Consider the following 144,179-nt stretch of genomic DNA (forward strand, 5'->3'; position numbering starts at 1 on the left):
ATCATCAAATGACATGTAGTGATATATAGTCCTCTATATACAAATAGCCTAGTCATGAAGTGACTTCACATGCACACTTTGTTTGCTTACACTTGGATAATGGAGGTTCCACTAGTTACACTAGGATAATGTAGATAAAGATGCCAAGAATATAATTTCTTGGCATCTTTAATTTACTGTATAACAAAGTAAAAAAAAAAAAAACTTACAACGAAGGTTTATTTTCTTGATCCTGAGAATTAGTAATAATATTTTTGGTTTATAGATCAAGTGTTGATCAATTTTATTAACTTAACCAACTAGTTTCGCCAAACTTTAACTGTTGGCATCTTCAGGGCACTTACATATAGGCTGAAACAATCTCACAATTAATCCAAGAAGACTAGTCAATAAAGTCCTTTTCTCTGAACCACCACAAAAAAGATCAATATGTAAAAACTATTGCAATTCTGTTTGTAAGTGGCATCTCCTACAAGCTCGCCAACCTCCTAAAACAACACAAAATAAGAGTAACATTTAAACCAATAGAATCTATTTGTAAACTACTAAGATTTCTAAAAGACAACCACCCTTTCTATAAATATGCAGGAGTTTATAATATTCCATGCTCGTGTGTCTCTAGTTACATCGGACAGACTTCGAGAAGCCTTGAAATCAGGCAAAAAGAGCACATTGGCTATATCAAAAAGAACAGACAGGACATTTCTGGCCTATCGTCTCATTTCTCTACAACTAACCATGTCATCAAGTGGGACAAAAGTTGTTCCCCTTACTTAGAGGAAAATTATCATTCAAGAATTTTCAAAGAAGCAGCCACAGTCGCACGTTCTACTGTCAACCTTAACAGAAATCAAGGCCTAATACTCCCAGAAATATTGAAAATCCTAATCAAATTTTTAAAAACAAGAGAAATGAACTTTAATACAAACTACAGAAAGTTCCTTAGCAACAGCTAGCTAATCTTGTACACAAGATATGTTTCATGCACGTTCGATACTATTTTGTTTGTAATTATTCTAGTCAGTTTTTTACAGTTATTCTTGTCAGTTTTATAGTTCGACATAATTGTGAGATTGTTTCAGCCTATATGTAAGTGCCGTGAAGATGCCAACAGTTAAAGTTTGCAAAACTAGTTGGTTAAGTTAATAAAATTGATCAACACCTGATCTATAAACCAAAAATATTATTTGTTTAAGTTAAGGGATATTACATTCCATATTGTTTCTTAGCCGAATAAGAAACTCAAAGAGTTTCATGCTGAATATAGGAACTATATAAAGTTTGGCGATTCCAAGCGTAAGCAAATACCTGGATACTGCAGCAACTGACCCTTTAGGTAGTGCAAGCTGAGGCAACTCATATCAAAGGTGGAACAAGCTCTGATCACTATTCTTGATATGACCTTTGATATGAGTTGCCTCAGCTTGCACTACCTAAAGGGTCAATTGCTGCAGTATCCAGGTATTTGCTTATGCTTGGAATCGCCGAACTTTATATAGTTTCTATATTCGGCATGAAACTCTTTGAGTTTCTCATTCGGCTAAGAAACAATATGGGATGTAATATCCCTTAACTTAAACAAGTTATGTCGCCGAATTGAAGCCTTTGGCTCTTCATATAATTAGCAAAAATATTATTACTAAAAACTTACAACATTTATCTTTAATCCAGAGTATTTTGTAATAAGGTGTGACAACTTTTGCTTTTGACTACTTGTATATACAAGTAGTCCAAATAGAAGTCATATAGAAATATGACTTCTGCATTACTTCAACCTTCATATCACTTCTGGGTCTGGCTCCTACTGATGGGACCTCAATAAACGTTGAAACCAGTCTGGGTAGTGGCCCTTCCCATAATGCATATCATTATACATGTCTGTAAGGATATGTGCTTTGCATTATGAGATAATAAAGCAATCGATGTGAAGTCATTAGCCAGTCATAAAGTGATTTCACATACAAACTTTGTTTGCTTACACTTGGATAATGGATGAAACTAAGAATATCATTTCTTGGCATCTTTAATTTATAGTATATTGTATATTTATAGTATATAGCATCTTTAATTTATAGTATATTGTTGTTATGTGTCATCCAGTCATTTTCGACTCTTGGTGATCCTGTAAACAAAGGCTCTCCATTCCACTCAGACTCTTGTCCTTTCTTTCAGTAATTGTAAGCTCAAGTTGATAAGTTCTTTTATGTTCTCCACCTCTATTGTGGCCATCCTCTTCTCATTCCCTCAATCTTCTCCAACATAACTGCCTTTTCCAATGATTTATCAGCTTGCATAATATGACCAACATATATCAACTTCTATTTAGCAATCATCACCTCCAAGGAGCATTCTGTCTTTATATTCTCTAAAACTGTTTTATTGGTTATTCTTAATATTCTCCTCCACACCCATAATTCAAAGAAATCAATTCACTTTCTGCTTAATAATCCAGCATTCACATCCATACATCAATACTGGAAATACCATTGCTTTGATATTTCTAATTTTCATGGCCACACTCACACCTCTATCTTTAATAATTTTTGTCGGGTTTAGCATCGCTTTTTTTCCCATGACTATCCTTCTTTTAAGTTCATCTTCATATTTACCATCATTTCTAATTCTGGACCCCAGTAAATCATAACTTTCAACAATTTCTATTTTATCTTCCTCTCTTATAAATATAATAAGTGATGGCTTCTGGCAATTCATTTAAATTTCCAGAAGCCATCACTTTTGTTTTGCTGATGTTTAATTTAAGGCTGGCTTTGTTACTTTCCATCTTAACTAATAGAATCAGTTGCTCCTGATCTTCCTTAGTTTCTGCTATCAGGACTGTATCATCTGCATGTCTTAAATTATTTATTTTTCTGCTGCCAATCTTAATGTCAACTGGATCTTTGTCTAAATCAGCCATTCTCATAATATACTAACTATAAATATTAAAAGGTAGGGTGACAATATACAACCCTGCCGTACTCCTTTTTCCACTCAAACACTGTTTCTCAAAAGATTGTTTTACTGAAGCTTCTTGGGTGTCATACAACCAAGTTCTGAAAGTCTTGTTCTTTCTGTAAATCCATCTCATGTTTGCTATTTGGTTTCTAGTTCCTCCATCTCTCCTAAACCTGCCTGTTTCTGTGGCATTTCTCTACTCACATGGTTCTATAATTCTAACAATTTCTGGGATTTGATTTTTTTTGGAACTGGGATGAATACTGATGTTTTCTAATCTCTAGGCCAATATATTTTCTTCCAAACCTGTTGGTAAATTTCAGTGAATATATTAACTATTTAAACTCAGGCTACTCTCAAGAATAGTATAGTATACTAATTTACAGTATAACCAAATGAAAAAACTTTCAACCCCAAGATTAAGTTTATGTTGGAAACAGAGAAGGATAAAAATATGACCATAGAGCTGTATTCTTATAAACAAATAGTGGAAGCATAGAGTTAAATGCTACAGAAAATCAACTCCCACGAGGTGATATGTACATATCAACTAATTTCACCATCCTCAGAAAAAGTTAGACATCATCAAAACCTTAAAGAACTGCCTGTAAAGATTATTAAAAATGATGAAACAAAAAAGAACTTACTCCTGTTCTACCTCTTCTTCATTTTAAATGGCTATTAAAGACAATTATTAACCTCCCTACTGGCCAATGTGGATGAAATAGTGACACCAAATTGCACTTCTTATCCATGTTATTCAATGGGTTTTAGAGCTTTGTATCCAGATTTATCTCGACGTCTATAGACATCGTGGCTGGTTGGAGGGTTAAACAAAATTGTTGTTCTCCAATAAACAAACTCGTGCATCTCCATAAATTAATTACAAGGGGACCATTTCTTTACCTTACATAGATGGAATGTAAAGACAGAAAGCACACATCTTTTAAGAACACTTAACATCCAGACAACTTTTAAATGAGCCCACATCTTACAAAATTTCCTATGTTTGCCAAAAGACAATATTCCATTTGTCAAGTATGCTGGAGTATATAGGATACCATGTTATTCTGGCAATCTTTACATCAATCAGACAGGGAGATGTTTCAAAATCCATAAGATAGAGCATGTAGATGAGGAAGAACATCAAAAAGAAAGAAAGAAAAAATGTGGCCTCATTGAACATGTATTTTCTGAACATCATGATATGGATTGGCCATACAGTTCCCTGACACGCTTAAAAGAGATCTCTTCTTCCTAACATGGATTTTAGGCCAGACTGCCTGTTCTGGTTTCATGTCGCTCTTTCTTGGTCTTCTGATTTTTCTTTTTCCACTTATTTTATATTTGTATAATATTTTTGGTAATCTGCTGTTGTCCATTCATTAAAAGAGATCTTTTTGCTAAAATATTTAAGGAGTCTTTTGAAGTGATTCACACAAGGGCCTTTTATACTTTGAAACATCTGGAAATCTCTTATTCGTTTATGCAGATTTTATGCAGACTGCATGATATATCTAATGATATACATGATGTTATCATTTGCTTTCATTTAAAAAACAATGACGTGCTTTTGTATGGTCTTTACTGCCTTTCAATGCTCTCAGCTAATTGTACACTGACACTGAATTTTCATATAATTTTTGTAATAAATTGGCAAGCCATATCCTGCATTATTTATTTTTGTGACTATAATCATCATATCAAGAGATTATATAGTTTTTCCCAAAGTAGTAGACAGTTCCTTGAAAATATGTTGAGCAGCAAACTTGCTTTGGATAAACATTTTCAACACAGAGGAAATGAACTTTTTTTAATGTTCAAGGCTAGTAAAAGTGGAGGAGTTTCCAGAACTTTTAAATTAACTTTTAATTGCTGCATTTCCAAAGAAATAGATGGGGAACTAACATATGTTTAAAGGATACATTAAAGAAGAAACATTCATATTCAAATATGATATGCACAATTTTTTTTTTATTTTCAAGAATACCAGACATGAGGTATTTAATTAGATGCCAATGACCCACTGATGAGAGGTGGGCGGGGGAGCTTAAGTTCATAAGAGTTTAGTTGGTTGGATTATTCTTATTAAATTATGGAACTCTGAAGTGGTAAAACTGAAAGTAATTTTATGAGAGATGTTTTTATTTTTATTATATTTTTAAATTATTATCATAATAAATATCCTGGATAAAAAAATCTGTCTTATTAACTGGATAAAAACCAGTTAATAAACTTGGTGCACAAGTAACAAGTGGATTATCACAAAATTAGGCAAAATCTTGTGATAATCCTTGGAAATGTGTCAAGGAAGGAAGAACACTTTATAAAGCTAAGTGAACTAGAATCTTGACTCCTGTGATTAATGTACTTTAATTACAAACATAAATCAAATTACTCAGCCCCAATGCTTTTCCCTGAATATTCAGTTGTTAAAGTGCTCTTAAACTAGCTTTTAGTATATGTAATCACTGGATGAATCTAATTTTTCTGGTTTATGAGAATCATGTCGGCTAAGCAAGACTGAAGACTATTTCAGAAATTACAGTTTATATACTATCAGAATAGTTTAAAGCATCATGAAAAGTATCCAACTTTATTTTTAATTTTCATTTTAATTTATGTTTAGTTGCTTGGTTCCTAATATGAATAGTATGAACAAGTAATATCAGCTACAAGTAATACTCATACTTCTTATCATCCCCAAACACACACTAAAACCATTTATGTTTGGCAGTTCATGGCAGTTGATGCAGTTATTACTATAAATGATATCTGATCAACAGGATCAGAACACCCAATATATCATGGTTAACTCTCATTAGAGCAAACATCGTTAAGTAAAACAAATTTGCAAACTATAACAAACTACTAAAAAAAAAGTCCTGTCCAAAGTCCCATAGACCATACTATAGGAAATTAACTTTGTAAACTATCCACTACACTTTACAAACTATGAGGTGTGCTGAAAAGTTGTGATAATCGATGATGGAATTGAAGTAGAACCATGTTCTAGGTGTTTATCAGAATTTACAGCCCCTCCCCATATTAGTGTGCTCCATACAATGCTTTAGTAAGAACTGACCACAGAACAGAAATTACTATGATGCTGGCATGTTTCAGCAAAACTGGCATTTAAAATAATAGGAATCTTAAATTGATATTTTAAAAAGAAAAAGTCACCGACAATGAAAAAACATACCAAACATTTTTTTATATTCTTCTGAACATCAGAATGCTGTGCCCTCATAAAAACGATTTACTACTGATTTAAGATGTAACATATTTCTTCTGGTGAGAAGTTTTGTGTCTCTTAAGATTTTGGGACTGATTAAATGATTTTCCACAAACATCACAAGTAAAAGGATTTTCATTAGTGTGAACTCTTATATGTCTATTACGGTTTCCAAGGTCTGAAAATAATTTCCCACAAGTTCTACAACTATAAGGTTTTTCATTAGTGTGAACTCTTGAGTGCACTTTTAAAACACAGGCTTGTGAAAATGCTTTACCACATATTTTACAGCTAAAAGGCTTCTCCCTAGTATGAGTTCTTCTGTGATCTTTCAAATAACAACTACGTGAAAATGATTTACTGCACATTTCACAGGTATAAGGTTTCTCTTTGGTGTGAACTGTTCTATGAACTTTTAGTCTACAAGCATCTAAAAATGATAAATTACATGTTTCACAGCTAAAAGGTTTTTCCTTAGTATGTATTCTTCTGTGAGCTTTTAGCCGACTAGCTTCTGAAAAAGACTTGCCACATGTTTCACAAATAAAATGTTTCTCATTAGTGTGAACTTTTAAGTGTCTATTAAAACACGAAGCATCTGAAAATGATTTACCACACGTTTCACATGTAAAATACTTTTCATTAGTGTGAACTCTTTTATGAACTTTAAGGTTGTTAAGTTGTGCAAAGGCTTTACCACAAGTTTCACAGCTGAATGGTTTCTCTTTAGTATGGACTCTTAAATGTATACTAAGAATTGAAGCATGAAGAAATAATTTTCCACATGTTGCACAGGTATAAGGCTTAGAAGATTCAGTGTGAATTTTTAAATGAGTTTTAAGAAGATTATAATATGCAAATGATTTCCCACAAGTATCACAGGTAAATTCTTTTCCATTTGTGTGAAGTCTTCTATGAATTCTAAAGCTATTAACATGTGGAAATGACCATCCACAATATTCACATACAAAACATTTAGAACGAAGCATTTTGATAATATATTAAGATGGATGCAAAATGATATAAGTTCCATAAATATGATATCACTCAATGGCTCATTTTTCAGAGTATAAAATACTCTAAGAAAGGAGATATCTAAAATTTTCACTGTTCAAGTTCTCACTGATTATATCTTTCACTATAAATAATATAATTCACTTATCCATCTTTTGTGCTGACAGTGCTGTAAGTTCTAAGTTCACAGTATACATTCTGCTGTGAAAATAGCTGGAATGGCAAATGCAATATGCTCCACCAAAGAACTATTATCTGCAAAGTAGACAAAAAAATTATGTAATCTAACAATACTACAATATTTCATAAACTGCATTATTACTATGCATACAATTTTGAGAATAAAATAACTAGTCATTCTTAACGAATTCTCTTTCAAATTTTTAATACTACACAATGAAAGTACAGAAAAACAGCAATGGAAAACTTGATCAGTAAAAGCTGAAAGTCCAAAAAATCAATATATTTGACATAGCAAAGTTAAATTAAGAAACGCTAACTTTTATAATAGGTAATAAATGGTGTTTAAATTATGTGTTTGCACTACTTAGTTCTGATAGTGCTGATTTGGCACTGGAGCCCATAACTCAGTTAATAATGACCTGAATTTGAATTCCCTCTAGCATACAAACAACATTCATAAGGGCTTTTCAACTGAAAGTGAGTTAGCCAAAGTAACAAAAACCTGGCAAAAACTTTCCACCTCATGGAGGAAAGTTTGACCCTTCTGGAAACTCGAATTTTTCAATGATATCACTCAATTCTTGCAAGAATGATTGTTATGGGAGATTTTAATTACAGCAGTATAAATTCGGAAGAAGAAACTGCATGTAGTAATAAGGGAATGGAATTTCTGGATTCTTGAGGGCCACATGTAGTAGAAGGAACACAAGGTTCAAGAGTTTTAGATTTGGTTACAGCATCAGAAGAGCTGATTATAACTGATATGGCAACTCTGCCCCCAGTTGGAGAAAGAGAGAGAGATCATGTGGTTTTGACTTGGAAAGATGAACAGACATGCAGGAGTATCAAAGAGAAAGGAATGTATGCAAAATTATAAGGCGAGTGATTATAATAGTCTTAGATATCAACTTGCGACATTCCCATGGAGGGACAATTGGAAGGACAAGATATCATCAGTGCTTTGGAAGTGAAGGAATATTTGTTAGCAGCAATAGCCAGCTGTATACTGCGAGTGCAGAAGAGAACCCAATCTGGAGTAAAGTGGATGATCAACAATATCAAACAGGAGCTGAAGGTAAAAAAGATTATGGAAGAGATATATAAGGAGAGGGGTGGAAAGCAGATGTATGAAGAATATAAGACTCAGGCCAGGAGAGTGACTAGTATGGTGAGGAAGACAAAACAGGAATATAAGAAGAGATGAGCCCTGAGATCCAAAGAAAAAATCCTAAGGAAATTTTTGCTATGTAGCCAGTAGGAGGAGAAATGATTGTGAAAGAATAACTTTGTTGGATAAAAATGGGAATAGAGTGACTGATGCAAAGGACATAGTGGAGTTGTTCAATGAACACTTTATTGGGGTTCATCCTGGAGAAGTAGATTTTAATACAATACCAGAGTGATAGGGCAGGTTCGAGGTTTAGAAGAAGAGCAAGAAGAGAATGTGTTTCAAATACTTAATAATTTGGATGTCAATAAAGCAATAGGATTGTATGGAATTTCACCACAGGTTTTGAGAGAATGTGCTGAAGAACTGACAGCACCATTAACCTGGCTTTTCAAATGAGTCTGGCCATGGGAAAGGTGCCCCAAGGAGTGAAAAGAGAGTAAGATAATGCCATTGCATAGAGGTGTGTTAAAAGGTCTTTTCTTATTTTTATACTTATTTATTGTTGTTTACTTGCTTATATCCTTTCTTATTCAAAAACCCTTGGTTCGTTTAAAATCCTACCGGCTGCGCCATTGTTAAAATGTTTGTTTTCTCGTAATTTATATCTGTTATCTTTTATACTTCACTTATACTTAATTCTATCCTTTCTTACTTAAAGCTTCTTCAATCAAAATCCTACCGGCTGTGGCATTGTTAAAATGTTTATTCTCGTTATTATATCTATTTATTTTTTTTACTTAATTTTAATCTTATTTTTATATCTAGGATTGTTTCCTCTTCGGATACTGGCGAATTTATATTTTGCTGCACCAGCCAGTATCCTATAGTAGAAAAGATCCTTACTCAGGGAGACAATACTAGATTCTTAGCTTTCCTACTCTATATCTTACTTAACTGCCTTGTAGATCTAGATTATTACAGTCGTGACCTAAATCTATATTTATATTCACTCACTAAATCCTTCCCGCCAAAATCAGGTTCTAATTTTATAAGTGGTAATTTGGAATCGTAATCAGGCATGACTCAGGTTCAGGAAAATATGACATGTTTATTGGAATATCTAAAACACAATACAAAATTCATACACTTAATTATGTTCAATACTAAATAAACTCGAACTAAGAGATTAACACATTCGAACTAAATAAAACTTATAAGGCATGCTAAACACTGTAATTACGCATTGGGATACAAATCAAATGATAATAAGTTAAGCTAAATTCCTTCTAGCAGTATTACTCGTAAGAACAAACTATCAACCATTCCAATGTTACTGAGACTATATTCTACCTTTCATATCGCATCAAGTTAATTCTATCACATACAAGTTACAAAATCTCTCTTAAAGAATTCTTCTTACTCACAAACGAGGTTAACTTTCTAAATAGTGACTGTCCACAGAGTTCCTTATTATAAAGTTCTAAATTTCATAATTGCAAACAATCTTCTTTCTTCTAATGAACATTCACACACAATTAGAGCAATAGCACCTTACTGACCTTTTTTCTCCACATCGTTCTGCACCACGTGTTTGTCTGAATATTTCTCATCTATTTTGGCTGTCTATACGCCAACGTAGGGGTTACGCTATCTTCCTTCTTTCTGCCGGAAATGGACTCAAAATCTTTGCATTTCAGGAACAACTCGATGGGACTTTCCAGCGACGGCTTGATTCTGCTAGGACTGGAAGTTTCTTCCTTCAGCTTTGCATAGAATCCAGCTTCATTTCTTTACGAACGCTCGCTGCCCGACATCACAGACTTCACCCCCCCCCCTTATGCGAAACTGCCTGCCAACTTCGAAACCACCCAACAGGAAAACGATACAACAAGTGATCAAGAAAAAGCCCCCCGTGTTCCAGGCTCAACCCCCTTTTATACTCCTATAGAGCGCCCTTTTTTTAGCGCCTTTTTGCACACGAACCTTACTAATTTCACCCTTTGGCTTATCCTTTGTTTCTACGACGATGCTGATATACTCGGATTCATGGAATACATGGTTACGTGATTTTCCGAATACGCTATACCTGCCAGCGTTACACTGTATGCATGTAGCTTTAGGCCTTCCAGGAATTAATACTTAACAGCTTTATGATGACACAATAGATTTTACATAGTTTAAGTAAGGCTTAAATTTAATTCACATTATCCCTCTTTTAAAAGACACAAAATGAAATTGTAAATTAATCACAATAGCTTAAATATAAGGTGCTTAAATAAAGGATACAAATTTTTACATAAAGTGAGGACGTTTCACTTTTAATTACAACTGATGTGCAGGTATTTCTCTGTGTTTGCCATTTTTATATGTTAGACCCTAAATGAATGATTTCTATCCAAGATTCCTTCATTTAGGATCTAACAGGTGGTAGCATAAGAGTAGTAGCAGACTGGAAGTGTCAAACTATAGACCAGTTTGTATTTCATCAGTAGTTGTTAAGATTTTGGAGAAATTAGTGAGGGTTCATTGACAGCATTAGGCAGATGAGGGTAATGTTATCTGTGAGAGTCAGCATGGATTTGTTAAGGGGCACTCTTGTTTTAGTAATATGATTGCCTTTTATAATAAAATGACAAGAGAGGTTGATGAGGGGAAAGGCATACGCTGCCTTTTTTTTTTTTTTTTTTTAATTTTACAAAGGCATTTGACAGAGTACCACATGATATGCTGATATTTAAGTTGCAGCAAATGGGTTTAGATGTCAGGTTGGTGAACTGGATTTGGGATTGGCTATCTGATAGGTATCAGAGTTGTGTATGGGGGAGCAGTATCAAGGTTACAAGTGGGGTACCATAGGGCTCAGTACTAAGAACTGTATTGTTTAACCCTCATATCAATGGCATTGTCAATGGATTGTAGGGGGGGGGATATTCAGTTGCTACAGATGGACAAATGAATGTGGGTTTCAGTTTAATGCAGCTAAATGTAGTCTTTAGGTTTGGGATAAATCGATGAGAGGCTGCTGCATACTCTGTTGGAGGAACTGTACTAGAGGAAGGGAAAAGGCAAGGGATCTAGGGGTGATGACTAATAGAAACCTGAAATTCAGGAAACATATTGCAAATGTGAAGGTAACCCAAAGGAATGTTCCAATATTGAGAAGAACACTGACCTGCAGAGATAAAAGAGTTATCGTTCCATTGTATAAGACCCTGATCAGACCACACTTGGACTATTGTGCTCAAATTTGGTCCACAGGATTTGAAAGCGATAAATTAACTGTGGAATGAGTGCAGAGGTGGATAACAAAGATGGTATCAGGACTCTATAATGTTAGTTATGAACTAACTGGAGGTGGCAGAGAGTTCAAGGACTCATCGAGGGAGGGCACCTACTCTACAACTCTCTGTCTTCAGCACTCAAAGCCGCCAACGAACTGCAACTACGACAATGCCATCTACTGCCAACCACCACCACTGGTATTTTCAGACAATCACAAACATCCATGCCCACGGCAGGATTCGAACCCACAGCCTTTTGGCTGGAAAGAGGTTAGCAAACCACACTAACCACTCGGTTAGCCTGGCTGGCCAAGTAGACCACATGAGATCTGAAACATAGAGACCACTCCAAAGCAGCAGCAGTCTATTACATTTGTGTGGGGGGGGGGGGGGGGGGAAGAAAGGACTTCTGGAAGAATTTAAAAAATATTTAATACCAAGTACAACCTACACAGCCTCCCTTATCTGCTTTCCTAATAATGATATCTCCTAGGATTATCAGTATTTAGAATATACACGATCCACTGCCAATGTAAGGTTACTGATTAAGATCTGCAGCTAAAAGAAAAAAAACAAATTAAAAATTTAGAAATTAATACATAAAAAGAAGGCTGACAGACCATTTTTAATATTATTATTTCCACACATATGAAAGGCACAGGGGCCAATAATAAATAGATATCGTATGCATTGGCAACTCAATACCCTTCATGCAGCAAAGATGGAGGATACCCACTACCTTAAAAAGACATCACTTCAGAAGCAAAACACTATTCTTGTATCAGCATATGGAACATCCTAGCATACTTACAATGACCTATACAGAAATCTGCAGCACATCAGAGATAAGCAGTTGAGAACAAAAAAGAAACCTGCTGATATGTTTCACGAATAAGCTTGGCATACTGTTCTAAATAATATTTCAAAACAGTTTTATGGTTAGTATCAACATTTTTTTACATAAGCACCAACACAATGTAGGAATGGCCTTCTAAGGTTGGACAAATTTGGAATTTATATTAAGTTTTGGAGGTTACAAAAAGCAATAGCTTGATAGAAAAATATATATAGATTTTTGGAGGATGAGGAGGCTACAGCTATAATGTATCTATGCTGTGAAAGGCAAGAAATATAAATCAGCAAGAGAAAAAAAAACTGATCTTGTCTGAAGATCCAAGATGTCATATGTAAGGGAAAGTGAAGTGATAATTTGTGCTTGCCGACGCAGTCACCGCTTCCAGTTACCCAGGAGCAAAAATTAAAAATATGACAAACGTAATTGAAAACCAAAAACGAAATGTAAAAAGAAATGGTAGTGCTGGTAGGTACAAATAATTTAAGTGGTGACAAACATAGTATGAGAGAAGATATGAAAGGTCTGTTTGAAGAAGCGAGAAAGAAATGTGAAAGAGTAAAAACTGTAGGATTACTACCTAGATATGATAGTACTGAGTTAAGAAAAAGGGCGATGATAGCAAATGATTTCACTCGCAGGCTATGTAGAAGATATGGATGTTAGTTTTTTGATGTGTGGGGTGTGATGGCAGAAAAGATTTGTATAAGAATGATGGCCTGCACTTGAATTCATTTGGCATCAGAAGCCTGGAAAATTACTTCTTGATATGAGAAGTAATTTCTCCAGGCTTCTGATGAAATTACTTCTTGATATGAGACTTAATGCAAAGAGTCAGGGAAACTAGATCATCAAGGGAGGAATGGGGAAAATGTGTGTGAAAGTTTAACTATGGTATACAAATGTGATAAAGATATGAATACCTTTGAGCATGGTTATGTATGTGGCAAAGGAGTGGAAAAATATGCTTTGGGTTTGGACTTTTTTAAGTATATCTGGGGAGGGAAAGGAGAAAATTCTAGAACAAGACCAAATACATTGCATATCTAATTATAAGAATAGGCTAGGTCATAATTTATTATGTCTATACACAAATGCTAGGAGCATTGGAAACAAAGGGGTTGAGTTTGTTGCTTTATTGAATACGATGTGGCCTAAGATTGTTGGCATTAGTGAAACCTGGCTATCAGAATCAGATATGGTAAGTGGGATCGAGTGTAACAGATAGACTATTTTTAGGAATGACAGAAGAGATAGGAGAGGAGGAGGAGTGCTACTAATGATATCAGATGATTTAAGTCCAGTTAGGGTAGAAATACAAGAAAACAATAATGGTAACAATGTTCCAAGTAACGATGAGTTTGAGTCTATTTGGTGTGAAGTGGAGGTTAACAGAAAGAAATATATGGTGGGGTGGTGCTACAGACCTGGCAGTTCAGTTGTAGGGGACGAAGCAATGCATCGCCAATTTAGCCTTATGGGTACCAAGCGAATGATCATTATGGGTGACTTTAATTTTCCAAACATTGATTGGGTAGAAGAGAAATCTCATGATCAGAAAGAACAGGAATTTATTGAATTGTTGCGAGATAACTTTCTCAAGCAGCATGTGAAAGAAGGAACTCGAGGTCAAGGAGTGTTGGATTTGCTCAAAGCATCAGAAGGGATCTCTGTCAAGAATATGGCTATTTTACCATCAATTGGTGACAGTGATCATGCTGCTCTTACTTTGGAAGTATCTACTTGTATTGAAGCTCCGATTAAATCAGGCTACATGCTGAATTACAAAGCTGGAAATTATGATCAACTTAGAAGAATACTATCTTTGGTCACATGGTATCAGTTACTGAATGGAAAAAATATCAGCAATGCATGGGAATCTTTGAAAAAGTGCTTGAATGAGGCGGTCTGAATCTGAATGTATCCCTAGTGTTCGAAGAATAAATAGGTTGGGAGTGAAATGGATGTGCAGCCTTATTAAGCTAGAGATCCACAAGAAGAAGTTGATGTGGAAAGAATATCATGAGAATAAGAGTGAGAGGAGTTATGAAATATATAAAACTCAGGCCCAGAAAAGTAATGAGTATTGTAAGAAAAGCTAAAATGGAGCATGAAAAGAAATTGGCCATGCAAGCTAAAGGCAATCCAAAAGAATTTTATCGTTATGTCGCAAGCAAAAGAAAGAATGAATGTGGAAGAATAACTTTATTGAATGCAGATGGTACACAAGTGTCGGAAGCTAAGGAGATTGTTCAGTTAATGAGTGCTCACTTTGCGAAGATATATCAACCAGGTGTATGTAGCATGGTGCTACCGCTACGTTGGATGAAGAGTTACAGGTTCATGAAAATGAGGTTGAAGAGCTCTTGCATAACCTGGATAAGAATTTGTCAATAGGGACAGATGGAATATCTGCCCGTTTGTTAAAGGAATGTTCAGCTGAATTGGCCAGGCCTTTCACACATTTGTATAACTTGAGTCTCAGCTCAGGAATGATACCATAGGAATGTATGATAGTTCCATTGTACAAGGGTGGTGGAAAAACTGATGTGTCTAACTACCAACCTATTAGTATCTCTGGTGTGGTAGTGAAGATTTTAGAGAGGTTGGTAAGAACTCGCATACAAATTTGTCTACCCATTTGTGTAACTCGCATACACAAATGGGTAGACAAACATTCCATACTATGCAGGGAACAGCATGGGTTTACTAAAGGAAGGTCATGTTTTAGCAATTTGCTCATATTTTATAATAATGTTACGGCCGAGTTGGATAAAGGGAATGGATACACTATGATAATGTTGGATTTTTTTAAGGCATTTGATAGGATACCACACAATAGGCTGTTGTGTAAACTGGAGAATATGGGACTGGAACATAATCTATTGACTTGGATCAGGAGATGGTTGACAGACGGATATCAAAAAGTGGTATGCAGTGGGTGTTAATCTGCAGATTTAAGGTAACCAGTGGTTTACCTCAGAGTTCGGTCCTTGGGCCATTATTGTTCAATCTATACATTAATCACATCAAGCAGGGTCTATCATCATATTTGCAATTATTTGCTGATGATGCAAAGATAGGCTGGGCAATCAGGGATGCTACTGATATTCAGAAATTACAAAACGATTTGAATAGACTGGAAATCTGGGCTAACGAAAATGGCTGTGTTTAATGTTAGTAAGTGTAAAGTTATGCATTTTGGAGCGATTAGAGTTCCAGCAGCATATTATATTAGCGGCATTATGCTACAAGAAACTGAAGAGGTAAGGGATCTTGGTGTATTGATGGATAAAAATTTAAAGTTCAAAGGTCACATAGCAAAAGTTGCAAATACAACTCAGAGGATAATTGGTATGTTGAAGCGAACCTTAACATGTAAGGATAAGGATGTAATTTTGCTTCTTTATAAGGTTTTGATAAGACCACACTTGGATTACTGTGCACAGATTTGGTCTCCCAGGTTAAGGGGATAAAGAAGTATGGAAAGGGTGCAAAGAAGATTTACAAAGATTATATCCAGATTATGGGATTTAGATTATGAGGACAGATTGGGAGTATGTGGAATACAGACTCTGCTTAACAGGAGAAAGAGGGGTGATATGATAGAAGTCTATAAACTTTTGAATGGGTATTATAACATTTTAACTGATGAAATTTTTCATTATATGGAAGGCGGGGAGAGAACATGGGGTCATCCATGGAAGTTAAGGTTGTTCTCAGTCAAGAAAGGGTTAAGAGCTAGGTTTTTCTCCCAGAGAGCAGTGAGTGAGTGGAATAATTTGCCCTTATGGGTAGTGAGTGCATCTAGTGTGAATGAATTCAAGAGTAGGTAATAGCTGGGTTGGGTAATTAACAGCCTCCATCGATGAGTCTTTGACTCCCTGAAGGTCTAATAATAATAATAATAGTATTTATTATTATTATTAGATTATAATAATATAATAATATAATAATATTAAATATTATAATAATATTTATACAAGAAATAGGACTACATTATGCTATTAACAAGATTATCTGCTCTACCCCTATTTCACACAATTTTGTAAGGTCTCAAGGCCTGGAATGCTTGAACACTATAAAAAGAGTAGAGCATACTGTCATCAGTAAAGCTATGGATGGCAAAGTATGAAGTCTACTACTCTGCCATCAGTTAGGAAATCTGAAGTGAAGCCAGTGATCAACTACAAGGATGGAAAACAGACCATAAGATAGCAACTGATAAACAAGCATTATGCTATAATAGATTTAGTTTAATCCTTTATCCCAGTGAGAGCAAACAAAGTTTGCGCCTGAAAATATCTTCAGGACTAAATATGGTGTTGTACTATCTTATCCAGTAAGTAGTGCAACACCAAGGATAAGATAGTACAACACCATATTTAGTCCTGAAGATATTTTCAGGCGCAAACTTTGTTTGCTCTCACTGGGATAAAGGATTAAACTAAATCTATTATAGTCTAACCTAGTGATAAATAAATTTTCAACAAGCATTATGCTAGACTGATTAAATTCTCTGGAAATGTCAAGAGTAGCCACACACTTTTCTTCAAACCGTTTCATGGCTTGAGTCCATAGGTGGATAATGCTCCCCAGGAGATCAGCTGTGGATTAAGACTGTGATGCTCACTCATATACATTAGTACCATTGCTGGGTTAAGAATATTTTACATATACTCTATCTGATCAAAAGTTTCTGGACACCTCCTCAAAACTGTAATAAGACTTTTCCTGTGACACACTTTCCAGTAGTGGACATTAATATGGGGTGGGTCCATCCTTTGCTTCTATGACAGCTTTAACTCTGCTGGAGGGACCTTTTACTGAGTGTCGGAATGTCTTTGGCAGAATGGCAGTCCATTCTTGCTGAAGAGTTGTAGCAGAGCAGTTTGCGATGTCGGCCAATGGGGTCTGGAGCAAAGTTGGTGTTCTAATTCATCCCAAAGGTGTTCTATGGAATTCAGGTCAGGGCTCTGGGCCAGCCAGTCCATTTCTGGAATGTTACTGTCCACAAGCCATTCCCCTCACAGACCTTGGTTTATGACAGGTAGCATTGTCATGCTGATACAGACAATAGTCACCACCAAATTGATCTTCTACCATAGACAGTACATAATGGGTCAAAATATCCTTGTACCCTTCCATGTATGAGAGGGCTAATTCCATTCCCTGAAAAACACCCCCAGACTGTAAAATTTCACTGTTGGCACTACACATGCTTACAGGAATTGCTCTCCAGGCATTCGCCACACCCAGACCCTCCCATCAGACTGCCACATGGAAAAGCGTGATTCATCACTCCAAATCACATGCTTCCAGTTGTCCACTGACACATCACGCTTTATACCACTGCAGGAGCCATTTAGCCTTCACAGGAAAAATGTTTGGTTTATGGACAGTTGCTCGAACATGGAACCCTATTCCTCTTAACTCTCGATACACAGTCATGGTACTGGCTGGACAGTTAGTAGCACTGTGGAAATCCTGAGTGATTGTTTCACTTGATGCATGTTGATTTCCATAAACCACCTTCTTAAACGCTTAATGGTCCCTGATTGTCATTAAACACAGCCTACCTGACTGTGGTTTTGTTGTGGTTATGTCTTTGTGTTTCCACTTCAGAATCATGTCACCAACTGTTGACTTGGTCAACTTGAGGAGGGTTGAAATGTCTCTAACAGATTTCTTACTGATGTGGCAACCAATAACTAGTCCATGTTTGAGGTCACTGAGCTCCCTTGACCTACCCATTCTGCTCATACCTCTTATCATTGAACAACACAGCTCCATGCCTCTATTTATACTGGTGAGGGTGTAGTGACATCTGGATGTCAGTATATGAATTATAGAGAGAAGTCCGAATACTTTTGATCAGATAGTGTGTGTGTGTGTGTGTGTGTTTATATACATATTGTATTTTATTTATTTATTTTTACCTAATGAGGAAAAACTGCTCTAGACATGGAATTTTTGAATGGAACTAAACATAGAATTTTTTCAAGCCCTTTGAAAAAAGTCCATGTTTTCAAAGCTTACAATAAGCAGAGTGGTGGTCTCACACCTGGTGAGACCACCACTCTGCTTATTGGCAGCTTCATCTTCCACCCTAAAGACAATCACAAAGATTGGTTCAAATCCAACCATGAGCATGGTGGGATTTGAACCCACTTAGCCTACTGCTTGAAGAACAGATACACTAACCATGCAGCCAAACAGGCCAGAAAATTTAATTAACAGAAATCCATACTGGTGGTTCTGGTGTTCAAGTTGGCTGCTGTTAACTGTTATTTTTCAGAGAATAAAGATGAGAGCAGTGACGATTAACTTTTTATTTCTATTTTCGAAATTCAGTGAACACAAGCTCACTTTCATGCCGTAGATTAGATGAAAAACAAAACAATATCATCGTCCTGCTTCTGTTCACATAAAGATTGTCGGAATAAGTGAGACATAGAAGAGGATGAGATCCTGACAGGAATAGAGATGGAATGGTATGATGTATTTCGTGAGGAGAGAAAGGGTAAAAGGTATTTTCGAAACTCAGTGAACACAAGCTCACTTTCATGCCATAGATTAGATGAAAAACAAAACAATATCATCGTCGTGCTTCTGTTCACCCAAAGATTGTCGGAATAAGTGAGACATGGAAGAGGATGAGATCCTGACATGAATAGAGATGGAATGGTATGATGTATTTCGTGAGGAGAGAAACGGTAAAAGGGAGAGGAATGCTATCGATGATAGAGAAAGAGTTATGTCCATACAAAGTAGAGATGCAAGAGGGAAATAGTGCCAGTGGTTTGGAGGCAGTATGGTGTGAGATAGAAGTGAATAGAATGAAATACTTGGTTGGATGTTGCTATAGACCTGGTAATGTAGATGGTAATGACTATAAAATGTATAATCAAATTAGTCAAGCAAATAAGAAAAGGGTGATCATTATGGCTAATTTTAATTATGGCCATATAGACTGAGATGATGCAACTGGAAGTAAAGAAATTGAGTTTCTTGAGTTTTTGAGGGACAACTACCTCAGACAGTATGTAATAGAAAAAAGCACACAAGGATTGAGGATCTTGAACTTGATCATCTCACCAGAGGATGTAATTATAAATGAGGTGTCCAATCACCCTCCAGTTGGTGAGAGTGACTATGAGGTGATTACCTGGGTGGTTGCCAGCAGTGTGAGCACCTCTCTGAAAAAAGGGTATATGTGGAACTACAAGAGTGGTGATTATGAAGAGCTCAAGAGACAGCTTGCAGGTGTAGCATGGAATGAGGAGTTAGCTGGAAAAGAGATATATATGCAGCTTGGAGGATTTTCAAGACTTTTTCTCTGTATCACATTTTAAGCATGCAATACAGAGAAAAAGGGCATTATGGAGGCAGTAAGGGAAGTGGTAATAACCAATTCCACCAGGATTACTAAAACCAGGGAAAGAGGGTGACTTGGTTGGTAAGGGTAGCAAAAGTGAAGTATGAGCAGTAGTTAGCTAATGAAGCCAAAAAGAATCCTAGGGAGTTCTTTCGATATGTAGCAACAAAAAAAAAAAAAAAAATGATTAGGAAGAATGACATCGATTGGAGAAAATGGTATATGGAAGCTGTTGCAGAAGATATAGTGGATATATTTAATGAGCAGTTTATAAATGTCTTTCATTCTTGTGAACGTGACTTCATGGAGAGAGAGAGTGAGAACAGTTGATGATAGGGAGAAGAGATTGACTGTAAGTGAGCAAGAGGTGTATGGGGGAGTTGAGCAAACTTGATGTTAATAAGGCTGTGGAACTTGATAATATATCACCATGTATTCTGAAGGAATGTGTCATGAAGATGATCATCTGCTTGACATATTATTTTAATGAGTCTTGCACTGGGTCAAGTTCCTAAGGAGTGGAAGGAGGGCAAGACCAGGCCTTCATAAGGAAGGTGATAGAACTCAAGCTTCAAATTATAGGCCAATCTGTGTTTCAGGTGTTGTGGTTAAGTTGTTGGAGAAGCTTGTGAGAACCAGGATCCGGAATTGGGTTGACAACAATGGTATTATCGTTGATGGATAGCATGGATTTGATAAAGGGAGGTCAGGTTTTACTAATCTACTTGCTTATTACAATAAGGTGATGGTTTTCTTTAACCAAGTGTTAGCAAACAAAGTTTGTGCCTGAAGTCCTTTCAGGACTGGGACAACTTGCAGTAAAGGTGATATAAGTTCTCATCACTTGCCCTAGTATCTCCCATAATGCATAGCACATCTCCTTGCAGACATGAATAATGCTAAGCATTAAAGGAAGGACCACTACCCTGACTGGTTTTGATCTTTATTGAGGTGCTGTTTAAGTAAAGACCTAAGGGAAAGGGCCACTGCCCTTAATGCATAGCATTATACATGTCTGCAAGGATTTGTGCTGTGCATTATGGGAGATACTAAGGCAAGTGATGAGAACTTATACAACCTGTACCATGAGTTGCCCCAGTCCTGAAAGTACTTCAGGTGCAAACTTTGTTTGCTAACACTTGGATAAAGGATAAAACCCAATATATAATTAGTAGCATAGCCAAGTGAAAAAACTTCCATAAAGGTGACGGCTTCCTTGGACAGAGGAGAGAGATACACAGTAATATACTTAAATTTTGCAAAGACTTTTGATAGATTAATACATGATAAGTTGATAGTCAAACTGGAGCAGATGGGTTGGATATTAGATTAGTGCATTGGATAGGAGACTGGCTACCTGGTAGTTATCAGCAAGTTGTGTATGGGAGAGCAACATCCTGAAAAAAGAGAGTCAGTAGTGGTGTACCTAAGGGGTCTGATTTAGGGTCATTACAGTTTAACTTGTATGTTAATGATATTGGAGCAGATTTGAATGGAGATATTCAGTTGTTTGCAGATGATGCAAAGTTGGGACGAACTATGAAGAGTAGAGATGTCATGGCCTTACAAGAAGGCTCGAATAAATTGAGTGATTGGGAATGGGGATGCGAGTTCAATGTTGCAAAATGTAAGGTTTTAAAATTTGGGAAACAAAGATCGGATGTAGAATTTATGCTTGGTGGGGATATATTGTCAAAGATGGAGGGAAAAAAGAGATCCTGGAGTAGATAAGGAACTGAAATTTAGGGGACACATTGCCAAAATTTTGAAGACAACACAAAGACTTCTGGGAATGATGTGAAGGACACTAACCTTGCAGAAGTAAGGAGATTCTTGTTTTTCATTGTATAAGGCTTTGATTAGGCCACACATGGACTACTGTGCCCAAATTTGGTCATCTGGATTTCAAAAGGATGAAGAGATATTGGAAAGAGTCCAGAGGCAACTGACTAAGGTAGTTTCTGACCTCTGGAATTTGAACATGAGGAAAGATCGAGGAGATGCAATTTACAGAGTCTAGGAGGAAGAGAGGAGATATGATAGAGAGCTACAAGTTAGTAAGGGGTTGTTGTAGGATCAATGTTGGAGAGGTTCTACAGAAAACATTGGGAGATCAGAGGAAAACCAGAGGTCATGTCGTCACAGTAGTCCATGTGTGGCCTTGAAACTGTATAAAGAGGGTGTGAGAAGCAACTTTTTTACATGCAGAATTGTGAATGATTGGAATGCCTTGCTTGAGAGTGTGGTCTGCAGAGAATTTGAGTGTGTTTAAGGTGCAGTATGATGAGCTGTGCATATCATAACTGCACCTCCTACATGAGTCTTTGACTCCATGAGGTCTTGGGGTAATAATAATACCAATACTACTACTACTAAAAATAATAATAAATGCAGTATCATTTCAATATATACAAATCAGCACAGCGTGCACACTGAACTTTCTAGCACAAAACTACATTTTTTTTTTTTTTCAATAAATGTTTCTAATCACTCATGCCATTTTGACTTACCCTGCATATATCTAAGGAGTTTTGCACTCTGAGAACTTTCAAGTCTCTTTTCATTTTGCAAGTTATTTTCCTACTCATGTTCCCCTAAAGACCATGTTAGATACATTATCTTATGGACGAAGTGACTAGGTATACCTTGCTTTTGTATTCTCATGAACAGGAAGATCAGTGAAAACCTGAAAGAAAGAAAGACAATACATCAGACAATTAAAACTTGACCAGTTTGGTCTTGTTAAGCTATTTGTGTTAGAATTAGTCTACTTAGAATTACAGCTATTAGGCTGTTAGAATAATGGCTATGAGTTAGGTTAATTGTGTATGTGTTCTCTGTCTATTTGGCCTGTTTTATAGGATTAAAAACAATAAAGTTTCCAGGAGTGAAAGGTCTACAATCCCTGTATGAGATGAGTTACTTACTGCAACTCCAACTGATAAGCCCTTTTTGTTCTGGTATCTAGACAGGATTTAAGTCAAAGTCTTTCTGACAGAAGATCAAATGTTGTGGCATCCTCATAACTGGATAATAGAGATACTGCCTTTACCAGACACAGCAATTAATAGAACAAAAACCCTGGAGTCATGGTAGATAGAAAACCGAAGTTCAAAGGTCACATTCCAAATACAACTCACAGGATAATTGTGATGTTGAAACAAACACTGACATATAAGAATAAGGAGATCATTTTGCCTTTTTACGAGGGTGGTCTGAAAAGTTCTCGGCCTAACAACGAAAAAACAAATTTATAATTTCAAAATTATTTTTATATTTCAACATAATCTTTCTTAAGATTTATTCCAGTGAGGCTCCAGCACCATTACCCGTCCCTGTAGTGGTTCTCAGTAAGATCTGCAAAATTCCTCTCTATAGCTGCAATCATCTCTTGATTCGGAGAAAAACGCTGACCAGTAAGGAACAATTTTACTTCTGGGAAGAGACAGAAGTCAGAAGGAGCCAAATCTGGGGAATCGGGTGGATGTTCCAACAATTCACAGTGCAAATCCGTTAATTTTCCCATTGCCAAAACACCTTTGTGGGCAGGTGCATTGTTCTGATGAAAGATGATTTTTTTTCTTCTGCAAACCAGGTCTTTTCTCACAAATTTTTTCATCTAGTCTAGTTATAAGATCGGAATAATATTCCCCGGTTATCGGAATAATATTCCCCGGTTATTGGAATAATATTCCCCGATATTTTGGGGAATAATATTCCCCAAAATGCCTTCAGCATCCTAAAACACTGATACTATGACCTTTCCTGATGATGAAACCGACATTGTCTTCTTTGGTGCTGAACAACGGGCTTCTGTCCACTGTTTTGACTGCTGTTTGGATTCTGGTGTGTAATGGTGAATCCAAGTCACATCCATAGTAATAAATCAATGCACAAAATCAGTTTTATTCTTGTTAAAATGCTCAAAGCACTGTTCAGAGATTGTAAGTATGGCACCCATCTTGTACAAAGCTTTTTCATTTGGAATTCTTCATGTAAAATATATCCTACATGTTCTTTTGAATTGCCTATAGTCAGCAATTTCATGCACTTTGGCTCGCCAGTCATCCAATACCATATCGTGCGCTTGATCAATGATTTCTGGTGTCATTACACAATTTGGACGTCCTTCACATGAATCATCTTCAAGGCTGGTATGGCCAAGTTTAAACTCGGCAGCCCATTTCTTAATTGTCAAAAACTAAGGGAAAGAGTGCCCATAAACTTTTATGAACTTCAAATGAATTTCTTTTGGAGTTAAACCTTCTTTTACAAAGAATTTTATAACCACACGATACTCAATTTTATCTGTTTCAAGGGATACAGACAACACTTTTGCTTCAGACAGCTGTATAAAAGAAACTACTTGACAGAATGACTTGCAATTTCACATGGATGCTTATAACAGATGTACCAACTTAGAAAAAAAATCTTGTCAATAGTGTTGCCATGTATGGTCAGGGCCGAGAAATTATAGGTGAACTTTTCAAATCACCCAGAAATAAGACTCTTGTGATCTTCTGGATTTAGAAGAGATAAAGAGGCTGTGGAAAGGGTGCAAAGAAGAGTAAAGTGGATGATATTGGGATTATGGAATGCTGATTATGAAGATAGATGTGGACTACAGACAGTACACAGGAAAATAGCTCTATAATCTTCTAAAACCTGTCATAGTTTTTAACTAATGAAATTTTTCATTACATGGAAGATGAGTGTTTGGAGTGGGCCAAGAAGACATCAGTGGAAACCAAGTTTGTGTACATTTAAGGGATGAGGGATAGATTTTTCTCTCATTGGGCAGTGAGTGAGTGGAACACTTTGCCTGTTTAAGTGGTGAGTGTATCCAATGTGAATAAGTTTAAAAGAAGGTGTGACGTCTGGTGTCGGTGATCTAGAGCCTCCAGTGATCAGTCTATGACTTACTGGAGATCTCTGATAAAAAAAGAAATCCTCCACAAAAGTATTTCTTAATGGCAATACCGAGAGTGAAGTAAGGCTCTACAACCAAGTTAAACAGATTATAATAGATTTAGTTTAATCCTTTATCCCAGTGAGAGCAAACAAAGTTTGCGCCTGAAAATATCTTCAGGACTAAATATAGTGTTGTACTATCTTATCCAGTAAGTAGTGCAACACCAAGGCAACTCGTGGCAAAGGTGGAGCAAGCTACCAGGCACTTCTAACCCAGTATCTCCCATCTCCCATAATGCAAAACACATTTCCTATGTGGATATGTATACTGTTATGCATTAAAGGGATTGGCCATCTACCCAGACTAGTTTCGACCTTTATTGAGGTCTCTTCAGTGGGAGCCAGGCCCAGAGCTGGAGATACCAGGCAGAAGCAGTAGCAAGTCATCTGTGCCTATGGGAGTTGCCAAAAGGTTTATCACCTTTTTTAAAAATTACTCTGGATTTAGAGAAAGATGTTGAAAATTTGTTTATCACTAGGTTAGACTATAATAGATTTAGTTTAATCCTTTATCCCAGTGAGAGCAGTGCTTGGTAGCTTGCTCCACCTTTGCCACGAGTTGCCTTGGTGTTGCACTACTTACTGGATAAGATAGTACAACACTATATTTAGTCCTGAAGATATTTTCAGGCGCAAACTTTGTTTGCTCTCACTGGGATAAAGGATTAAACTAAATCTATTATAGTCTAACCTAGTGATAAACAAATTTTCAACATCTTTCTCTAAATCCAGAGTAATTTTTAAAAAAGGTGATAAACCTTTTGGCAACTCCCATAGGCACAGATGACTTGCTACTGCTTCTGCCTGGTATCTCCAGCTCTGGGCCTGGCTCCCACTGAAGAGACCTCAATAAAGGTCAAAACTAGTCTGGGTAGATGGCCAATCCCTTTAATGCATAACAGTATACATATCCACATAGGAAATGTGTTTTGCATTATGGGAGATGGGAGATACTGGGTTAGAAGTGCCTGGTAGCTTGCTCCACCTTTGCCACGAGTTGCCTTGGTGTTGCACTACTTACTCATTATGGGAGATGGGAGATACTGGGTTAGAAGTGCCTGGTAGCTTGCTCCACCTTTGCCACGAGTTGCCTTGGTGTTGCACTACTTACTGGATAAGATAGTACAACACTATATTTAGTCCTGAAGATATTTTCAGGCGCAAACTTTGTTTGCTCTCACTGGGATAAAGGATTAAACTAAATCTATTATAGTCTAACCTAGTGATAAACAAATTTTCATCATCATCAAGTTAAACAGAAATGAGCCTTAGGATTCCCAATTTCAGGAAGCCATCTTTCAAACAACACTGTTAATTTTTTTAAATTTATATATATATATATATATATATATATGTAGAAAGTATTTTACCTTGGGTATATTAAATGTTAAAAATACCAAGCAATTTTAAACCTGGTTTTACTCCATTTCCCAAGTAAGCAAACAGACAAACAAGTCAAGTTTGCACCTGCAAGTGATGCAAGTCTAGCTGATCCTACAGGTAGTGCAAGACCAAGGCAACTCGTGGTAAAGGTGGCATAAGCTCCGATCACTAATCTTAATATTTACCCTTAATGCCAAAACACATCTCCAAGAAGGGGATGCATGATGTTTTGTATTAAAGGCAAGAGGCCACTACCCAGACCGGTTTTGACCTTTATTGAGGTCTCATCAGTGGGAGCTAGGCTAGAAATAGAAATACCAAGATTTAGTAATACTAAGGTTAAAACACCTTATGGCAACTTGTTCTGGTAAAATACTTATAAGCTCTGTATTACTAAATCTTGGTATTTCTATTTCTAGCCTAGCTCCCACTGATGAGACCTCAATAAAGGTCAAAACCGGTCTGGGTAGTGGCCTCTTGCCTTTAATACAAAACATCATGCATCCCCTTCTTGGAGATGTGTTTTGGCATTAAGGGTAAATATTAAGATTAGTGATCGGAGCTTATGCCACCTTTACCATGAGTTGCCTTGGTCTTGCACTACCTGTAGGATCAGCTAGACTTGCATCACTTGCAGGCACAAACTTGTCTTGTCTGTTTGCTTACTTGGGAAATGGAGTAAAACCAGGTTTAAAATTGCTTGGTATTTTTAGCATATATATATATATATATATATATATATTTCCATTATCTATTTATAAGCTGATTAACTCATAGCCTTATTAATATGAATCTTCCTTCCCCATAATAGATTATCCTCATCAGAGACCTCTAAGGAATCAAGGAAAGCCACATATCATTCATACTAACTGTCATACTTTCTTTTAAACTTTTTCACACTAGTTGCACTCATAATTGCAACAGTTAAACTGTTCCACTGCATGGAATGAGAAAGAAAAAGCTAGCTCTCACTCCTTGCTTAACCACATACAAATTAAACTTTCACAGATGCTCCTTATCCTCTCCCCACCTTCCATATAATGAAAGGTTCCATCAACCAGTATTCTATAACATCCTTTCAGAAATTTACAGATCTCTATCATATCCTTCTTTCTTTCTCCTGCTTAGCCAGTGTCTGCAGTCCACATACTCTCAAATCTATCCTTATAATCTATATTACACAATCTGGATATCAACTTTGTAACTTGTTACTGCACCCTCCACAGTTTCTTCATTTCCTTGGAATCCAGGATGCCAAATCTACACACAGTAGCCCAGGTGTGGTGGTTAACAATTCCTTATACAGAGACAAAATAATTTCTTTATCCTTACACATCAATGTTTGCTTCAGCACTGCACTTATCCTCTGAGCCGTATTTGTAATTTTTATATGAACTCTGAACTTGGGGATCTTTTAACTCCAAAATCTCTTACTCATTATGTTGATAGGATTATAATTTATTATTGAAGAAACTAATGTCAATGAAAATATTTCACAATGCTAAAGGACAAAGCTACACTTTCTAACATGAATTCATAGCCATTATCATTTATCCACATTTCTAGCCTATTCAAGTAATTCCTTAAGTGCTGCAAATAATTAGCATTCCCTGATCTATTTTTCCATTGTCAGCAAACAACTGAACTCAGGTCCTTCCTAATATCATTAATGCATGGACCCAACAATGTTGAAGGACTGATCCCTGGAATATACCACTGGTCACCATAAATCTGGAATATTTACATCCCCCCATATATCACTTTGATACCTATCAATCAGCCATCTGCTTATGTAAGTCCACAGGATATATTCTTATGCTGTATTCTCCAATTTATACAAAAGCATTTCAGGTGATATCTTATCAAATTCCTTATTAAAGTCTGACAGTATCACAGTGTATCCATTCCTTTTATCCAACTCAATTGTAACATTATAAAATATGAGCAAATTACTGAGACCTTCAGTAAACTCATCCTCTTCCTTGTAAAGTATAAACTGTCTGTCAGCTCGTTTTGGCAGGCAAGGTCGGATTTTATTAATTTATGGTTTATCAGTGCAATTACTGGTACTCCATCAACATATTACAAATGGTGAAATGGTATTGTATTTTTTACACATAGGTGTGTGATCAATGTGAAATATATATATTTATTTATATATTAATATATATCACATAATATAAAAATAAATAAATATAAAGATATAAGATGCAAGAGTTCTCTGAGACATTAAAATTATTTCAAGGGTTCCCCCAGGTAAGAAGTTTGAGAAAGGCTGACATAAACTGACATGTATCAACTTCAAAAATGTACTGAAGCCAGTTTCAAATAAGATATTTTTATCATGTAAAAAAAAAAAAAATTGTTTTACCATAAATGAGAATTAAAAAAAAAAACTATCTTTAGAATAATGTCTCCTGCTTATTTTTCCTTTCAACTTCTTTTTTATATTTATTTTTTATTTTATTACTTTTTTGTGAAGTGGGAAGGAGGAGAATCACATGGCTTTGCAAACTTTCTTTTAAAAAGGTTGTTAGCATGTTGTTACGAGGTTTCTTGGTGAATAGAGATGAGCTTTGGGCTAAACTCCCAAAAAAGCATATTAGTCGTTTTGGTAATGCCTGAGACTAAATAAACAAGCTCACAAGTTAGAAAGCAATTCCGATTAATAATATGATAAAGTTCTTAAATAAAAGCCTATCTGATACCTGCCAATGCACTAATTCAACTAAGTTTGCTGGATAAATAGTTGTTCCCCAGATGGCGAATCATTCATTTCACTCAGATGAGCACAATTGTAATAATATTCTATTCGAATCTTCTATATTTTCAAATTATATAAAAATATGATAAATCACGCAATACTTAAAACTAGCTCACACTTGTAGCTATTAATAAATCATTGTGAAATGAAGATTAAATTCCCTACATTGACCAGCAACGCCACTTTTCTCGACTGTGTCCCTGAATACGTATTGAAAAAATATAACATTAAAAAATAATAATAAAATAAAATAATAGTAAAATGGCCTCGCCTATAGGGAATAGGCGAGGCCATTTTACTCCTATATAACTTTTGGAGACGGATGAGGATTTAAACCACAAGTGTATGTTTACTTTGAAACATACACAATTAAATCGTGGGATTACGGAGAATGTAACAGAGATATAATTCAATTTGCGACTAGTGGACACTTTTCTAAGCCTTTCTTCGACCGGTTCTCGAGTTAAGCGATCTCTGGCACTGGGAAGTGGAAATTTTTATTCGGAAATTCATGAAAATCGACCGTAGAATCCACACTATTTCAGACATTAAAAATATAGCGCCCAGGAATCACGAGATGGTGGCACTTATTAGCCGTATCTTCATTGGATGCCGCTTAAAACTAGTGATAGCTATTTCTGATTGGCAACCAATGGAGATTGAACTGCTCACTCGTAGGTTAGATTAAAACGGCTCTTCCCCCATAAAGGAATAAAAGGCGTTAGCTGTTTTTCTGGGTGTTTGCTTGTTTATAAATGAATTGAATCATAAAGGATACTCTGGAAAATTATCATTATGTAGAAAATTTTAAAATAAGCGTACTTAGTAGGAAGTGAAACTTCTTATTTTTATCAAGGAAGTGAACCTCATATCTTTCTCAAGCTAAAGCAGCAAAACAATGCTTAAATATATATTTTTTAATTTTATATTTTTGCTTAAATAGCATAACAGTCCCTCTTCAACACAGGCTGCTATCATTAATTGAAGATGACAACCAGAGAGAGAGAGAGAGAGAGGTTTGCATATTGCCTTAATGACTCCAAAACAACCACCATCATCAAAAACAACCATTCCAACAGAAAGCTGCCAGACTATATTAAAGTTTTCCATGAAAACTGGTCCAGCTCAAGTTTCATGTTTATTTGGCCTCTGCTCTGTTCTTCTGCATGGAAAAATATGACCACTTTCCAAACAATTCCTGTGGAAGTCTATCTTTGGCACAGGCAAATATGGATTTTTTTACAAATAACTCTGATTTTAACTCTGAAACTCAAGAAAATAGACAATTCAATTGACTATTTAAGACAATATAACAGTGATGGTTCGAATTACTAGGTGGTGATGGAATGGGTTTGCAGTACACCCGCCCTTAATTCTAAAATCAATGATAGCCTTAAATTCAGGTAATATTGATAGATAAGAATGGGGACCAGCAGCCGATTGATTATCCAAAAGTAGGCTAAGACTAAAAGTGGTCTGCTAACTCCATTATGGGAACAAATGCCATTAGAGGACTTATATTCTGTTTTTCTTTCCACACATTTTTGGTGGTCTTCCTTGTAGTGTCTCCCTCCTAGTCTTCATTTCTTGCATTCTTCTTTCTATTCTCTATTAATTGTTTGTTTCTACATGTCCAAGCCATATCGAGCAAGAATTGACAAAATGTTTTTTTAATATTTACCGTATTTTTCTGACCATAAGACGCACCTTTTTACATAGAAAAAGCGACTGAAAATTGGGGTGCGGCTTATGGTCCGAAGATAACATTAAAATACGAATCTTTGCACAGTACCAAAGCTGTTAGCGAAGTTCAATTACTGGTGCAATATGTTAATAAAATTAGTAAGTACACCACTGATGGTAGGTACCTAAATTATCTCGCTGCATGTGGGTGGATCACCGATTTAGAGCGTTAATAGTCATTAGTGTGCAAATATATGTGCTTTTGTATGGTTCATTTGAATTAATTTTTATAAGTCGTTAAAAATTTTATCTTAATATTAGAAAAAATGAGTGTAAAACAAAAAAGACTTTCATAAAACGTGAGTTATAAATTAAATGTGATAAATTATGCAAAACAGTATGGAAACATAGCAGCAGAAACACATTTTGGTCCACCACCAACAGAAGAAATGGGTCGCGAGTGGAGAAAACAAGAGGAACAATTAGAACTGCTATGTAAACAGAAGAAAACATTTCGTTCACACCTATAAAAATGGCCAGAATTAGAAGTACAAATGAAAAATTGGGTAACAAATCATCGAAACATGGGAATACCCGTTTCTACGAAAATGATAATTTTTTAAGCGAAACGATGGGCAACTGCTAATGGAATTTTAGATTTTACCAGATCACCGTCTTGGTGCTTCAGATTTATGAAAAGATACGGGTTATGCATGCGTACAAACACCACTCTAGCCCAAAAAACGCCGACTGACTATGAAGCTAAAATTATAAAATTCTATAGATTTGTCATATCAGCGAGAGGAAATTTAACTTTGAGCTTAATCAAATTGCGAACATGGATGAAGTGCCTCTAACTTTTGATATTCCTTCAAATCTGATAGTAGATTCAAAAGGCACCAAATCAGTAGTGATCAAAACAACAAGTCACGAAACTGACTACACTGTAGTTTTAGGTTGTTGCGCGGACGGAACAAAACTATCCCCGATGTTAATCTTCAAGAGAAAAACGTTACCGAGGGATGAAATTCCTCGTGACATTATTATCCACGTTCAAGATAAAGGCTGGATGGACGAAACAGGAATGAAATTATGAATACAAAAAGATATGGGCAAAACATCCAGGTACGTTGTTTAAAAAGCCGGCGATGTTAGTGTGGGATCAATTCAGAACGCATAAAACAGAATCAACAAAGAAGCTTCTGAAAGAAATGAATACAGAATTAGCTGTCATTCCTGGAGGCCCTTACAAGTCAATTATAAGCCCTGGATGGATCTATTAATAAACCATTCAAAAATTTTATTCGGGAAGAGTGGAACAAATGGACGGCAAAGAAAAATCACGATGTTACAGCAACAGGACGTATGAAACGGCCAACAATTTCAGAAGTATGTACCTGGGTGAAAAATTCATGGGAAGCTGTGAAAGAAGAGACGATTATAATGTCATTTAAGAAATGCGGGATAAGTAATGCGATGGATGGTACCGAAGATGACACAGTTTTTGAAGGGAGTGACAAACAACAATAGTTCAGACGAAAGTAACACGAACAGTGACATTAACGAGACGAGTGTTAGTACCGAGAGTGAAGAAGAACTGAATATTGCTAATACAAATGATTGTAACAATAAATAAAAATTAAGTAAGAATTTGTAAATATCTTCATATAATGAAATATTTTTTTCTAAAAATCGTCTCATAAATTTGGGGTGCGTCTTATCGTCCGAAAAATACGGTAATTAAATCTAGGGATTTCCTGAAACGTTTTCATGTACCTCATAAATAAGTAAAAACAGTAAGCAGAAAACAGCCAAACTTGTTTGCTAATGGACCTTTCCCTATATGTTAACCTAGATAAATTTACTTTTAATCAAAATGAAAATTTTACCAATTATATAAAGGGTATTTACATAATATCTCTTAATGTGCACTTTTAAGAAATTTGGAATGAGAGGATGCTGGTGCCAGACTTGACTGAAGTAAAACATGTTAGGAAGAAAAACTTCAGGAAGATAAATAAATATGTGATGTCGAAAAATCAATATCTCAGCTAGCAACGCGCCTTTTATTATATAGGGAGTAGGCGGAGGCTGTTTTAGCCCTTCCTAACTTTTGGAGACTGAGGGGGAGGACAATTCAATCTCCATCGGGAGCCAGTCAGATATAGCTGGCCTGCGACTGTTACTAAATATACATCGCGTCCAGTGAAAAAAGGTGACTGAGTAGTGCCACCATGGTCCCTAATTCTAACACTATATTTACTGTCTTAAAATAGTGTGAGTTCCACGGTCGATTTTTCTAAGTTTACCAGACGAAAAACCCGAGTTTCGACAAAAAACTCGCTTACCTATGCCAGAGATAGCTGATCAAATATGGCTTAATAAAGGTTTCTCTAGTCGACGAATAGAATAGAACTTACAAAGTTTTTTCTTCAGCACACTCCACTTTCAATGAGTTAGATAGGGGCTCTAAATATGTGATGATTATTCAATAACTGTTAAAAAACCATGAATGGAACTTATAGTGAAGAGGTAATGAATAAATTAGAAATATAATTTCGTAACATTAAGAAGTTTAAAAATTTGGACACTAAAAGTATGAAGAATTAAAAGGAAGAACAATATACATAAAAAATATACAAAGAAGCCTACTGAATGCAGTACGCTGCACGTTTCGTGGCAATCATAATCCGATGTTAAACAAAGAAAAACAATGAGCTTTTCATGTGGATTAGGTTTATATTATACACTGCTTAGAAAGAAGTTAGTTGACATCCCATGAGCAAGGTGATCGTGCCATGTAACGAGTCAGGTGCTTGTAGCCGGTATAAATTGGAGGAATATGACGCTCCCAAGGTAGTGCAACTGTGTCCGAGATAAATGGCTGAGAGAAGGGAACTGATTTCAAACTTCATTGATAGCCAATGAAGTTTGAAAGACACATTGTGAAGGATGCCATGTTGCAGGCCTATCTGTTTGGCAAATTGTTGAAAAATTTGGTTATCACAGGTCAACAATCAGTGATACCATACTGAGATGGAAGTGCAGAGAGTCAAATGTATGTGCAACCGCAGTGGATGATCTACCATACTCACCGAACGTGACTACGTAGGAAAATATGTAAAACCCACAATTCCTCGGCCGACACGTTGAATGTGAATTTCCTAACACTTGCACTAGTTTTTCATACTAAGATACGCTGCTTACATAGAGAAAGTGATCAATGTATGCTGATAATGGATAATATAAAGGATTGTCCACCCAAAAAGTAGAACACGCTGCTTCTTTTTTCTTAATGAGTCGGTTGTTAAAAACTCAACCTTAATATTAACTTAATTTCAAAAATATAAGTCAAAGAAAATGATTGTCATGGTTGGTATCAATGATTTGATAGGCGAGAAGATTCCATAAGGGAGGATATAAAGGAGTTGTTAGAACTGCAAAACTGAAGAGCGAGAAGGTGAAGATTGTAAATCTCCTGACACGCTATGATAGAGGCGAAGAGCGTTGATAGCCAATTAGTCTATACATAGATTGTGCAAAAGGAATAATGTACGAGCTCGTAGCATTTGTGGATCTGTGGTCTCTGCTGATGTTAAGGATTTTTACACACAGATGGAGTGCATCTGAAAGGTTTTGGTGTTATGTCTGCAAAGAGCTTTGCTCACTGACCATGCTGACGTGCAAATTCTGGGAAATTTAAGTAATTAGGATGGAAGGAAGTGAGTTTATGTGAAGGCACCAAGAAGCAAATGAGTGTGAGAATGACCAAGTGAGGATTCCAGTCTTTCATGCAAAAATATTAAATAGGGTTGTCAATTCAAAAAGTAAAGGTGGGTTTGGGATTAAAGAGATGCTTCTACTTCTATATACTAATGCCAGAGTATCAGAAACAAGAGGGAGGAATTTTGTCAATAGTTAGTGCAACCTCACTAAAAGTTATAAGCGAGACTTCACTAACAGCAGATGATGTAGTTACAGGAACTGAATATGAAGGGTTTAGTATTTTCAGGGGAAGATAAAGAACTCAGGATGGGAGAAAGAGTACTGCTAATGATAGCAGATGAATTGCAACCGAAAAGAACAGGAGAAAGGCGGGAGGGTGGTTCTTCGTTTGAAGCAATCTAGTGTGAGATTAAGACCAATAAGGCAAAATATACAGTAGGTTGTTGAAACAAGCTAGGGAGTTCTGCAGATGATCTGGAAGACATGCATCACCAAATTAGCACAATGGGTACAGGGCAAGTGATTATGGGGAACTTCAACTACACAGATATAGACCGAAAGGAAGAAAGATCACATGACAGGAAGGAAATAGAATTTATACACCTGCTGAGAGATAATTACTTAAGGTAGCATGTGATGGAAGGCACTATGGGTGGGAGAGGAGAGTATTGGGCCTGGTCATAGGATCAGAAGAGCTATCCATAACCAAGCTGATAACATTTTCTCCAATTGGTGAAAGTGTCCATGGCGTCTTGACCTGGGAGATTGTAAAACAGCAGGAAGGGGGTATTTGTGGAACTACAAGCAGGTGATTATGACATGCTTAGCAAAAAGATTAAATCTGTACCATGGCATAAAACACTGCAGGGTAAGGATATTAGTAGTGCATGGGATATTAAGGGTCATCTAGAGGAAACAGTATTAAATTGTATACCTAGGGTATGGGAGGTTTAAATGGGTAGATGGGGAATAATATCATTAAACATGAGCTGCAGAAGAAAATGCTGTGGAGGGTATTCGAGATGGTGAATGTTCCGTATGAGGATAGACTGAAGGTGTGTGAATTGTAGAAGTTGGTTGATAGGAGAAAAAGAGGGGATATGATAGAAATATTTAAGTTGCTTAAAGGATTTTATAGGATAGATGCAAGGGAAATGTTTCAGCACATGGCCAGAGGAACCAGAACAAGGGGTCATTCCTGGAAGTTGAATAACGGTGTAGTCAGTAGGGGTGTGAAGACTAGATTTTTTTGCTTGGAGAGTGGTAAATGAGTGGAATCAGTTGCATAGTCAATTGTGAATGCTTTGTCTGTTAATGGGTTCAAGTGGAGGTATGATAGATTGTATCTCCTGCGATGAGTCTTTGGACTCCATGGAGGTATCTGTATAATAATAATAAAAATAGCAATAACAACAACATACTACAGGAAACATTAATCAAAACTTCCCTATATTGAGGGGAACTTCTGAAGATGATGTGCCTCCATATCGCAAGTTGAAGAAGGACATTGCGCCTTTTGATTTGAAAAGACCTAAGTACGTAGCTTATCGTGATGAGAGGAATATTTATATGGAATTTTTTCAATTGAAGGTGAATTAGCAAATCTCGTACGGGGATGGCAGGGTTTTCTCCCCGAATCTGGGTTTTTCATCCTGCATACAGACAAATTGGCCATAAGAACACATGCAATTTACAGAAAAAAAATACTAGTGGTGGTAGTCGGCAGTAGATGGTGTTGTATGTAGATGATGATGGTAGTAGCGTTCTGATGGTAGTTGGCGGATTAAATGGTGAAGATGGAGTGTTGTAGAGTAAAATGGCCACCCTTGATGAGTCCTTGTTGGTATCACATAATAATAATAATATTTTCGAACTTTCAAAAACGGCTTTGCCTACTCCCTATATATAAGAGAATAAAAAGGCGTTAGCTGGTTTTTTTTTCTTAATTGCCATTTAACTTAGTTATGTCTATCCTTTGATTTCTTTTGTTTATGTATAACTTATTTCTTAAATTTAATTTTCATATATAGAAAGCCAGCATAGAGCAAAGAAATACCTGGGTTCAATTCTAGTCGCCTACTAAAGAAACTTTTTTTCTTAGCATTCCTTAACTGGGTTCCCAAGTTACTCAAACTCTGGCAGAGGCAAGCGAAAAGAAAATAGACCGTAGATCCTGTTCTATTTCAGAAGATGAATTTATAGCGTTAGCATTATGGACCATGCAATGGCAGCACTTGTCTGCCACCTTTTCACTGAATAACATTTTTAATAAGTGAACGTCTTGGGCTAGCCATCTCTGATTATCTATTGGTATATATTGAACTGCTCTACTCAGTCACCAAAAGTTAGAATGGGCGAAAACGGACTAGTCTGCTCCCAAAAAGGGCAAATAAAAGGCTTTAGTCGATTACATGTTCATAATTTATCAACACAAATATAAAATATAACTTTAATTTATCGATCATGCAGTATAAATCGATTTGATGTTATTTGTTGACCGTATGTGTCATATGTTCCAGGCATTATTTATACTGTTGAGGGTTTAGGACTAAGAGATAGTGGCACTTGTCTACCTGTTTCTTCCATGAATGCTTTGATTCATTGATAGATTTAGCTCATTATCAGTGATAGCAAAAAAGAGTGGTCAGTTAATACTCCATTTTCAAAAAAAAGTTTGGGCGGTAGATAAAAATTGAAGAAACAAGGGATTTGGAGATAGTAGCATATAAAGAGTTGAAGCTCAGAAGTTACATTGCTAAAGTGGCCAGCATAGCTTAGAGGATTACTTGGTTATTTAAGAACATACTAACAAGGAAGGCAGTTATCATTCCTCTTTATAAATCTTTGATACGATTTATAAACCACATCTGGATTATTGCGCTTAGTTCTGGTCCCCTGGGTTTCTTGGGATGAGGAAGTGATGGAAAGGACCCGGAAGCAAGTTGTCAAGATGATGAGTGGTCCGTGGAGTTCTCCTTATGAGGACACATTGAGGGTTTGTGGATTGCAAAAGTTGGTTGATAGGCACAAAGGGGAGACATGATAGAAACATTTAAGTTACTTCAAGGATTTTATAGGATTGATGCAGGGGAAATGTTTCAGCTCTTGGCTAAAGAAAGCAGAAGAACAGGTCATCCCTGGAAAGTGGGTAAAAGTATGGTTAGGAAAGGTGTGAGGACTATATTTTTCACTTGGAGAGTGGTGAATGAATGGAAGAGAGGTCAGTTGTAAGTGCTTTGTCCATTAATAGTTTCTAAGATAGATATTGTGCTGATAGTTTTTGCCTCCCACACTGTGTCTTAGTACTTCATGGATGTGCCCATGCAATAATAATAATTAACACCCTAATTAGATTAAATGACACTGTTTCAATCTTTCCTATTAAAAAAGTTACATGACTGACTGATTGTATCAGAACTTGCTTTGTGTAAGAAATGTCAACTTTCTTGGATGATTAAATACTATCCCCATGAAGTCAGAAGGCTTAACACTGGAGATGCATGCTAACCTCTATAATATATCTTCTTAAACTCATTCACTGTCAGGATAGTCACACTAGCTGTGACAAGCCATTCCACTCATTCATCACTCTCTAAGCAAGAAAGTCTAGTCCTCACACACTTATTATGTACTTACTCATCTTCAAGGGATGGAGAGAACCATTAGTTCTCTCTATTCATCAAATATTGAAAACTTTCTTTTGTGTCAGTCTTAGAGAACTCCTTTAGTAATTTAGGTTTCTATCACATCCCCTCTTTTCTTCCTATCAACAAGCAACCCACATGCTTTCAACCTATCTTCATAGGAAGCAGTCTACAGATCTATAAACAGCATGGTTATGTGGATCCTTCCCACTACTTTCTGATCCTTAAAAAACCCAGATGACCAAATCTGTGCACATAATCAAAATGTGGCCAAATCACAGCCTTATACAGAGGGATTATAATCTCCCTATCTTTACTTGTTAGTATATTTTTTAATATCCAAGTAATTCTTTGAGCTATTTTACAACTTCTGCAACATGCACTCTGAACTTCAGATCACTGTGTTTACCCTTTCCCCTAGTTCTTAGTTTCATCAATTTTCTGCAATCCAACACCATCTATGTTATATGCAGTATGGAATTGTTTCAACCTGAAGTGTAACCTTACATTTTGCAACATTTAACTGGCAACCATTATCCTTCTCCCACAATACCAGTTCATTAATAATAATCCTGCAGTATGTCTACATCAACTTTATCAACTACTGCCTTCCTGTTTTGCATAATCGGCAAACAACTGAATATCACCCCCCCCCAAAAAAAAAACATTACCTATATTGTTAATATGCGGATTAAAGATTAGTTGTGGATTAATTGTCCTAGCAGAGAGCCTTGACACTCCACTGGTTACCCTCTTTCGCCTAGATTACACTTCATATACTACTCTTCAGTATCTATTTGTCAGCCACTCCCCTATCCATGCTACCAACTTCATATTCATTCCCATTCCTTCCAAAAATGTGAGTAAATTACTAAGGCAGACCTATCTTTTGCAAAGTCAAGGTGTCTGCCATAGAGATTGTATTCCTCTCTACCCACTGTTGGATTTTTTAACAAACTATTCCAACACCTTAATCAACACTCCTGTAAAATTAATTGGTCTGTAAGTTGCTAAGTCTGTCTTGGAGTCACGTTTTTCTGGAATGGAACTATCTTACCCACTTTCCACTCTCTTAGAACCTCGTCAGAGCTGAAACTTATAATAAACAACTTCATCAGAAGTGATGAAAATTCTCTTGCATCCTCGCATAGTACGAGCTAACATGCCACCCGCTGCCACTGCTGTATTCATATCGATATTTTTCAATACCCTGAGCACCTGCTGTTCGCCAACTTCAATTCTCACATCAGTCTGTATGACATGAACAATCTCAAGATCTCCACCTGGATGATACACATTTTCAAAATGATCACGCACCAACTCAACTATTTCTTCCGCTTGTCACCTTCCTACCATCAGCACTGATTAAAGTCATGCATCCATACTCAGTCTTTTCTTTTTTTGGATTTATTATGGGCTGCTTAGTTAGTTTGTTCTTGTAATCTGATTTAGCATTTCTTAGCCATACTAATTCCTCTTCTTGCCTGCACTTGGTACTGCTCATGAATATGCTGATCACATTTTACTTTACATTCCTCCACAATGTTTTCATTTTTGTAGCACTTGCTTTATTTCTGCATGCATCCATTAATCACTACATGGTTTATCCTCATTAAAATCGTCATAATTACCCTCCTGAATTATGCTTTGCAATTCTTCACGAAACTTGGCCGCAGAATTTTTATCAACACTGGCAGATTCCCCACGTTATGCAGTCCAGCTCGATTTTTAAAACGGTCAAACCATCCTAAACTCGCAGTAAAGCTTTCACATTCCTCTTGAAATTTGGTCTCTTTCAGTGATGTAAAAATATTGAGAGCTTTTTCCTGAATATCCTTTGTACTAAGAGGTTCTTTTTTGGTTATAATCCTCAATCCAGAGAGCACCATCTCGATCAATAAATGGCTTTTGATCTGCATGCTTAAAGTAGTAGCAACTTTCCCTTGTTCTTCTTTGTATTCTTTGCTACTACTTACACAATCATTGTATTACTAGCGAAACTTTCATGTCTCTTAATGACTTCCAGCTTTTCCGTTCGCTGCAGATTACACGAAATTTTTTGTTGCCAAAGTAAAAAAATCGCATTGACTGATTAACCACTTGCTTAATGCGGGAAATGGTATCATTTCACCTGATTATCGCGCATATCTAATTCGCGTTAAGGGAAATTTTTTTGTATACAAACTGTTTACATTCTATTCCTGAAACTATCATTTTCTGTCAACCAAGTCTCACTCATGTCTAAAATTATTGGTCAAGTTGAGCTGACCAATGACCAAAAACTCCTCTCCTTTTTCTCTGATAATTCTAGCATGTGTATATAGGTGCATTTCAACATCACCTTGGATCTAAGTTATCTGCACATAATGTCACTGTCAACCCATTCTGATTTGGAACCTGAAACTGCATTCTGTATTGCACAATCCCCATATTTCTGTACACACACATACATGCAATTTGTCCCAGGGTGGTTGAACCTGCACTTGACTGCCATTCTCCCCCCACCTTTCTCAGCACTGCTAATTCGCCTGATTTTGCACTTCCAACCTCTCACTGAATAACACTCACCCCAGCCATCTGACTCCAAAACCACTCAAACACAATCCATAATGCACATACAAGATCTTTTGTCCATCAAATTCAGCCCATAAACTGGATGGTCTTCTCATTCACTTATTAGCATCATGGTCCTTCTCCACTGTCCTATCATACCGAGGCAGCAGACTCACAATCTTCATATTGTTGACTCTTTCTTCTTTTTCACTTCCATCAGCAATTCTTTCACATCTTCTCTCATTGCATATTTCTCACCTTTCAAATCATCTGTGCCAGCAAAAACAATTGTTTCACTTAAACAATTGTTTCGCTTCTCACCTATGCAAACTAACAATTTCACTAACATCCTTTGTCTTTGCATCTGGGAAACATGCTTTCACCACTTTCTCATTAAATATACCCGTTATCATTAAATCTCCATACAATATCTTCTCCTTACTTCCAGTTTCTCTCACTTTCATACTCTTCCAATGCACTCCTTTTCATTCTCCCTCCTGCTGTACCACATGCTCCAGTCACTTGATCTTATGTTCTGGTCAGTGAGGGACTCCTGTCCATATATACATAGTCACATATGACAAATATATCATAAAACAGAGACCAGATATAGAAGCTACATTTCCAAGCATGCAGACATCCAGAATTCATCAAAATTTTGGTTACCTCAAAATTGGAAATATATTATTGTAATTTAACATCTTTTATGTAGATTCATAAAAATGAAACCATCATATATCTAAAACAGTAAGGTTTTTTTTCTGCCCATATGACAATCCTACCCATAAAAAGCACGATAACAAATGTTTTTTTTTTCTGAAATCTAGCAAGAAAATATAAAAAAGTGTATATATAAAAAAGAAATTCTCAAATCCTATTCAATGATTGTTATTTAGTGAATTATTCTCCCATTAAAGATCTTCATCATATAATTATTCAAGAAAGTTAGCTGGTGAAACTAAGTTTCACCAGAATAAAAACTCTTGTTCCGTTACTCTGATTTGAAAAATACTTAATATTTCCAGTAATAAATAAATTTATTGCAAGTACTGATCTACGTTACATTTTGGAAACAGATATAATTTAACTATAGATTTACATAAGCTGACAAAGTTCGCTTTTATATTTCTTGTGAATAAACAAAATGAATAACATACATATAACAAAAAGTTAAATTCTAAAAATACAAACATCACATTTCTATTAAGTCAATCCATTAGCAGACTTCCATTAAGGAAGTAGAAAGGAAAATTGTACAATTAATATATACAAAACCAATGATGTCATTATTAGTAAAAAAATTATAAGGTTGGCTATATATCAAATCCACAGTTGCTGGTTGAGTAAAAAAAATGTTTACCCACCAAAAGCAATCTTGCACACACAGAGTTTTGCTACACATAAAATCGCTAACTTCACTTCAAATTTTAGCTGGTGGTGTTCCCTCAATCAAAAATTTGCTGTGAAAAGAGGAAGTCTTTTCACAACATAAAAGTTGCTTCAAGTGGTATTCCATGAGGTAATTTTATTATTATTACATGGTACCTCCAAGGCAGTGGCGGCCGGTGAAAATTTTAAGTGGGGTGCTGCAAATAAATAAATTAAAAAAAAAAACTTTTTTTCCTGAATCAGTAACGAATTTAGTAATAAATAAATTTACATATTAAAAATTGCGTTATTAAAAATATTTCATCCTTACCAAGAACAAACACCAATAATAAAAGTCTCGTATCAGTAGCAATGACAAGTGCAAACGAATATCACAATCACAGATAAACACCCAAATCAGCTAATTCGATAGGCACAGACTACAAACCCTCAGATCCCTTCAAACTAGTGGCGGCCCGTATAAGCACTGCGACACTGCAGCACCCAAGGAAGATTTGATGGATTTGATACGGTTGTGGATTTTCTTTTCGGTAAAAAGTGTTAATCAAATATGAGAAACTTTGGTTTTGTAGTTTAGCTGCTAGATTAACTAGCAGTGACGTGTTTAAAGTCATTAAATTGCGGATTATACTGTTCAAGAACATCAGCAAAGGTAAGTGGACTCTAATTGCAACGAGGGCGATTCGTTAGGCCTAACAGCCGTTAGAATCGCCATTGTTAGCACATCTATTTCAGATCCATTTACTTGCGTTTATACGCAAACCGTCAGTGATGAATGTGTTAGATTTGGACGCCCTCACAGATTCGCTGGATGAAGAGCCAGCGCTTATACTTGTAAATAAACTTCAAAGGAAATTTAAGCTCAAATGGCCATCAAACTTGATAGATCCTGATATCATTATAGACTCTCTAGATAAAGGACTGGCTTTCAGCTTCGTAAAGAAACTCCTTAAGGAGTTCGAGCTTGAATGGCCCGGCTTCCTGAATCTTTACGCTTTACCCGAAACTAATGAAGATCAAAATGAAGACGCTCCTCAAATGGAGGAAAAATTAAGTCCAGTTATCTGTGACTCTACTCATTCAGATCAAGGAGAGAGGCACGTGCGTAAAAAACGCAAAACTCTCGCCTCGGAGTCAGCAAATGAAAATGGCATGGATGAAGATGCCCCCAACACAGATTCCTCTGCCTCCACCAATGAAAAGGTGCCTCCAATCATTCTTAGGGAAAAGCAGAGATGGACAGCCTTAAGAACCACCATGGCCAGCCTGCAGATAAATTACTCCACTGCCAAGAACACAGAGGAGGGCATCAAAATTCAGCCCACTACAGTGTCTGGCTATAGAAATCTAACCAAAGAGTTGGACACAAGAGGTATACAATACCATACCTTCACACTTACCCCGGAGAAAAATTTTAAAGTGGTACTCCGAGGAGTATCTGAAGACATTGAAACAGCTGCTAACCTCAACGTGCAAGATCTGCCTCCCATAAAGGTCAGTAGAATGTACAGATCTAACAAGACCCTATGCCTCTGGTATTGGTGGAAATACACAATATCTATAAAGATATTTATAACTTGAAGACAATCTGTGGGCTTAAAGTCTCACCAGAGCCACTTAGGAAGAGGGCCTCTTCGGGGCAGTGCCATAGATGCCAAAAATTTGGTCATGCCCAGAAGTTGTGCAAAGCTCAATACAGATGTCTGAAATGTGGTGACATCCACCTCACATATACCTGTTCCAAGCCAAAAACCACCCCGGCTAAGTGTGCTAATTGTGGTGGCCCCCACCCTGCAAATTACAGAGGGTGCATTTGCCACCAAAAAACAGGCAAACTGAGTTAATCAGTCAGTCTACCTCACTGTCAGAAACCAAAGCCTCAGAAGCTGAAGTTCATCAGGCTCCTATTAGTTTGAACAAGTTGACAGGTGTTCACCCACCATCAACTGAGCCCCCTAAGAAAATAAATCTTCAACACCAACCAAGAACATATGCTGACGTAGCCCGCCCCAAAAAAGCAATCCATGACCAGAATATGACAAATCCACATTCAAGTATAACAGCCATCATCACCTCTTCTCTTGTAAATATGTTACAGGATTTCAGTAACGCAAATCCATCGCCAAGCGCTACAAAAAGTTTCTTGCAGCAAACACAGTTCATTTTATCTGCACTCTCCAATGCATAGGAAAAAAATTACCCCAGATTCTCTAATGATTATCTCATGGAATACCAACGGCCTTAAAAATAATATACTAGAAGTGCAGGAATTCAATGACAGATATAATCCAGATATATTATTAATTAATGAGACTCATCTAAGACCTGCTGACAATCCTAAATTCAAAGGATATCAACGCTACAGGAATGACAGACTGGATTACAGAGGTGGTAGTACAGCCATCCTCATCAAAAATCACATCAACCATCATGCTGTAGCCATAGCTATCGGAAACATAAAAATATATGCTGCTTATAACCTGCCATCAAAAACATTGCTGACCACAGATCTGGATGCTATCCTCGCATTAAACTGCCGGTTATTAATGCAGGAGATTTTAACGCAAAACATCACGCCTGGAGCAGTAGGTCTATAAATAGGAATGGCCGCATCCTCTTTAACTACACAAGCTCAAATTGCGCAACTGTGGCTGGTCCCTCAGTGCCAACTCACCACAGTCCTACTGGCTCATCCGACGTCTTGGATATAGCTGTCTTTCAGAATGTCAACCTACAGTCCTCCCTGGAATCATTGAATGAATTATCATCAGACCACAATCCTATTCTGCTCCAACTGGGTTATCAGAGGGATCTTCCCCCTTCGCCCCACACCTTCATTCCCTGGGAAAAACTATCCAAAATGCTTCGAATCTACATTGATCCCATCCCTCATATTAATTCCAAGGAAGAAATTGATTCTGCAGTCAATAAACTTACTGATCAAATCAATACAGCCATAGCATCTATCACCTCAAATTCAGTTGCCTTCAAGCCTAAACGACTACCAGATGACATAATGAACTTAATCAGGGGAAAAAATAAAGCAAGAAAAAGATACCCCAACACCAGAGCACCCCAAGACAAAAAATATCTCAACAAAATGAACAGTGTAGTGAGAGATGCACTTAAAGTCCATAGAAACAAACTATGGGAAGACAAATTAGCCTCCATATCACCTGGTGATCAATCCGTTTGGAAGTTCCTGAGAAACATCAAAAACAAAAACAAATCTCTTTCTCCTCTCAAATCTGACATGAACATTGTTTACACAGATGCAGAAAAAGCCGAAACTATAGTTAAAAATTTAGAAAAACAGTGTAGCCCTTCATTCAATAATCTAAATTTCAATCATATTTACAAAGTCCACCGCCACGTCAGACACGTGTTAAAACGGCCTGATACCTGTACCAGCCAACTCATACCTACTTCCCCATCTGAAATTTATAACATTATAAAGAATTTAAAGAATAAAAAAGCTCCAGGGCCTGACGCATCTCCAACAAAGTTATTAAACTGCTACCCCGAAAGGCCATCGTATATCTCACAACAATAATAAATGCTATGTTCAGGTTTAAGTACTTCCCCTCTGCAGGGAAGTTGGCAGACGTAGTTCCTATATACAAACTTGGCAAGGATCCTCAGCAGCCTCAAAGTTATCGTCCCATAAGTCTGATTTCTAATTTGGGCAAAATAGCAGAAAAAAGCTATCCTTTCCAGAATTCAGCTTTCAGTAAAAAAATTAAACAACCTTCCTTCAGAACAGTTTGGCTTTTGCCAATTTCACAGCACTACCCAACAAATTCATAGACTAGTAGAATTCATTATCACAAGTTATAATTGGCGCCAATACACCGGAGCAGTTTTTCTTGACTTAGAAAAGGCGTTCGACAAATTATGGCACTTTGGGCTACTATACAAGTTGATTTTAGCTGGCATTCCATTAGATCTAGTCCAAATTATAGTCATTTCTTAGTGACAGACGAATGCAAGTCAAACTAAATAATATATTATCTACCCAGTGACGCATCTTTGCAGGAGTTCCTCAAGAGCCCCTTCTGGCACCGATACTTTTCACGATTTACATGGCGGACATTCCGCACAATCCAATGTCATCCATCATTGCCCTATACGCAGACGACACAGCTATACTAGCCAGATCTATTAAATCCCACCTTGTCATCAAGAAACTGCAAGAAAACCTGCAGAGATTAGAGCACTGGTTCTCGGAATGGAAATTGCAAGTAAACCCTCAGAAGAGTATTGCCATGCTCTTCACTAAAAACTCAATATCTCCCAAAGATGACATCTTCCTATTTAATACCAAGATTTCCTGGAAACCAGAAGCCAAATATCTGGGTATAGCGCTGGACAGAAAAATAACTTTCAGTTCACATATAAAAGCCTCATGTACAAAAGCATCAAGAGTCATTGCACAGCTTTACCCTCTTATCAAGAGGAACAGCAAGCTGGATATCAAAATAAAACTGCTCCTTTATCAGTTGACGATTCGACCCATTATTACTTATGCGTCTCCGGCCTGGAGCCACACCTCAAGTACAAATATCCTCAAACTACAGAGAGTGCAAAACAAATGTCTCCGCATGATCTTAAACGTACTGTGGTATGTCAGAAATGTCCAACTCCACCGGGATACAAATATCTCCTACATCTACTCTTTCCTGCAGTCTTCAGCACTAAAGTTCTTCTCAGCATCCTCTTCACATCCAAATGAATTAGTGCAACAAGCAGCCAAGTATGATGAAACAGACTTCTCAAAATACAGGAGACCCAAGGCCATCCTACTTCCAAATGAAGATCTCTAAATCGCACACACTCAGGCAGAGCACTTAGCTCATAAACTTTTCCTCACACAGCAATCCTTATCAGATAGCAGAGATTAAAAAAGCATTTTGCTTCACCCTTATAATCGCAACGTCTTGTACAAAAAGGAAAAAAATTAAAAATTTTAATTTTGTTTGTGTTTATAAATAATAACAATGCTTACAACATTATATAAATGCAATACAACATGTTAAAGTTTACAGCTTATGTTTCGACAGTGATTGAATAGTTAATAATTGGAATTGTTTGGTTAATGCTTGAGATTACGAAACAAATACACTGCGATCTAACGCAGTGTCGAAATTGCTTGTGATTGCAGGTTACAAGTGATTCCGACACTGCTCGGTTGGGCACTGTATGCTTGAGCGCGTTATTTCTGAGAGAAATCAATCTTTTATTATTGGTGCATGTTCGTGGTGAGGGTGAACTATTTTTTGTAAATCTAATTTTATTTTGTTAAAATAACATATACTTATTTATTTATTATCGATACAAGGCTGAATTATGACGAGTGTCACTGTTTAAAATAGGAAAAGAAATATATTTTTTCAATTATAGTTACACGAAACAAATACACTGCGATCTAAGGCAGTCAGATCGCAGTGTATTTGTTCGCAGTGTCAGAATTATCGCGTTTGCAGAATTCTCGGCGAGTCTGGCCAAATGCAGACAGACTCACCGATATTCGTTTGCGCTTGTGAGTGCCCGTTACAAGTCATTCCGACACTACTCGGTTGGGCAGTGTATCGTATTTCTGTGAGACACGAAACTTTTATTATTGGTGTTTGTTCGTGGTGAGGGTGAAATACTTTTAATAAAGCAATTTTTTAAATGTAAATTAATTTATTAATAAATTGGTTACTGATTAGGAAAAAATTATTTATTTTTTATATGCAGTACCCCCACTTAAAATTTTCACCGGCCGCTACTGGAGAAGTGTGAATTTTGAAAGTATTTAAGTAACTTGAAATACAATATTTAAAGTACTTTTATCCATCCACCTATGATAGAATAATTTCAAGACAGGAAAATAAATGACCGTGACTTACTACAAATAAGTACGGTGATTTATTTTCCTATGAAAACTACAAGTATCCCTATGCACATGTATATACTGAACCCTATTTATAGAGTACAATATAACATGTGCAGGATTTATATATAAATCATGCACTGGGTTTAAGCCTATAAAAGACATTATTTGGAATCTCCTATCGCCAACGGTCATATGGCGTTGAGTACACCGGTTCTCGTCTGATCACCGAAGTTAAGCAGCGCTGAGCTTGGTTAGTACTTGGGAGGGTGACCACCTGGGAATACCGAGTACTGTTGGCATAATTTTTTTTTTACCCCTCCTTCCTTATGAATTTAGATAAATCATGATGTCATGTGTAATGTATTCTTAATTATCATTTAAGCTATAAAATAATATTAGTAGTATAGCCTTTTGATAAGGAAAGAAAATTATAAGTTTTAAAAGAGGTAAACCGTGAGTAGACATAACTATATATAATAAATAACGGAAAAACTCACGTAGAAATATTATTTAATGGTATAATTTTCGCCCGTGTGTCACAGGCATCTTCAGTACAATTAGGCACAAAAATCAAACATTAACTGACAATTCCAAAAAGCGCCACCTAAGTAGCTGGTGTAAGATAACTAAAAAGGTCAATAACTTTCCTAAAAAAAAAAAAAAAAAAAAAAAAATTTAATACAATAAAAAGTTAGGAAAGATTAGCTGATTTGTAAAGTACTATCTCCCATAAAGGGGATAGACGTAAGCCGTCGGATCTGTTTAAGTTAGGAGAATGAAGTAGAGTTTCACATGCTTCTTTATAAAGGCGTTCCATAAGAAACTGACTTTTGTGAAGAACTCTTGTCTTTTTCCAATGAACTCTGTGTCTAGTGAAGATGGCATGTTCTGCAAGTCCAGACTTTTCAGGTTTAAAGTATTCAATATAAGATTGGTGTTCTTCTAGCCGAATGGAGGCAGATCTTCCCGTTTGTCCGAAATAACATAATCCACAAGAGCACGGAATCTGGTAGACACCTGGATGATTAAGATGTGGAAGCTTGTCCTTTGGAGAAGCGAGAAAGGTGGAGATTTTTCTAAACGGTCGAAAGGCAACAAAAATATTCAGTGGTTTTAAAATTTTTGCTATACGTTCACTGATGCCTTGTATATAAGGGATGGTAATGCGCGTTATTTCCTCTGTGTTTGAAGAGGGAGACATATTAAATCTACTCAAAGTTCTTTTAATGAAGTAATTCTTATAGCCATTAGATAGAAAGGAAGAAGTTATATATCGTATTTCTTTCTGTAAAAGATCGTCTGTAGAACAAAAGGAGTGGGCCCGATGAACCAGTGTTTTAATAGTTCCTGCCTTTTGACTGGGATGGTGATGAGATTCCGCATGGATATAATGACCTGTATGAGTCTTCTTTCTATAAACAGAGAAATGTAGGTTACCATCTGGTTGGCGAAGAATTAGAAGATCTAAAAAGGCTAACTGCTTATTTGATTCTACTTCTAGGGTAAACTTGATCCTAGGATGAAATGCGTTTAACTTATTGAGAAATTGTTGAAGTTCATCAGAAGAGCCATTCCATACAGCAAAAATGTCATCGACATATCTGAACCAATGAGTAGGTCTGGGAGAAATATTGTCAAAGATACGTTGTTCAAAATGTTCCATAAAGAAATTGGAGATAGCAGGAGAGAGAGGATTACCCATTGCTGTTCCTTCAATTTGTTGATACAACTTATTTTTAAAAGAAAATTATGTATACACTCATAAGTATCCCTAAGACACAATATTATGATCACTTGCCTAGTAACGTGTTCGGCCTCCTTCGGGAGATGACCGCTTTCACCTGCCACGGAATCCTAGAATTCAGCGAAAACTTGTAGGTGTTCCCCTACAGTGACTGTGAACTGACTTCAGTGAATGTGTAAAACACTGATTTTTATTAAATGGACCTATTTCTAGAACGGTTTATGTTACTTTATTATTTGTAATATTATGTCTCATATGTTTTCTTCATTCAGAGGGGCGATTTAGTGGCTTTGCGCTTCGCAACCATATGACTGTGGAAGGAGTATCCCAGGTTCGATTCCCGTCGAAGACGTGAGGAATTTGAGGATCTGCCATAGCCAAGTTAGCCGGTCTTGGGCGCAGGCAGTTGGTTTTTTCCCGCCAGTTTATCTGGCGTTTTTCATCCAGCAAGCAGGCAAACCGGCCCCATGAACATACACTACTACGGTCAAAATATATCCCCCCTAGCGGCAGGTAGGTTGGGAGTAGTGCTAACAAGAAGTTGCATCTAACTAACACGTGGACCCTGCATATGAAGCAGGAATAACGCTAGTGAAAGAAGAATCGCAGTGCATTTGTTTCGTGTAACGATAATTGAAAATATATAATTCTTTTCAACAGTGACACTCGTCATAATTCAGCCTTGTATCTATAAAAATTGTTATTTTAACAAAATAAAATAAGATTTACAAAAAAATAGTTCACCACGAACACGCACCAATAATAAACGTTTCATATCTCACTATCTCACAGAAATAAGATACACTGCCCAAGCGGCAGTGTATCTAATGACGTAACGTGCAACAACAGCAAACGAATATCGGCGTTAGATGGCAGTGCATTTCTTTTGTGTAACGATAATTGAAAAAATATTATTCTTTTCGTATTTTCAGCAGTGACACTCATCATAATTCAGCCTTGTATCTATAATAAATAAATAATTATATGTTATTTTTACAAAATAAAATAAGATTTACAAAAAAAATAGTTCACCAGGCACAAGCATCAATAATAAACGTTTCATGTCTCACAAGAAATAAGGTGCATACGCTTACTAAAAATACACTGCCATTTGAGCAGTTACAGTTGGGAATGATGTAACATGCAATGATAAGAGCAAACGAATATAAGCGTTGGATCGAAGTGCATTTGTTTCGTAATCTAAAGCGTTAATTCCAATTATTAACTATTCAATCAATGTCAAAACATAAGCTGTAACCTTTAACATGTTGTACTGCATTTATATAATGTTGTAAGCATTGTTATTATTTATAAACACAAACAAAATTTAATTTTTTCATTTTTTCCTTCGGGGTGCTGCAGTGTCGCAGTGCTTACGTACGGGCTGCCACTGCTCCAAGGTTTCATCATGAGAGGACACTCTGCTCCCCTATATGCAACTCGCCATCTTACTCCATCATTCCTACTTAATCCCCGAACTACTATTCCTATGATAACACTATTACCATCATCTTAAATTTTTTGCTTCTTGCATTTCCTAACAGAAACAATGAAATTCTGCTTTCTGCAAAAACAAAAATATAGCGACCTCACTGAACACTGTTTTAAAGATGATTCATATCAAAAACATTAATAAAAAATGAAGACCATCACTTTGGAAAATTTCAAGATTACACAAATAACATTTATTTCATAAATAAATAATATTATATATTACTCATTACTGAATTATCATTATTATTAAGAGTTGACCTCCATGGAGTCAAAGGACTCATCGCCGGAGGCCCACACTCCCTCATGCCAAAAGATGATTGAATTGTGCCTTGAACCAATTCACAATTTCTGCACTCACTACACTTTCTTTCAGGCAATGCATTCCACTCGCTAATCACTCTGCATGTAAAAAACATTCTGCTCACACTCTCCTTATACAGTTTCCATGGAATGCCTCTAGTTCTACCCTTGCATCCCTCTACTCTGTGAAATATAGTCCTGACACTGACTTAGTACCTTCTGAACCTTCTCTCTCTCCAATGCATCATCCCCCTGAAAACCAGCGAGCCAAATGTGTGCACAGTAATCCATATGTGGCCTGATGAAAGCCTTACACAAGAGAACCATAACCTTTTTGTTTCTGCAATTCATTGTCCTCCTCGTTATCACTGTAATCCGTTGCAATGTTCTTACAATTTTAGGAATGTCATCCTTGAATTTCAAGTCTCTGTCTGCCATCATTCCCAGATCTATCATCTCCTTCACATCCTTCAAAATTTCTCTGTAAATTTGCATCCTAGCCATGCCTACTAGATTTCAAGACCTTGCACTTTGCAATATTAAACTGATAGCTTCACTCATCTGCCCACTCACATAGTTTATTAAGAACCTACTGCAAGGCCACAAATTATATAAATTATATACACGTACATATACCCAGAGCCTTTTTTTTTTGGAAAAACAATAAGTTCTGGTATGCATTCTTTGCTAGCAGGAAAAGTTGAATAAAACGATACCACATCTGTATATCAGGTGTCGCTATTAATAAAGGTGCCAATATGCCATACCATGCATACCTTACCCAAAAAAGCACTGTGTGTGCACACGCAAGCACAGACAGACAGTATATTTCAAAGAACAAGCTTTCACACTTTCTCTGAATTTAACAGTATTAAATTATTGCAAGTATTTGCATTATCACATAATAAAAAAACAGTGTAGGATGGGCACTACTCATGCCAGTTTCAATCTTTATTGAAGTCTCATCAATGAGAACCAGAAACATTGAAACTGGCCTGGGTCCCTTGCCATAATGTTTTTTTGCATTATGTGATAATTGATGTGAAGTCAACAGCTTCTTTATACAAGTAGACTAGTTGTTCTGAGTTTGGGTCCCACTGATGAGACCTCAATAAAAGTTCAATCAAGTCTGGATAGTGCCCTTCTCATAATGTTTTTGCATTATGCAATACTGAGACAGCCTGTAATGGCCTCTAGATAATTCACATACAAACTTTCTTTGTTATGCTCTGGAAAAGGATTAAAACAAGAATATAATTTCTTGTCAATTATAATTATACTTTGTAATCCAGCAGTAAAACTTTCTGCAGTGGCATATGTACAATTTGAATTACTATGACCATACTTATAATAAGATGTCAGATAAATTAATTACAAAATTACAAAAAATGGAATAAATTATATAAAACCAGAAAATAAGAACAAAAATTTGATCTTTTGTGATAATATTCAATTACAAGAATTTTAAGTTGCCAATGCAAGAAGACAAAATACATACCTTAAAGAAAAACATTTATACAATATTCATACTATTAGTCATATTTAACATGGATATTAAATAATCAAGAAAGATTAATCAGTATAATAATTACATATAGAAAGAGGAAAGAGCATGATTATAAACTAACAAACAGCAATTTTAGCTAAATCAAAATTTCAAATACAGATTACTCATACGTTGAATAAAACCATAAGGAACATGATGGCAATCAGCTGACTTGAGTGATGCAAAAATATACAATACAGATTCAAACCAATTTTAACTAATGGATCTTGAGTAAGAAATAAAAGAGCTGATGAAAGATGAGAGACCACAGATATGAGACTTCTGAGAAAAATCAGAGGAGTGAACAGATGACAACGATGTAAAAAACATAAAAAAGCAAAGATATCAGAAAAATAATCTGATATTTATATTCAACTATGTAAACACAGCTAATTTAAGGCAGTATGCTCACTTTAACACAATGAGAGATAAAAGATTAACAAGCCAAATAAGCAAAGCAAACTAATAAGAGAAAGATCGAGTTATATGGATCAATGTAGTTAGGAATGCTTTCTTTAAGAAAAGATCTGATCAAATCAGAAACCTGAGAAATAACAGACAGGCTAGAAGTAAAGCTGTCGATAGGACACTGGATTATGAAATATTGTGTTGACTCTCATAATACCCACAATATCCCTTATGAGTATACATCAGAAAATGATTTATAAACTCTATAACTGTAAAATGATTTGTTAAGTATCATCCACTGATGAGCAAGTGAGGTGTTCTCCAGACAATACTTTGGACTTTCAGATTCTGGACTAAGATACTTGTACTGTGACTGATGTATATTTTTGGCAAAGAAGCCAAAATTAATAGGTACCTGAAATTATATCCAGATGTTTGGTTGGATACTTTTCAAAAAAGTCACAGTACCAAAAAGCATGTTCAACATCTTTCCAAATACAAGTCTGGTGTTATATTTTGTTGTTGTTGTTGTTATTATTATTATTGCATAGGAATCTCCATGGAGTTTAAAGTTTCATCATAGTAAGGAAGGCCTCGATTATCCACATAACACCTATCATATACCTCTTCAATTCACTGCCCAACAAAGCACTCACAGACAATTCTGGCAACACATCCATTTACCACTCTTCGAGTGAAAAACCTAGTCTTGAGAAACCATACATACTCTTACTCAATTTCTAGGAATGACCCCTTTTTCTATGTACTTTAGCCAAGTGCTGAAAAATCTCCTCTTATCAATCCTACAAACACCCTTTTAATAGTAAACATTTATATTATATATCCCTCGTTCCCACCTACCAAGCAACTTCTGCAATCCACAAGCACTCAATCTATCCTTGTAAGAAGGATGCTACAGACAACTCACCATCTTGACTTGCCTTTAGATCCTCTCCACAACTTCCTTATCCTCAAGAAACCAGGTGACCAGACTTGTGCATAATCCATGTGTGGCTGCATCAAAGTCTTATAAAGGGAATGATAACTTATGCTAGCCTCATTAGTATGTTCTTCAATAACCAAGTAATAAACTACATTGGCCATTTTTGCAATATGCTGTCTAAACCTCAACTCTTTATCCACCAACGCTTTAAAATCCCTAGCTTCAATTTTCTGGAGCATAGTTCTATCAATGTAGTATAAAGAATAACATTGTGAATAATACCACAATTTATTTATGCTGGACTCAGTTCCGTTCATTGGGCAGGCATCGACAGATGCTGAATGGTCACTCCAATGCTGGATGATGTGCCACACCAGTCCTTGCCATGTAGTCCTGTTGTATGATTTTCTGGAGGCTTCAACTCTGAAGATCAGTCACTCCATAAGTACACACACATACACCCCACCCAACTATCTCATTGATAGTTTACCCCTTCCTCTTTTTCCAGGAACTTTATGTTAAATCCTGAATGAAAGAAGATCAAACCGTTTAACGTTTCATTCAGGGTTTATTCCCAGAGCCAGTATTGGTTCATCAGACTAGATAAGATAACATTAACTTACCAACATAATTCCCTTTTGTATAAAATATATTGTCATTTAGTTGTAAATATTTCTTGTAAATCTTCCAGTGTTATAACTGTGCTATTTTTGTAAAAATAACCATGTATGAGAAAGAGAACGAAGTAATCGGCGCTTATAGAAAGAGATAGCCTGAAGCAACACACGTGAGTGGGGCAGAGTAACACGCGAGTTTTTCCAAGAAGCACACCAGAGTACGGTATGGCGCTAGTTGCCAAGGAGAAGTAAGTGCCATGCGCAGTGATGTAGGAAGGAAAACATAGGGCGCACATTATAAAATCAGTTGCGGCACCTACAGAATCCTCTTGGTCCTTTTCTTCAGCGGAGTGGTCTATGAAGTCAGGAGGTTGGAAGGCCACAGAGAAGTGTCCATGGGAGTTCGATAGTCAACCTGTAGCCAAACAGAGCAGAGTTCCTGATCCAGTAAGGAATGCATCGGAGAACAGAATACCATGCCGAGCTGATTGACCATAGAGCAGCAAACCTAAACTGTCACTTCAATCGAAGACGTGCCTTACCAGAGACTTGTGCTGATTTGTGTAGGTGACGTCTAATTAGAGTTTGGATGAGACAAAGAAAGTGCTACCTGGATGCATGTGTAGAAGGCCAAGTATTTCTTCAATCCTGGGTAAGATAGACTTTGATATATTGTGCAGCTGTATTGAGAGAATCAAAAGTAATATGTGTGAAGAACTTTCAGATTTCTAGTCTAGTTAATGAAAGGACTTTAGTGTTCATACTCAGGAAATTAGAGAGACTTGAAGTTTTAAAAGGAAGAAATACCTTAGTGATATGTTAATAATGTCGAGTGTAAATCTCTTTTAAAAACTGTTTGCTGAGTGCATGTTTGCCTTGTGATTGACTTGATAACCTTAATTAATATCTTAAATGCTGAGAAAGAGTTAACATAGTTAGCTGAGTACTCTAGAGTTCTGGTATTGATATTATAATGTGTTAGAAGTGTTTCTTAACTGTACATTACATGTGACTGAAAATTAAATTTTCCTTGTTATGTTAAGTTATAGACTTGCCTGATTTTCTTTCTATTGAACCGCTCATAAAATTAGAACCATTGTGGGGAGGAAAAGAATTGAAAGAAGAGCTACGACTGCATACAAAAAAAAAATATTTATCTGTTAGATGAATTTTAAAGTTAACGGATCTGCTTAAGGATAAATGTGTAGTACTAAACTGAGTATTGATTTCTTGATATTGTATTGTTCAACTATCTAACACTTCAAGTGGCACAGTATAATATAAATTTCTCAAAGTCTGTAAAGCAATTAATACTAGTACAGAACAAAGGAATTGGCACTACACTGCGATTGTTCCTTAATGTTCGGAACCACGTGCACAATCATTTAGAATTGATTCACGGCCTAGACTAAACTATGAGACTGCATTGAAATTAACGTAAACTGAATTTGTTGTAACTTAAGAATGAAAAGACATAGCATGTTAGAAAGCATCAGAGATATAAGACTCACATAAGAGAGTATTAAAATGAAGTCAGTAAGGAAACAACAGAGAGTCTGACAAAGGCGCAGGCATGCAAGAAAAGTAATTAATAACAACCATTAAAAATATAAAGTTAAACTTGACACTTTATTTTCTATTTGTTTAGAGATGTCCTCCTTCCATCCTCTCAGTGTGTTCAAAGTATTTCAACTTTCTTTTGTCAATATCCTTAAGGAGCCTTAAAGTTCTACTAATATTTTCCAACACTTATTCATTGTACACCTTTCAGTATATGATATTCTGAACAGTAACACCACATCTCAAAAGCAGCTATCCTTTTCTTATCTGACTTCTTTAGGTTCCAGGTCTCACATCCATAAGTTGCTGTTGGAAAAACAACTACATCCAAAATTCTCAACTTTGTTTCCATGGAGATAGATCCATCCTTTCAGTCGTATGCTGGACTGAAAAAGTTAATTACCTGGGTTGATAATTTCCTTCTTATAAGAATCATTTGGACATATGAATGCACTGAGCTCATTAACATGCAAAAGATTTCTTGTGACCTGAGGCCTTGTGTCTTTTAAGATTTTGTGACTGAGAAAATGATTTTCCACAAGTCTCGCAAGCAAAAGCATTCTCATTAGTGTGAACTCTTGTATGCCTATTAAGATTTCTGTTGTCTGAAAATAATTTTCCACAAGTCCTACAGATAAAGGGTTTCTCATTAGTGTGAATTCTTGTATGCACCTTAAGAATATAGGCTTGTGTAAATGATTTACCACACATTTTACAACTATAAGGTTTCTCTTTTGTATGAACTCTCCTGTGATCTTTCAGATAACAGGCTCGTGAAAATGATTTACCACATGTTTCACAGGTAAAAGGTTTCTCCTTAGTGTGAACTGTTCTATGAACTTTAAGCCTACAAGCTTCCGAAAATAATTTACCACACATTTCACAGGGAAAATGTTTCTCATTAGTATGAACTTTTAAGTGTCTATTAAAAGAAGAAATGTCTGAAAACGATTTACCACATGTTTCACAGGTAAAATGTTTCTCATGAGTGTGAACTGCTGTATGAATTTTAAGACTAGTAAGTTGCGAAAAAGATTTACCACAAATTTCACAGTTATAAGGCTTCTCATTAGTATGAACTCTTGTATGTGCAGCAAGAAATGAAGCATAAGGAAATAACTTCCCACAAATTGAGCACATATATGGCTTATAGGACTTTTTCTCAGTATGAATTTTTAAGTGAGTTTTAAGAAGATTATAATATGCAAATGATTTTCCACAAGTTTTACAAATAAATTCTTTTCCATTAGTGTGCAGTCTTCTGTGAATATTAAAACTATTAGCATGTGGAAAGGAAAATCCACAATATTCACATATGAAACATTTAGAGTGAACCATTTTGATATATATTACGAAAGTTGACAATGATATAACATGAGCTCTACAAATAACAATCACTCAAAAATCCAATGAAAACTTCAGCGATATCTTGAATGTTTCCAAAAATTCTGGATAATTATACATTTCACTAGAACTACTACAAATAACAATCACTTAAAAATCCAATGAAAACTTCAGCGATATCTTGAATGTTTCCAAAAATTCTGGATAATTATACATTTCACTAGAACTACTACAAATCACTTCTTGATCTTTTGATGGAAAAATAATATGCTGCTACAAAATTCTTAGTTGATGGATATATAGCAGTAAAGTAGGGTCAGTGAATGCCATATGTTCTCTTATCTGTGAAATAAAAAAAAAAATATGTAATCTAACAGTATTACAATATTTTATGAAGTGTAATACAAAAGTTATCATTTTTATTTATTTTAATAATGTTATCATTAATTATATTATAATTAATGTAATCAGTTATCATATTAAGTTATTATTATCTGAGTACTTCTTCTTTGGCACTACAACCATTTTTGGGTTTGATAACTCACTACGTGGTGGGGTCGTTACCCCACGCTCAACCATGAGTAATTGTCTGTGAAGTGTTGTGATCTTAAGACTGGTTTGCCTGCTTTGCAGGAGGAAAAACCCCAGCTAAACTGGGGAGAAAAACCCTGCAGTCCATGTGGAAGGCCAGCTAACTTGGCTATGTCTGAGAAAGATCCTTAAACTCATCACATCAACAACGGGCAGGGGTGGTCCAAGAGTATCTGATGCCCCTAGATAAAGAAAATTTAGGCACCCCTATACATTGTCTCTCTCTATATATATTGTCATACTCACATGTACACTACATCTTAAATAAGTCTTAGTACCCCTAGGTGATTGCCTAGGTTCGTCTAATGGTAAAACCAGCCCTGATAACGGGAATTGAATGCAGGACACTCCTTTCCTAGGAATATGGTTGCAGAGCGTGTAACCACTCGGCTAACCATGTGGACATTATCTGAATACTACAGAATGACAATACAGAAAAAGTAATGGAAAAAATAAGGCTAAAAGTGGAAAGACCAAGAAAGAATTTATTTAGTATAACAGATTTAAATAAAATTAGGAAAAGCTGATATTTGCAAATAGGTATTTATACTGACTGTAATTTTAATATCCTTAATTTGGCACTGACCAATTCATTTTTGTCTATGAAATATAGACTAATATGTTCATTTCTGGATGTCAGATGATAATAGAAAAGGAACAGAATTTGGTGTGAGAATGAGCATGATTTAAGGTATAGCCAATGCAACTAAGATTATAACAGCTGTATAGTGCTACAAGGTTTTATTTCTCTTCTCTCCCCACCTTTCATGGATGATTTAAAGCTTTGTAAAAAAGAAATGTATGAATACATTTTATAATAAACAAATAATATTTTTGTAATATTAATATTCTGAAAGTTAATTACTGTTGCTAGAGAAAAATCAAATTATTAATTTCAAAAAACTTAGGAGGAAAAAAAACGTATAGTGCTCGCTACTCAGTGCACTCTGGTCCAGCCACACTACTAGACTTTAAAGAGGATACACACATGCAGTTCACTGCATGTGTAGAACTGCATGTGTGTATGTATCCTCTGGTGAGTTTGTCTATTTTGTAGGTGGAAAAATCCTCCCATCTCCATATGAGAACAGCTATTAACTCACCTTCAGTTGAAAAACCTTTACAGAGAAAATGACACTAGCTTATGTAATTTCAAGTGACTTAAGCTGGTGGCTGCCTAGGTTAAAAAGAAGGCTAGATGCAAAACCTGTTCACCACCTTATTATTATTATTACATGACACCTCTAAGGACTCACTGAGAGAAGGCACTCTATTACACACATCTCACCATCTCCCCTACTTAATCTTCCAACTACACACAACTCATCATCTCCACTAGTTAATTCTCCATTAACTATTACATGATTTAACTATTAATTGATTAAAAACATGATTAACTATTACATTAATTACACATGACACTACTAACATCAACTGCACACCAATAGCATTTATTTTTTTATCAGTAAAAGTGTGTGTTCTCAGGCAATGCATTCCATGGGTCAACCACCCTCAATGCAAAAACAACCACTTCTCTCTTATTCGTTACCTCTTTTTGCAACTTCCAAGGCAGGCTCCTTCATTCTACTATTTGAAAAATCCTCTATGTCAATCTTGTAAGTACATCTTAACAGTTTAAATATCTCAATCCTATCATCCCTTCCTCTTCTATCCACTAAACTCTGCAGTTTACATGCCTTCAGCCTATTCTCATAGCCAAGATGTACACCTTGATATCATTTGCTATCTGTCTTTATAACCTCTTCAAAGTTATATCATCCCTTGAAATTCTGATGATCAGTGAGCATGATAATCTAGACATGGTCTGATGAGGGCTTTATACAATGGAATCATCACTCTTGTGTTTGCTGGTCAACATCCTAATTATTATTGCTGCAATTCTCTGGGCTACTTTAGCCATTTTTGCAATATTTAGTTGCATTTAAACTGATATACCATTCATTTGTCCATCTCTCTAGTCTGGCTTATTCAAATCTTTCTAATGGGCTATCACATTGGCGCTATTACAAATAAACCTTCAAAGCTTCATGTCACCCACAAACAACATAACTTCCTGCAGATCTGACATTAACATAACAGTGAAACAGCAAAAGTCTCAGTACTGAACCCTGTGACCCCCCCCCCCCACACACACACATACACGTAATCTTCCTTTTCCTAGATTTCCTTGGTTTCATCCTTTATTCTTATACTTGGATAAAGGATGAAACCAAGAACATAATTTCTTGGCATCATCAATTTAAATTATCAAATCTATTCAGCGACTAGAAGAAATTTTTCTAAGCCTTTTTCTGACCGGTTCCCGAGTTAGTTGATTTCTGGCATGTGCAAGCAGGTTTTTCCTCCCAGAAACTCGGGTTTTTCATCCTGTAAACTCAAGAAAATTGGCCGTAGAACCCACATTATTCAGACATTAAATACGAGTATTAGAGTTAGGGATGACAAGATGGCGGCACTTGTTGAGCCGTCTCTCTTCACTGAGTGCCGCTTAATTAGTGATAGCCTTGGGCCAGTTATCTCTGATTGGGTACCAGTGGAGATTGAACTGCCCACTCAGTCTCCAAAGTAAGATAGGGCTAAAATGGCCTTGCCTACTCCCTATATATACGGAAATAAAAAAGATGTTAGCCGATTTTTTTTTTTTTTACCAGCTCAAAAAAGCTTTCAACACATATATCTAATCCAGAGTATTTTAGTAATATGATATGACACCTTTTGTCCACTTGTATATCGAAATATGACTTTGATGATGAAAATATTCATGGAATGCCATCCTTGTAAATGTTCAGCCTGAAGCATGCACTCATCTTGCTGGTGCTTAGAGCCAGCATTGCCTCTATGGGCATTAATGATACCTTGGTTGTAATATGGAATACCTAAAAGTTAAAGTTTCCCATATCTTGGAGAGTTTCTCAAAACCATATTTAAATTAGAATGGTTTATAAGAGCACCTGTAGGTTGTTTAAATTTAAAAAAAAAATGCTCTCACATTTAGACTTTCTGTAATGAATAATTTTTCATCCTTTAATTCTGAGAGTCAGTTAATTCTACAGATTGGCCAATCAGCAATTGACCAATCTTCCAGTCTATCCACATCAGGCAACTTGCAGAAACAAGGAAATCTTATATACAATAGAAACTGAGAGAGGAAGCAGTAAGCAGTTTCACATGGAGCTTAAAAACAGTGGCAATTGCATTTTTCTTAAACATTCAGGCTATTTTGTCTAACATATCCTGGATATCTATAGAGAATAGACATAACTCTGCTGTAATCTGTATGTAGAGAGGTGCAATTCCTACAGACTTTTTTTTTTTTTAATTATGTAGGAACTGCAACCATTAGATAAGATCTTGGCATATGCAGGAAAGTTAAGCTCTGTGGTTGCCTCAGAGGAACAGAGATTTAAGGCTGTATTAGCTAGAGTATTTATTCCATATTGTGCAGTAGTGATGACGGATCATGTAGTGTAGAGTGGCCTCCTGCAGTGAGTCCTTTTACTCCATGAAGGTGGTGCCAGGAGGGAGTGGGAAAGTTGGTAAATATATCTGCCCATGTGGGTTGGTTTCCTGCTTATTGTAAAGGAAGGTTGCCAACTGGAAGATGTGTTAGGAAAGGATCAAGAAAAGCTAAACTATTATTAATCTCTTCTTCCATATGGTAAAATGAATTTTAGGTTGCTAACTGTTAAGGCAGAGGAGAAACGTGTAATGTGTAACAAGGACAAACATCATCAATATATATATTATCAGTTTGTATTTTGATGATGTATCATCAGTTTGTCCTCATATCACAAACTGATAACACATCAATATACCTTAATCAGATAGAAGACTTAAGTAAGACTATGTGAAGAGTATGTTTTTCAAAACTCTTAAGTGGAAACTGAGAAGGGGATGAGAAGAGAGAACCCATAGTAATAGAAGTACTAGCCTCAATCTGATTCTCTATGCTTCTGAATGACACCTTAACATTTATAATTTCTCCTGACATCACAGATCTTTACAATTTTGCTAACCATGCAGGTTACTTCTCTTGGAAGAACAAAATATTGAAACAGCTGTTACTGCTATTCCCATTTCCTACAGAATTAGCCAAATACTTAATGACCCCCTTCCAATTCTCAACCCACTCTACATACAGGTTACAGTAATGATATCACTATTCCTTATATCTGGGGGAATGTCAGCAAAAATATCCATAACTTTAGGAAAATACAACTTTTGCAGTTTTCAAACCCCATTTGATACTGGTGTCTTATCGCTCCTTCAAAGAGTTCCAAATGGGATTTGAATCCATTTTAATCCTTCATTGATATGCTTCCATAAACTCTAAGACCTTATAAACTCAAAAACTATTTACGTAATTATTTTGAAATTTGTATATAAACAAGGCAATGCACTGCCGGAATCCTCCTGAAAATTCTTTCAAGTTTCGAGCTTGATGCTTATCCCCCCCCCCACAAGTAACTATTTGTTTCATGCTATAAGAGATAATGGACATACTTTGGCTAGTATGCTGCCCGTTACATAATTCTTATAAAACCACAGACTAATCGCAAATAATGGTTATGTGATATTTTCTTTGTAAACACGTTTATTATTATTTTATATTTTCAATCTGCTTTTTAATCGCGAAGTCCCTCGGTAATTGATGTTGCTGAAAAGGTAAGCACAGCGGTATAACTTATTTCTTACCAATTTCTTACCTTTCTAACTTATTTCTTACCAATAATAGATTTTGTCATTTACTCACCGGGTATGTAAACATCGGGAATAGCAGCGACCCCGAGAAAGTCAATAAATAACAGAAAGTGTGCGCATAAATTGCACAAGCTTATTATTTCTCAAGAAATTCTGAATTTCAACAGACAATTTTAATAGCTAATATACCATGTTCAGTATAAAAACCATCATATGGTTCAGCAAGCAACCACTGATCGACTCATAAAATGACGACACCGTCGAGAGAAATAAGCAGCGAGAAAGCAAAGTTACTATTGTTATTTTTTAATAATCTTTTGAGCCTATTAAGACTACTTGCACAAAGAATTTGTAAGTATATAAATGAAATCGCACAAGGTTCGTATATTTTACCAAGCCAAAGCAACCAAAAGGTGCTTATTGCTATATTTACACACTCTCGAGTCCCACATCCACGAATCCTCGAACATCCTTGGAGATGGCTATATGCAGGATCTTAGTAACCCACTAAACAACTAAGACAATGGCTAGGAGAGGCAAGTTTGGAGAGTGGGAAAAACTGGTAACCTGATAACCTGATATGGCTTGATGGATTACAGTCCCGTGGACTTCGATCCCTTAATCGGTATGAAATAGTCGTGTATTAAGTGTTAGCGAGCACCTGGCTCACCCTATTTAGGGTTGTACGGAGGTACCAGAATCGATAAGCAAAGCAGCTTTCGGGCGCTTATGTTTCCACCTATCGTGTTCGTCATAATTAGATGACTCTTGAATGAGTTGATTTGGATGAACAGCTGCTTTGGCAAAATAAGCAGCAGCACTGTTATGGAGGAAAGTGGGAATATCTGGAATATCGGCATCTCGATGTAAGAGAGTATTTCTTACAAACCACGGAGCGTAGAAGATCATACGGAGGCACTTGTTTTGTGTAACTTGTAGCTTTTTGATGTTAGTGGGGGAAGTGTGACCCCAGGCTGGCGATCCGTAAGTTAACGATGGTCTGATAATTGTTTTGTAGATCCGTAGTTTGTTATCAGTGCTGACTTGACTTCTTCTATTGAGGAGAGAATAGAGTTGTACAATTGCAGAGTTTGCTTTTTTGCATGCATAAACTATGTGGGAGTTAAAGCTTAAAAGGTTATTAAGTTGAATGCCTAGATATTTGGTGCTAGATCTCCATGGGATGGCTGTGTTAAAAAGTTTAACTCCTCCAAAGTGAGATGCTTGTCTTCTTGTAAATAGAATGGCAGTGCTTTTATCGGCATTTACAGATATTCTCCATTTTTTGAACCAGTCCTCTAAATTTGTTGCTGCAGTTTGTAATTGCTGAGTAGCTATATTAGGCCTGAGAGATCTGCTAAGAATCGCCATATCATCCGCATAACTAGCTATAGTGGTTAGTGATGTGCTAGGAACATCAGAAACAAAGATGTTAAAAAGCAGCGGTGAGAGCAGCGAGCCTTGAGGGACACCAGCAGTGATTTTTTTCAGTGAGGATCTAATTCCACGCAACTTAACCTGAATTTTACGGTCCTGTAGAAAGGAGTTAATAATTTTGGTAAGATAAAGAGGGATGTTGGCTGCAATTAATTTGTAGATGAGACCTTTATGCCAGACCGTATCGAAAGCTTTTGCAACATCTAGAAAGATAGCTCCTGTGTGCTGTTTCCAGTTAAAGCCTGTAGTGATGAACTCAGTCAGTCTGTGAATTTGCTGTGTAGTGCTATGTCCAGTACGGAAACCGAATTGTTCTTTCGGAATTATGTTAGTTTTATTCACCTCCTCATTAAGTCGGTTGAGAATGACTCTTTCTGCTATTTTTCCTAGGCATGATAGAAGACTGATGGGTCTATAGCTCTGTGGCATCTGAGGTGCTTTACCAGGCTTGAGGATGAGGAAAATATCGGCTTGTTTCCATCTTGAGGGGAAATAATTAATTCTCAGAATTGCATTAATAATGGCTACTAAATGCATGACAGCTTTGTGTGGGAGGGCTTTAATTGTTTTGTTGGTAATTTCGTCTGGACCAGGGGCTGTTTTGTTTTTAAGCTTCTTAATGATTAAATAGACCTCTTTAGGTGAGGTGGGGCAGATATTTTCACAGCTACAAGGTCGCCGAAGCACAGAGCGTACCCTACGATGTATTTTTTCTATGAAGACTAGATCCGCTTGTGCATAATTAGGACGGCACTGAAGTTGGAGGGCCTGAATGAGAGCTTCCGCTTTTTCGTTATTTCTGTAAACAAGACCTCTTTCTCCGTGAATGGGCTGGATGTTAGAGCGATCTGTACGGAGAGCTTTAGTCAACTTCCACAGAGAATTTTCTTCAGTTTTGAGAGAACAGAGTTTTCTTTCCCATTGCTGGTTTCTGTGATCTTTTAAAGCGTAACGGACTAGGTTGGATGCTCTATTTAGTTCTCGACGGTCTTGCGGAGATAGCATGTTGTGATAGCGGCGTCTGAGCCTATTTTTGTTCCTTATCAGAGCAAGGATTTCTGCAGGAAGTAAGTTAACTTGAGCTGGGGTAGAAGTAGAGCAAGTTGCAGATAAGCCAGCCTGTATTTTACATTCAAGATTGTTGACTGCAGCGTAAATTTCTTCACGGGTGGAAATAGTCGGTACTGAGTCTATAATAGTGTTCATTTTAGTCTTGAATTTTGCAAAATTTTTTGTGTGGAATTGGCTGGGAATGAGCTCAGGCTCCTCCCCTAAACTTAAGAGTACTGGATTGTGATCTGAGCTTAGCTCGTCAACCACTTGTAGTCGGAATTGATGAGAAATATTGTTAAAAATAGCAATATCCAAAACATCAGGTCTGCCGATCGCTCCGTAATGTGTTGGCTCAATCGGGCCTGCAATAACGATATTTCTCTTCAAGGCAAAGTTGTAGAGGATCATTCCGTTGTTGTTAAAGCTTTTGCTGTTCCATAAAAGATGCTTGGAATTGAGGTCTCCTGCTACAATTACTGCTTCATTTTTATCTAGTAGCTGAGAGAGATCAGAGGGGAGTAGAGGTTTGCCAGGGGGGTTGTATACAGAATAAATCTTTAAGCTGCCTGCATTGTTGGTAAGAATTTCTATGCCTGTCTCCTCGAGGTTAGATGTATTAATCTTCATAGTCTCATTATAGCGAATGTTTCTTCTGACAAAGATGGCAGTGCCTCCACCTCTGGCATTACGTCTGTCATTTCTAAGTAACGAGTAGTTTCTGAGTTTGGATTATCGCAGGGACGTAGGTGTTTCGTTAATGAGGAGAATATCAATTTGTAAATGATCTATAAACTCCTGTAATTCCAAAATTTTGCTGTTGAGACCGTTTGCGTTCCAGAATATTATCTGCATAGAATTTGATGTTAAAGCCGGATTAGTCATTAATCATGGAGAAGATGACTTGAGTATTCCTAAGGAATTTGTTGGTGTCGGCCTGGCTTGCATTTGTTCGGCTGAAGGCCATTAGCATCTCCCCAAGTGAGGCAGCGAGTATTGCTGAAGAATTTTGACTGCTAGCTGCAGGGAGTACCTTAGTGTTACTCGAGGAAACCACGGAAGCATAGGATTTATCTGGTGTAACTTTTCGCGCTTTGATTTCAGGCACAGATCTCACAATGTTTTTCTGAGTGAGCTGGGTTAATTCCTGTCTAGGCTTTTGAAGGTTGGATGGGTGGAGAGAGCAACCCTTGTAGTTTGCAGGGTGTGGGCCACTGCAGCAGGTGTGGGCATGCACATTTAGCAGGTATGGTCTTTGGCTTGACGCAAGTGTGCGAGGGATGGTTGCCACCGCACTTCACACACTTGTAGTCTGCTCTGCATAGCATTTGCGCATGCCCAAATTTTTGGCAGCGATGGCATTGACCAGTCGATGCTTTTCTTCGTAGTGGCTCGGTCTTGATGACCAAGTTGCAGATTATTTTAAGATCATAAATTTCCCTCTGGTCTTTACTGATCTCTACTAAGACCAGAGGCATGGGGCGCTTGTCTGCTCGATACATTCGTGAAATCTTGATCGGCTCCAAGCCTTGTAATCTGAGGTCAGTAGCTATTTCGTCTGTTGTTATGTGTTCTACCAATCCTCTGATCACTACCTTGAGGTTCTTTTCACTTTTAAGTTGGTAAGTATGGTATGGAAATTTATGATCGTCCATAAGTCTGGTGAGCTGGCGGTAGTCCGTTGTTCCTTCAGGCTGTATGCGTACTCCGTCATCTGTGTTTTTGGCTGACGAGAACTTGATGTTACTTTTCTTCATCGTCTCTGCAAGCAACGACCATTTTTCCTTAGATCGCAGGACTACTGGTGGGATCCTCTCTTTGGGCTGTATCGGTATATTTGTCTCAGTGCTTGCACTAGATTGTGCTGATGTGTCCATTTGAGGTGCAAATTCATGTTCTGCAGCAAGAGACTCTTCTTTCTGCTGACTTCCTGGTAATCATTAGAGTCTATGTCAGTTGTAGCGGAGGAAATGACGCTGTCATGTGTAGGGCGAGGAGAAAGTTCGGAGGTTTGAGGGTCTTCTATCTCGACCTCCATAATCTGATGAACTTCTACCTTTCCTGGCCATTTTGTGTGTAAGATGTTACCAATTTGCCGAAAGATAGCTAGACGTTCTTTGAAGGAGAGATCTTCATATGGTGAATCCATAATCTAGACTTGAAGTGGGGGAAGGACCTGCCTTGTCCCTTCAACCACCGAGTGTTGTACTGGGCGGGGAACAGGAGAGAACCTGGAAAATGTTTTTGAAGGTGAAAATAAAAAGTCTTACCTGCTCTGATGATCGAGCACGCTGTTGAAGCATCAAATAATCACTGTCTAATTTTAATGTTGGAAGTAACTCTGAATTAAGCATTAAAAACAAAACTTAACTCACTGCTGTAATACTACAAGGAGCGCTGATAAACACGTCTGTACTCACTGATAAACAACCTCAAGATCACGATAGTCGCGTAAATCGGGAAAACCTGGTAAAATTATATCGCTACCATATAAAAACCATTTTAGGTTTTTAAAAAAAAAATAAAAAAAAAAATCAGTTAACGCCTTTTTATTCCCGTATACGGGAGTAGGCGAGGCCATTTAGCCCTATCTAACCTTTTGGAGACTGAGTGGGCAGTTCAATCTCCACTGGTACCCAATCAGAGACAGATGGTCCAAAGCTATCACTAATTAAGCGGTACGCAGTGAAGAGAGAAGACTCAAATGTGCCGCCATCTCCTGGTCCCTAACCCTAATACAACATATTTAATGTTTGAAATAATGTGGGTTCTACGGTTGGTTTTTTTTGAGTTTACAGGACGAAAAACCCCAATTTCCGGGAGGAAAAACCCGCTTGCCCGTGCCAGAGATCGGCTAACTCGGGAACCGGTCGAAAAAAGCTTAGAAAAATTTCCTCTAGTCGCCGACTAGACTCGAAACCAAGTCTTCCTTCGTGCGGCCAAGCGCGGCGGTGTGCAAACGCCACATCCACTGAGCTACACAGGCTCATTATGTTTTTAATGTAACATATTTTCAATGAGAAAGCTTTAAGCCATTTGGAGAAATCATTTGACTTCACAGAAAACAATCTTTTTAGTCTGCTGAAGAACTTAAACCTCCAAAGTGAATTGTCTTTCAAGCATCTCAAAGATACTGTTGAAGGCTCTTAATCTAGAATCCGACATTACCCTGGATGAGTTATACGAGGAAGTATGAAATGGAAGGAGATAATTCAGAATATTGGTAAAGAAAACATTCCCAATCTCTATAAGCTCGTACGGTTTGTTTCAAGCATTCCTGGTAGTAATGCCTTTCTACAAAGTGCGTTCTCTCTAATGAACTTAAAATGGACAGACTCATGAAACAAGTGCTCAGCTGACCTCATAAAAAGTGAAATCGTCATTTCAAAAAATGTTAGAAACACTTGCAAGGACTATTTTGAGAGAATGAAACAAAATAGACAGCTTTTAGAAGCAGCCAAATCAAATAAGTACAGTTTCAAATCTTCAATTTCATGAACAGGTAGACTTCTGATCCTCAGAATTTTTTCCCCATTAAAAGTGTTTCAAGTTATATTATAGTGAATTTTGTTCATTTTTAAGGTAAAATTATACAAATTAATCTTTAAAATACGAATAATATTAATCACTAATACCGGTACCAATGTATTCAATCTTCGATTTTCTTGAGTTTACTGGACGAAAAACCCGAGTTTCCGGGAGACCCTGCTTGCCTGTGACAGAGATCGACTAACTCGGGAATCGGGTCGAAGAAAGCCTTAGAAAACGTTTAGGAGACTTTTGAGTTTACTAAACTTTTATGTACAGTCGGCGACCAGACTTGAACTATAAGTCTATCTTTCGGCAACCTAGCGCAAAGGATGTAAGCGCCACGTCCACTGAGCTACACTGGCCTCAAGTAATATCAGCTAATGCCTTATTTTTATTCCATATAGGGAGTAGACGAGGTCGTGTAGCCCTATCTAACTTTTGAAGACTGAGTGGGCAGTTCTATCTCCACATGTACCCAATCAGAGATAGCTGGCCCAAGGCTATCAGTAATTAAGCGGCACGCAATGAAGAGACGCAGCTCAACAAGTGCCTCCATCTCGATTTTCTTGAGCTTACGGGACGAAAAACCAGAGTTTCCGGGAGGAAAAAACCAGCTTGCTCTTGCCAGAGATCGACTAACTCGGGAACCGACCGATAAAAGGCTTAGAAAAATTTTCTCTAGTCGACGACTAGATTCGAAACAAAGTCTTCCTCCGAAACAAACTCCCATATCACGGTATCTGCGAATCCCTACTCATACACGGTATAACATTCTTCGCAAACACATCAGTCACCTAACAAAATTAGAAATATTACATAAAAAAATTTGTCCACAATGATTTGGACATCTTAATATACAATAGCCAATATCCGACCAGCACATGGATATATAGAATCCTGATCATTAAAAATCTGAAACAGTACATAATATTACTAAGGAATTACTTCAACATCACCCATCGAAACAACAGAGACACATATCGTATTGCACGACCGACAACAACTCTTTACATCCCTACACCCTTCAACAACTCATACGGTTCTTTTGTGAGATCACATCAGATTCCCACGCAACTCAACAACCTACCAAGAAATTTAAAACACACAGACAACTACAGAACATTCAAAACACGAACTCCAGAAAATATATCAACAAAGTTAATATTCACATCACAAATCACTAGCATCCAATACTTACATCTTATCCATAAACAGTTACAACAACATAAATAGTGAAGGCCACTACTCTCTTCATAAAAGCTAACCCAAGATTCGAAGTAGATGGGATTAATCCGCCTTATTCATCTACATGTAATCCTCATAATCAAAGACGGCAAATTATGTAACAAAACAGTCAGTATGGTGTATAATAATAATGAAGATACTGATATTAAAAAAAAAAAAAGGAAAGAAAAAAGTATATGAATTTGTATCCAAAGAAAATATATTGAAAAGAAATAATGTGCCTTAAACTACGTACAGAATATTGTACAGAGCAGCAAGTGTCATTTACATATTTACATATTTACAATTAATATGCATTAATTGTAAATATGTAAATACTCTGTACGATGAAAATAGAAAAATTATTTCATTCAGAATACGTAAACATGCGAAAAATATCTGTAATAATAATCATTGTTAATATTATAATAATATACGTCCTCAAGGGCTCACTTTAGTGAGTACGGGCATGGCAAACCCGAGGTACCTGATGCTGGACCATGCCTTACTTCATGTAATATACTGTATATCTGTTATATTATTCTGTAGACTGGTCCCTCCTCTTCTTTCTTTGCTTCTTTCTCCTATCCTTGCTCCTTCCCCCTGATGCTATTAGAGTATTCGAGGGCTAGGGGTGAGTCTTTCCTATCTTGCTAAGTCATTTCGTCTTATGCAGCCACCGAAGGAGGCAAGCTAGCCTCAATAGGTGCCGGTCCCAAGCCCGGATAAATGCGAGGGTTGATGTCAGGAAGGGCATCCGCTCGGAAAACTTCAGTGCCAACTCAAACTATGATTATGAGTCGAAGAGAAAATGATATATGGGCTAGGGCGTACGCCTTAAGCGACGCGCAGCCACATCACCCTACAGCTGTGAGAAGTGGACGAGGGCTACCGCATCAAGGGCGGGTGCGGTTAAAGAAGCGAGCCCAGCAGGTGGAGAGGATGTTGCGAGTGGGAACACTGAATGTTGGAAGCATGACTGGAAGGGGAAGAGAGGTGGCAGACATGATGAGGAAGAGGAAGTTGGACATTTTATGTGTGCAGGAGAAAAGGTGGAAAGGGGGAAAGGCAAAGGAACTGGGAGATGGATATAAATTGTTCTACTGTGGAGCGAATAACGAGGGAAGAAATGGTGTAGGAATTGTGGTGTGTGGCAGAATGAAGGGTGAAGTACTGGACGTGGGTAGAAGGAACGACAGGATCATGCGAATGAAATTGGGTCTTGGAGAAGAGCGGGTGGTCGTATTATGTGTATATGCCCCGCAAGTTGGTTGTTCAGCAGAGGGAAAAGATGAGTTCTGGAACGTGTTAGATGAAGAAATGAGGGAATTGGAAGAAAATGAGATGGTGATTGTCGGAGGAGACTTGAACGGGCACATAGGAAAACAGAATAGAGACTGTGAAAGGGTGCATGGTGGCCACGGAGTGGGAATGATGAACCAGGAAGGAGAGAGGGTTGTGGACTTTGCAGTAGCGTTTGATCTGGCAATTGTGAACTCGTTTTTCTTCAAGAGGGAAGAACATTTGATAACATTTAGAAGTGGTAACAACAGCTCACAAATTGACTACATTTTGACTAGAAGAAAACATCTTAAGGTTGTGACAAATTGTAAAGCAATTCCAACAGATCAAGTAGCACAACAACACCGACTGCTGTGCGCATACTTTAAAATAAGATCTAAGATAAGAACTTCTGGTTGCCATGGGATGAAGACAATTAAGTGGTTTCGCTTAAAAGAGGAGAGTGTGAGGAATCGTTTCAGGGAGAGAGCGTTAGAGAGGATTTCGGATGGTCTGGAAAGTGTACAACATTGGTGGAAACATAATTCAAAAGTAATCCTGAGCTGTGCAATCGAGGTGCTTGGTGAGACATCTGAAAAGATTAGAGAGCAGAAGGAGGGTTGGTGGTGGAATAATGATGTACAAGTGGCAGTGACAGCTAAGAGGAAGGCAAAGCAGAAGTGGGACGAGTCAAGTGTGGAAGAGGACAGAGAGGTGTACAAAGAGAGAAAGCAAGAAGCCAAGAGAGTTGTGGCACAGGCGAAGGCCATGGCATATCAAGATCTATATGATCAATTAGAAACAAAGGAAGGACAGAGAAAAATTTACCAACTAGCGAAATGTAGAAATAAAGCAGCTAAGGACATCTTACATGTGAGGCAGATCAAAGATTCTGAAGGAAGAGTATTATGAAGGGATGTGGACATAAGAAACAGATGGAAAATATACTTTGAGGGACTTTTGAATGAGGAAAATGCAAGGACTCACAGAGGAGATGGGCAGCCTTCTGAGGGGATGGTGCAGAACATCAGTAGAATGGAAGTGACGGAGGCCATGAAGAGGATGAGGAATGGAAAAGCGGTGGACCCCGACAGAATTCCAGTGGAGGCATGGAAGGCACTGGGGGAAGAGGGAATTGACCGGCTGTGGGACCTGTTCATGAAAGTTTGCCAACAGGAAAATATACCCGAGGAATGGAGGGAGAGTACTCTTGTTCCCATCTACAAGGGTAAAGGGGATGCACAAGACTGTAAAAATTACAGAGGAATAAAGTTGATATCCCACACAACGAAGATCCTAGAAAGGGTTCTTGATGGTAGATTGAGGGAGGAGGTGGAGATTGCAAAGGAACAATTTGGCTTCATGCCTGGTAGATCAACAACAGATGCTATCTTTGGGTTACGACAGATGATGGAAAAATATCGAGAGAAACAAAGGGAGCTACATCTGGTATTTATTGATCTGGAGAAAGTATACGATAGAGTGCCAAGGCAAGAAGTCTGGAGGTGTCTGAGGGAGAAGAAGGTGCCGGAAAAATATGTCAGGTTGGTGCAGGAAATGTACAGAAATGTGAAGACAAGTGTTCGGACCTGTTTGGGACAGACAGAAAGTTTTCAAGTAACAGTTGGCTTACATCAAGTTTCTGTTTAATATTGTGATGGAGGTGGTAACAGAGGAAGTGAGAGAAGATGCACCTTGGACAATGTTGTATGCAGATGACATCTTGCTGTGTGTAGATTCAAGAGAAGAAGCGGAAACTAAACTGGAATGATGGAGAAAAGTACTGGAAGAGAGAGGTATGAGACTGAGCAGAAGTAAGACAGAGTATATGCGTTACGCAGTGGGCGGTGGCCAGGAGACAGATCTGGAGCTGGAAGGAAATGTCATCAGGAAGGTGAGAGACTTTAGATACTTAGGTTCAACAGTGGAAGAAGATGGAGGAGCTGAGAAGGAAGTGGGATGCAGGATACAAGCGGGTTGGAGGGACTGGAGGGAGATGGCTGGAGTGTTATGCGATAAGAGGGTGCCGATCAATCTGAAAGGCAAAATTTATAGGACAGTAGTGAGGCCAGCTATGACATATGCTATAGAAACTGTGGCCCTGCGGAAAAATAACATCAGCAGGATGGAAGTAGCAGAGATGAGAATGCTTAGGTGGATGTGTGGTGTGACCAGAAAGGATCATCTGAGACATGACTATGTCAGGGGAACAGTGAAAGTTACGAACTTAGGAGCAAAAATACAGGAGGCAAGGTTGAGATGGTTTGGTCATGTGATGAGGAGGGAGGACGAATATGTGGGAAGAAGGGTCATGCAGATGGATGTGCAAGGAAGGCGGAAGCGTGGGCGGCCAAAGAAGAGATGGAGGGAGCTGGTAGAAGAGGACTTGAAGATGAAGAACTTGGATGTGGTGACAGCCCAAAACAGGAAGGTGTGGAGGAGACTCATTATCAACAGTGACCCCACTTAAGTGGGATCACTGTTGATAATGAGTAATGAAACTACCCACATCTGTTTTGACCTTTATTGAGGTCTCATCAGTGGGAGCCTGACCTAAAAATGCCAAGTTTGAAGTTATGCAGAGCTTATAAATTTTACCTAAACAAGTTGCCACAAGGTGCTTTGACCTTATTAAATAAAAATCTCAGGATGAGAGAAAGATGTGGAAAGTTTTTTAACTTAGGTATACTATGTTAAAGATACCAAGCAATTTTATAAGCTAGGTTTTAATCCTTTTTCCCAAGTAAGCAAACAGAGAAGTTTCCACCTGCATGTGGTGCAAGTCTGAGACAGCTCGTGGTAAAGGTGGATTAAGTTCCGATCACTTACCGGTCTGGGTAGTGGCCCTTGCCTTTAATGCATAGCATCATACATCTCCGCAAGGGGATGTGCTTTGCATTAGGGGAAAATACTAAGGAATGTGATCAGAGCTAACCCTACCTTTACCACGAGTTGCCTCAGATTTTCACCACATGCAGGTGCAGCTCAGTGGAAGTGGCGCTTGCGTCCTCTGTGCTTGGTTGCTCGAGATCAGACTTAAGTTCAAGTCTAGTTGCCGACAGCAGAAATTTTTCTAAGCCTTTCTTCGCCTGATTCCCGAGTTAGTCGATCTCTGGCAAGGGTAAGCAAGTTTTTCCTCCCGGAAACTCAGGTTTTTTATCTCGTAAACTCAAGAATATCGACCGTAGTACCTACATTATTTCAGACAGTAACTTATCTCGTTAGGGTTAGGTACCATGAGATGGCAGCACTTGTTTGCCAGCCTCTTCATCGGTGGCTGCTATAATAAGTGATAGACAATGGCCAGCTATCTCTGATTGGCTACCGGTGGAGATTGAGCTGCCCATTCAGTCTCCAAAAGCTAGAAAGGGTATAAAGGCCTCGCCTACTCCCTATAAAGGAATGAAAGGCATTAGCTGATTTTTTTAGGTGGAAACGTAATTACTTGTCTGTTTGCTTACTTGGGAAAAAGGATTAAAACCTAGCTTATAAATTTGCTTGGTATCTTTAACATATATATATATGTTAAAGATAATAAGCTATTTTAAACCTGGTTTTACTCCATTTCCCAAGTAAGCAAACAGACAAGTAAGTCAAGTTTGCGCCTGCAAGTAGTGCAAGTCTAGGTGACTCCACACGTAGTGCAAGTCAAGGCAACTTGTGGCAAAGGTGCATAAGATCTGATCACTATTCTTAATATTTACATACATCTCCTCCAGGAGATGTGCTTTGCATTAAGCGTAAATATTAAGAATAGTGATCAGAGCTTAACAACCTTTACCATGAGTTGCCTTGACTTGCACTACGTGTGTGGTCACCCAGACTTGCACTACTTGCAGGCACAAACTTGACTTACTTGTCTGTTTGCTTACTTGGGAAATGGAGTAAAACCAGGTTTAAAATAGCTTGGTATCTTTAACATTTATTATACCCAAGGTAAAATATTTTCTACATACTGTATATATATTATTATTACAATTAATATATGTAAAAAAAAAAAAAAAAAAATCAGCTAACGCCTTTTTATTCCCGTATACGGGAGTAGGCGAGGCCATTTAGCCCTATCTAACTTTTGGAGACTGAGTGGACAGTACAATCTCCACTGGTACCCAATCAGAGACAGATGGCCCAAAGCTATCACTAATTAAGCGGTACGCAGTGAAGAGAGACGGCTCAAATGTGCCGCCATCTCGTGGTCCCTAACCCTAACACAATATATGTAATGTCTGAAATAATGTGGGTTCTATGGTCGATTTTCTTGAGTTTACAGGACGAAAAACCCGAGTTTCCGGGAGGAAAAACCTGCTTGCCCGTGCCAGAGATCGACTAACTCGGGAACCGGTCGAAAAAAGGCTTAGAAAAATTTCCTCTAGTCGCCGACTAGACTCGAAATGAAGTCTTCCTTCGTGCGGCCAAGCGCGGTGGTGTGCAAACACCACATCCGCTGAGCTACACAGGCTCTATTTAATATATGTATATAATTTATCTGAGTCATTATCATATTATTATTATTATTATCCTTTATTCAAAAATTCCGTGTAATCTTCATTCTTAATATTAGAAGAACACGTGTTTTAAATATATATGCAAAAAAAGTATTATTATCAAAATATATATTGAAATGCAATGTAGAAAATGAATCACATATGCAGCACTTAGTGTTGAATTTTGTAAAAATTACAAGTTAGAATGTCACTAAACGTGATTATTGTAATTGTGTGAATAATTTAGAAATCAATAAAACATATTATTATAAAAAACATTATTATTATTATTATTATTATTATTATTATTATTATTATTATTATTTCTAGTAGAATAGTGTAGTAATTTCGATGTGCCAAAATATCCTGCTGTCACTGGCTCCTTCTTGGCGACTGTTCCGATGTGCTAACGTTCCTGCACCCGTTGTGATAAGACTTGATCAGAATAGAGACGGTATATAATTTAAAATGTTCAGCATTAGGTATTGATAACAGCGTAGAAATACATATGAAATAACCGCAAACGTGAATAAAAAACCAATAACGAAAAAAATCAATACCGAAAAGATGAATTATGCAAACTATGAATTTAAAATAACTGAAAATAAAGAAAACAGCAATTAAAAAACCCTGTTATGTACATAGTAAGCCAGCTGGGCGTTTCGTCATCAGATGTAGACAGTATTATCTAAATCGTCGAGTGGAGTGGTGTAAAGCTCACCGCTATTGGACTGTGGATAAGATGGGTGCTGAATGACTTGACTAGCCTGCCCAGAGCCCTGATTTCAACTCTATCGACTTATGGGATGAATTGGAACGTTGATTAAACATGGCCGAATAGCCCGACATCAACGACAGCTATCAATACTGGTGCTACGAAGCATAACGCATAACGTTACTGGCTGGATGGGTGAAGCTAAAATGCTTTTCTTGTTCCCCTTTATCTGTGTAAGTGATACAATGAATGATGTATTATTGAGCTACCTGCTCGCCCTCTTGGGGCCTGAGGCTAGTTATGTTCGGTATGTAGTAGAATTGATTTTGGTCTTCTGTATTTCTTCACTGTAGTTGTTGGCTTGTTTGATCAGTGGATTTGAGTGCGGGTTTGCCTTGGAAAAGAATTTTTCAGCTAAGTCGTGGAGATGAGAGTGGATATAAGGGATGTTTACTTCTCAGTGGATCTGGGAGTTTGTTATGTACCATGGAACATTAAGGATCATTCTTAGGCACTTATTCTGGAATCTTTGTAGTTTTTGTATGTTGGTTTCTGAGGTATGACTCCATGCTGGAGAAGTGGAGGTGATAACTGGACGAATTGCTGTTTTGTACAGAGTTAGCTTGTTTCTTAGATGTAATTTGCTTTTGCGGTTGATCAGGGTTAGAGTTGTGCAATTACTCTGGATGTTTTCACTCCTGTTAATTTAACGTGATTACTAAATAAGAGTTTGTTATCCAGTTTCAGACCAAGATACGTAACTTCTGTTATCTATGGAATCTTGAGTCCATGGAGCTGGATGTCATCCTTGCTGGTGACTTTTCTTCTGGAGAACAGTACAGCAGAGCTTTTCAGGGGGTTTACTTGGATCCTCCAATCTGATAGCCAAGTTTCTAATGTGTTGATGCTGCCTTGCAGCCTTCTAATTGCTAGCTGAGGGCAGCGAGATCTTTCGTTTGCATATAATGCTGTAATGATATTTCTCGAGTTTGGTGGGGGGGATATCAGCTGCATAGATCTAGAACAGTAGAGGTGCTAAGAGGGAGCCCTGTGGCACGCCTGCACGGATCTTGCGTTTGGATGACACTATTCCATTTAGTTTGATTTGCATGTGCTGTCAGTTAGGTATGCTTTAATTAGTTTGACTAGTATTATTGGGAACTTAAATTGTAAGTTTTAGAGAAGACCCTGATGCCATACCTTGTCAAAGGCCTTCGCTATGTCGATGAAGACTGCAGCTGTGTGGCGGTTCTAGTTAAAGCCTCCTGCTATATATTCTACCAATCGGTGTATTTGTTGTGCTGGGGAGTGTTCTCTGCGGAATCCGAATTGCTCGTCTGGGATAATTCCGAGCTTGTCAGTGATTGCTTGAAGCCTTGTGATCATAACCTTTTCAGTGACTTTTCCAAGACTTCATAGGAGGCTAATGGGTTTGTAGCTTTCTGGAAGTTGAAGATTCTTGCCTGTCTTTTTTATAGCTTTTCAGCTTAACTTAAAATTAGGAATTCTTATAAAAAAGGGAAATAAAACTGAAAGTAAGAATTATACTTAAATTTCTCTATTTTAACTTTCTTACTTTATGCTTACTTTCAGTTTTATTTCCCTTTTTATAGATGGATATTACGAGGGTGGTTTGAAAAGTTTTCGGCTTAACAATGAAAAACCGAATTTATAATTTCAAAATTTTTATTTTTCAACATAATCTCCATTAAGACTAAGACATTTATTCCAGCGATGCTTCCGCGCCATTATTCCGTCCCTGTAGTGGTTCTCAGTATGATGTACAAAATACTCCTCTACAGCTACAATCGCTTCTTGATTCGAAGAAAATCGCTGACCAGCGAGGAAGAGTTTTAGTTTTGGGAAGGGAAAGAAGTCAGAGGGAGCCAAATCTGGGGAGCAGGGTAGATGTTCCAACAATTGATAGTGCAGATTCCTTAATTTTCCCATTGTGAAAACACCTTTGTGGGCAGGTGCATTGTCCTGATGAAAGATGATTTTTTTCTTCTGAAAACCGGGTCTTTTCTCACGAAATTTTTCGTTTAGTCTGGTTAAAAGATCGGAATAATATTCCCCGGTTATTGTTTTACCGTTTTCAAGATAATTAATAAAAAAATGCCTTTAGCATTCCAAAACACCGATGCCATGATCTTTCCTACGGATGGAACCGACTTTGTTCTTCTTTGACGCTGAACAACTCTCTTCTGTCCACTGTTTTTTCTGCTGTTTGGATTCTGGAGTGTAATGGTGAATCCAAGTCTCATCAATAGTAATAACCAGACGCACAAAATCAGTTTTATTCTTTTAAAACGCTCCAATCACTGTTAAGAGATTTTCATGCGAATGCGTTTTTGATCTGCTGTGAACAAGCACAGCACCCACCTTGCGCAAAGTTTTGTCATTTGCAATTCTTCATGCAAAATATATCCTGCATGTTCTTTTGAAATGCCTATAGTCTCAGCAATTTCACACACTTTCACTCGCCGGTCATCAAATATCATATCGTGCACTTGATCAATGATTTCAGGTGTTACAGCTTTTGGATGTCCTTCACGTGGATCACCTTCAAAGTTAGTATGGTAACGTTTAAACTCGGCAGCCCATTTCTTTATTGTCGAAAACAAAGGAGAAGAGTGTCCATAAACTTTTATCCACTTCAAATGAATTTGTTTTGGCGTTGAACCTTCTTTTACAATGAATTGTATAACCACAAGATACTCAATTTTATCCATTTCAAGTGATACAGACAATACTTTTGCTTCAGACAGCAGTATAAAACAAGCTACTTGATAGAATGATTTGCAATTTCACATTGATGCTTTGGACAGATGTACCAACTTAGAAAAAAAATCTTGCTGATAGTGTTGCTATCTCTGGTCGAGGCCAAGAACGTTGCAAACCATCTTTGTATTTACTGCACTCTCCATGGATATTATTAGTCCCCACAGCACATTTGCAATAGACCATGTGTGTGTATTTATTTATTTCATACGAGGTTTCCCTTGTCCTCACGCGTCCGTTAGGACGGGTCGAGCCCCTCTAAGAAGGATTAAGTATTTTATGACTGTAGGTCGGTGTGTGTTCAAGGGACCTGTTGCCTGTTCTGAGGGACGAAAAACCTTCTACCACCGTATGAGATTGGCTAATTCACTTTTAGTTGAAAATACCAGATAAAGGTTCCACACGTCATGGACGGAAATAGAGTTCAAGGTTGTTCCGACCAACGGTTTTGTCTACACCAACTGAGTTACAGAGGTCTATGTGAGTGATATATACAAAAGCAGATATTCTTTTCAACCCAAGTGCATCACTGTATTTTGCTATATTAAGCTTATTATTATATGGTCACCCTCCATGGAGTCCGAAAATTGATCGCTGGGGATTCAATCTATCATACCTCTCCTTGAACTCATTAACAAAGCACTTACAACTGACTCACGTCCTTACATCTCTACTAACTCTACTAACCACACCTTTATTCAACTTCCAGGGATGACCTCTTGTTCTGGTCGCTCCAGCCAAGTGCTGAAACATTTCCAGTGCATGTCCTATAAAATCCTTTAAGCATCTTAAATGCTTCTATCACATCCTCCTCCTTTTCTTCTGTCAACCAACTTCTGCAATTCACACACCTTCAATCTATCCTAATAGGGAACAATCCATATGCCACTCACCATCTTGGTCACTCGCCTCTGAATCCTCTCCAGCACTTCCTCAGCCCCAAGAAACCCAGGGCACCAAACTTCAGCAATCCAGTGGGCGTATCAAAGAGTTATAAATTCCTTATCGCTAATTGTTAATGTGTTCAATAGCCAAGAAATCGTATGGATTGCCTTACCAATATATCCTCTAAACTTTGACTCTTTGTCTACCACCACCCATAAATCTCTAGCGTCTATTTCCTGGAGTAAATAATTGGAATCTATTTATCCCTAAATGCATAGCTTTACATTTCTCCACATTAAACTGCCACCCATTATTTTTTGCCCATAATGACAGCCTATTTAAATTGTTCTGCAAGCTCTCCACATCGCCCTGATTAACTATTCTACCAAATTTCGCATCATCAGCCAATAATAGAATATTTCCTTTCAGGTTGTTTTCTATATCATTTCTTTATAGAAATTAAATAGAAATGGTCCTAGGACTGAACCTTGCAGGACATCACTAGTCACCTTTTTTACTTGGATTTTGTATTTCCATATCATTTTTTGATATCTGTACAGCAGCGACCTTCTTATCCACTTAACCAGTCATATCAACCCCCATTTGTGTAACAGATTTCCGTGGTTTTCCGTCAAATGCCTTCGCAAAACCACCAAAATCATTGTATAGGTATTTACTCTGTGAGACTCAGCTGTTTCTCTACTATAAAAAGTTAGTAAATTATTATTATTAAGGTATGATCGACGCTTCAAAAAGCCATGTTGAACGTCATACAATATATTTTTATCTACCGATTGTTGAATTCTCTTTTTGATCAATTTTTCTAGTACTTTTAGCACCACACCTGAGATATAAGATTGGTCTATAATTTGTTACTGCAGTCTTAGAAGCTCCCTTATGCAAGGGGATTATATTGCCCTTTATCCACTCCCTTGGAATTCTACCAGAGCTGAGATTTAAAATAACTTCCTTAGTCATTTAAAATAACAGCTTATTCAGAGGAATTGCCAGTTCCATTGCACATTTGCGCAAAACCCTAGCTATCATATTGAATTCCACAGCTGTATTTACATTTCGATTCTGCAATATCCTAAGAACCTCCAATTCATCCACCTGTTCCCGCTTGCAACGATTATTTGTCCATATTTCTAATGTCAAAATATAATCATTTTCTTTATTTGTTATGACCATTCCATGCCATGATAGCATTCACATCATGGTGTTTAAAAACCTACACCAGATTCTCGGCATGAGGAGAGGAATCTTTTTATATTTTTTTCAATTGAAGGCGGGTTAGCCGAACTCATACAGCTGGAGCAGGGTATTTCTTCTCCATACAGGCAAACTGGCCTTGATAACACAAGTAATTCATAGACAAAAAATGCTGTTGGCGGTGATGGGCAGAAGATGGAGTTAATCGTAATTGTGTCAGCGTATTTGGAGAATTAAGTAGTTGGGAAGAAATGGTGAAATGTGTAGAAGAGTGGAGTGCCGTCTCACAATCAGTCCGTAGGGGTTCAAGTAATAATACTGCAGGTGTGTGAAGTACTATCACCTGATGTCAATCAACGTAGGCAAAGGAAGTCTGAATGACTTGAGACCGCCCTCACTCTACAACGGGGCATGACTACAGATTTTTCAGTTACAACATCAAAGCGTAATCGACATAACATGGGACATCAGCTTGTAAGTCAGCTCCATTCCAGCACAGGTATGCCGATATAGCAGGGGTGTTCAACCCGTTAATCGCGATCGACCGGGGTGCGTATTGTATTGCTATTGTTTATTTATTTTTCGTTAAAATTGTCAATCATTAATTTTCTTATAAGTCCGGGTAAATGAATTAATTTAGATCAGTGGAAGTCAAACAGCGAGCCGAGTGAATACGATTATAAGCAAAGTGTAAAAAGTCGATTGTAGCTTAAATATTAAATTTTCCAAAGCACATTATATCGATTTTTTTACTTAGGTTAAGTCCCATGTGAATATTGTAAAAAAATAAACTTTGTTTCGGTATAGTTTGTATTAGATGTTTTTGTAAATAACTCTTTTGAAGCTAACTGTATATACTGCTTTAATAAGAATATGTTAGAGTGCTAAAAACAAAGGCAATGTTTTTGTTGCCGAAGCGGCATTAGAAGGACTGTTATTGAAACTTGTATGTATGAGAAGGGCTTGCAGACTCTAGGTGTAAACATCTCCGAAGTCAGTCAGTCAGAAAGAGTTCAAACAACTTTCCGATGGCCGGCAACTTACTATCAAAAGAAAGTAGAGAACAAAAGGTATGCCGAACTTGAAACTTAAGATGAAAGACTCATACCGATTCTTTGAGAGTTGCCAAACTTCACGCGAGGTCTCAGAGGAGGCCTAACAAAAATGGACTGAAGCAAGCAGAAAGGGTCCCGGTTCCAGAATTGCTGTCAGAGAGGAGGCCCAGATCCACGTTGCTTGAGAGAGGAGTTTCCTGCTTCCAGAAAGGAGTCTCTCGATTTGAGACGTCGCTAGAGAGAGACTACTTCTAGGCCGCAGACAAGGTTTCAAATTGCCGGAGAAAGTTTCCAGGCCAGGTTAATGTCAGACATTCACCAGTGAGTTGCGTTTTCATTACAATTTGATGAATCAAACGACTTCACTGATATTGCTCAGTTAATGGTATTTATTCGCATGGTACTTCAAGATTATTCAAGTAAAGAACTTTTGAAAATTATACCATTATTGGGAAGGACTAGGGGAGAATACATTTTTTTGGCATTTGATGAATTTGTGAAACAACACAAACTTCCGCTTTATAAACTTGTGTCTATTACTACTAATGGTGCTCCTGCAATGATAGGTAATAAATCAGGCTTCATTTCATTATGTAAAAACGATGACAAATATCCAGATTTTTTTAACGTACCACTATATTATTCCCCAACAAATACTGTGTAGTAAAAGATTAAACACAAAAGATGTTTTGGATATTACATTTAAAATTGTAAATTTTGTTCGAGGAAAAGCCCTGCAACGGCGGTTATTTAAATTACAGGCAGATGATAGAGAACTTCTGTTGTGCAATGTTTGCTGGCTCGGCAGAAGTCAATTTTAGAAAGATTTCTTATATTAATTAACGATATAAAAATTTTGTTGATGAAAAAGGAGATATTTATCCACAATTGAGTGATAAAAGATGGTTGTTACATTTATCATTTTTAGTAGATTTCTGTGCGAAATTAAGCAATTTAAATTTAGAGTTACAAGGTAGAGATAGTAGATTTCTGTGAAATTAAGCAATTTAAATTTAGAGTAACAAGGTAGAGATAAAAATTTAATTGACAGTTTAAGTTCGATAAAAACTTTCCAACAATACTTACTTTTATTAAACAAAAATATAAATGACCGCGAATTTAGACATCTCCCATATTAAAATTTTTTGAACAAAGTCAAGAAATGCTTCGCCATGATTTAAAATAATTTATTCGTGAAATAGAATTAGTTGAAGAAATAAATTCAAGATTTAAATATTTCAATAAAACCGAAATGATTGTATCTTTTATCAATAATCCATTTCAAGAAAACTTGATCACAGAAATTTCAAATAAAATTAGTGGGCTGTTCGATATAAACCAAGCTGAAGTAGGACTTGAGATAATAAACATTCAGAATAGTTTACATTTAAAATCAATAAACAATGAAGTCATTTGGAAGTATGCACATTAAAATTCCCAATATTAACTGATATTGCGCGAAAAATTGTGTCGTGTTTCGGATCGAGAATCCGCTTTTTCAAATATGACCGTCATAAAACATCAATCAAGAAACCAAATTACAAATGATCATTTGGATGATCGTCTGCGATTGGCCACTTCTTCATATCAACTTGAGCATGAAAATAATGCCAAATTTCACATTAACTTTTTTTTTTTTTTTTTTAATCAACCAGCATTTCCTGTAACTTGTGAGTTTGTAATCAATCTGTTCTTTTTTCTAACTTTGGTTTTCCAAAATAGAGAAATATTTCATTCCAATATATATATATATTGTTGTATTAAAATAATTAAAAGTGATATATAAATTTTTAAATACACAAATAAAGTTTTCAGTTGTGTATTTTTTTTTTTTTAGTTGTTTATTTGTGCGTAATCAGATATCAGGTTGGGGAACGTGATCTATATAAGAGAGTAGATCGCCGAATAACTTATTATAGAAAAGTAGCTCACGTAGTAAAAAAGTTGAACACCACTGCGATATAGCAACAAACTGTGGCAAGACACATTTGTAACAAGTAGGCCTCGTCTGTATCCGTTTATCGTACAGCACGTTTTCAGTGGTATTATCATCATCATCATACGTATCAAGGATTTTGGCCTAGTATGGCCTGTTCCGGCCTTAGAAGTCATCGTTGAATCGTTTAAGAGGACGTCCTGGTTTTCTTTTTCCTAGTGGCTTGTACTTTAAGGCTTGTTTTGGTAATCTTTCTGTTTTCATTCTTTGAACGTGTTCCATCTATGTTTATATTTTTTAATTTTTTCAATTACTGGTTCTTGGTTTCATTCTTTCATAATATCTTCGTTTCTTTTGTGATCAAATAGGGTATACTTTGCAGTTTTTCTCATAAACTTCATTTCTGCTGTTGTTAATCTTTGTTTGTCTTTTTGTTTTATTGTCCAGATTTCGCTTCCATTTACAGTATACAATACATTAGCCCTACCGGTCTTAATGTATTGTATACTTTTAGCCTGGTTTGTTTTTGAACTAGGTTTGGTTTAAATATAGAGTTAATTACTCCTGTTATTTTTAAATATTTTGCAATGTTTATGTTTATATCTTTTTCATTTTCATAAGTGATCATACATCCTAGGTCGTTAAATGAATTCACCTGTTCTAAGATCTTGTTATCTAATACTATTTTAGTTCTTGCTGGATCTTGTCCTTTAAAGGCCATAGTTTTTGATTTTTCCGTTGATATTATCATACCATAATCTTTGGATATCTCATTTAGATTTAAAATAGCTTTCTGTAAGTTATCTTCAGAATTTGTAATTATTATTTGGTCGTCTGCAAAGAGGAGAGTGTTTAACTTAACTGTAGGTGAAAGTTTAATTCCTTGATGTAAATTTTTACTCCATTTTATTATTATTACATTTAAGTAGATATTAAAAAGAGTTTCTGAGACGGGACATCCCTGTCGGACCCCTTGGTTTATCTCTCTTGTATATGATAGCTCATGATTTAATCTTATTTGTATTTGATTATTTTCATATATACTTGTGACAGCTTTTAGGATATTATTTGGTATTTGTCTTTCTTTTAATATGTTAAATAATATGTTTCTTTTAACTTTGTCAAATGCTTTTTCAAAGTCAATAAGTGTTTCTAAATTATATTCTCTTCTTTTCTCTATTATTAATTTTAGGCAGAAGGCTGGGTCTATACATGATCGTCTTTCTAAATCCATTTTGTACCTCTAGAATGAAGTTTTCGGAATATTTCATTAGTTTGTTATTTTTCAAAGTCAATAAGTGTTTCTAAATTATATTCTCTTCTTTTCTCTATTATTAATTTTAGGCAGAAAGCTGGGTCTATACATGATCGTCCTTTTCTAAATCCATTTTGTACCTCTAGAATGAAGTTTTCGGAATATTTCATTAGTTTGTTATTTAAGATTCTGCTGTATATTTTGTAACATGAATTTAGTATACTGATACCTCTATAGTTTTTAGGGTCATCTCTATTACCTTTCTTAAAGATAGGAATCACAATTGCTTTTTTCCATTCTATTGGGGGGATACCAGTTGAGTAAATTTTATTTAAAAATAATAAGAGTCTTCCTTTGAATCTTGTTCCTGTGTATTTATATAGTTCTGAACCTAGCTTATCTTCTCCAGGTGATTTTCTGTTTCTTGTTTCTTTCAGGCTGATTTCTAATTCTTCTTCAGTTATTTCCTTTTCATTTTCATTAATTGTTTGCCAGTTGTCTTTTTTAAAATATTTGTCTGTCCACAGTTCTGTGTAGTAATTTAGAAATTCTTCTAATTTCAATTCAGTGTTTAATTTTATGTTTTCTTTGGTATGTGCATTTAGGTGTTTCAAAATCTTATATACATTGGGTCTTATTTTATATAAATCATGTTCTAAATTAGAAACAAATTTATTCCATGATTATGTCTTTTTCTGACTTCTCTTTTAGCTATGGCTCTTATTCTTTTATATTCTATTTCATCTTCTAATCTTTTACTGCTTAACCATTTGTGATAAGCTTCTTTTTTCTTTTTGATTATTTCTTTGATTGTATCATCCCAGATCTTCAGTTTTTTCTTTTATTGAATTTTTTGGTCTTTCCTAAGCTTTCATTTGCTGCTGCATTTAGTATCGTTTTTATATTAAGCCATTCCATTTCTATTTCTTCATTTTGTTTTATTTTATCTAGATACTGGTTAATTCTTTGTTCATATAGCCATTGTACATTTGTGTCATTCAATAGTCTAGTTTTATAAACAAATGTTTCAATTTTTCTTTCTGTTCTTGTTACTTGTAGCCATTTAGGTGGTAATCATTTTATTTTAACAAGGAAGTGGTCACTGCTTATTTCATATCCTCTGTGAACTCTAACATCTAGTGAAAATTTTGATGTCTTTTCATTTAATATGAAGTAATCTAATATTGATTTCCATCCTCTTGCTGCCTATATTTATGTATGTCTTTATGTTTATGGAAGGAATTCATTATTTTTAGGTTATTATAAACTACAAAGTCGATGAATTTTTTACCATTTCTGTTTAGAGTGTGTTCTCCATGTATTCCTATATTATTATTAATTTTCGTGTTTCCAATTCTTGCATTTAAGTCTCCTGCTAAAATTATGTAATCATTTTTATTTATTTTATTATATATGTTTTGTAGCTGATTATAAAAATCAATATTATCCTGTTCTCTTCCTTCTTCTGGGGCATATAAACCAATTATTGTTAAATAGCCTCTATCTATTTTTATTCTAGCTTCTATTATTCTTTTATTCCATAATTTATAATGTTTTAACTGTTTTGAAAGGGAGTTATGAATCCAAATCACGACTCCTGCTTGGCTCTTTGGTCTCTGTCGACTCCACTGTATATCACATTAAAATTTTCAGTTCTCATAGTTCCTTTTAATTTCTTTTTTGTTTCAGTGATTACTGCTATTTTAAAATTTCTTTCATTTAATAACTGGTCTAATTCTATTTCTTTATATGCTATTCCTCTTACATTCCAGTTTGCTATGTGTATTATATTTTGTCGTTTCCATTTTCGTTTTCCCTTTTCCATTCCAGGGTCGTTTCCCATAGATTCAATCCGATTATCTTTTTCTGTCAGCTTACAAGTATGGTTATGTTCTCCATGTCAGGGGACTAGCCTGACGATGGAATAGTTCAGTGGTAGGGCTGCTACCTTAAGGCTTCTGAACTCGCCTTCTTCCGAATTTAAACCCATCAGTGGTATTATATCCATAAAAATCGGACAAGATGCCAATGGGCTAATGTACTGTTTACAGATGAGTTGTTTTAGATAACATTTCATCTGGCATGAAATTGATATACCATCATGAGAATATTCTTGAAAGGGATAGATAGCAGGGCAGGGAGGCATTATGCTTAATGGATGCACCAAGCTACAAATGCTGGAAAAAGTGACTATGACCAGTGAACGATATTGCAATGAAGTTCTTCAACATCATGTTCAATTGTTCCATGGTGCTGTAGGTGAATAATTAATTTTAACAGATGACAGTGCCACACCATATTGCAGACGAGCAGCGAAGATACTTCTCGAGACCGAGGATATGAATTGAATAAAGTTGCTTCCCAGATCTCAGTCTCATAGAACATGTTTGGGATGCAATAGGGAGATGCACTGCTGCTAAAAAAAATTTCCTCCAAAAAAGAAAACTAATAAAGCCTTATCCTTGCTCTGAAGGAGGAGGAGGAGTGGGCTAGTTTGCTCATGAACTCCTGCATCACTTTCTGCACATGGTACATTCTTAGGACTGCATTGCAATTCAAGGTGGACACATTCCATACTGAAATCTCCCCCCCCCCCAGTTTTCTGTAAGCACTGTACATTAATTCCTTAATTACATTGTTAAGAAATTCATGACTTTTGTCAAAAATGTATTGCAATTTTAACGAAATTTCTAATACATTTTTTGTGTAATATAATTTATTAGTTATGCAGGGAATAAATTTATTTTAACATTTAACTGTAGTCATGAAAATTATTTCACATATAGGTAAAAATGTAGTTTGTCCTTAGCTTTTGGATACTAGTGTATTTTCCAGACCAATATCCAATGTATTTTCTACTCTATCCACCTCTGCAGTGTGCTCAGTCAAATTGGTCATGAATAATCACTGACTGTTGTCATTTTGCATGTGTAATGTTATTGCATCATTACCTTGTCAGATAAATTTCAATCATATAAATGGTAAATGGATTTTTGCCATCCCAAAATCATATGTTCCAGTAGATGTACAAATGTACTCACACTATCAATCTCTGAAGGTGTCTCAGTCAAGGTGTTGATGGCTAATCGCTGAAGATTGGGAAAGTTGCCTTTTCAGCTGAATTTTATTTTCAACTATGTCATGTAAATGGTGATGTGTTATGCAAAAACCTAGGAAATCACACCAAAATCACTTTTTCAGGCATGTGAAACAGGCTGGAAGTGGAAATTTTATTGTATGGAGACTCATATGAGTTAGCATTAGCTAACTCATATGAATATACATACACTGTATTAATTGAACATAGCACTGCATACGCATCATACATTATTCACATACTTTTCCATCTTGAATTCTAATAAATCATTTATCGTAACAAATCATTTACTTCATTGTTTCATGAAAACCTGTGATGTTCTATTCACTAAAAACAATAGTATGGGTAAGGTTGTTCCAAAAACTACACAGAATGAATGAAGGGAAATTACAAGAAGTTGATTCAATATGTTTGGAATTGAATTTTACATAGATGTTAACTATGGCTGCTCATGATCTTACATTATTATTTGAAAAAAGTGGAAGAATGATTGTGACTAGTTCAGTGCAGTAAGGCTGTAGGGCAAGCCAGCAAAAAGTGGCAGTTTGCCCTTTTTTTTTTAAATTTATTTTATTATTATGTACTGTAAAATCAAGAATCCCGAAGGTTCTGAATATATCACCTCAAATGTAAGGACAACATTTCATGGTCAGTCAATTTGGTATTTATAGCGTTAGGTTAGCTTGTGTTTAGCTGTATACAAGACAGTGTTCAAACCAGTTTTAACTTATGGATCTGAGAGCTGGGTCAGAAGTAAAACACTTGACCAAAGACTAGAGACCGCAGATATGAGAGTCCTGAGAAAGATTATGGGCATGAACAGATGGCATCAATGGCAATATCATATTAAAAATGAGGATATTAGGAAAGAACTTGACATTGTCAGCATCCAGGAATGCATTAGCAGAGCTAATCTCAGGTGGTATGGTCACTTAAACAGAATGGGTGAAGCAAGATTAGCAAAACAAGTGTTCTCTTCCAGGTTGGTAGCAAAACGACCCAGAGGAAGACCAAGATATAGGTGGATTGATACGGTACAAAGTGCCTTAGACGATAGAAATATAAGATCTGATAATGTTGGAGTCTTGACAAGTAACAGACTGATTTGGAGGAAAATTGTAGATAGGAAATTAATAATGATGTAATTTTTTTCATGTAGTACTATCATATCCTGTACAACCCTTGAGGGTACATGGCAGGAATTTGATAATGATGATGAACTACTACTTCTCTTTTTATTCCTTTAAATTTTATTTATGTACAACAAGACAATACCGACATGAATTTTTTTTCCTTTTAGTTTATCTTATTTTTTGATTATTAATTTTATTTTACATATTATTTCATCAGGACATGTTCCAACAGTGCTACTTACATAATCATCTAATTAATATCTTAACAATCACTATATTATCAATAATCAAGAAGAAATTATAATTTAAACACTAAAAACAATATCATATTCAGTTATGTTGTTCAGGTTTCAAAGGACATGAAATGGGGAGAAAGCAGTTCAACATTACACTGATAGTGGTCTCTGAGGTAGATAACACACATCTTCCTCAAGTTGGTCTTATCTATTCTCTCATCACTGAGTTTTGACTTGGAGCAAATCTATGTTATCAGAACTTGAACCATTCCCTAAATCAACACAGTTACTCAGCTGAATCATTTAATGGCTTCTTAACAATTTTATCAATTTCACCACTAACAGGAATATGCCATCATCCAAATCTCATGCATCACTTGATTACAAATTTTTTTAAAATTCTTTTTATTATGGCATATGCTTATGAATGTGTTGCAAAGACAGTTCATAAAACATGACTACTCAATTTAGCAGAGGTCGTTTATCTTCATCTTTAGTAATTAGCACAGCTTTTAAGTGCAACTTTATTAATGGAAGAATGATCATCCCAAATCTTTCCATGATTCCCTGAAAGCTGTTGTACTGAACACTACTAATATGGATGTCACAACAGTGAAGAAAAATAAATGAGCAGTCTTATTAACAGTACTTTTTAATGTTACTGTTGGAATTATTTCTCACATTTAACTGATAATTTTATTCTTAAAAATAGATTTGTGTATGATTTGATTAATATATTTCTTAGTTTTAAATCTATTTTTATTCTGTGATAGCAGATTTGAGATGGTGCCTATAAGTTACTGGCATATATTGCATAAGTTACATACTAGACTTTTCTCAGTGGGCTAGCTGCAACAATTAAAATATGTATATTCAAAAATGCAAATGAACTTGGGAATGGGAGGAACAACGAAGAGTATTAGAGTATGTGAGAAGTGCAATAACTGAACTGTGTAACTGAAATAATGGAGAATGCTTGGCTGAACATTATGAACAAATGATGAGCAAGAATAGAAGTGATGACTAGAGTTTGAATAAATTAGATGAGATAGAGCTACAAAGAAAAAAGCAATGCATGTGGAAAAATGAAATCTGGTGACTAAAGAAGCAAATAAAACATGAAGGAACATGAATCAGTGAATGCTAGAATGACAGTATACAGAGATGCAATTGCCTTAGTGGATGTAGTGGACACAAAAGATGTGTTTTCAAGGTGATGCAATTACAAGAATAACTGAAGCTTTGTGCAAAAGGGGCTGCACAGGGAACACAATCATCAAAGCTGTTGATGATTGTGTTCATGTTGAAATTATTGGAACAGGTGGAGAATAACAGTGTAGGTGAATGGAAAGGTGTTTCGTGTGTTACCTAGTTCTGATATCAGTGAGTTCAGAAGACCAGAGATGAATAACAAGGTACTGAAAGTTTATTTTTCACTTCGTTAAACTATAATAAATTTAGTTTAATCCTTTATCCAAGTGTGTGCAAACAGAGTTTGCACCTGAAAGTATCATCAGGACTGGGGTAAAGTGGTACAACACCGGTCAACTCCTTGCAAAGTGGAGCAAGCTACCAACACTCCTATCTCAGTATCTCCAATACCTTCCCTTAATGCATAACACTATACATATCTGCAAGGAGATGTGTTTTGCATTATGGGAGATACTGAGATAGGAGTGTTGGTAGCTTGCTCCACCTTTGCAAGGAGTTGACCGGTATTGTACCACTTTACACCAGTCCTGAAGATACTTTCAGGCGCAAACTTTGTTTGCACACACTTGGATAAAGGATTAAACTCAATTTATTAGAATAACAAGGTAATTGAGCTGTGTGAAGCAATGGTGTGCAGTTTGGAAATGTATGGAGTGAAATGAGTGACTTCAGAGAGAAAGAGAAAGAGAGAGACTGCATTTAACCTGCTTTGGTGTTGGACATTTGAAGCAGCAGTCACTGGAGCAAGAGGACAAAAGACAGGTTTGAATTATTGCAGAAGCAACTAAGGGTGGTATTTTATATATGTTAACAAGTTGTATGTGTGTTACGTTTCTGTCGAATTTGCCTGTTTTGAGGGATCAAAATAAAGTGAAAATTGACAAGTGAAACGAGAGGGAGAGGAGGAGAAAAAGACTGAAAAGAGAGAAGAGAAAGAAGATGCAGGAGGAATGTACCACTCTCTGAAAAAAAAAGGCATAAGTATAGCAAAGAAAGTGTGCAAGATGGCGTAAGTGGTATGATCAAGAGTGGTATTGATATTGCATGCTATCGCTACTCCTTCCTTTCCTTGATCATTACTGCTTGAAAATAACATCCTATACTTATTATTTTGTAAGATCTCACCTGTTTGTGTGCTTTGTCTCAGTAATGCCAGTTACGTCCATGTGGTACTTTTCCAATTCTTCTGCAAGTTCAATTTCCTTTCCATTAATACTCCTTATATTGATGGTTCCTATCTTCAGTTCTTCTGATGTTGGATTTATTCATATTCTTCTAGATGTTGAAGTTGAGCTTGTTAGAGCTTGTCATAGCAATATACTTAAATTTTATGATAACGTGATGATAAATTAGATGAAGGAGATTCATATACAGCGACATTTATGGAATGGGCAAAGCTCTTTGACAGACTGCCACATCATGAAAAGTTGGTGAATAATTTAAGTGAGATAAATAACATATTAGAGATAATAAATTTAGTTTAATTCTTTATCCAAGTGTGAGCAAACAAAGTTTGTGCCTGAAAAAGAGTGTGTTTCAGATACTGAGTACTCTGGATGTCAGTAAAGCTTTGAGACTGGATGGTATTTCACCACGAGTTTTGAGAGAATGTGCTAGGGAACTGACAGTGCCTTTAACCTGGCTTTTCAATGAAAGTCTGGCTGCAGGAAAGGTGCCCAGGGAATGGAGGGAATGTAAGATAGTGCCATTGCATAAGGGTGGTAACAGACTGGAAGTGTCTAATTATAGGCCAGTTTGTGTGTCGTCAGTAGTTTTTAAGATCTTGGAGAAAGTAGTGAGGGACTGTATACAGCATTGGGCAGATGAGGGTAATGTTATCTGTGAGAGTCAACATGGATTTGTGAAAGGACGCTCTTGTTTTAGCAATATGCTAACCTTTTATAATAAAGTTACAAGAACATTAGATGAGGGAAAGACATATAGTGCAATTTTCTTAGACTTAGCAAAGGCATTTGACAGGGTGCCACATGATAAGCTGATATTTAAGTTGCAGCACATGGGTCTGGATGTCAGATTGGTCAACTGGATTCAGGATTGGCTGTCTGATAGGTATCAGAGATTTGTGTATGGTGGAGAAGTTTCAAGGAGGCAGAGGGTTACAAGTGGGGTCCCACAGGGCTTAGTACTAGGACCTATATTGTTTAACCTTTATATCAATGACATTGCCAGTGGATTGCAAGGGGATATTCAATTGTTTGCGGATGATGCGAAGCTGGGAAGGATTATTAGTAATAGTGCAGATGTGGTAGCCCTGCAAGAGGATTTGAATAAGCTATACAGATGGGTAAATTAATGGGGGTATCGATTTAATGTAGCAAAATGTAAGGTCTTGAGGTTTGGGACACATCGATGGGATGCTGCATACTCTATTGGAGGAGCTATACTGGAGGAAATAGGGGAGACAAGAGATCTGGGGTTGATGATTGACGGAAACCTAAAATTTAGGGGACATATTGCAAAGATGGTGAAGGTAACACAGAGGATTGCTACAATTATGAGAAGGACACTGACCTGCAAAGATAAAAGGGTTATCATTCTGTTGTATAAGTCTCTGATCAGACCACACTTAGACTATTGTTCTCAGATTTGGTCCCCAGGATTTGAAGGGGATAAATTAACTTGGAAAGGGTACAAAGACGGATGACAAAGATGGTTTCAGGACTGTATAATTTTGGTTATGAGGATCAGCTGAGGGAATGTCAACTGCAGAGTTTGGTGGATAGAAGGAGAGGTGATATGATTGAGACTTTTAAACTGTTGAGAGGTGGTTAAAGGATTGACACTGGGGAGTTCTTTTGCTTGGTTGAACAGCAGGAAGGAGTGATGACAAGAGGCCATCACTGAAGGTTATGAAAGGAAACTGTGATCAAGAGGGTGAGGAGCGGTTTCTTTCCATGGAGGGTGGTTGAACCATGGAATGCATTGCCTGATGGAGTGGTGAGAGCGAGAACAGTCAATGAGTTTAAGGAATGGTATGATAGACTTTGTATTTCTTAGGGAGGACCTACCACGATGAGTCTTTTGACTCTATGGAGGCCTGAATAATAATAATAATAATAATAATAATAAAATGTTTTCAGGACTGGGGTAAGGTAGTACAACACAGGGCAACTTGTTGCAAAGGTGGAGCAAGATAACATCACTCCTATCTCAGTATCTTCAATAATGCAAAACACATCTCCTTGCAGATATGTATAATGTTATGCATTAAGGCCTGGCCTGGCTCCCACTGAAGAGACCTCAATAAAGGTCGAAACTAGTCTGGGTAGTGGCCCTTCCCTTAATGCATAACATTATACATATCCATAAGGAGATGTCTTTTGCATTATGGGAGATACTGAAATAGGAGTGATGTTAGCTTGCTCCACCTTTGCAACGATTTTCCCGGTGTTGTACTACCTTACCCCACTCCTGAAGACATTTTCAGGGGCAAACTTTGTTTGCTCACACTTGGATAAAGGATTAAACTAAATTTATCATAGTCTAACCAAGTGAAAAATAAACTTTCAACAACATATTAGAGATGTACCGATATCAAAGATGAAGATCAAACCTTTAAAATACCAAGATCCTGCTAATTTTTTCAGGCATTCCAATACCTGCATTCATACAAAAAAATACCAGTTTTTTTTCTTTTTTCAATACACATGATTTTTATGACAACAACAAATCATTAATATTACTGACTTAGCAACTGCAGACTTGTTATACACAATACAGATATAACAGAAACCTGAAAATATTATGAAACTCAGATCTGGTTTACTAGACACTTTGCTGTCAATAAAAGGAAAAGTAAATATGGCATGTTAATGAATAATTTCAAAGACTACTGTATTATAAAAATGCTGAATTTACTTAAATATAAAGAGCTAATTAAGCTTCATTTCAGCGATATAAACAAGGGAATATTAAATCCCACATTGTTTTAAAACCGAATAAGAAACTCAAAGATTGGAATCAGAGAGTTTCATGCCGATATAGAAAACTATAAAGTATCGGCGACACTAGCGTTAGCCAATGCAAGTGACCCTAGTACGTTTTTACATTATGGAAAATACCTAAGAATAGCGATCGGAACTTCACCACTCTTGCTACGAGTTGTCCGGTATTGTACTATGTACTAGAGTCACTTGCATTGGCTAACGCTAGCGTCGCCGATACTTTAGTTTTCTATATCGGCATGAAACTCTCTGATTCCAATCTTTGAGTTTCTTATTCGGTTTTAAAACAATGTGGGATTTAATATCCCCTTAATTTAAATAATGCTGAATTTATAAAAATATTTTGATAATGGGTAGTTTTATAACATGTGACAGCAAGTCATGATATACTTATCACTAAAATAGGATGAGATAAGATTAATTGTATGTTACAATTAATTCTCAAGTCTGGCAAAAAGTCTTGCAATTAGATTCCAACACTCACTGGAATGCCTAAAACTTTTTTATTGAAATGAGATATTGTGTGTAGAAAGCTTTAATTGAATTTGATTCAAGTATTAAGTTCTGTGACTATGAATTTATTATCTAAGCTTTATTATCATCTTCATCATCTATGCTTGAAAGATGCTGCCATAAAATTTACGACAAAACATCTTGGCAATCCAAATTCTGAAATAGCTAGACAATTACATATGACACTGAAACTGTCTTTCACAGAGGCTTAAGATTTATAACAGGTTCATTAGTGTTTGCAAAGCATCTTTCTCCTTCAGAAAATGAAGTGAATTTGATTCTAGAAGACCAACACAGAACAGAACATTAGCGTTTCAAAATTCTTTCCAAAATAAGTAATTTAATGAATAATGATATATAGTCATCACAAGATAAACTTGAGGCAACATAAACTAAATACTCAACTGTTCTTTCCCAAAAAATTCAAAGTTTAGAAAAAAATAAGATTTTTTGGAAATGAGGGAATAAAACCTACAGCTCATCAGACAGAGTGCAATAGCTCCATTCAGCACATATCCAAAAGGATGTTTTCTTCCACGTGCGAATACATGCAAAAATTACACCAGCATAAAAGATAATGCTATTAATTACTCAAGTTTCTTAAGAGCTCATTTTATTTGGGCAAGTAGTGTGCATGCTTACAAAAAATATGCATACTGATATCGCAAAGTTTAGTTTTTAGAATAACTTATTTTTAATAATTGTTAGTAGAATATTTATTACTGTGATAAGGTCTGATTTTAATCATGAATTCAAGTAATTACTTGCTTTTCCTTACTTTATTGAACCAAACTGTTATCAAAATTTATTGTAAAACATTTGTTTTTGGAATACCAAGTATCCTGGTATTAATTACACTGTAGAAGTGTAATGTATTTCTGGAAGTGTACTACAAGAGTCAGACAAGGCTCTTGATATCATAACACGTTTTCCCCAACACACCTATGTCGTTTTCATTTATTGCATGTTGAATCACTCAAGACTGTATTAATAATAATACAGTAACATATACTAATGTAGTACAAGTCTACAGGATTCCCCGACTAAACTGAATAAATGATAATAACCTAGGTATTAATATCAGCAATAAACTAATAACGACAATGAAATAAGAAAATAGATGACAGAATTACCAATATTGATATGGTAGTAAGTCAACAGAATAAATTTATATAGAATAAGAAAAAAATTAGTCAAAATGATAAACCAGCAGTGCACAAGACAGTGTTCAAACCAATTTAAAGGTAGCATTAATGGCAATATCATATTAAAAATTAGGATATTAGGAAAGAACTACACTGTTTGCATTCAGGAATGTGTTAGTAGAGCTAATATCAGGTAGTATGGTCAATTAAACAGAATGCAAGAGTGAAGGTTAGAAAAACAAGTGTTGTCATGTTGGCAAGAAAAAGACCCAGAGGAAGTCAAACATCTAGGTGAATTGATACAGTGAAAAGCATTATTAAAAACAAAAGTATAAGATCTGATAACAATGGAATCTTGACAGTTAACATTAATTTGGAGAGAAATTGTTGTTATGAAGTTAGTAATGACGTAACTTTCATGTGGTACTGTCGTAACATCCTAGACACCCCCCCCCCCCTTCCTGAGAATACATGAGGAATTTGAATCATGATATATTCTAATACATAACTGAATGTCACTGTTAAGTATGCTATGCAACATATACTCAGCATACATTTTTGTTTTTGTTAATGAAAATACAATGCTTGGAAAGAAGTTAACAGACCCCCCATGGCCAAGGTGCATTGTGCCATGTAATGAGTTCCACATTTGTAGCTGAGTATATGTTGCATAGCATACTTAACAGTGACATTCAGTTATGTATTAGAATATATCATGATCATCAAATTCCTCATGTATTCTCAGGAAGGGGGGGGGTGTCTAGGATGTTACGGTATAAATTATAAAAAAGGTATAAATTATGATGCTGCCGAGTAAGTGTAACTGTGCCTGGGTGATATGACTGCAAGAATGGAATCATTGAAGTTTGCAAGAGGTATTGTGATAGGATTCCATGCTGAAGGGCTATCTGTTAAATAAATTGTTGACAAATTGGACCATCCCAGGTCAACAATCAGAGATAGCACATTCAGATGGAAGTGCGGGGAGTCAACTGCACATTATACAATCATACACCATCCAAGGGGTGCTTAAGGGTCAAAGCTGTATAACTGAGAGGAAACCTCCACATAGCCTTTAAAGGAATGTGGAGAACCGACCAGGGCTTCTGACCTAATGTCCAATCCTCACCTTCTCGTGGTGCACCCTGTTGGGTATCTACTTTGATACTGAACGAACGAGGATGGGCTGGCAATTTGGGATTTAGCCGACCAAATTGTATTCTTATTGGTTAAACCAAAATAAAAAATGATGGTACAACATGACAAAATTTCATGCCGGCTGGGGCGTCGCCCGGTTAAACAAGGCCCCCGCTGTTTTCGCCAGGGAACCAGGGCGAACAGCGAAAAGTCAGCTACTGGAACAAATCTGAAAACAAACCCCAACTCAACATCACCAGAGTTAAAGATCGGTACTATCAACGTAAGAAGCCTGAATGGCAAAGAAATGGAGCTAGCTGAGGAATTAGATAAGTACCAGATCGACATAATAGGGGTGACTGAAACAAAAAAGACCAAAACTGGTGAGATCTTTCTGAGCAATAAATACAAAATGTTATATTCAGGCAATGACAATCAAGGAAAAGAAGGAGTAGCCATAGTATTCAACACAAAATACGAGGCCAATCTTCTTGAATGGCAGTCAGCCTCAAGTAGAGTAATGTGGGCAAATACGAGAATGGGGAACTGGACAATGAGACTCATTTGTGCCTATGGTCCCACAGAAGGTTCTACTAAGGTAGAAGTGGAGGAATTTTTCGAGGCTTTAGAAAAAGCAACTGACACAATGAAAAAGGAAAAGTTGGTCCTTGTTGGGGATCTAAATAGTACAGTAGGAAATGATTGTGAGACATACAAAAATATTTTGGAAAAATTTGGAGAAAAGAGCAAAGCTAATAATAATGGCAAATATCTGTTGGATTTCTGCTCAGGACATGGACTGGTTATTACTAACACCATGTTCCAACATAAAAATGTGCACAAATTCACATGGAGAGAAGAGGCTAGGAATAAGAAAGTCTCATTGACTATGTTATTGTTGATAGTGATGTTTTCTCCCTGGTGCAGGACACCAGAGTGTACAGAGGATTTGAAATTGGAAGTGATCACTATTTAGTCTTGAGCAGGATAAAATTGAATTTCATATTGAAAAGAATAACATGTAAGAAAGTTTTAAAGCGAATAAAAGTTGAGCAGCTCTCAGATGTCAACTGTAGACTAAAATACAGAAATATTATTGAAAAGAAAATGAAAGAGTTTGAGAACAGGAATCAAACCTTCCAGATTCAGTGGCAAACTCTGAAGGAAACATTGATTGATTCTGCCAGAGGCATGTGATGAGGTTGTGTGCAAGGATAAAAAAATCAGAACTCCCTGGTGGACACAGGAAGTTAAAGAGGCAGTGAAGGAAAAGAAGAAAGCATATCAAAAGTTCCTGGCAAATAAGTCAGCTTTTACTCTTACAGAATACAGAGACAAATGTAAGAAAGCTAAACAGTGTGTAAAACTAGTCATGGGAGGACTTTGGCAAGAATATAGAAAATAAATATCAAGAAGGTGGCAAAATATTCTGGAGGTTGTTGAAGAAACTTAAGAATGGAGGAAAGAGTGCTGTAAAAGGAATTAGAGATGATAAAGGTGACATGAAAACGGGAGAAAAAGATATCCTTGAAGTATGGAGTAATTACTTTGAAAAACTACTAAATGAAACAAGCAGTGATGACAGCACAGTGGTAAAAAACACTGACCAGGCATGCAGTCAGGAATACATATCCATACTTGAAGTAGAAAAAGCCATCAAAGGCTTGAAATGTGGAAAGGCAGCAGGAGTAGATGATATTCGACTAGAAATGCTGAAGTATGGTGGAATAAGAGTCTTACAGTGGCTGCACTGCATAGTTCAGAAAGCCTGGACAGAGGGACGAATTCCCGATGATTGGAGTAGAGCTCTCATAGTACCCATATATAAAAAGGGAAATAAAACTGAATGTGAGAATTACAGAGGTATTTCCCTACTGAGTGTTCCTGGCAAGATCTATGCAAGTATACTTGAGAAACGGTTGAGAAGAATTGTGGAAGAAAAGCTTGGTGAAGAACAAGCTGGATTCAGGCCAAATAGAGGCTGTCAGGATCAGATCTTCACTTTACGACAAATAGTCGAGAAAGCATGGGAATATAACAAAGATCTGTATTTAAGTTTTATCGATTTGGAAAAGGCATATGACAAGGTGCCAAGAGAGAAGCTATTCAATACGCTGCAGTTATATGGTGTCAATGGGGCATTATATCAAGCAATACTTAGTCTTTATTTGAGTTGTGAGTCAGCAGTTAGAATTGAAGGAAGTACAGGAAGATGGTTTAATGTTAAATCTGGTGTGAGACAAGGATGTACATTATCCCCTCTGTTATTCATTATCTATATGGATCACATTATGAAGGAATGTGGTATTAAACCTGATATCAAAATTGGAGATGTTAATGTCAGCTCTTTGCTTTATGTGGATGATGTTATACTTCTAAATAAATCCGCTACAAGTCTGCAAGATTCTCTGACTAAATTGAATAGCTGTTCTAATAGATATGGTATGAAGGTCAGCAATAAAAAGACAAAGACAATGAAAATAGGCAGAATCATTGAAAATATCAACTGTGTTGTGAATGGAGAACCTGTGGAACAAGTAAAACATTTCAGCTACTTAGGCACGATTTTTACTGAAGATGGTAAATTAAATATGGAAATAGACAACAGAATCAGCAAAGCTGGTATGGTGGGAAGTCAGTTGAATAAATTCATATGGAATAAGAAAGAAATTAGTTGGAACACTAAATTAGCTGTATACAAGACTGTGTTCAAACCAATTTTAACTTATGGATCTGAGAGCTGGGTCAGAAGTAAAACACTTGACCAAAGACTAGAGCCCGCAGATATGAGAGTCCTGAGAAAGATTAGAGGCGTGAACAGATGGCATCAATGGCAATATCATATTAAAAATGAGGATATTAGGAAAGAACTTGACATTGTCAGCATCCAGGAATGCATTAGCAGAGCTAATCTCAGATGGTATGGTCACTTAAATAGAATGGGAGAGGAAAGATTAGCAAAACAAGTGTTCTCTGCCAGGTTGGCAGGAAAACGACCCAGAGGAAGACCAAGATATAGGTGGATTGATACGGTACAAAGTGCCTTAGACGATAGAAATATAAGATCTGATAATGTTGGAGTCTTGACAAGTAACAGACTGATTTGGAGGAAAATTGTAGATAGGAAGTTAGTAATGATGTGATCTTTTCATGTAGTACTGTCATATCCTGTACACCCCTTGAGGGTACATGGCAGGAATTTGCTGCTGCTGCTGATGATGATGATACACCATCCAAACCAACATGCAGCATCATCTTCAGTGCAAAAAGCATGTACAGTGTTACATGTAATCTTAGGTATATCATTTAATATTGCTTCCTCTAGATGACCCTTAACTATCTCTCATGCAGTACTAACATGATCACCCTGCAGTGTTTTATGCCATGGCATAGATTTAAATGTCTTCCTAAGCTCGTCATAATCACCTGCGTTCTAGTTATGGCACATATACCCTTCTTGGCAGACTATTCCTCAAGTTTTATAATCTCCAAAATCAAGATTGCATGATCACTTTTGCAAATCAGAGGCAACGTGGCAGCCACCTTAGTTATAGATAGCACTTCTGATCCAATGACTAGGTCCAATACTCTCACTCCCCTAGTCCTTCCATCACATGCTGCTTCAAGTAATTGTCGCCCAGTAGGTATATACATTTTTTTTTAGTCTTCCTGCCATGTGATCTTTCTTTGTTCCAGTCTATAACTCCAAGTTGAAGCTCCACATAATAATCAGTTCACATGTAGTCATTGTATAATTTGCCAATGCATGTCTTCCAGATCATTTGTGGAATTCCCCGACTTATAGCAACAACCAACTGTATATTTGGTCTTTCTGAGCTTGATTTCACACCAGACTGCTTCAAATGAACAGCTACCCACCCATCATCAGCAGTATCTCTTCCCTCATCCTATCTTCTGTACATTCCTTGAAAATACTAAACCCATCATATTCTATCCTTGTAACTACGTCATCTGCTGTTAGTCAAGTCTCACTAATGCCTTACTTTTGAAGAGGTTGCTCTAACCAATGCCCCAAACCCTCCCTCTTTTTTTTTTATACTTCTGGCATTAATATATAGAAACTGCAGCATCCCTTTAGGCTCCCACCCACCTTTACATCCTGAATTGACTACCCTATTCAATATTTTTGCTTCAGAGACTAGATTCTGCTGTTGGTCATTTTCACACTCACTCACTCACCTTATGGGGTGCTTTCAAACAAACTCACCTGTTTCCTCTGTAACTGCTTAGGCTTTCCTGAATTTGCTTGGTGATCGAAGCTCTCTCTAGACACCTAACACCAAAACCATTTAGATGCAGTCCATCAGCATTGTACAAATCCAATCCTTCTTTCTGTCAAATAGATGCCACAGATCCACAAAACCCACATCATTCTTTCTCCATAATCTACGAATACATTCATTGGCTATCTTGCCCTTTTCCTCAGTTCGCCTCTATCATAGCATGGTAGGAGACTTACAATCTTCACCTTCTCACTCTTCAGTTTTGCCTCATCTAATAACTCCTTTACATTCTCCCTCATTGAATACTTCTTGCCTCTCATAATCATTTGTGCCATCCAAGACAATAATTTCCTTCAACTTACCTTTTCACATCTGCATGGCATGACTGATGTCGTGAATTTTTGCACCAGGGAAACACAATTTTGTCCCACTTTCATTAAGTACACCCCTGATCATTGAGTCTCCATAAATAATATTCTCCTTAACTTTTTTTTTTTTTTTTAATTTGCTTGTCTTTATTACTACTTCGAACTGCCTGCTTGTTTCTCTTCTCGGTCCTGCTAAGCTTTTGCTGCTTCTGCACATTTTTGAATTTCACGCATTATTCTCTGAAGGATAACATTCAAGTGCACTATTTCATTATTAATGTCCATTTAATTCTCTATTTACTCAGCAGCATGTTCAACATTAATAACATTTTCCATCCCACCGTCGGTTACTGTCCACATTTAATGCTTTCTCGTCACCTAATAGGCAGTCACTTTTGAAATATTTAATACACATTGTCTCTCTCCAGTTTCAATTTCCTTCCACATATCCTTTAATTTTCTCAACAAATACATTCAACACACGTTGCACTGCATAAAATCCCACAAAATGATATCACCTGACAATGTGGTCTTTGCCACCATGTTTTACCATGCATTTGCACCATACAAACAAAATCATATTATAACAAAAAAACGTTTACTTATAAACTAAATAGCTCAGTCAATCACACACCCATTTAAAACAAAAACTAATAAGTTAATCTATAAGATGTTATATTCTAGAAATACTGATCAGCAAAGAAAGGAAGCAGCAGATACAGATGACTCACAGTAGAGAAGTTGTGAGCACCATATGAAGTTATTACAGCAAGGCTGCTTTAAATAATGTTTGCTATAGTAAGAAATTACTATGCTGTAGTGAAAACTAAACATGAACATAAACTCCTCAAATGGCAAGCAATTTCAAGTAGTCTGTTGTGGGCAAATTTCAAAATGATGAAATTTTAACATGAGACATATTTATGCCTATGGTCCAAAGGATCGTTTTACTAAGGAAGAAATAGAGCAGCTTTTTTTGTCATTAGAGAGGACAACTAACAAAGGCAAAACAAATTTTTGTTGGAGATCCAAACAGTAAAGTAGGAAATGAATACCAAAAATATAGAAGCTGTGGTAGCAGAGTAACCATTACAAATGATATAGTGGAATTATTTAATAACCGCTTCATCAGTGTATATCGTAGTGGTGTGAATGATGCTGTGCAACATCTAGAAGGGAGGCAAGAATTAGGAGAATTAAAGGTGAAAGAATCAGAGGTGTATCAAGTGTTGCTTAGATTAGATGTTAATAAAGCTGTGGGAATGGATGATGTATCATCATATATGGAATAAGAAGAATTAACAAGACACTAAAATAGCAGTATACAAGACATTCTTCAAATCAATTTTAATTTAGATCTTAAAGTTGATTTGAATAAAATCAGTTAATCAAAGACTAAAGAAGTCACAGGAAAATTCTTACAGAAAAAAATAGGTACTGAACAGCACATGAATGGTAGCATCACATTAAATATGAAGAATGTATATATCAACCAACAAACACAGCTAAGCTAAGATGGCAAGATCATTTAAACAGAACTTGAGAAAAAAGGAATTCAAAACAGTTATCTAGTTCCAGGATGATGACAGGATAAAGACCTCGAGGACAATTGAGATTCAGGTGGGTGGATGCAGTTAAAACCATAGAAGTTTAGATTTCAGAAAACCAATTTCAGATGCAACCATATGGATATGTGAGGAATAAGATTCGGAAGAAAACTGTTAAGTTAGTAATAATGACGACTTAATTGAATAGTACTATCATACTAACCTGTACATGCCTTGAGGATACACATCAAAAATTTGATATGAAGTTTATAAAAGTAAACTTAAAAATTTTTGCACATGCTATGTTTTCTCTCTATATGGAAGTTCATGATAGGATGTGGAATAGAGTGTGACAGTCAACAGTAACCAAAAGCTCTAGTAAGAGCTGGTAAGGTTGTGAGGACCAAATGGCATATTGATATTATGAAGAGAACACTTAAACGTAGATAATTGGACAGCTGTACCAATGAACAGGTCCTTGATGAAATATTATTCTGTAAAAAGTTGCTTTTCTGCTTTCTGCAATGATGAGGAATCTCTGAAGAGAGTCCATTTAAAAAAAAAATTATAAAAAGAAGGTGACGGTTGTGAATAAATATCTAGGGAGTGAAATTGCAGTAATTTTCTTAAGCTTTCTCATTAGTGTGAACTTTTCTGTGCACTTTAAGACTAGAGGCTTGTGAAAACGATTTACCACATATTTCACAGGTGAAAGGTCTCTCATTGGTGTGAATCCTTTTGTGAACTTTAAGATGTGGAGCTTGTGAAAATGATTTAAAACAAATTTCACATCTAAAAGGTTTTTCCTTAGTATGAACTCTTAGATGTCTCTTAATATCATAAGAACGTGGAAATGCTTTACCACATATTTCGCAGGTAAAAGATTTCTCATTAGTGTGAAGTATTGTGTGTACTTTTAGACGGCTAAGCTGCGAAAATGATTTACCACAAGTTTCACATATAAATGGCTTCTCGTTAGTGTGATCTTTCATGTGCCTATTCAGACTTGAAATGTGGGAATATAATTTGCCACAAATGGTACAGGTACGTGATTCATGTTTCTGATTAATATGAATCCTTGTGTGAGTTTTAAGAAGATTGTAATAAGAAAATGATTTGCCACAGGTTTCGCAAGTAAATTCTTTTCCATTAGTGTGAAGTCTTCGATGAATGTTAAAGCTATCAGCATGAGAAAATGACCATCCACAGTATTCACAAACAAAAGATTCAGAATGAAGCATTTTGATATACAGCATTAAAAAGTTGTGAAAATGACAGAAGTACAATGGGTAAAACTTTGCTCAACTAAAACATAAAATAATTAATTCAAGTGAGAGCTTGAATGTTTCACAAATTCTGGGTGATTATTCAGGTATCTTTTAAATTATTTCTTACTCATGGCATCTGATATTCTTTAATTATATATTAATTTCACTAAAAACAGTAGTACAATTCACTTATCCATCTTTTTGATGGAAAATGTAAATTTCTTGCTTCAGAAGATATATTCTGCAGGAAAAATAGTAGGTTTGGTGAATGCTGCATGCTGGACTAACAAAATGTTATCTGCAAAATAAAAACAATAGTTATATACTCTCATGATATTAGTATTTTGTAAAACTGCAGCACTAGAACTAGATAATTTGGATAACAGGATTATTATTACTTGTACATAAAACAATTCACTACACAGTATGGTATTAAGACTAGCCACTTATATCCTTTTAAATAATACTCTTTCAGAAAAATAATGAGTCAGCAAAGTGGAGGTACAGTCATCATCAAATTCCTGACATGTACCATAATGAGGATGTGTGATATGATATGATAGGACTACATGAAAAATTTAAATCATTACTAACCTCTACAATTTTCTTTCAATAAATCTATTACCTGTCAAGACTCCAACATTATCAGATCTTATATTTCTCTCTTCTAAGGCACTTTTTACCATATCAATGCACCTATATCTTGGTCTTCCTTGGCATCTTTTTCCTGCCAACCTAGCAGAGAACACTTGTTTTGCTAATCTTTCCTCTCTCATTCTGTTTAAGTGACCATATCACCTGAGATTAGCTCTGCTAACACATTCCTGGATGCTAACAAAGTCAAGTTCTTTCCTAATATCCTCATTTTTAATATTATTATTACAGGTATCTATTACTATGGGATAATGAGTAACACAGGGTAATTTTAAACCTGGTTTTACTCCATTTTTTCCAAGTAAGCAAACAGACAAAATGTCAAGTTTGCGCCTGCAATATATGCAAGACTAGCTGATCCCACAGGTAGTGCAAGACCAAGGCAACTCGTGGTAGAAGTGGAGCAAGCTCTGATCACTAATCTTAATATTTACCCTTAATGCCAAAACACATCTCCAAGAAGGGGATGTATGATGTTTTGTATTAAAGGCAAGGGGGCACTACCCAGACTGGTTTCAACCTTTATTGAGGTCCCATCAGTGGGAGCCAGGTTAGAAATACCAAGATTTAGTAATGCAGAGCTTGTAAGTATTTTACCAAAACGAGTTACCATAAGGTGTTATAACCTTATTAAATAAAAATCTCAGGAGGAGATATAGATGTAGAAAGTACTTTTAACTTGGGTATAGTTATGTTAAAGATACCAATATATGCAAGACTAGCTGTGGGATCAGCTAGTCTTGCATATATTGCAGGTGCAAACTTGACATTTTGTCTGTTTGCTTACTTGGAAAAAATGGAGTAAAACCAGGTTTAAAATTACTTGGTATCTTTAACATAACTATACCCAAGTTAAAAATACTTTCTATGAGTAACACAGGGGATAATACACATCCTTGTCTGACACCAGATTTAAAATTACACCATCTTCCTGTGTTTCTTTCAATTCTAACTGCTAAGCCTTACAACTCAAATAAAAACTGTGAGCTGTTTCTCAAGTATACTTGCATAAATTGTACCAGAAACATTCAGTAGAGAAATAACTCTGTAATTCTCATATTCAGTTTTATTAATCTTTTTACATATGGGTACTATGAGAACTCTACTCCAATTATCTGGAATTCATCTCTCTGTCCAGGCCCTCTGAACTATGCAGTACAGCCACTGTAAGACTTTCATACCTCCATTGAGCATTTCCGCCGGAAGGTTTTCCCATTGGTTATACCATAAATTAAAGATACCAAGTAATTATATACTTGGTTTAATCCTTTAGCCCAGTGTAAGCAAAAAAGTTTGTGCCTGAACTATTTTCAGGACTGGGGCAACTCATATATAGAAGCATATGACTTCACATCACTTGCCTTAGTATCCATAATGCAAAACACTACCCTTTCGGACATGTATGATGCTATGCGTTATGGGAAGGGTCACTACCCACACCAGTTTCAACCTTTATTGAGGTCTCCTCAGTGGGAGCCAGACCCAGAGGTGATACCAAGGTTGAAGTAATGCAGAAGTTATATTTTCATATACGAGTTACACTTAGCTAAACGATTAAATCAAGTTTATAATACCCAGACTGGTTTCAACCTTTTTTGAGGTCTCATCAGTGAGTAGGTAGACCTGGAATATTAAGGTTTTAAGTGAACAAAAACTTACATACCTCTGCTATCAAATTGCCAAAGTGGTGTACTATATATTGTTAAATATTGTTAACTACAGAGATAATAAGCCAAAAGGCTATTTTACCTTACGGCGAATTTGTTATTTAAGAGGGAGATGTTAAATCCTGTTTTATTTTATAGCGGATTGAAATCCATCGACATCCATAGAGTTTTAATGCTGAAAAAACTATCGGCGGAACCATGTGTAAATGATCACTTGGATAGTACAACATCAGGGCAACTCCATGCAAAGGTGAAGCAAGCTCCCTCACTAAACCAAGTGGAAATCCTTCCAACAACTTTCTCTAATCTAGTTTATTTTAATAATAAGGTGTGACACCTTTTGGAGACTCGTATATGACAATAACTTCTGCATTATTTTGATCACGCCCCACTGATGAGACCTCACTAAAGGTGATGTGAAGTCATATGCTTCTTATACAAGTTGCCCCAGTCCTGAAACTAGTTTAGACACAAACTTATTTCCTTACACTTGGCTAAAGGATTAAACAAAGTATATAATTACTTGCTATCTTTAATTTATTTGAGCATTTCTGGTCGAATATCACTACTCCTGCTGCCTTTCCACATTTCAGGCTTTTGATGGCTTTTTATACTTTAGGTATGGAGATGTATTCCTGATTGCTTGCCTGCGGAGTTTTTTTTTTTTTTTTTTTGCTACTGTGCTGTCACTGATTGTTTCCTGTAGTAATTTTTCAACGTAATTACTCCATACTTCAAAGATATCTTTTTCCTCCAGTTTTCATGTCACCTTTATCATCTCTAATTCCTTTTACAGCACTCTTTCCTACATTTCTGAGTTTTTTCAACAACCTCAAGAATATCATGCCACCCTCTTGATATTTATTTTCTATGTTCTTAACAAAATCTTCCAATGACTTTTGTTTAGCTAGTTTTACACAGTGTTTTTTCTTTCTTACAGTCAAAGACTAAAAATGGAAGTCATTTATGATAATGTAAAAAGTTTCTATATCTACAAATAGGTATTAAACTACCTTCACATGTTAATGGATTTAAGATAATATGGTTAGATGGTTTTAGTTGTTTGAATTTGAACTATTTTGTGTGAAATACAAACTACTTATATACTTTGAGAAAGATGGGTAAGAGGGAATAATCTGACAATGACTTGAGTCCATGGCAGTTCTCTGATAAAATGAACTTGAAGTCTAAAGAATGAGAATAAGTAAATAATGTCTCAAGATTAAAGAAGAAAGATCATAATCAAATTCTTAAGATATACCCCTCCGTATGCATCATAAGATTTTGTGCAAGGGTGTACAGGATCTTATGATAGTGCTATATGAAAAGTTACATCATTACTAACTTCCTATCAACAATTTTCTCCTAGATTAGCCTATCATATGTCAACATTCCAACATTATCAGATCTTATATTCTGTCTTCTACAGCACTGGTATTCCTCTGGGTCTTTTTTCTACCATCCTAACAAAGAAAACGTTTAGCTAATCTTTCCTCCTCCATTCTGTTTAAGTAGCCATACCTCCTGAGATTAACTCTGCTAACACATTCCTGAATACTAACAATATCAAGTGCTTCCCTAATATCCTCAGTTTTAATATGATACTGCCATTGATGTCATCTGTTCAATCCCCCCTAATCTTTCTGGATTAGAAATATACCTCTTGTATATTTCTGGATTAGAAATATACTTCTAGTATAAATATACAAGAGGTATATTAGAAATATACCTCTTGTATATTTCTAATCCAGCTCTCAGCTTCATAAGTTAAAATTGGTTTGAACACCATCTTGCAAGCAGCTAGTTTAGTGTTTTGACTAATTTCTCTTATTCCACATAAATTTATCTGGTTGACATCCTACCACACCAGCTTTGCTAATTCTGATGTCTACTTCCAAATTTAATTTGCTACCTTCCATTAAAATTGTGCTTAAATTTTTACTTGTTCTATAGGTTCTCCATTTGGAATGCAATTGATGTTTTCAATGTTTCTGCTTATTTTCATTGTCTTTATCTTTTTAATGCTGATTTTCATACCAAATTTATTACAGAAGTTATTCAATTTGGTGAGGGAATCCTACAGACTTGTCCTGGATTTATTTAGGAGTATAACATCATCTGCATAAAGTAAACAGTCAAGATTAACCTCTCCAATTCCGATTCATTTTACAGTACGTTTATCTCATTTCAGAGATTTTCAATCGCTTCCAGAAACTTTTACCACCTTCCCGATGGGGAGCAAAAAAAACTTTCACTGAGCCAGACCTCCTCGCTTATGTCGGCCCTGCAGGTCAGTCATAAGCATGTCCACATCTCTGAACACTACTTTTATATTACGTTCCGGAGGTGATATTTAAAATTTTTATCATAATTTTGATATTTTATCCGAACACGTATACACCATACTTATAGTGTGCATGTATATTTCAAATGTTGCAGCACCCCACGATTTCAAGCCACGAGCCGCCACTGCTTTTAACACCCTAAAAGCAGAAGTATGTATATCGCAGAAAGAAGACAGCCAATCCAAAAAAAGATATGTGGAAATACTAGTGGTGCTGGTAGGCGGTAGATGGCGTTAGTGTAGATGATGAAGGTAGTTACGGCTGGAGGAATGAGTCTCCATGTTGGAGACTCATTCCTCCAGCCGTAATCGAGAGAGGATACTTATTCCTCTAGAATAAGTATCCTCTCTCGATGACTCTTTGGACTCCCTGGAGGAGTCACGTAATAATAATAATAATAATAATTTTCCATGTTTTTTTACCAAAGTCTTCAGATGACTTTTGTTTAGCTAGTTTTATACAGTGCTTTAATTTCTTAAATTTTTCTCTGTAATCAGGAATTATTATGAAAAGCTGAGAGCAGTTTCCCAGGTTTCGAATCTGAACGGGATAAATGGCATAATTGCCATCAGCAGGACCTGGTTGTCAGAGAATGATGTAACTACAGAAATAGAATGTAATGAATAATGTATTTTCAGAGAAAATAGAACAAATAATGCAGGACAGTAGGGTATTATTACTTTTAGCTGAAGCACTTCAACCAACAAAAATAAAAGTTAAAGAGATTGTAGATCTCATGGAAATGGTTCATTCAAGGCTGTCTGGTGTGAAATAAAGGCCAATAGGGAAAAAAAAAATTTTTTTTTTTTAGCTGCTGCTACAGACCTCGAAGTCCAGAATAAAATGTGGACTACATTTTATGCATCAGTACATTAGCATAATGAGTGCAGGCAAAAGCAACTATCATGGGAGACTTCAATTATGATGGAGGAAAAAGAAACGAGAAAAGGGAACATGGAAAAATGGAATTTATAAAATCACTAGAGGAAAATTACCTGAAATAGCATGTGATGGAAGGGACCAGGGGTCTGAGAGTACTGGATCTGGGAATAGCATCAGAAGATCTATCTATAACTACAGTAGCAACTCTACCTCTGATCAGGGAAAGTGACCATGCAGTATTGTAATGTGAGGATACTTAAAATGTGGAAATTTCAGTTAGAAAGCATTTATGCGGAATTACAAAGAGAACAATTATGACAAACTTATGAGACAACTTAGGGCAGTGCAATGGAATGAATGTCATTAGTGAATGAGAAGTGGTTAAATATTGTTTGAGCAAAGCAGCATCAGAGTACATACTCAGGGTTAAGAGGATAAACGAAGTAGGAATTAAGTGGATGACCAGCAATATAAAGCAGGAGCTGCAAAAAAAAAAAAAAAAAGCATTGTGGAAGAAATATAAACAAGGTAATTATTATTATTATTATTCAGGCCTCCAAGGAGTCAAAAGACTCATCGAGGGAGGTCCTTCCTAAGACATAAAGTCTGTCAAGACTCATCGAGGGGAGGTCTCCCCCCCCCCTTGAGAAACACAAAGTTTATCATACCACTCTTTAAAGTCACTGACCGTTCTCACTCCCACCACTCCATCAGGCAATGCATTCCATGGCTCAACCACCCTCCACACAAAGAAACCACTCCTTACCCTCTTGCTCACAGTTTCCTTTCGTAACTTCCAGGGATGGCCTCTTGTCATCACTCCTTCCCGCTGATCAACCAAGCGAAAGAACTCCCCAGTGTCAACCCTGTAACCACCTCTCAACAGTTTAAAAGTCTCAATCATATCACCTCTCCTTCTTCTATCCACCAAACTCTGCAGTCCACATTCTCTCAGCCGATCCTCATAACTATCCTTGTACAGTCCTGAAACCATCTTTGTCATCCGTCTTTGTATCCTTTCCACAGTTAATTTATCCCCTTCAAATCCTGGGCACCAAATCTGAGAACAATAGTCCAAGTGTGGTCTGATCAGAGACTTATACAATGGAATGATAACCCTCTTATCTCTGCAGGTCAGTGTCCTTCTCATAATAGCAGCAATCCTCTGTGTTACCTTCACCACCTTTGCAATATGTCCCCTAAACTTCAGGTTTCTATCAATCATCAACCCCAGATCTCTTGTCTCCCCTACTTCCTCCAGTATAACTCCTCCCATAGAGTATGCAGCATCCCATCGATGTTTCCCAAACCTCAAGACCTTACATTTTGCTGCATTAAACTGACACCCCCATTCATTTGCCCATCTATCTAGCTTATTTAAATCCTCTTGCAGGGCTACCACATCTGCGCTATTACTAATAATCCTTCCCAGCTTCGCATCATCCGCAAACAACTGAATATCCCCCTGCAATCCACTGGCTATGTCATTGATATAAAGGTTAAACAATATAGGTCCTAGTACTGAGCCCTGTGGGACCCCACTTGTAACCCTCTGCCTCCTGGAAACTGCTCCACCATACACAACTCTCTGATACCTATCAGACAGCCAATCCTGAATCCAGTTGACCAATCTGACCATGAGCAATAAAAAGCACAAGCATGGTAAGGAAGGCTAAATCAGATTTCTTTGACAGAAAATTAGCTAAGCCTGCCAAAGTAAATCCAAAAGAGTTTTTTTGCTATGTAGCAAGTAAGAAAAAGAATAATTATGGAAAGATAACTATACTCAGTGCTAATGATAGGAAAGTGAGAGAAGGAGGAGAAATAGTTCCGTCACTAAGTGATTGCTTTGCAAGGGTATATCATCCAGGTAATGATAGTTACTAAGGTGACAGAAACTGATGTGTGCATTCAGGCAGATGAACTCAAGTATATTAAAATATATTAGTGTGAATAGAGCAGTGGGCCTGGACAGTATGTCTGCTCGTGTGCTACAAAAATGTGCAAGCAAACTGACAATGCCTCTGTTTACTCCAATTCTCAGCTTTGGCAAAACTCCAAGGAGTGGAAAGAGGGTAAGATAGTTCCAATACATAAAGGTGGCTCTGTGACAGAAGTAGCAAATTACAAACCAATTATTGGAGGCAACATGACTTTGTAAAAGACAAGTCCCATCTCAGTAATTTATTCCCATTTTATAATAAGGTGACAGCAGAATTAGATAAACGAAATGGCACCATGATACTGCTGGAATTTGCAAAGGCATGTGAAAGAATACTGCACGGCAAACTATTACCAAAGTTGGAACAAATGGAAATGGATATGAGGTTGGTGACATGGTGGTGGCTAATAGATATCAGAAGGTGTTGTAGGTGGAGTAGATTAGGGTGACTATGGAGTGCCTCAGGGCACTGTAATAGGACCACTCCTCTAATTTAATGATATAGAAGATGATTTAAAGGATATTGAGTTGTATGCTGATGATTCAAAACATGGGAGGGTAATAGTTGATAAAGGTGATGTAATTATCTTACAGGATGATTTAAATAAATTGGCAGTGTAGGCAGAGGGAGATGCAGGGCTGCTCCAAGAGTATCTGATGCTCCTAGGCACCCCTATACATCATCTCTCGTACACCACAGTCTTGAGCCCCTAGGTGATTGCCTAGGCTCGCCTAATGATAAAACATTTTACAACTCTGTCAATTCAGAGTTATAAAATGTAAGGTAAAATGTAAAATATAATGCACTTTAAGATGAAAAGATAACACACTTGTGTCACATTGATGGTACTAGTCTATATTATTGATGGTGGATAGAGATTTGAAATTCAGAGGACACATTACAAAGTTGGCAAGATAGCTCAAAGGATTACTTGGATGCTATAGAACACACAGACAAGTATAGTGAGTTTATTATCCATCTTTATGAGGCTATAATTGGGCTACATGCTGACTACTGTGCACAGGTTTGGTTACTTGCATTTTTGGAGGAATGCAAGATGATGGGAAGAATTCAGAGATGCATGACAAAGCTGATGACAGGTCTGTGGAATGTTCTCTATGAGGATAGACTGAAGGTGTGTGGGTTGCAGAGTTTAGCTAATAGTTAGAGGAGAGGGGATATGATAGAGACATAAGTTACTAAAAGGGATACTCTAAGATTAACAGAAAAGAAAATTTTTAATACATGGGGCATGTGTGTGTGGGGGGGGGGGAAAGAAGACAAGGGGCCACACTTAGTAGTCTAAAGAGTGTAGTTAGTATGAGTGTACAGACTAGGTTCTTTACTTGGAGAGTGGTGAACAAGCGGAATGTATAGCCAAAGGTGGTTGTGAGCATCCCAACAGAGGATGGGTTTACAAGAAAAGTATGATAGGTATTGTGTTACTAGATAGAGTGGATCCCCTGCGATGAGTCTAACTCCATGGAGTGCACATATAAATAATAATATTTAATAACAATTCCCGAAGAGCACAGGTAGAATTACTTGCCAATAACTTTCGATATGACTGTCTCTTTAACTTCTTGACTCCACCATGGAGTTCTGATTTTTTTTTTTTCTATCCTTGCAGATTATGCAATAAAGATCGCTATAAAACTACATTGCTATAAAAATATCGCTATAAATAACGATATTAAAATAAATTCTAATACTAATTTTAATATATGTAACGAAAACAAACTAACCGCCAATCATCCAGAATAAATTTGTTTCACCAAAACAACCTCTGCGAAGAAGACAGATATTATGTCGAAAATTTTACACCCAGTAAATAGGACTTCACGTAATATTTAGCATCCGACTTTATTTTCACAAATACGTACACTTTCCACGTGCCAAAATAAGTTCCTGGTTATGCTCTGTCCCGTTCATAAAAACTATTACAGATTTAATCAAAATTATTCACTCTTCGACCTGTCTATTAATCAGTTCTGTAAGTTAAGGAACATTGCATCATCAGCAAACAAATAAACAGTTCCTCTCAGATCCCTTCCTATATCATTAATGAACAAATTAAATAGCAGTGGTCCAAGAACAGAACCCTGCAGCACACCATTAATAACAGCCCTTCTTTTGGACTCCAAAGTAATCCAAAGCAGGAAATAAGAAAATATTACAATACGTCATATTTAGACATAAATAATATATCCACGATACCTACCTCGCAAAATTACGGGGGGGGGGGGAGAAACAAAAAGTATTTTATATTTTATATAAAATACTACAGTACAGTTCAGTTCCACCAATGTGATATACTGGTGATAATTTTTTCACTCCAAAATGCTTAACCTTACACTTTGCTACATTAAAATGACACCCATTCTCATTAGCCGAGACTGCAAATCTATCCAAGTCATCCTGCAAAATTTTGACATCATGTGCATTCGCTATTGCTCTACCCAACATTGCATCATCAGCAAATAAATAAACAGTTCCTTTCAGATCCCTTCCTATATCATTAATGAACAAATTAAATAGCAGTGGTCCAAGAACAGAACCCTGCGTCACACCACTAGTAACAGCCCTTCTTTTGGACTCCACTCCTGAATAAACTACTCTCTGATATCTCTCCATTAACCGCCCTTATATTTATCTCACCAACCTTATATCCATCTCCATGTGCTGCAGTTTACTGATTAGAATGCCATCCATGTGGTATTCTGTCAAAGGCCTTAGCAAAGTTCAGCAGTATCACTGTAAATCCATTACCCTTATCCAGTTCAGCCGTGTAAGGGCAGGGATACCTCTCCACAAACCCACCTCATTTAATAGTATCACTGAGTTGATCACTGTCCAAGACACTCAGTATCCACCCATGCCAAGCTAAAAAACTTACCACCAAACAACTCAAAGAAGACCCATTAAAATCCCATTATTGTAGAATGTTTTTAATTTCAGGTTTATGGGTCGTCCAAATGCCTTTTTAAGTATATTGGATAGTTTTAATTTTTATCCTTCAATCTCTCGGTGTTGTTGTTGTTGTGGTATAACTGCACATGTGAGATTGATTTGTGTGTATTTTTAGGAAATTGTTTATTCCTATGTAGTTTTGAATGAAACTGTAGTCTTCCTCAGTCTTGTGGAACATTTTTGGTGTTTTGCCATTCGAATCTGGAAGGCTACAAATTATTTTGTCGAGCATTAATCTTAGCATGTAGTGTATGACATATGCACCCCCACACTCCCCCCCCCGTGTAAGCTCTCTGTATGAGTTTTGCTCTTACACTTAGAGTTTTTTATTAGTCCAAGTTCTCCCGCTTCTATGTTGTGAAATATTGTTGACCTTCTTATGGGTTCGTATTTAATACCTCAGATAAAATTTCGACATTCTCTATGTATTTTGCCACTTGCTTGCGATTATAATTAATATTGTTTACATGGTACCATATTTTGGATAATAAGTATTGGATGCATATTTTTGCTTTACTTTTAATTGCAGTGGCATAGCTAGGGGGGATGCGGAGGGGAGGTCCTCCCAGGGCGTCACTTTGAACCTTTTTGAAGTTTTGCAGTTCAAAAAATCAGCTAACGCCTTTTTGTTCCCGTATAGCGCAGAACGCAGAACGATACTGACTTGATGGGTGAAGCATAAATGTTCCCCTCCATCCGAAAAGGAAAGTTCTTTGGGTGGAGAATTATTGAGCTTTTAAGCTCACTCCGAAAGGGCAGCGAGATTAACTGTGTTCAGCTGAGCATAGAATTGACTTGGGTCTCTTGTATTTGCAGAAATCTGCTTCATTATAGTCTGAAGCTTGCTTGATCAGTGGGTTCGGATGATTAATTGTCTTGATGAAGAACTTTTCAGCTAGGACATGAAGGAGAGTTGTGATGTAGGGAATGTTGACTTCTATGAAGTTGAGAGTTTCTGATAAACCACGGGGCATCCAAACTCATTCTGAAACATTTGTTCTGTATTCTCTGCAGCTTTTGAATATTTGTGTTCGAAGCATGACTCCATGCAGGAGACACGTAAGTAATGACTGGGCATATTACCATCCTGTACATGAGTAGTTTGTTCTGAGTATCGAATTTACTTTTTCTGTTGATCATGGGGTAGAGCTACACTATTACTTTGGATGTCTTTGAACTTTTGTGTTCTATATGATTGGTGAATTGTAGTGTTTTATCGAGAATTAGGCCGAGATATTTGACTGTATTCTGCCATGGGATTTTAACTCCTAGTAAATGTATATCTTCCTTGATTTGAGGCTTTTTTCTAGTGAACAGTATGGCTGAACTCTTCTGTGGGTTGGCTTGGATTCTCCAGTCCATCAACCATTTCTCTAGTCTGTGAATACTGTTTTGGAGTCTTGTGATAGCTAGATTGGGGCTGAGAGATCTTGCTAATAATGCAGTATCATCAGCATATAATGAGTGATTGTTGAGCTTGGGTTTTGAGGGATATCAACAATATAGATAGAAAACAGCAAGGGGGCCAAGAGTGAGCCCTGTGGCACTCCCGCCAGAACCTTGTGTCTGGTTGATACAGTTTAATTTATTTTGACTTGCATGTATCTATCTTTGAGGTAACAGTTATTATTTTAACTAGATTAGTAGGCATATTGAATGTGATCAGCCTGCAGAGAAGACCCTGATGCCACACCTTATCAAAAGCTTTGCAGCATCTAAAATGACTGCAGATATATGAAGGTTCTGGTTGAAGCCTTCGGAGATGCATTCGATCAGTAATCCTGGCGTTTATTGTTGATCAGGTGGGTTATAATATTTATAACTTCTGTTGGAGAAGTGGGTGTGAGAGGTTCTAGGTCATCTTTTTGTTGTGTTATGGCCTGCCTGACCCGGCGGTGAATCTTGTAGATGAGATTGATGTTCAAATTTTCATAAGAGGGGTTGCATTGAGTTTCCAAGCTGTCAGCCAGAGCCTCTGCCTTTACCTTGTCAGTATGGGCTATTCCTTTCGTGGTCTGAATTGGGGGTAAAAGTTGTCTTTTAGTGCGGAAGGTTTTCAGAAACTTCCAAATGAAGTTGTCTTCTGGGTTTAATTTCGTTAGCTTAGATTCCCATTCTTGGTTTCGATGTTTTTGGAGGGCTTCTCGGACTTGTCTGTTTAATTTATTCAAATTTGTTTTATTTTGAGGGACTCTTGTGATATGATACCTCTTTCTGGTTTTGTTTTTCAGTCTGATTAAATCTATGATTTCCTCGGGGATCCGAGGACTTGGGTGAAAGACTGTAGTTTGGGTAATTGACTTTATTGCATTTTTGATTTGACTGGTAAGGTTCTTTGCAGCCAATTCTATCTCCTCTTTAGTGTGAATAGCAGGGACTGGGCAAATGTGATCAGGTAGGATTCTGGAGAGTTTGTCCCAAGATATGAAAGCGTAGGAAGGGAAGAATTGTTCTTCTGTACCGAGTTGAAGCAGAATAAGGTTGTGATCGGATAAAAGTTCATTTACTGTTTCCAGCTGATATTGGTATCTGATGTTTTTGAGGACGACTATGTCAAGTACATCTGAACTTCCAGTTGAGCTGTGATGGGTGGGCTTCATTGGTCCAGTTACAACAATAGAATGTTGCATTGAGTAATGATTTAGAGTTCGACCTTTGTCGTTGATTGTGGAGCTATGCCAGGTTGTATGTTTGGCGTTAAAGTCACCAGCCATGATGATGGAGTCTGTGAAGCAGAGAATGGTGTCTAAATCAGATACCAGTAATATGCTGGGTGAATTATATACAGCATAGATTTTGATACTGCCAGCATTGTTGGTATGAACTTCAATGCCTGTTATCTCTAAGTTCTTGGTTAGTGGATTGGTCAGAACATTGTGGCTTAGGTAGTTTTTAATGTATATAGCTGTTCCTCCTCCGCTGCTGATGAGTATATCTGTTATGTATATAATATAGTTCCGTAATTTGGGGTTATTAGCTGACCTGAAATGTGTTTCATTTACCAGTATTATGTCAGGATTGTGTCCGTGAGAGAACTCTTGCAGTTCTAGGATTTTGTTATCAAGTCCTTTGGCGTTCCATGCAGTGATCATGAGAGAGTTGGGATGGAATTTTCTTTTATTCATTATTGAGGGCTGTCAGAATTGAGTTGTTTCGTGGATCGTGAATCGTTTCGTGGAGGATGGCGAAGGATTTGTCATATTGAATTCTTGTAACATGGTAGCTAGTGAGGCAGTTAGTACCGATGTTAGATTTGAGCTTATATGATCATGAGATGGAGCAGCCTTTGATCATGCTGCCTCTGCATAAGTTTTAGGTATTTGTTTCCTTTCTTGAGTTGTCAAGCTGGAGATAATTTGGACCGGGGTGTGACTTGCATGGCTGTCTTGAGCATCGCTGAAATGTGTTGGAAGGGTAGTTTTTTGCTGATCCTCGGTTATTTGGGTGTGTAATGCATCCCTTGTAGTTAGCAGGGTGAGGTCCTCCATAATTGGCGCATTTAGCAGGAGTGGATCTTGGTTTTGTACACATGATAGTTTGATGGCCTTCGCCACATTTTAAACACCTGTAATTTACCTTGCAAAGTTTTTGGGCATGGCCAAACCTTTGGCACCTATGGCACTGCCCAGCTGTCGACTTTTTACTTAGTGGTTCAGTAGAAATTCTGAGGCCACAGATCGTTGTCAGTTCATATATCTCTTTTTGTGTCTTATCAATTTCTACGAGTACCAGTGGCATTGGCCGTTTATCTGCCCTGAGCATCCTGCTCACTTTCACTGGTGTTAGGTTCCGATTCATAAGGTCAGCAGTGATTTCTTCACAGGTGACACTTTTGGTTACTCCGCAAAGTACTACTTCGAGATTCTTTTCAATGGGTAAAGCAAAAGTGTGATATGGAAGACTTTTGTTATCCATTAATCTTGTCAGCTGTCTGTAGTCAGTGACTGAGGCTGGCTGGATTTTGACTACTTCATCCTGATTTTTAGCCCAGGAAGAGCTGATGTGAAAGTGGTCCATTTGTCCTTGTCCCTTAGTATTACTGGTGGAACCTTTTCGGTGTTCCTCGGGACATCTGATGTTGGTATGTCTTCATCCATCTGGTCTTCTATAGTTCTTCTTTTGTCAGAGTGCTCCCCTTGAAAGATGTTTTGACAAGGGGGGGATTTTGGTGACAGAGCAGCAATGTGTTCATCTTGTGACATCTCATTCTCCTCCTCATCTCCATCCTGATCATTACAGTGCATATATTGTTTTATAAATCCTGGCCAGTCAGATTCTAACTTGCCTATTATGAGTTTGAGTACCTCTAGGGACTGCTCCTTATTAAGGATCTGGATCTGTTTTTTGATGTTTTCCATGTCAAATTGGCGATTTCCTGCAAGCAGAAATTGGTTAATAGTAATATAAAATAAATAAATAAATCAGCTAACACCTTTTATTCCCTTATAGGGAGTAGGCAAGGACTTTTAACCCTATCTAGCTTTTGGAGATTGAGTGCGCAGTTCAATCTCCACCGGTAGCTAATCAGAGATAGCTGGTCCTTGTCTATCACTAATTATAGCAGCCACTGATGAACAGGCTGGAAAACAAGTGCTGCCATCTCTTGGTACCTAACCCTAACAAGATATGTTACTGTCTGCAATAATGTGGGTACTACGGTCGATTTTCTTGAGTTTACGGGATGAAAACTCGAATTTCCGGGAGGAAAAACCTGCTTGCCCGTGCCAGAGATCGACTAACTTGGGAATCGGTTGAAGAAAGGCTTAGAAAAAGTTCCTCCAGTCGGCGACTAGACTTGAACTTAAGTCTGACTTCACGCTACCAAGTGCAGAGGATGCAAGCACCACTTCCACTCAGCTACACAGGCTTCTTAATAGCAGTATAAATCATCCCGCAGGGCTAGAAGCCTGCCAGCAAAGTATTCTGTAGACCTAGATGGACTACCAGCAGTGTATAATCCAGCAGGGCTTGAAGCCTACCAGCAAGTGTCCTGTAGACTGAGTTGGTCTACTACCAAAGTCTTGTTGCAACCTACTAATTGGGGAAAAGGAGTATCAATATCTCACTTGGCCACAGTTTAGAAACCTATCGCCCCCTATAAAACCTTAAATCCACCACTGGTCTTCATTGCGGGTTGGGCCTGCGGGCCATTTGACCTCTTGCACATTTCGTGCAGAGGGGGAGACAGTAGGAATCACACCGTGTTAGCACCAGTTCAATGTGAGATTATGAGAAACTTTGTATGCAATGTAATCAGGCTCAGTCTAAAATAACACGTCCGTTTTCATCAAAAATCACATTCGAAGTCTTCCTTGAAACTCTCATTCTGCGTCAACAATAACAACGATCATTCTCCCATATAAGGAGTAGGCGAGGCCGTTTTTAACCCTTATCTAACTTTTGGAGTCTGAGTGGGCAGTTCAATCTCCACTAGTATCCAATCAGAGATAGCTGGCCCAAGGCTATCACTGATTAATCGGCACACAGTGATTAGATCAGTCATAGGCGTCGCAAGTTTCCAATACAGTCTCGAGAACTCAGTTACAAATATTGTAATACTACTGCCAATTTTCCTCACAATTGCTTTAAGTGTTGCTAGTTGTGAGAGGAGTTTTTCTAAATAAAATACATTAAGAATTACTACATTACTATGAAATAGACTTCGCCAACGTCATCGACGATTTTGCTAACAGAAAAGCAAGAAAAATAACCTTTTAGAATGTTGAAATTATAGTTTTACTTCAAAAATAAACGTAGTGTGTTAATTTATTTCCCTATACGTCGTTTTGACCTTTTGTAGTTTAGTGTGTATTGAGAGGGGCGGCAAACTCAGGGACAGCCCTGGGCGACAACAGTACTAGCTACGCCACTGTCTAATTGACAGTTGCCTGTTTCTCATTTGTGTAATTTTCTTCGTTATTTTGTATGTGCTGGTTACTATTGTTTGTTGGGTTGGTTTTGGTTCGCTATGGTAATACCTAAAAGTGGCCAGTGTTCATTTTCATTTCGTTGGCTATGTTTGGCTTCGTTACCCACCAGCCGATGAACATTTGTGCCAAGGTATTTTTAGTGCGGATACATTTTCGAAAATTTTAAATATATTACAAGCAAGCGTGAAGGTTTCGGCTGTGGTTAGAGTTAATGTTCCATCGTGGGCATAGGCAAGTACTTTTGTTCTTCCTTAACTTCCTATGTGAGTACTCGCTGTGCCAGGGTGTTTTGATATTGCTCGTATCAATGGCTCTAAGGCAAGAGCGAAGAGGATCCTAGATAAGTTGTATCCCTGTCTGACCGAGCATTCATTTTTTACCGGTGCAGACAGTTTCTTATTGATTATTAGATGTGATTATGCTGTGCTGTATATAGTTGACATTAGAATTTGGAATTTGTTCCCGAAACCTGCAGCTTTGATGACTTCATTTAGGTAGTGGTGGTGACTAACTGAATCAAATGCCTTTTAGATGTCGAGACTTAACAGACATGGCTGTTGAGTTGACTGATAATGCTCTTATATGCATCAAGCTTGCAGAATATTATCTTAAATTATCTTCATTATTTTTCTGCTTTTTTATTCCATAGGTTTGGATTTCTGATATTATTTTGTTTGTGATTTTGCATTCATTGCCACATTATTTTTGATAAAATTTTTAAATCTGTGTTGAGGAGTGTTATACCTCTCCATTGTATCTTTTCTTCGTTTGTTTGTCTTTATTTTTCGGTATTAGTGTTATGTAGCCGAGGTTGAATTATTTTGGGATGCTTTCTGATTTCTGATGTTAGCATTTTCAAAAATTTCTTAAAAAGGTAGGAGTTCTAAGCTTTGCATAATTCAGCAGTGAGGCCGTCAGGTCCTGGAGATTTGTGCAGTGGCAGGGTTTTCAGAGAGTGTTCTTTCATTCGATTGGTGTAATTGGCAAATCTATATCTTTTGCTTCCTTCTCTGTGAATCTGGGAAAGTTTTTTAATAAGTTTTAATAATAATAATTTTTATATCTAATGTTTTGCTGGCCTGATGGGCAGAGTGGTTAGCATATTCGCTCCAACCAAAAGGCTGCGGATTTGAATCCTGCTGTGGACATCGATGTTTGTGATGGTCTGTGAAAATTCCAGTGGTGGGCAGTAGATGGCATTTATGCAGATGATGTGGTTCGCTGTAGTTAGTGGGTTCAGTGATGGAGACGAAGAGTTCTAGAGTAGGTGCCCTTCCTCGATGAATCTTTGGATTTCCTGGAGGTGTCAGGTAATAATAATAAAAAGTTTTGCATTTCTGTTGTGTCGCTTTCTTATCTGGTGAATGTCTCCTTGTATATTCTGAGTGGAAAAAGCAGTGTAGGTTTGCTTTTCTCTGCTCTTTAAAGAGCCAGCAGCTATGGTCTTTCCCTAATCGTACTCTTGTTTTAATTTTAGAACATATCCATACCCTATCAGTCTCTTTTATTTCTATTTGTTTCAATTTTGCTTTGAGCACATTAATAGCTATATTATTTTCTTGGAAGGCTTTTTCTGTGTTGTATTTTCGTGTTAGTTCTTTAATTATACTTATTTGTTCTTGGTTTGTGGTGTATTTGCTATGTTTCCCTATTTTTATAGCAGCCTTTTTTATTTGTATTTTGAATTTTTTCCAGGCTTCCACTGGATTTTCTATTTCTGTTATATTGTCTAATATTTGTTTTATTTCTGTTGTAAATGTATCTGTGTGGATAATACTATTGTTTAACTTCCACAGTAGGTAGTTTCTGTTGGTGTACGTGTTGCTGTCGTTAGCCTCAAGGAACAGTTTGGCCGTCACCATGTAGCGGTCATTGAGTTAATGGTAAATGGCAAACTTCCTTAATGGTTAATCCCACATACCGGCTTATGTAAAATCTGTGCAGCCGTGAGGCTTAGTGGAAAAAAAGGGGCAAATACTGTTTTCGTGTTGGATGTATTATATGGAATGTGTCTTTGATTTGACAATGCTGTATTATGTGTGAATAATTGCTTTTTTTATAGTGTTTTTTACCTCTTTGTCTAATGTGTTGTTCTCCACAAAATTCATATTTCTGGCCGCTATGTACATCCTCTGTCCAAAAAGAAACGGAATTTTTCGAAAATAGAAGAAACTAGTGGCACCACCTGTTATATCTTTTTGTTGTCGAAAGCGGCAACCTTCATTAGTATTGTGTCAACTGTTTTTATGACATTTGGGTCATTAGAAGCCGAGTTATAGTGATAGTGTGTTTTGACGAACGGTCGGTCGTCACGATATTCATGCCGTATGCGACGAATTCTCGCTATCAATCGCTTCAAAACTTCGAAATAAACTCACCATTGACCGTTTGGCCAGGGGAACGAATTCTTTGTGGATAATGCCCTTGTAATCGTAGAAACAAATCAGCATTGTCTTTACTTTTGACTTCTCAAAGCGATTTTTTTTGGACGCCCCTCTTCTGGTGGTCTCCACTCAGCACTCTGGCGCTTTGTTTTGGGCTCATACTCAAAACACCACATTTCGTCACCAGTAAGGATGGTTTGAAGGAAGTTTTTACGAGCGGTTTTAATGAAGTTTTTGCAGTGTTCAATTCGATACATTTTTTTTGGTCGTCAGTTAACTTGTGAGGAACAAATCGAGAACTCTAGTTACGAAGGCCAAACTCTCGGTCAAAATGTTGTGCACAGTTGATTTTGGAATCCCCAATTCATCTTCACTCAATCTCCGACGATTTCGGATTTTCTTTGATGATATCCCGCAATTTTTGGATGTTAACTTCGCTCACTCCAGATTTTGGAGGGCCGGGCTTTTCTTCGTCCTCAAGCGTCTCACGACCACTTTGAAATCACTTAAACCACTCGTAAACTTGAGTACGGGACAAGCATTCAACAACGTATGCTTTTTGAAGCATTTGATGCGTTTCGCTAAAACGTTTACCAAGTTTAACACAAAAGTCAATCGCAGCTCTCTGTTTGAAACTCATTTTCCGACCGTTCGTCAAAACACACTGTCACTACTCTTGGCACTATAACTCGGCTTCTAATGAAAGAAATGTGATAAACAGTTGACACAACACCAATGAAGTTTGCCGTTTGATTGAATGACAGCTTGAGCTCACAAGATGAAGACTGGCTTCCCCAAGACTATTCATCTTCAAATACCATAATTGTGGACATAGCTCACCATTAACAGTATTAAGGGAGGAGAGGACAGAGTTTTGGATTATGAAGAGAGTGTGCCAAAAACACTAGTGCCATCGTAGAAAATACAGCGGATAGAAAATATGGAAAGTACAGGGGATTTTTAATATCATTTCGTTCAATATTTTATATTTCGGATATTTTTCAGTCTAACAAACCGACGAAGTTCAAATCACGAAAGAATCACGAAGTTCAAATTAAATTTTCTCTTTGGCACTTCTGATTACTTCTCTTTTACTTACACTAAGCACGCCACAGTATAAACAGACTTCCTTCCATGTCACTAATGTGGTTATCATATTACTATAAAAAAGTAAGAAATTTTACAGTCTCACATTTTACAAAATAAATTTAAGTTATTATCACCATTTCCATGTGTTACAAACAAATTGCTTTCTCATGCATCCTATCCAGTATTTCAGACCCACGCAACTTCAAACTTACTACCGTCATTACCAGACAGAAACCGGTAAGTAAATGCCTCTGTTTCAGCAACATCAAACAAAATCAAACCTGCAACACATGGAAAATACCTTGGTCTTTATATAGATTGCCACCTTAAATGAACAAAATATATAGAATACCTACATACCTAACTCCGCATCATCGTAGCAAAATTCTTCAAAGTAAAAGACATTATTCCATCTAACATAAAAAAAAAAACTCCTATATCACGGTCTCTGCGAATCCCTTGTCATAAGAATATAAAAGTCTATGCAAACACATCAAACAACCACCTAACAAAATTAGAAATATTACATAAAAACATTTGTCAACAGTGATTTGGACACATTAATGCACACAGCCAATATCCGACCAGCACAGGGCGATACACAGACTCCTGAGCATTAAAAATCTGAAACACTACATAATATTACAAAGGAATTACTTCAACATTACCTATCGAAACAACAGACATATATCGTATTACACGACCCACAACAACTCTCTACATCCCTACACCCTTCGACAACTCATACGGTCCTTTTTTGAGATAACATCAGATAACCACGCTACTCAACAACCTACCAAGAAATTGAAAACACACAAGACAACTACAGAACACTAAAAAACGAACCCTGGAAAATATACCAACAAAGTTAATATACACATCACAAAATCACTAGCATCCAATGCCTACATCCTCTCCATAAACAGTAGCAACAACATAAATAGTGAAGGCTAATCTCACTCTCTTCATAAAAACTAACCCAAGCTTCGAAGTAGATGGGATTAATCCGCCTCATTCATCTACACGTAATCCTCATAATCAAAGACTGCAAATTATGCTACAAAACAGTCAGTATGGTGTATAATAATAATGAAGATACTGATATAAAAAAGGTATATGAATTTGTATCCAAAGATAAAAATATTGAAAAGAAATAATGTGCCTTAAATTACGTACAAAATATTGTACAGAGCAGCAAGTGTAATATGCATTAATTGTAAATATGTAAATATTCTGTATGATGAAAATAGAAAAAATATTTTACGCATAATGTGTAAACATGCAAAAAATGTCTGTAATAATCATCAATGTTAATATTGTAATAATATATACAGGATTTACCTTGTATAGCACGGTTAATTGGTTCCAGGAAGAGTCCGCGCTATGCAAAATCGCGTCGTTCGAGATCTATTTATAAAGGTTTCAATTTAATTTGTTTATTGCAAAAATTTAGGATAATAAAAATCTTTAAAAATGAAAAAAAAAGAATATTTTTATTAACTGAATAACAAATAAAATCCTTTTAATCTAATATAAAAGTTGTAGAAAACAAAACAAATATTGCTTCAATATTAGCGTACAGAAATTTACTTTTTACTAAAGTAGTCTTTCAGTGTTCGTTGAACCAACCTTGTCTCTTCAAATACTAGATCTCTATAGCATTTGATGGCATTATTGAGACTGTCTCACTTTGATGCTTCTTTCCAAATTTGGGTCGGCATTTATGAGAAAGTCGGAAGCTTCGTCGATTTTTCTCACAAAAGTTGAAAGGTCAACAAAGAAAATTCTTTAACCATGACATCAGTGGGGTTATCTTCGTCTTCTTCTGCTTCATAAGCTCGTTGTTGTTCTAACTCCAAAAGGGTTTCATCATCCAGATCATTTGAATGAGAATCAATACATTCGAAACTTGTAAAACCAAGATCTTTGCCCATCTGCACAATTTCTGTTGAGATTTCTGTGTTACAAAAGCAACAAAGTCCTTTGAACAATGCGGCAAGATATTATGCCATACGGCTCTCATGTTGCTTTGAGTCACATCTTGCCAAGATTCATAAATATTTTGAATGGCATGTGTTATGTAAAATTTCTTCCAAACTTCACTCAAAGTCCTAGAATCTTCTTCTGCTGCAGCTTTAATAGCTTGAGAAAAAGTTCGTCTTAAATAGTAAGCCTTGAAAGTGGAGATAACGCCGTGATCCATCGGCTGTAGAATTGATGTTGTGTTTGGAGGGAAAAAATGAATCTTGACATTTTCAGCTAAGTCAGTCAATAGAGTTGGATGGCCTGGCGCACTGTCTAATAAAAGAAAATATTTAAAAGGAAATCTTTTTACAATAGCTTTTAACTTCAGGGCAAAAACAAGTTTTAAACCAGTCTTCGAAAATTGAACGAGTCACCCACGCTGTTTTATTCGAAAGCCAATGTACAGATAAATTGTTCTTTGTAAAGCCCTTAAGAGCTCTTGGGTTTTCCGCTCTGTACACTAGCAGTGGCTTCAATTTGAAACCACTTGATGCATTGTCTATGGAGGAGTGATATCCCAGAAGAGGAAAGTTACTAGTGGTGTACCTCAAGGGTCTGTTTTGGGTCCAGTGCTGTTTAATTTGTATGTAAATGATATCAGGAGAGATCTGAATGGTGATGTGCAGTTGTTTGCAGATGATGCAAAGTTGGGCAGAGCTATCAGTAGTGTGGATGCTGTAGCTTTGCAAGAGGACTTGAATACGCTGTGTGAATGGGTAAATAAGTGGGGATGTCAATTCAATGTTTCAAAGTGTAAGGTTTTGAACTTTGGGAAGCAGAGATGGGATGTAAAGTACACAATCGGTGCGAATATCTTGGAAGAGGTAGAGGAAATTAGAGATCTGGGAGTGATTGTAGACAAGGACCTAAAATTTCGGGGACATGTTACTAAAATAGTGAAGACAACACAGCGGATAATGGGAATGATGCGGAGGACATTGACTTGTAGAAGTAAGGATGTTATGGTTCCTTTGTATAAGGCTTTGATCAGGCCACATATGGATTACTGTGCACAGATCTGTCACCTGGTTTTCAAAAAGATGAAATTGCGTTGGAAAAAGTTCAGAGGCGATTGACTAAGGTGGTTTCTGGAATGTAGAGTATGAAGACAGATTGACAAAATGCAATTTGTAAAATTGGTGGTGATTGAGACATATAAGCTGTTAAGTGGTTATTACCAGATTAACGTCGGGGAGGTTTTGCACAGAATGGGTGAGGATAGCAAGAGAACAAGAGGTCATTCCTGGAAGGAGGGTGTGAGCAAGGGAGTGAGGAGCGTTTTTTGCATGGAGAGTGGTGAGTGATTGGAATGCTTTGCCCGAGGGTGTGGTGTGTGCAGAGACAGTGAATATATTTAAGGCACAGTATGATAAACTGTGTATAACAGTGGACCTCCCACGATGGTCTGACTCCATGGAGGTTTTTATAATAATAATAATTACCTCCTAGTAAAAGTGTCAATCGGTCTTTTGACACTTTATACCCAGCTTGTGTTTTTTCCTTCTCTGCTAGAAATGTGCAAGATGGCATTCTTTTCCAGAACAAGCCAGTCTCGTCAGCGTTAAAAATTTGTTCATCTGTGTAGGCTTCCTTCTCAATAAGCTCCTTCAATTCATTGGGAAATAATTCTGCAGTTTTAGTGTCAGCACTTTCGCTTTCACCTTGGATTCTTACGTTATGGAGTCCCATACGCTTTTTGAAACTGTAGAACCACCCGCGACTTGCTATAAAAGTTTCACTGGTTATACCTCCTTCATTTTCTTTTATTTTGTCATATAGACTTGTTGCTTTTGCCTGGATTATCATTTGACTCAAAGGAATCTTTTTCTGATTACAATCTTCAATCCAGATCATTAGAAGGCGTTCCATATTTTCCATTGTAGACGATCGATTTCTCGTGATCACTTTTGACATATAAGAAGCGGTGCTCATTCCATGTTGTTTAATCTTTTCTTTGCTCTGAATAATTGTTCGTACAGTTCTCATTCATTGAATTCTCACGTGCTATTTTAGCAAACGAAGCGCCATTGTCGTGACATTTTATAATTTCAAGTTTCTTCTCTAATGTCAACCACTTGCGTTTTTTTTGTTACTCCAATAGTGTCTCTCCTATGCTCCTCTATACGTAATTCAATAGATTTATTTCTTTGACCAAAATAAGGGATATTACAGTCACACCATATCTTGTACATGCCAGGATATTTCAGATTATGATGACGAGGCTTCGGATGGCTTACTAGAGGATGGATTTTTGAAAGTGTAGTAAATAAAATCCAAATAAAGTCCTCATGTTGTATTTATTAAGAAGTCTAGTTAATTTTTGGGAAACTGATGTATGGGATAGGGATATTACCCTTAATATTGGTTATTTCTTCAGTGCGGTGGCTAGGAGGATCTAGAAGGTATTCTTTAATGGTTCTATCAGAATATCCATTTTGTCTAAAGACATATGAGAGGTAATTAATTCTTTCTATAGTTCGTCCGGGTCATTTAGAAGACAGCATGCTCTATGTCTTAGGGTCGAAATAGTTCCAAGTTTTTGTGGAGGAAAATGATGGGACTGACTATGAAGATATCTATTATTGTGTGTAGGTTTTTTTTATATATATAAATACAATAAATACAAAAGACATATGAGAGGTAATTAATTTCTTTTTGTAGTTCATCCGAGTCATTTAGAAGAGACCGTGCTCTATGTCCTAGGGTAGAAATAGTTCCAGGTTTTTTTTTTTTTTTTTTTTTTTTTTTTTTTTTTTTTTTTTGGAGAAAATGATGTGACTGACTATGAAGATATCTATTAGTGTGCGTAGGGTTATTATATAATATATAATATATATATATATATATATATTCATTTTTCTAAATTAACTGACTTAAAACCCGAGAATTATAACACAATGACATTTATTTGAAAAAAATGCAACATGTTTCGTCAAGAATGACTTCATCAGGCAATAAGAACATAGAAAGATATTAAAAGACACGAAATTAACATTGACACACGAATTGACACATTAATAGTACTAATCAATATATATTATATATATATAATATATATATTATATATAGTTTAGTGTGAGGAATCTTCATTCATTTTTAACGAAGGGTGAGCAGAGACGAAGCAGAACATACACACTAGAGCATTGGCATTGAATGAAATTTGGGCAGGAATTAAAAGGCATGAGGACTCTCAACATTACCTGCATTCAAAAATTGCAGTAGTTATAGCTTATGGTTTCATATTAAAGAACTGTTTTTATTATATCCATCTAAAAATCATCTGTCACTCTAAAAAAATGTATAGACATTTTAATATTTGTCATCTATGGACCATTTTCGAAATTGGATTGAATTATGGTAGCAATGTGTAGTATGATGTCATTATTCATATGAATACTAGCATCAGCACGTGACCAGTAGGAGAGTCAAACGAAATGGCGAGGTACGATTTTCGTTCGAGGAATGCAAGACCATTTTGAGCCCCAACCCCAAGTTTTCCTAATTTAACACCCCTGGACTTCTACCTATGGGGACCTCTAAAGGATGTAGTGTATTGTAGAAAACCAACTTCACTGGTGGCCCGGAAAGAAATTGAAATGCATGCGCAGGAATCCCACTGTTCACTTTGGCCGTTGCCAATGCACTAGTCCGCTGTAATGTGCCTGCACGCTATTGGTAACCACTTTGAGCACCTCGTGTAATTGTAGAAATCAAAGGTAACTTGTATTCATCTGCTAATGTTTGTATAAATTTAGTATAATTTTTTACAGGTTTTTCTTTTGCTGAAGTGTATATGCATTTTTTGACGGACTCGGTATTTATCTTTCTGGCCCACAGAAAACAGCTTTTTCGAACCAAGAATATGGGATCCAGTTAAAAATTGAGGAGAACGAAGGATTGAACAGATGCATAAATAGAACTTTTCTTTTAATAATCAACTTTTTATACAAATTTAATTATTTTTACAAACACTCACGATACACCACTGAATAAGAGGATTCAATTTTTGTGATTCGTTAAGGAGCAATGTGTTAGACAAGCATGTAGTGGAGGGCATGCGAGGATAAAGTTTTTTCGTTATAGCATCAGATGTTAGATTTTGACTGACGTGTCTTTCTTGCCTCCAGTTGATGATGATTATAGCAGCCTTAGAAAATACCTTTAAGCGATACTATGGATGGAGGACTTTGAGGTAAAGAGTGGTGGATGAGAGTTAATTAAGGAGCGTTTGTTAAAAGTAAGGCCAACAGTAAGAAAAATGGAAAAGAAAACGAATTATAAAGTAAAACACATGACTTAGGAAATCAAACAGGAATTCAAATTTTCTTTTCATTTGAAATTACAGTAAATCCTCGATTTAATGGACTTGTCCGTTAAATCGCGAATTTTTTAAAATAAAAATATCTAACATTATACTGCAATTTTATCAATATTAGCACTGTAATAAAAAAAAAGAAGTTTTACACACACTTTTAGATAAGTTAATGTGAAGTTAATGTTCGATGTTGAGGCGCTTGGTTAAGGTAATCCTACTTTGAAAAAACTATCAAGTTTTTTTTGAACTTTTGAATTCTGCTGTTTTTTTTATAATTAATTCCCTAAAATTACGAAAATGTGTAATAAAACTGCCGCAGAAAGTCGCGCCACACGACAAAAGAACCAATTACAGTGCGATTGGTGTGATCACATAATCATTCGCAGAACATTTTTCATGAGCAGTGACTCATTTATGCGACTCATTCGGCTAAATTACTAGTGTTTTTCCAACATATGATGGCCTATTCACCAAAATTTGTTAAAAATAACAGGAAATTAATAACTAAAAATAACCTGTTAATTTAATTATAAGCGAATCTTGGTTAAAAGCATTTTAAAATTAACAGGGTGTTAATTTTCACGTGACATACGGACTGGAAATTTTATCCATTAAATCGATGGTTTACTGTACTATTAAATGTTCTTAGTCATTACATTATGAATATGAAAGTGATAAATGGAGATCGGTTGCATGAAGAATTATAAAGTTCAAATTAGGAACTTGCTTAATATAACACGGAAGGAAAAATCAAAATTTGAGTAGAGGGTAGCATTAGTTGACTCGTAATCCAAAGGAATTCTTTCTTTATTTGGTCTTCCTAGATGGAAAATGTCATCGAGCGAACAATCTGGAAGGCATAGTAGTTACTTAATGGATACTTTAAATAAAATATTTAATTCTAGCAAATGCTTTATTCTTAGAATAACAGCGAGAGGTGAGGCGGATTTATTTAGAGTAATTTGCATACCACCAAGTAAGTCAGACTAGAGATTTCGCCACGTACTTTATGGAAGTGTGCCAAGGAACTTAAAAACATCACTTGTATTGAAAGCTTTACAACTGGAAAAGTTTACCTGAAGAGTGAAAATGATGGAACAGTGACATTGCATACGAGTGGTTGCAGAACAAAGGCATGAGATTATATATTACTTTGTGATACTTCTGTAGTTAAGATTTTTACCCCCAAAGCCTCACTTCCTTGATAGCTCAACTGGAGCTCATTATCCTCGACCAGCTATCGATCTCTAAAAAAATAGTGGGGGGAGGGGGAGGGAGGGGGGAACATTTCCACTTTCCTTGCAAATTAAAGACGTACTCCTAAGTACTTAAATCTTTTAACATTTTCCATGACAAGAAATTCTCTACAAGAGAATTTATTCTACAATTTTTCTATTAAAATTGGGAAATCTTATAAAAAGGGAAATAAAACTGAATGTAAGAATTACACTTAAATTTTTCTATTAAGTGTTCTAGATATGATTCTTACTTTCAGTTTTTTTCCCCTTGTTACAGATGGAAATTATGAGGGTGGTTTGAAAAGTTTTCGGCTTAACAATGAAAAAACGAATTTATAATTTCAAAATTATTTATATTTTTCAACATAATCCCCATTAAGACTAATACATTTATTCCAGCGATGCTCCAGTGCCGTTATCCCGTCCATGTAGTGGTTCTCAGTAACATCTACAAAATACCTCTCTACAGCTGCAATCACATCTTGATTTGAAGAAAAACGCTGATCAACGAGGAAGAGTTTTAGTTTTGGGAAGAGACAGAAGAAAAAGGAACCAAATTTGGGGAATAGGGTGAATGTTCCAACAATTCATAGTGCAGATCCCTTAATTTTCCCATTGCCAAAACACGTTTGTGGGCAGGTGCATTGTCTTGATGAAAGATGATTTTCTTCTGCAAACCGGGTATTTTCTCACGAATTTTTTCGCCTAGTCTGGTTAAAAGATCGGAATAATATTTCCCGGCTATTGCTTTACCCTTTTTAATAATTAATAAGCAAAATGCCTTTAGCATCCCAAAACACCAATGCCATGACCTTTCCTGCTGATGAAACCAACTTTTTTTTTTGGCACTGAAGAACCGGCTTCTGTCCACTGTTTTGACTGTTGTTTGGATTCTATGTTATGGCGAATCCAAGTCTCATCCATAGTAATAAATGGACGCACAAAATCAGTTTTATTCTTGTTAAAACGCTCCAAGCACAGTTCAGAGATTTTCATGCAAGTGTTTTTGATCTGCTGTAAGCAAGCGCAGCAACCGCCTTGCGGCTTTTTCATCTGAAATTCTTCATGCAAAATATATCGCACACGTTCTTTTGAAATTTCTATAGTCTCAGCAATTACACCCATTTTGACTCACCGGTCATCCAATACCATATCGTGCACTTAATCAATGATTTCTGGTGTTGTTACACTTCTTGAACATCCTTCACGTGGATCATCTTCAAGGCTGGTACGGCCACGTTTAAACTCGGCATGCCATTTCTTAATTGCCGATCATGAAGAGAAGAGTGCCCATAAACTTTTATGAACTTCGAATGAATTTGTTTTGGCATTAAATCTTCTTTTACAAAGAATTTTATAGCCGCAAGATACCCAAATTTTATCCATTTCAAGGCTTAGAGGGCTTTTGCTTCAGATGTATAAAACAAACTACTTCATAGAATGATTTGCTATTTCACACTGATGCTTATGATAGACATACCAACTTAGAAAAAAGCCTTGCCATCGCTGGTCGTGGCAGAGAACGTTTCAGACCACTCTCGTATTTCCTGCAATCTACTAGACTGTGTGTGTATTTATTTATTTCATAGGGGTTTCCCCTGTTCTTACGTGTCCGTTAGGAAGGGTCGAACCCTCCTAATGAGGGTTAAGTATTTTTTTATGACTGTAGATCCATGTGTTCACGGGGATCTGTTGTCTGTCCTGAGGGACGAAAAACCGGAGTTTCTGGGTGAAAAATCATCTACCACCATATGAGACCGGCTAACTCACTTCTAGTTGAAATGATCAGATAAAGGTTCCACACAAGAACGGGAATCGAGTACAAGGCTGTTCCAACCAAAGGGCTTTGTCCACACTGACTGAGTTAGAGGTTCTGTGTGAATGATATAAACAAAAGCAGATATTCTTTTCAACCCAAGTGCATAACTGCATTAAGCTTATTATTATATGGGCACCCTCCATGGAGTACGAAAACTGATCAAAGGAGACCCATTCTATCATACCTCCTTGAACCCATTAACAAAGCACTCACAACTGACTCTGGCAACCCATTCTGTTCATTCACAACTATCCAAGCAATAAATCTAGTCCTTACATCTCTACTAACCACACCTTTATTCAACTTCCAGGGATGACCCCCTTTTTCTGCTCGCTCCAGCCAAGTGCTGAAACATTTCCAGTGCATCTATCCTATAAATAAAATCCTTTAAGCATCTTAAATGTTTCTATCATATCTTCCTCCTTTTCTTCTGTCAACCCACACACCTTCAATCTATCCTCAAAGGGAACAATCCATATGCCACTCACCATACTGGTCACTTGCCTCAGAATCCTCTCTACAGCTTCCTCATCCCCAAGAAACCCTGGGCACCAAACTTCAGCACAGTAATCCAGTTGGCGTATCAAGGAGTTATAAAGAGAAATAATTTCCTTATCTCTAATTGTTAATGTGTTGAATAGCCACGTAATCTTATGGGCTGCTTTAGCAATATATCCTCTAAACTTTAACTCTCTGTCTACCACCACCCTTAAATCTCTATTTCCTGGAGTAAAGTGCAATCAGTGTGATACATGGCATGTAATCTATTATCCCTAAATGCATAACTTGAGTACATTTCTCTACATTAAACTGCCACCCATTTTTTTTTGCTCATACTGACAGCCTATTTAAATTGTTTGCAAGCTCTCCACATCGCCTTGATTAACTATTACTCTACCTAATTTCGCATCATCAGCCAACAACAGAATATTTCCTTTCAGGTTATTTCTTATATCATTTCTTTATAGAAATTAAACAGAAATGGTCCTGGATTGAACCTTGCAACACATTAGTCACCTGTTTTTACCTGGACTCAGCATTTCCACATCACTTTTTGATATCTGTCCAGCAGCTGCCCTCTTGTCCACTGAATCATATCCATCCCCATTTGTTCTCACTTGCGTAACAGATTACCATGTGGTTTTCTGTCAAATGCCTTCGCAAAACCAGCAAAATCACTGTATTTACTCTATGAGACTCAGCTGTTACTCTATTATAAAAAGTTAGGAAATTATTATTATTAAGGCATGACCGACGCTTCACAAAGCCATGTTGACCGTCATACAATATATTTTTTTATCTACTCATTGTTGTATTCTCGTTTTGAGCAATTTTTCTAATACTTTTATCACCACACTTGAGATATAGATTTGTCTATAATTTGCTACTGCACCTTTAGAGGCTCCCTAATGCAAGGGGATTATTTGGCCCTCTTTCCACTCCCTTGAAACTATCAGAACTGAGATTTAAAATAAACAGCTTAGTCAAAGGCATTGCCAGTTCCATTGCACGTTTGCGCAAAACTGTAGCTTATATCATAATTAATTCCACAGCTGTATTTACATTTAGATTCTGCAATATCCTAAGAACCTCCAATTCATCCACCTGTTCCCAGCTTGCAACGATTATTTGTCTATATTTCTAATGTCAAAATATAATCATTTTCTTTATTTGTTGACCATTCCATGCCATGGTAGCATTCATATCATGGTTTTTAAAAACCTGCGCCATATTCTCAGCATGAGGAGAGGAATCTTTTTATAATTTTTTCAATTGAAGGCGGGTTAGCCGATCTCAGCTGTATTTACATTTAGATTCTGCAATATCCTAAGAACCTCCAATTCATCCACCTGTTCCCAGCTTGCAACGATTATTTGTCTATATTTCTAATGTCAAAATATAATCATTTTCTTTATTTGTTGACCATTCCATGCCATGGTAGCATTCATATCATGGTTTTTAAAAACCTGCGCCATATTCTCAGCATGAGGAGAGGAATCTTTTTATAATTTTTTCAATTGAAGGCGGGTTAGCCGATCTCATACAGCAGAGCAGGATTTTTCCTTCTGCATACAGGCAAACTGGCCCTGATAACACAAGCAATTTATAGACAAAAAAATGCTGTTGGTGGTGATGGGCAGAAGATGGATTTAATGGTAGTTGTGTCAGTGTATTTGGGGAATTAAGTAGTTGCAGAGAAATGGTGAAATGTGTAGAAGAGTAGGGTGCCCTCCTACAATCAGTCAGTATGGGTATCAAGTAATAATACTTTAGGTGTGTGAAGTACTATCACCTGAGGTTAATCAACATAGGTAAAGGAAGTCTGAATGACTTCAAAAAAGCCATGATTATAGGATACAAGTTCAAGGGATGGTGTATTCAGGCAACTCGACACTAGACTGTTTGTGGAGTGTAGTTAAGGTGTTCCAAAAGCAAGACAACACTGGACAGAAGTTAGTTACTAGGTGCTAATCTTGGATATCCCACAATTCATTGACATTGATGGTTAAGGTAGGTTTGTCCTACCCCTTTGCAAGGCCACAGGTGAGACTAAGAATACACTTGTGTCCAAAACCTAAAGATAAACAATATTGCTGAAGATTACAACTGCACATTCAGAGGAATCAGCTTTTGGCAATTTGTGTATCTGACAATTTCGAGTAGATAGAGAGTACACATTCAGACTTGAATATTGCACAAAGGAGTCACATGATAGCACTCAACAGGATAACAGGCAAAAGGCCGTGCTTTTGCCTTTTATCCTGCAGTGAAGGATTATTGAAAAGCTTGAAGGTGGCCAGATATTGTGTTGTACCTAGGCTCTGGGTAGCATTTTACACCAATTGAATGTGTTTCAGATGTTTGCTAAGAGGTCGCCCTCACTCTACCACAGGGCATGAATACAGATTTTTCAGTTACAACAGCAAAGCATAATCAACATACCATTGTCACATCAACTTGTGAGTCAGCTCCATTCAAGCACAGTTATGTCGATATAGTAACAAACGGTGGAAAGACACATCTGTGACAAGTATGCCTATACACCCAAAGGCCTGTAGTCTGCATCTGTTTATTGTACAGCACGTTTTCAGTGGTATATCCATAAAAATTGGACAAGATGCCAATGAGCTAAAGTACTCTTTACAGATGAGTTGTTTTAGATAACACTTCATATGGCATGAAATTGATATAGCTTACTTACCATCATGAGAATATTCTTCAAAGGGATAGATAGCAAGGAGGCATTATGCTTAATGGATGCACCAAGCTACAAATGCTGGAAAAAGTGACTGACCAGTGAACGATATTGCAATGAATTTCTTCAACATCATGTTTGATTGTTCCATGGTGCAGTAGGCGAATAATTCATTTCAACAGATGACAGTGCCACACCATATTGTGCACAAGGAGTGGAGATACTTCTGGAGACCAAGGATATGAATTGAATCAAGTTGCTTCTCAGATCTCAGTCCCATAGAACATGTTTGGGATGCAATAGGGAGATACAATGCTGCTCAAAAAATTTTCCTCCAGAAAAGAAAACTAACAGGGTCTTATTCTTGCTCTGAAGGAGGAGTGGGCCAGTTTGCTTAAGAACTCCTGAATCACTTTCTGCCAAGCATGGTACGTTCTGAGGGCTGTATTGCAGTTCAACGTGGACACATTCCATACTGAAATGTTTCTCTCTCTCTCTCCTTAATTTTCTGTAAGCACCGTACATTAAGTCCATAATTACGTTCTTAAGAAATTCATAACTTTTGTCAAAAATGCATTGCAATTTTTATGAAATTTCTAACACATTTTTTGTGTAATATAATTTATTAGTTATGCAGGGAATAAATTCATTTTCACATTTAACTGTAGTCATGAAAATTATTTCACATACAGGTGAAAATGTAGTTCATCCTTAGCCTTTGGACACTAGTGTATTTTCCAGACCAATATCCAATGTACTGGTGGATAGAGTGGATAGAGTGGAGCACTCTATCCACCTCTGAAGTGTGTGCTCAGTCAAAATGGTCATGCCTACTCAAACTGCCTGTTGCATCTGAGACGTTATTGCATCATTGCCTTTTCAGATAAATTTCTATGTGATATAAATGGTATGCGATGGGTTTTTGGCATCCCAAAATCACATGTTCCAATAGATGTACAAATGTACTCCACACTATCAGTCTCAGACAAGGTGTTCATGATTAATCGCCGAAGTTTGGGAAAGTTGCCTTTTCAGCTGAATCTCATTTCCAACAATGCCATGTAAATAGTAATGGGTTATGCAAAAATCTAGGAAATCACTTTTTCAGGCATGTGAAACAGGCAGGAAGTGAAAATTTTATTGTATGGAGATTCATGAGTTAGCTAATGCTAACTCATATGAAGGTAACACAGAGGATTGCTGCTATTATGAGACGGACACTGACCTGCAGAGATAAGAGGGTTATCATTCCGTTGTATAAGTCTCTGATCAGACCACACTTGGACTATGGTTCTCAGATTTGGTCCCCAGGATTTGAAGGGGATAAATTAACCGTGGAAAGGATACAAAGACGGATGACAAAGATGGTTTCAGGACTGTACAAGGATAGTTATGAGGATCGGCTGAGAGAATGTGGACTGCAGAGTTTGGTGGATAGAAGAAGGAGAGGTGATATGATTGAGACTTTTAAACTGTTGAGAGGTGGTTACAGGGTTGACACTGGGGAGTTCTTTCGCTTGGTTGATCAGCGGGAAGGAGTGATGACAAGAGGCCATCCCTGGAAGTTACGAAAGGAAACTGTGAGCAAGAGGGTAAGGAGTGGTTTCTTTGTGTGGAGGGTGGTTGAGCCGTGGAATGCATTGCCTGATGGAGTGGTGGGAGCGAGAACGGTCAGTGGGTTTAAGGAGTGGTATGATAAACTTTGTGTTTCTCAGGGGGGGACTTCCCCTCGATGAGTCTTGACAGACTTTATGTCTTAGAAAGGACCTCCCTCGATGAGTCTTTTGACTCCTTGGAGGCCTGAATAATAATAATAATAATAAAATAATAATAATAATATACATACACTGTATTAATCGAACATAGCACTGCACACACATCACATTATTCACTTACTTCTCCATCTTGAATTCTAATAAATGATTTATCGTAATAAATCATTTGCTTCATTGTTTCATGCAAACCTGTGATGTTCTATTCACTAAAAACAACGGTATGGGTAAGGCTGTTCCAAAAACAAAAACTACACAGAACGAACGAAGGGAAATGACAAGAAGTTGGTTCAATATGTTTGGAATTGAATTTTACATAGATGTTAACTATGGTTGCTCATGATTGTACACACTGTTATTTGAAAAAGTGGAAGAATGATTGTGACTAGTTCAGTGCAATGAGGCAAGCCAGCAAAAAGTGGCAGATTGCCCTTTTTTTAAAAAATTATTATGTACTGTAAAATCAAGAATCCTGAAGGTTCTGGATATACCACCTCAAATGTAAGAACAACATTTCATGGCCAGTCAATTTGGTATTTACAGCGTTAGGTTGGCGTGTGTTTATTCACACTCTAAACTACTACTTCTCTTTTTATTCCTTTAAATTTTATTTGTATAATTTTTATTTATGCACAACAAAACAATTCTGACATGAATTTTTTTTCTTTTAGTTTATCTTATTTTTTTGATTATTAATTTTATTTTACATATTATTTCATCTTTTCATTAGGAGATGGTCCAACAGTTCTACTTACATAATCATCTAATTAATATCTTAATAATCACTTTATTATCAATAATCAAGAAGAAATTATAATTTAAATACTAAAAACAATAACATATTCAGTTATTTTGTTACGGTTTCAAAGGACATGAAATGGTGGGAAAGCAGTTCAGCATTACACTGATAGTGGTCTCTGAGGTAGATAACACGATGAAATCACACATCTTCCTTGAGTTGGTCTTATCTATTCTCTTATCACTGAGTTCTGACTTGCAGCAAATCTATGTTATTAGAACCTGAACCATTCCCTAAATCAGCACAGTTACTCAGGTGAATCATTTAATGGCTTCTTAACAATTTTATCACTTTCACCACTAACAGGAAGATGCCATCATCCAAATGTCCTCATGCATCACTTGATATAAACATTCTTTGTTTTTTTTAAATTCTTTTTATTAAGAATATGTTGCAAAGACAGTTCATAAAACAGCACTACTGAATTTAGCAGAGGTCGCTTATCTTCAACTTTGGTAATTAGCAGAGCTTTTAAGTGTGACTTTATTAATGGAAGAATGATCATCCAAATCTTTCCATGATTCCCCAAAAGCTGTTTTATTGAACATTGCTAATATGGGTGTCACAACACTGAAGAAAACTGAATGAGCAGTCTTATTAACAGTACTTTTTAATGATATTGTTGGAATTACTTCTCATATTTAAATGATAATTTTATTCTTAAAAATAGATTTGTGTATGAGTTGATTAATATATTTCTTAATTTTAAATCAATTTTTATTCAGTAATTGCAGATTTGAGATTTATCTCAGTGAGCTTGCTGCAGCAATTAAAATATGTACACATTCAAAAATGCAAATGAATGGGAGGAACAATGAAGAGTATTAGAGTATGTGAGAAGTGCAATAACTAAACTGTGTAACTGAAATAATGGAGAAGAATATGGCTGAACATTGTGAAGAAATAAAGAGCAAGAATGGCAGTGATGACTACAGTTTGAAGAAATTAGATGAGATGGAGCTACAAAGAAAAAAAGCAATGCATGTGGAAAAATGAAATCTGGTGACAAAGGAAGCAAATAAAACATGAATCAGTGAATGCTAGAATGAAAGTGTACAGAGATGCAATTGCCATAGTGAAACACATCTTATATAATGGATACAAAACATGCGTTTTCAAGGTGTTACAATTACAAGAATAACTGAAGCTTTATGCAAGAGAGCTGCACAGGCATCAAAGCTGCTGATGATTGTGTTCATGTTGAAATTATTGGAACAGGTGAAAAATAACAGTGTAGGTGAATGGAAAGGTGTTTTGTGTGTTACCTAGTTCTGATATCAATAAGTTCAGAAGAGCAGAGATTATTATTATTATTGTTCTGGGCAACTCCAAGGAGTCCACAGACTCATTGAGGGAGGACCTAACATCATGTCAAGAACAACTATTCGACATTGACACAGTATCTATCATACCTTGCCTTGAACTCATTCACAGTCGTAGCACCCACAACAGACTCTGGAAATTTATTCCACTCATCCACCACTCTCCAAGTAAAAAACCTAGCTCTAACACCCTTGTCAACCACGTTCTTGCCCAGCTTCCATGCATGGCCCCTAGTCCTCCCACCACCACCAGTCATATTTTCAAAAATATCTTCTGGATCAATCTTATAGAAACCCTTCAGTAATTTGAATGTCTCAATCATATCACCCTTCCTTCGCCTACCGTCCAATCTCTGCAACCCACAAATCTTCAACCTATTCTCATAAAGTTCATTCCACAGACCTGCTATCATCTTGGTCACTCGTCTCTGGATCCTCTCCACTTCCTCCCCATCACGAAGAAACCTTGGTGCCCATAACTGGGCACAGTAGTCCAGATGAGGTTTTATCAAGGCTCGATACAGAGGAACAACAACTTGTTTGTCTCTACATGTTAAAGTATTTTTCAGAAGCCTAGTGATTTGATGAGCTAATTTAGTCACTTTTGCAATGTGCCCCTAAACTTCAATTCCCTATCCAACAACACTCCCAAATCCCTGGCCTCATCAATCTCCTGGAGTACGGTTCCACCAATGCGATATACTGCTGCTATTCTTTTCACCCCAAAGTGCATAACCTTACACTTTGCCACATTAAATTGACATCCATTTTTCCTAGCCCAGTCCTCCAAACTATCCAAATCATCCTGTAAGATTTTGACATCCTGTGCACTCACAATTGCTCTACCCAACTTTGCATCATCAGCAAACAAGTGAACACTTCCTCTCAAATCCTTTCCTATATCACTGATGAACAAATTGAAAAGCAGTGGTCCAAGAACAGAGCCCTGCAGCACACCACTAGTCACAAGCCATCTTTTAGACTCCACTCCTGAATAAACCACTCTCTGGTATCTCTCCTTCAACCACCCTCCTATCCATCTCACCAACACTATATCTATCCCCATCTGCTCCAGTTTACTGATTAGGATTCCATGTGGTATCCTGTTAAAGGCCTTGGCAAGGTCCAGTAGTATCACTGTAAACCCATTACCCCTATCCAGTTCAGCCCTCACTATGTTATAAAACATGAGCAAGTTACTGAAGCATGATCTACCGTTTAGAAAACCATGTTGTCCCCCATACAATATCCCATTTTCAACTATCCAATCCTGTATTCTTTTCTTGACTAATTTCTCTAAGACCTTGACAATGATTCCTGATATGCTAATCGGTCGGTAATTTACAACAGCAGTCTTGGAACCACCTTTATGCAGTGGAACTATTTTCCCCTCTTTCCACCCCCTCAGGACTAACCCAGACCCGAGACTCAAATTAAACAAAATGGTCAAGAGCAATGACAATTCTTTAGCTGCTTCTTGTATGACACGAGCTGGTATACCATCCAATCCCACGGATGTATTGACATTGAAGTTATGCAATAGACTACTCACCTCCACTTCATTCACCACAATTCCTGTATAATCTACTGGTTTATTCGTTTCTGCAATGTCACCACCTGGTTGATATATACTTGCAAAGTGCTCACTCAGTAACTCAACTATATCAACTGATTCAGTTACCTCCCTACCATCGGCATTCTTTAAAATCATTCTGCCATGTACATTTTTCCTTTTACTTGCTACATATCTAAAAAACTATTTAAGATTATCTTTAGCCTGCATGGCCAATGTTCTTTCGTAATCCTTTTTTGCTTTTCTTACCACACTTGTTACCTTTCTGGCCTGTG

At 36.8% G+C, this 144,179-nt stretch overlaps 1 protein-coding gene, 1 long non-coding RNA gene and 1 other non-coding gene across 5 annotated transcripts; 1 reads left to right on the plus strand and 2 right to left on the minus strand.

Moving 5' to 3' along the window:
- Positions 1–6,148: 6,148 nt before the first annotated feature.
- On the minus strand, positions 6,149–63,432 carry LOC150099211 (uncharacterized). Of its 3 annotated transcripts, none has more exons than XM_090403873.1 (3): positions 63,323–63,363; positions 22,521–22,696; positions 6,149–7,459 (listed from the first exon to the last, which is right to left on the minus strand). In XM_090403873.1, exon 3 carries the CDS (start codon positions 7,177–7,179, stop codon positions 6,226–6,228), a length of 954 nt encoding a protein of 317 aa, XP_090259999.1. In that variant the 5' UTR covers positions 7,180–7,459; positions 22,521–22,696; positions 63,323–63,363; the 3' UTR covers positions 6,149–6,225. The 3 variants fall into 3 exon arrangements, with proteins under 3 accessions (XP_090259999.1, XP_090259997.1, XP_090260000.1); XM_090403871.1 differs by lacking the exon at positions 63,323–63,363 and adding an exon at positions 29,073–29,250; XM_090403874.1 differs by lacking the exons at positions 6,149–7,459; positions 22,521–22,696 and adding an exon at positions 56,718–58,299 and having other exon boundaries at positions 63,323–63,432.
- LOC150099212 (5S ribosomal RNA) lies at positions 48,182–48,300 on the plus strand. The gene has a single exon (XR_016549437.1). It is a non-coding gene; the product is annotated as a 5S ribosomal RNA (ribosomal RNA).
- Positions 63,433–106,113: 42,681 nt separating the features above from the next.
- On the minus strand, positions 106,114–115,587 carry LOC150099213 (uncharacterized). Its single transcript, XR_016549408.1, has 2 exons — positions 115,218–115,587; positions 106,114–106,279 (listed from the first exon to the last, which is right to left on the minus strand). It is a non-coding gene; the product is annotated as an uncharacterized LOC150099213 (long non-coding RNA).
- Positions 115,588–144,179: the final 28,592 nt, after the last annotated feature.

This window comes from Typopeltis vanoorti, chromosome 14 (assembly GCF_054136105.1).
Source record: "Typopeltis vanoorti isolate ZY-2024b chromosome 14, IOZ_Tvanoo_1.0, whole genome shotgun sequence".
In the NCBI taxonomy this organism is placed as follows: Eukaryota; Metazoa; Arthropoda; class Arachnida; order Uropygi; family Thelyphonidae; genus Typopeltis; species Typopeltis vanoorti.

Bases quoted from the DNA above. Each gene is read 5' to 3' on its own strand.
- LOC150099211 (XM_090403873.1), bottom strand. From the start codon at position 7,179: ATGCTTCGTTCTAAATGTTTTGTATGTGAATATTGTGGATGGTCATTT.